General features: G+C 47.7%; 2 protein-coding genes across 3 annotated transcripts; both read right to left on the bottom strand.

Annotated features, from left to right (window-relative positions):
• Positions 1 to 23027: 23027 nt before the first annotated feature.
• On the bottom strand, positions 23028 to 61099 carry LOC144737960 (transmembrane protease serine 11E-like). 2 transcript variants are annotated; one of them, XM_078620868.1, is made up of 11 exons: positions 60968 to 61095; positions 58665 to 58739; positions 56481 to 56507; positions 52185 to 52211; positions 50578 to 50713; positions 48856 to 49031; positions 47226 to 47279; positions 46228 to 46360; positions 41780 to 42012; positions 27128 to 27243; positions 23028 to 25201 (listed from the first exon to the last, which is right to left on the bottom strand). In XM_078620868.1, exons 2-11 carry the CDS (start codon positions 58726 to 58728, stop codon positions 25052 to 25054), a joined length of 1116 nt encoding a protein of 371 aa, XP_078476994.1. In that variant the 5' UTR covers positions 58729 to 58739; positions 60968 to 61095; the 3' UTR covers positions 23028 to 25051. The 2 variants fall into 2 exon arrangements, with proteins under 2 accessions (XP_078476994.1, XP_078476995.1); XM_078620869.1 differs by lacking the exon at positions 27128 to 27243 and having other exon boundaries at positions 60968 to 61099.
• Positions 61100 to 74479: 13380 nt separating this feature from the next.
• On the bottom strand, positions 74480 to 80671 carry LOC144737970 (odorant receptor 131-2-like). The gene is made up of 2 exons (XM_078620885.1): positions 80215 to 80671; positions 74480 to 75446 (listed from the first exon to the last, which is right to left on the bottom strand). The coding sequence occupies exons 1-2, from the start codon at positions 80641 to 80643 to the stop codon at positions 74907 to 74909; spliced, it is 969 nt and encodes a 322-aa protein (XP_078477011.1). The 5' UTR covers positions 80644 to 80671; the 3' UTR covers positions 74480 to 74906.
• Positions 80672 to 105239: the final 24568 nt, after the last annotated feature.

The following is a 105239-nucleotide window of genomic DNA, read 5'->3' as shown; positions in this document are numbered from 1 at the left end:
ATAAGGTCATGGTCGTAGAAGGTTGAGCAATAAAAAAGTTAAATATAGCCTAGAGCAGGGGTCCTCAAACTTTTTAAACAGGGGGCCAGTTCACTGTCCCTCAGACCGTTGGAGGGCCGGACTATAGTTAAAAAAAACTATGAACAAATTCCTATGCACACTGCATATATCTTATTTTGAAGTGAAAAAACAAAACGGGAACAAATACAATATTTAAAATGAAGAACAAGTAAAGTAAAATAAACAAACTTGCCAGTATTTCAATGGGAACTATGGGCCTGCTTTTGGCTAATGAGGTGGTCAATGTCCGGTTCCATATTTGTCACTGCTAGTCGTAACAAGTGATGCAAGTGTGCATCCGTTAGTCTAGATCTGGTTGGAGATTTGAAATGTTTCATTCTGGAAAAAGTATTTTCACAGACGTAAGTGCTGCCAAAGATGGTTGCCTTTTTGAGTGCATGGTTCCTGAGATGAGGATATGTCTCAGAGGGGAGAGATGCATTGAAATTATGAAGGCTGCTTGACTTGAATGCATCTTTCAGAGAGTCACAATTCTGCAGTTCAGCCAGTTCCATTTGGTAAATTGTATCCACATTTTCAATGTCAATAGAAAATGGGTTACAGAAAAGCTGTATGTCCTGTTCATGGAGATGAAGCTCTTTAAATCTAAATTGGAACTCCTTTTGCCATTTTCTCAGTGAATCCACACATGTTTTGTTTGGGAATGCAACCAATGGTTTTTCCGCTAACAGATTTTGAGTTGTGGGGAGATGGCAGCAGTTTGCCTCCTTTACTTGTTTGATGAGGAGGCCTAATTTTACTTCAAATGCTTTGACATGTGATTGCATATCACAGATGAGCTTCCCCTTTCCTTGAAGTCGCACATTGAAACTGTTGAGTAGCTCTGTTACATCTGTCAGAAAGGCAAGGTGCCATTTCCATTCTGCATCATTGAGCTCTGGTACTTCTTTGTTTTTTTTTAAGCAGAAAAGCTGTAATCTGTGGAAGTAAGTCATAGAAACGTTTCAAAACTCTCACTCGACTCAGCCAACGGACTTCTGTGTGGTACAGAACATCTTCATAGTCAACATTTAGCTCAGACAGAAATTCCTGAAATTGTCTGTGGTTTAGTGCATGAGCTCGAATGAAGTTAACACAAGATACCACAATTTTCATAACAGAGTCCCACTTCAGTGATTTACTACACAGCGCTTGTTGGTGGATGAGGCAGTGTATGGCTATTGGATGAGAATGGTTATGTTTGTCCATCTCTTGGTTAATGCGAGCAATTACTCCTTTCTTAGACCCCACCATGCTAGGAGCACCATCAGTTGTCACACTGGCTAGTTTAGCCCAGTTCAGCTCCAAACCATTCACAGTTTGGCAAACCTTTTCATAGATATCCTCTCCTGTAGTTGTTCCTTTGATGCTTTGCAGTGCAGCAAGCTCTTCTGTGACTTCGAAATAGTCATTCGTCCCACGAATAAAAATTAGAAGTTGTGCAGAATCACGAACATCATTGCTTTCGTCGAGTGCCAAGGAAACATAGGAAAGTTTTTTTGTGGAGTTTTGCAAATGCTGATGCAAATTGTCTCCCATTTCTTCGATCCTCCGTGTAATTGTAGGTCCTGAAAGACTCACTGTACTAAATAAATCGGCCTTCTCTGGACATATCTTTTTGGCAACAGAAAGAAGGCATTCTTTAACAAATTCTCCCTCCACGAATGGTCTGCCAGTGCACGCTCTTAGCTTGGCAACTTGAAAACTTGCTCGCAGTGATGAAATATTTAACTGCTTCTGCTTCACAAAAGTATTTTGCTGAGTTGTTAATGCATTTTTCAGTTTGAATATTTTATCTTTTCTCACTTCTCCGACCAAACAATCATATTTATCTTTATGTTGAGTTTCATAGTGTCGACGTAAATTGTATTCTTTGAACACAGACACTATATTCTGGCATATCAGACACACAGCTCTTTCCTTGTACTGCATGAAAAAGTAATCATAAGTCCACTGTTTTTTGAATATCCTACACTCCGAGTCAATTTTTCTCTTTCTTGACATCATTGTTTCCTAGGGAGTCAAAATTGCTATTAGTAAAATACCAATATATATATATACAGCGCTACAAAAACAATATACCAGCAATAACTTTGCCCGCACAGAGACATACAGACTGCACTGCCCATCAATGCAGTCTGATTGGGGGAACTCCACTTTTACCCCAGGCTCACACTGGTGCGGGTGCCATTAAAAAGTTAATTACACCTGCAGTTTTGTTCACAGATCGCAGTGCGATCTGCGAACTCGCATAGGAATCTGATCGTATGGGGGAGAAGACCCATGCGATCCGAATCCACTGTAGGAAAAAAGAAGGCACATGTGCCTTTTTTCTTCCGAATCTAATGCAAGTTCAGCCATACAAGCATATGGCTGAACTCGCACTGCTCAGAGATCGCAACAGTATGAACCGGGGCTTACACAACATACAACATATAACCTCATACAACTGAATAGCAATCAGAATATAAATGCACTTACTGTCATTTAAATTGGGTTTCCTACTCCTCGGCTGTCTGTCACTGACCAGCACGGGAAGACAGCAGGCAGCCCCTCCAGAGATCAGAGATCACTCTGTTATTACCCCTCTATCATTTACTCAGCGGTGCGTGTGCTGGGGATCTACATCCCCAGCACACAGGAATATCACTGGGAGTGGAGCCGAGGGGCAAGTGAGGGAGCTGAGGGAGGGAGAGCCAGTCAAGCACAGCCAGGGGAGGGCTGGCAGCCTTAGGCCTGGGGGGCAAGTCCAGTCAATTGGCCCATTGAACCATTCACCAGCGCAGCCCAATGAGTGCCCACCGCCGCAGCTCAATCAGTGCCCACCGCCGCAGCTCAATCAGTGCTCACCAGCGCAGCCAAATCAGTGCTCGCCACCGCAGCCCAATCAGTGCCCACCACCGCAGCCCAATGAGTACTCACCAGCGCAGCCCAATTAGTGCTCACCAGCGCAGCCCAATTAGTGCTCACAAGCGCAGCCCAATTAGTGACCATGGGCCGGATAAATGTCCTCGGCGGGCCGCATGTGGCCCGCGGGCCGTAGTTTGAGGTCCCCTGGCCTAGAGTTTGGGAGACCATTCCCTGCAAAGGCTAATTTGTTTTTAAATAGTTTGTAGAGGATTTCTCAGAGCAGGCTAATTTGGTTGTTAATAAACCCCAGAACTGGTTGAACTATTTACAGTGCATGCTAATTTGATATGGCCTCCGTCCGACCTTGGAGGAAGGAGGACGCAGGCAGAGTTGTTGCTGCTGCTCCTACTTTCCGAGCTTTTATCTGTCTTTTAGTTCCCCTTTTAAAGTTTGACTTATTAAATTTGTTTATTTATTTAAATACAGATTTTTGTTTTAAAGTTGGTTTCTAGTTTTCGTATTTTGATCTATACAGTAGTTATTTTTAGCTGAATCTCGGGGCTGCGGAGGACTCCCCACCAAAAGCATCTGCAGCTTGCGGCTCACAGTGCAGTTTCGTATACACAGGCCCATGCACGTGTAAAGATGTTAAACATCAGTTTAACACGTAGGCTTTCGTGACCAATATCATCCATAATATAGGTTTGTTGGGTTATATCACGTGAATATAAATGTGTCGCCTGATGAAGCGAGTTGTAATTACTGGCGAAACGTCATACTCAGATTGTAAATGTTGTAGATTTGCTCTCCAACACACTGGTGTGCTATACTAGTGTGGTGGGTTCACTGAGAAACACACTAACTCAGGAGGCAACACATTTATTCTACAATAACCACAACGGGATAACTATATTACAATAACCACAACGGGATAACTATATAACCGGGTCAGGTCAGTCAGCACACTGCCTGACCCACTATGCCGAGCACGAAGATCGAAGACCCAGGAGAAGACGTAGCATTGCGGGTTCCATTCCAAAAGACAGTCCCGATCCCCATCGGGACCCTCCTTTTATCCTCCAGCTCGGCCTAGCTCCGCCCTCGGCCACGCCCCCTTCTAAAATCCTCCAGAAGGTTCCAGGCTATGTCCCATGTGTCCCTTCTGTCACCTCTATGCCTCACATACCTTACTCTGGCACATCACATGTATTTATTAATCCGTGCCCTTGTGGCTTATTATATGACACTACACTAGTAATGAATTTGCATGTACTGTTTAGGTGACAAACCTTACTAATTGGCTGTGTCGAGGGGTGACGAGTTTAATGATACATTTACATGTTCGCTATCTAACCCCAAAAAACCTATATTATGGATGTTAGACAACCTTGGATAGCATATTTGTAGGACATGGGGTGAGATGGATATCATATACACCATAACCTCCCTGACGGGGTGCTACTTCATATGGACAACAATAACGTGGTTTGCTAGATGGTGATTGGTTTTAAAGTCTGAGAAAGAAGGCGGGTAAATTCGAATGAGGCTAAGGGTACGTTGAGTCGGCTATAAGGGGAGCAGAGGGATTGGTTTGACGGAAGGGATGAGCATAGATTGGAGAGGGGGAGAGAGAAGAGGATAACATGAAGTGGCGAGGGGGGAAAGGGGGCACTGGGGAGACAGAAAGCAAGGGACTTGTGTTGATTGGTGGTGGGCACTGGACGTTGTTATTGGGGGCAATCAACTTTATCCAGGAAGTGCTGCATTTGGAGTGTTTCAGTACATTTTATTCAGGTCCTGTTATATGAGGGACTCCAGGAGAGACCTGTGGAAATGGAAGACGGAATGTTACAGGACAGCATGAAAGAAATGAGCGAGCCCGGGATGGCAGGTCCTCACAAAGGCTCTACCTGATCACCAGCTCATCCAATACGTTCCACACGAGCCACAAGTGCTGCAAGGTCGACCCCGTCCAACAGTAAACCAAGCGCAATGCCTGGAGAAGTTGGACAGACTGTTGGATGCTGTTATATTCGTACTGCAACAGCAAATGAGAGGGGCGTGCCCGCAGCCAGTACAACCAGAATCAGAGCAAGAAAACAGGGGGTCAAAGCCACCTACCCCACCACCGATTCTCAGGGAAACCATGCCAGATTAACCTTCCTCCGCAGATCAACTGTTACCCCTCCAGCAACAGCAGCAGCTGCAGCAGCCACGTCAACATAAGTTGCAACAACAACAGCAGAAGCCGCTGCAGCAGCAGGCAACGCGAACAGAGAGCTTATTTCACCTCCAGGATCACGAACAGGGGGCCCCGGGCTCACAGGATTCCATGGCAGTGGAGCGACGTGAAGGTGCAAGGCAGCTGCGTCGGCTGGCAACAATAGAAAAGGTCGTGGCAGATGGAGGAAATTTGGGCGCCTTTGTGAAATGGTTTCAAGCATCAGCAAAGCGCTAACATGGTTGGATGGAGATGCATTACAGGCGATACCATCTGACCTGGGTGATGGAGGGCTCAACATTTTTAGGGGAATCGCACAAGAGGACGACTCTGCAAACAGTGCCCAAGGAGAGGCCATCTACCGCTGTTGGCTCGGGCACGGAGGCTTTCCCAAAGACATTTAAGGATGCCATGAGTTCTATGGTAGCGGACCGCCTGCTTGAGTATGCACACCAGTACAGCATCTTATTGCCACTGGGGAGGATGACTCGCCTCCTTCCCTATGGGTCGCTGGCCCCATCTAATCATTTGAGGGCATGCATCAGCTGTTCTGAATAGTAGGGCAGGTGGCGGAGCAAGCAACAAGTGTTGGACAACTATGAATGAAATATGAGCAACCAGGGAAGGGTGCTTCACAAGGGTTGGAGTGGTTAGGAAACCCTCCCCTGGAAAGTCAATGGGGGAAATGGATGAATTGTTGGAGCAGGGAGGGCGAGTTCCCCTAGTTCGCAGATAGCAATTGCATTATTATGTTGTGGCCAGGTGGATCATTTGGCCCGATGGTGTCGAAACCAGGTCACGAAAATTGAATCATCATCCCGGGATCCATTCTCCAAGAGTACTCTCAAGATGGGGAAGACGAATGCAGACATCTCGGACACCCGCGGGACGTACTGAAAATGCATTGGTACAATTGGATGTAAGAGGGGATTCCTTCACAAACTTCTCCCCACACACACGACACAGAAAAACATAGGATCAGTAGATCCCTCATCGCAGTCATCCCACATCATGGGGTGAGCCTGTTCAGTGACTAAACCTCCAGACACAATGGCGTAAATTAGATAGGAGGGTAGTCGCAGGGGCGTAGATAACTTATTTCCTGGTGGAGATAGTAGGGGCATCAGGGTACATGTGCGAGTAGACACAAGTGCCTTTGTGGCAATTATTTCCCTTTTAATTCTTGGGAAGTATAATATACTACAGCTTCACAAGACCATTCTCAGCTATGGTGATTTTACCATGCTCATCTGATAAAAGCCTCTTGTATTCTGTTTCCCTACTTCCCATTCGAATGCTAATTCGCTTTGGTGCTTCTGGTTTTTTCCATGCTCAAAACGCATTGAATGCACACATTTGTCTACACGGAGCTATGATATTAAAAATAGACAATATCACACTTAATATAATTTTTTGTAATGACGGCTTGACACACTTCTCTAGAGATGGCACTTCATTGAAGACATGTTCACTTGACATCAGGTGGAGATCCCACTGCAAAAGCCCCACGTCTCCCACGCATCTTCCTTATATATCAACACGAGGCTACGTCCCCCTTCTGGATCATTCTCGCTAACTCTGGACGATCCCTCTGCTGGCAGACTCTACTGTCCTCTTCCGTCACCCGACCACGCTCTCTTTTCGAGCATTCCCATAGCCACCAGTCCCTTCACACTCACAACTGATACCCCTGTCATTACATATACAACACACCAATAGTGGCTGCCGCCGATCAGCACTCCCTAGCAGTGGAGTCAATCATGCGTAGTGGTCGCCAGTTATTTATACAAATGCTTAACGCATCAGAAACAGTTATAACCATGCAGCCAGGAATGATCCTCACGCATGTTGACCAACTTACCAATCACTCGGGAGGGGGTGAGAATGGCCTGGTTAGGGTCGTTGGATGACAACTCATGGATTGAGAACATTGCGATGGGAAACTCGGAATTGTTGCCTGCACAGATGCAACAACTGCGCTCCCTATTGGTGGAATTCGGTGATGTATTTAGTAAAATATCAACACCACTAACCATTAGCCCATAGGGCAGCGGTGGTGCTGGTGAATAAATCTGATGTTCCTATAAGATTTTGCGTCGATTTCCCCCGCTTAAATAAGGTCACCATAGCCTATGCATATCCTATCCCACGCATTGATGATTCTCTTGGTGCTCTTGCAAGAGCCAGATATTTTTCCTCGCTGGACCTTTTGTCGGGATGTTGGCAACTGCCATTAGATGATTAATCCTGCCCCAGAAAAACAGTGAAAACACCTCAAGGGTTGTTCCACTTTAATTATTTACCTATTCGTCTACAGACATCACCTGCCATGTTCCAGAGACTGATGGAACTAGTGTTAACGGGCTTCAGTGGGAGGTTTGCTTCAATATCATTGTGTTTTGTGGTACCTTGGAGGAACATTTAGATTGGCTGAGACAGGTGTTCACGAGGATGAGAGAGGCTACTTTAAAATGAAAGCCATCCAAATGTCATCTAGTTCAAACCTCTGTGTGGTACCTAGGTTACGTTATTAGAACAAATGGTGTCACCACAGACACGGAGAAAACAGCTTGCATACGGGAATGGCATAGCCCCCACTACAGTACCTGAGGTGCAACGTTTCTTAGAATGTATATTACCGTAGGTTTGTTCCCAAATTTGCTGCCATCTAAAGGCCCTACACCTACTCACCAAATGTGTCGCAACCCTCCACTACACGACACGGCCAATTAGTAAAAAATGTGTCACGTCGATTGACCGTGTCTGGTGGTGGAGGGTTGCGACCTATTTATAAATAACGCGATCGAACCCAAAAACCTTTATTATGAATAATACTGGTCGCGAAAGCCTACGTGTTAAACTGACCTATTCACCAGTAAACATTTGCATGAGGTACGGAGGAGGACAAGGCCTTCACCACATTGTGCTCGCTTCTGTTAAAAACACCGCCGTTAGCATACCCAAATTTTGTACTTCCTTTTATTCTAGACGCGGATGCCAGTAACGTAGGCATTAGTGCAGTCATATCTCAGACACAGGATGGTGGAAAGTGTGTCATCACATATGAGAGTCGCGTCCTGTCCCCAGTCAAACAACGATATTGCATCACATTCAGGGAACTGTTAGCGATCGTACATTTCACACAGCCATTTTGCCTGTATTTATATGGATGCAAGTTTACTATTAGGATTGATCACGCAGCACTACAATTTGTATTACACATCGATCAACCAGCTGGTCAGCTAACACGTTGGATTGAAAAATTACAAGAATTGAAGTATACCATAGTGTATCGAAAAGGCTCACGCCACGCAAATACTGATGCTCTATCCTGACTAGGACCCAGCTCACCGAGTGCTTCCACACACGACTCAGCACGTTGCAAGAAATTCGACTCGGAGATTTCAGCGGTTGTTGCACCTATCTAGGTGATTGATAGTGGTGAGAGACTCACAAAGGCTGACCATGGTTTGGAGATGACCACTGCCCAATTGGTACAGATGCAGGAGGACACCTCATAGGAACGACTACGGAAACAGCCAGTTGAAAATGCTGATTCTAACCAATCGCTGGGCTGCAGTAAGTGGGTGATATGGATACATTACTAATGCAGTGGGACATAACCACTCACCGTCACTGTTTAGTAGTAGGCCGACTTTTTAACTTGAGGGATTATAATATATGGAGAAAAAGACCCTTGGTACACTGTAGCATAGTTATGTATGGCCAAGCATGTCAGAGTCACGTGCACGCACACATTTCTCAATGTAGTGGCATAGCGGGATGTCACTGTTCAGTGCTGGCCCTAGAGAGGCACGGCGTGCGTTGTAATGCCATCACAGATAAAACAAGGGTGTGGGTGCAGTACCGGCCCTAGAGGGGCCCGGTGAGCGTTGATGGATAGCGCTGGATGGCACCACGCTTGGCATGCAGTGCCAACCCTACAGCACAGGGTGTGGGAGTGCCGGCTGTAGGTATGAGGTTAATAAAGGCCATATCACTCTGGTTGACTCGAGAGGACAGTGACCAGTTAAGTCTACAAAGGGGCCCAAGTGGGGTGCTAGGGGTGGTCACGTGGTTAGCATCCAGATCCTTTGAGCTGTGGTCCCGGTCCGTAGTAGCTAGTTACATTGTAATTAGTGTAGTTAGCCTGTTAAGGAAAAGTTACCCGGTGTGTTGGAGTTAAATAAATGTGTTGCCTCCAAGTTACGTCTGTCGACTCAATTGAACTCATTACACATATCAGAAACATTCTAAAGTTGTTAACATTCATATTCATCTTCTTGGTTCTTTCGGTAAAGTCACGTAGAAGGGAAATAATAAAAATGAAACATTTAAAAATACAATTCTCACGACGTTTCGGCCACAACGCAAGCAGCCGTCCTCAGGTGACGAACAGGTCTGTCGGAAAGACAGCGTCATTCAGAGTGCCGCGCATTTAACGTCCCCCAAGCCGCCATCTTCGCCGTCTCCACAAGATTCGGGAGAGGAAGGCCCATCTGCCCGGCCGACTGCTCTTCGTGAGGAGCCGGGTTCGACAAGACGTTTTAAAATTCACAGCGTCATTCAGACGCTGTCTTTCCGACAGACCTGTTCGTCACCTGAGGACGGCTGCTTGCGTTGTGGCCGAAACGTCGTGAGAATTGTATTTTATTGTTCTATTTTTATTATTTTATTATTTCCCTTCTACGTGACTTTACTGAAAGAACCAAGAAGATGAATCCCTGCAGTCACGAAAGCTTTAAATCGAAACATTCATTTTGTTGATTTGGTCGAGTGTTGAAACCAATCCTATTCCCATTGCTGCCACATCTTCTCCATCACTCACCTTTAACTCAAAAGATTTTAAAACAGAAAGGGTCTCGGCACTACCACTGTCAATATTAGAGGCCGTATACATGTAGCTACATTTGAACATTTACAAATTTAATTCAATAAGCTTTGCCCGAACATCTTCTGTCAGGCTGAAACTCACATATAAATTCTAGCCAAAGATAAATTGAAGGATATAATATATTCCAATTAGACAATCAAGAAGAGGAGGTGTGGAAGGATATGTGAAGAATAACTTTCCTTATTATTCATAATAAAGGTTTTTGGGTTAGATCGCGTTATTTATAAATGTGTCGCCACACTCCACCACCCGATATGGCCAATCAGTAAAAAATGCGTCGCGTTGACAAAAGACAAATATTTCACTACTTTAGCCCACCGGTGTGTTGAAGGGGGATCCACACATTTACAATTTGAGTACGACGTTTCGCTGGAAATTACATCCAGCATCTTCGGGCGATTTGCCAGAACTGATTGGCCATATCGGGTGGTGGAGGGTTGTAAATAACGCGATCTAACCCAAAAACCTTTATTATGAATAATACTGGTCGCTAAAGCCTACGTATTGAACTTCCTTGTATACAACTGTATCTGATTCGGGTACTTTTGAATGTTTAGCGCTGATAATTGCTTCTTCGGGTAAAACATGTTACTCTGATGTGTTGCTATAGACCATAACATATCATATGAATCTCTGGATAAAATTATGCCACCTCATAAAATCATAATAATAGATAATGGCGTCTACTCGTACACCAGTTGAACTGCTAATGAGCTTTATGATGGTTGTGCCTTGGTCAGAACCCGGCTTGCTCCTTGCAGGTTGTGATTGCATCTCTGGTGAACCTAGCAGATAGTTAGATTTTAATATGCAATTTAATTGTTGTCTTTGTGTGGTCTGGGAATGCATTTGCTGTTGTTTTACTGCCTTTCCCAAGCTTTGGAATTGATATACTAATGCAATTTGAACTTACATACTTTATTTTTACTTATTTATTTACGTGGCACTACGGTGGTGTAATGTTATCTTCCTCGTCTGGTATGCAGGAGGCTTGGGTTCGATCCCGAAACTGAGACCTCTTAATGAGAAATTTGCATGTTCTCCTTGTTGTCACGTGGAATGTTGCGGTGGCACGTTGCCTGCTGATGCTAAACTCTTGGCACAGGGTTTGTAACAAGTCAACCTCAAAATCACGACCCTGCATAGTAAAAACATGTTTGGTTATGACGGAACAACACGCAATTTTACGCAAACGCTCAGGCCACTATGTCAACGGTGCTGAGAAGGATAGCTACCAACGCAGAGTAGCGCTTGATATTTTCTCAGTGGGATCTTGGAATTGGACCCTGCAGGTCAATTCCAATAAGTTGGTTGGTCCAATTGGCATTAAACAGTTCTAGGAGTACCTGATATTGTAGCAGATTTTTCCCTCCTTGCTGGCACATTCGGCACCCTTGGGTGCAGAATACCACATCGTGTGACAACTTTAGCCACAATTAGGTATCTTTTTGAGCTTAGGGGTCTATCATTCCCAGTCGTCACCACCATGGGGATAGTCATGTAACAGCTGCAACAGTTGAGAATACACCTGTGCAATGACACTAAAACAAAACTATTTATTTTTTATTTTACCAGGTAAGGCCCACTGAGCTATATAGCTCTTTTTTTAGAAGGGACCAGGCCACAAATGATAGCTCAACAAAGTGTCTTATCATGTTGAAATGTATATCAGCCAAATACTTTAAACGTACGTTTCTACAATTAACATATAAAATGTCCACATATGATTGGGACCATGTAGATAACATGACAGTTTCGTCAGCTACTTCAATGTCAACCAAATGGAAAGTTAACTTGATGGCTAAATTCAACCTCCTGCCAAAAAAGAAGCCAGAGCCACACACTACAAAGTTAGATGCTAACAAGATTGTCCGCAATCAGAGTAACATCCTCATTTCCGACAGCCTAAAATCGGTACTAGCTAAAGAATTGAATTTCGCAGTCACCCCTAAACACATCCTAGTGGTCATTGTGTAATTTGCTGCACTGAAATAACAAAATATAACAAAGTCCAATGTGCTTTATCATAGACTAACAGTACGCAGTTTCAAACGTGTATTGAAAACACGTACTCTAAACTCCAAATGAATCTTGGCTGGAAAAAAGCAAATTTCCAATGAAATTGTTAACACTGAATGGTGTCTGGGATCGGTGGTACGTAGCCAGCCGTACTTATCTGAGGTATGTTGGTACGTATCCAACGTCACTACGCGATGTATGTCTCACCATGGTGAGGTATGGTGCAGGCCAATTCACATGCAAAAACAATGATCGAACTGATAATTGGTTTTTACCCTTCCATCTGGCAACAAAACTGACACCTTTTTTACAAGGAGTCATGTTTGTGTAATGCGGGCGTAAGCGACCTTCCGGATGTGACGTCACGGGGGGTGGAGTCATGTGACGTGGGTGGAAGGTTCGGGTCCTTAAGCGGGTAAACCGGAAGGGGAAGTCAGTCGGGGTGTGAGCGGAAAAGAGTGAGGCCACGGGGGCGAGTGAGAAGAGGGGGGGCGCCGACGGCCATCGGGAGCCAACCCCGAAGACAAGAGGAAGCTGGGGAGTGGTGTGCAGCTGCAGAGGAGACAGCCAGAAGGGCTGCGTGTTAGAGGCAGCGGTGTGGCTGCCAGGAGGAGCTGCGGAGAGAGAGGGAGACAGCACGAGGCTGCCAGGAGGTGGAGAGAGAGGAGTTGCAGCGAGTACAGCCAAGGGGGGCTGTGTGAGAGAAACAGCAGCGGGGCTGCTGTTGTGGATCGGGCCGACATTGGAGTCAGCACCGTGGAGAAGCTACAGAGTAAAGACAGCCGTGTGGGTGTACAGCACGAACCGAATAAAGGACACTGAGCCAGACATCGTGGTCCAGTCGTTTATTACACTGGTGTCGGAAGTGCAACGGCATGTCGAAACAAGTGAGGAAGAAAGTTAATCCGGCGCCTGCATCGGCTTCTTCGTCCGACGACGACGAACTCCCTCCAACCACGGATCCTGTTGGGGTGGTGGGGGAGAGCCCGGCTGAGGCGACCACGGGAACGGGAGTGGAGGATGTTGGCGCGGTGGCGGGTCCGTCGACATCATCAGACGCGGATCAACGATGGCAAGCGATGGCGGTACAACTGGAGGCACTTAAGGACGTCCTGGCGCATCTATGCCATCTCGTCGCGCCAGGGACGATGGATGATGCAATTGGTGCTCCGCGGGCCGCCACGTTGCCTGTCCTGCCGCCGCCATTGCCCACGCGGCAAGAGGCCGCCATTTTGCGCGCTCCGTGGCGCCAAACCGCCATCTTGGCCACGCCGCGGGCCGACGCCATTTTGAATTTGCCATCACAACCACCACCATTGGAAGACGGCGGGAAGAGGAGTCGGAGTCGCCACCTTACAACGGTTAAAGAATTTTCCGTCGGTGGGGACTGGAGCGCGTTCGCCTGCCGCTTCTTGGCGGCGGTACGCACAGCAAGATGGACCGATGCGGAGGCTTTGGAGGTGTTGCCGACTCTCTTGGACGACGAATCTGTCCGATTCTTCCGTTCCATAACGACCGATAAGAAGGCAACTTTATGTGGTGTTTTTCAAGAAATGGCCGATGCTTATGAGCCACCAGATGATGCGCATCGGCGATTCGCTCAACGACAACGAGCACCAGAGGAGTCGCCCGTGGCGTTCAGGGGTGCGGTGCTGGAGCTGGCCATGGCAGCTTATCCTGAGACGCCACAGGACCTGCTCGAGCCTCTCATATTAGGGAAAATGTTGGAGCTGTCTCGGGATCTAGGGATCCCCATGCCTGTGTGTGGGCATGAGAAGCTAACTTCCCGGACGGCTGCTAAGTGTCTCGATGCGCAATTCAACCTCCGTCGCTGGAAACAAGTGACGGCGTGGACGGGGGGGCCCGTCAAAGAAGGGGATGCGCTGGGGTGGAACCCTGCGCAGGCTGTCTATGTTCCGGATGACCGGGGCCCTCAACAACTGACGGCCGCCTCCGCTCCATGGACGGGACGCGGCGGGCCGAGACCGCGCGCGGCGCTACCAGAACGGGGCCGTCAGGAGGCGAGGCCTGCGCTTCGGCGCAACGAGGCCGAATGTTTCCGCTGCGGGCGTAGGGGCCACTACGCCAGAGACTGCTGGGCCCGCTTCCCGGCTCCGCCGCAGCAGGAGGCCTCGGCACCGGTCAAGTCGGCTAAAGATCCTCCGAAACAGGCATGTCGGCACGCACCAGACACTCGGCAAGGCTTTACACCTCACCCATCACCGTCGTTGCGCCATCCTAACGTTGTGGTTAAAGCATGCCCTTCGACGGGGCCTTGTCGCTCGGTCACGCAGTGGCGCAAGTTGGCACGGAGAGTCGTCGCGGCCGCTACGGGCTCGTCCACTGTACCGGGGTCTATACAAGGGGTGGACGTACGCATTTTGGTCGACTCCGGCGCGTCTGCGACTATTATTTCGGATGTCATTTTCCATCTGTTGGGCATCCCGCCGGGGGCTGTGCGTCCGGTTTATGGGTCGTGCGTCGCTGCGAACGGGGGTAGCATGGGTATCGTGGGTCAGGTGGATGCTAAGATATCTATTGGGGATGTGTCGGCCTCGGGTGTTGTGTTGATATCGAGATCTTTGGCGGTTCCTTGTTTGTTAGGCACCGATTTTTTGGCTAAGATGCCCATTTTGATCAAAATCAATGAGAATTGTATTGAACTGCCGGGGGGCCGTCAAATCTCGTTTCTGCCGTCGCCCTGGGGGCGACCTGCTTCGGCCGTACAAGTGCAGGCGCTGTCCGTCGCATCTGTGGACATCCCACCTGGTACACAGATGCTTATACCCTTGCGGTATCGGAAGCCCCTGCCTGATCGGCTAGGAGCAGTAGGGGTCTTGTTGTCACCGTCCGCCACGATAACAACCGGGTTGGCGTTAGTGGGGGCACAGACCATCGTCCGGCCGGATCAATTACCGTTTTTACAGGTGCTTAATGCGGGGGGAGAAAACGTCCGTGTCCCGGCCGGTACGGTTGTGGCACATGCCACTACGGCGTTTGCGACCCATGATTGTCCACATAGCCGGGGAGTTGTTGCTGGGGTTTCCGAGCCAAGGAGTTCGGATGATCGTTGGGTTGCTCATTTATGTGACGGAAATTCTTCCCTGTCCATGGAGCAACGTGGTGCGCTGCGTAAATTGTTGTTGACATATTCCGATGTGTTCAGCTCCGATGATTTGGATTTGGGCCGCACTTCGTTGCTTTACCATCACATTGAGACGGGCGATGCTGCCCCTATTCGATTAAATTCGCATCGGATGAGTCCTGCGGAGCGAGAACACGTACGGGGGGCAGTGGAAGACATGTTGGCTGCGGACATTATATCGCCATCTAACAGCCCATGGGGCGCTCCAGTCGTCTTGGTTAAGAAGAAGGATGGCAAATTGCGATTTTGTGTTGATTTCCGCAAATTGAATAAGATATCGGTGGCAGATGCGTACCCCCTGCCGCGTATGGATGACTCCCTCGACGCATTGTCGGGGGCTAAGTTCTTTTCCACACTGGACCTCTCTTCGGGATTTTGGCAGCTTCCCCTTGACGAGTCCTCACGGGAGAAAACCGCATTCCGTACGCCGCAGGGGTTATTTCAATTCAACTGTCTCCCGATGGGATTGAATGCGGCCCCTGCTACATTTCAAAGATTGATGGAGCTCGTTTTGACGGGGTTGCAGTGGGAGACGTGTCTTATATATTTGGACGATATTATTGTCTTCAGCCGCACATTTGATGAACATTTGACGCGGCTGGAGACAGTGTTCACGAGGATGCGTTCTGCCAAATTGAAATTCAAACCAAAGAAATGTCACCTACTGCAACGGTCCGTCCGCTATTTGGGGCACATTGTGAGTGCTGAGGGAGTGTCCACGGATCCGGAAAAGACGGCGTGCGTCCGGGATTGGCCGACTCCGGCCACCGTGGGGGATGTTCGGCGGTTTTTGGGATTTGCCTCGTATTACCGAAGATTTGTGCCAGGTTTTGCGACGATTGCGAGGCCCTTGCATCTCCTTACGGGTAAAGGACGGAAGTTTGTTTGGGGACAGCCGGAGGAGGCGGCCTTTCGGAGTCTGCGTGATCTATTGGCCACGGCCCCAACATTGGATTATCCCGATTTCGATCACCCATTCATTCTTGATACGGACGCGAGTGACACAGGTATTGGGGCGGTGTTATCACAGTCTAAAGGGGGTGTAGAGCGTGTCGTGGCGTATGGTAGCCGAGTCTTGTCTCCTGCGGAAACCCGCTACTGTGTCACTCGCAGAGAACTATTGGCGGTTGTTTTTTTCCTACGGCAATTTCGACCATACCTCTACGGTCGTTCTTTTATTGTGCGTACGGATCATGCGGCCTTGCAATATGCCCTTAAAATTGACCAGCCATCCGGACAGTTGGCACGTTGGTTGGACACGCTACAGGAATTTTCCTTCCAAATTCAACATCGGAAGGGAGTGCGCCATGCGAACGCTGACGCACTTTCCAGATTACCGCGGCGTGCCCCTTGTAAATGTGAGTCGGGGACGCATAGGTATTCGCCGATTCCAAACCCCCCTCAGCCGCTTACGTTGGCCGTCGAGAAGTCGGACACTCCGATGGAACCGGGACCGGCTGACGGGGTTTTGAATCTGCCGCGGTCTGTCTGGATCCGGGAACAGATGATGGATGAGTCATTGGTGTCCTTGCGGAAGCGGTCTGCTAGGGACAATGGGAGTCCGAGTACGGCTATGGGGCCGCAAACCGCTCTCCGAGATGGTCTGCTTATGTGGCGGGAGGGGTTCCAGGAACGTTGGCGCCTGGTGGTACCAACGTCCTTGCGATTCGAGTTGATTAGAACCCTCCATTGTGACACGCTCTTACATTTAGGGGTGCAGAAGACCTTGTTGACGTTGCAACGTCATTATTTTTGGCACGGCATGGCGTAATAAGATGTCGTAGGGCACGTGCGCGCGTGCCCTGCGTGTGCACGACGTAAGCCGCCGAAACATCCTTACGTGCCGCCTCTCCAGTCGATTCAGGTGTCTCGAGTCAATGAATTGGTGGCACTGGACATATTGGGACCTTTTCCACCATCGGCGAGGGGTAATAAATATTTGCTGGTAGGGGTTGAGTACCTCTCCCGTTGGCCGATGGCCTGGCCGTTGCCCGATCAGTCGGCCGCGGCCATTACCGACGCCTTTTTGTTTGGGTATATTATGGATAAGGGGGCGCCTGAGAGACTCCTCACGGACCAGGGCAGGAATTTCTCTTCTAAATTATTGGCGGAAGTGTGCGCGGGCCTTGGGACTAAGAAAGTACGGACATCCCCATACCATCCGCAGACGGATGGTATGGTTGAACGGCTGAACAGGACATTGTCTGCCATGCTTTGCCATACCGTGAGTGAACAACAATCAGATTGTGATCTGCACATCCCCGGGGTGCTTTCGGCGTACAGGATGACGCCTCATGCGGCTACAGGATATTCGCCGTTTTACCTTATGTATGGTCGGGAAAACGTGCCGCCGGTGGATGTGCAATTGGGAACTGGGGTGAAGGGACCTCGTAAACCACTTCCTGAATACATTCAGGACACGGTTCGCCGAGTCACGGAGGCGCGGGAGAATGCCCGCGTGGCTACGGCCAAAGCCCAGGCCCGGAACGAGCGATATGCGCGACGGTCTGAGGGGGAGTGCCCTTGGAAGGTTGGGGACCTAGCCTGGCTTCATTGTCCACAGGTACGTCCGGGGACCTCGCCGAAATTGCACAAACCCTGGCATGGTCCCGTACGCCTCATTGCGGTTCCCAACCCACAGTCAGCACGCGTCCAGATTGGGTCTCGTCGCTGGGTTGTGCATACGTCGCGCTTGAAACCATATGTTGCTCCCTTACATGATGCGTCATCCCCCAATGTTGCCTTGCCGGGGTCTGTTACTGCTGACTCTCCCCTGCCTGCGTCCATTGATCTTGCTAGAGCGCCTGTCGTACCTGTTCCAGACAGGCCGGCCGTGACATTGCGGGGGACGAGGGGCCCTGCTCGGAGGACGCCTGCCAGGTCTGCGGGACCTTCGAGCCCTGCAGCCCTTCCGACCCAGCTGCGGGCACGGTCACAGGACAAGCCCAAGACTAACTCTTTAAGGACACGGGACGTCGGTGGACTTCCAGCTGCGACAGGGGGATTACCCCCTGTCATTCCTCGACTTTCATCGCGTTCCCGTTCTGCGAGTGGGCCGCCGACCGTCCGGGACGGGCCGGCGACCCGCACACGTTCCAAATCGCTTACGTTTCGTTGATTGTTGCTGTCTTGTTATTTTTTTCTTACAGTTGTATTTATTGCATGCTTTTTGTACGTTCGTTGATGTTAATTGCGTTGTTGTTGTTGTTCTTGCTGTTACATTGTATGCTTAGTGTCCTTTAGGGGGGGAAGCTCGGTTCGCCGCATTACGATTTGCTATTGGTCAGCCGAGGTCGGCTGGGATTTTTCTACGGGGGAGGGTGGTGTAATGCGGGCGTAAGCGACCTTCCGGATGTGACGTCACGGGGGGTGGAGTCATGTGACGTGGGTGGAAGGTTCGGGTCCTTAAGCGGGTAAACCGGAAGGGGAAGTCAGTCGGGGTGTGAGCGGAAAAGAGTGAGGCCACGGGGGCGAGTGAGAAGAGGGGGGGCGCCGACGGCCATCGGGAGCCAACCCCGAAGACAAGAGGAAGCTGGGGAGTGGTGTGCAGCTGCAGAGGAGACAGCCAGAAGGGCTGCGTGTTAGAGGCAGCGGTGTGGCTGCCAGGAGGAGCTGTGGAGAGAGAGGGAGACAGCACGAGGCTGCCAGGAGGTGGAGAGAGAGGAGTTGCAGCGAGTACAGCCAAGGGGGGCTGTGTGAGAGAAACAGCAGCGGGGCTGCTGTTGTGGATCGGGCCGACATTGGAGTCAGCACCGTGGAGAAGCTACAGAGTAAAGACAGCCGTGTGGGTGTACAGCACGAACCGAATAAAGGACACTGAGCCAGACATCGTGGTCCAGTCGTTTATTACATTTGCATAGACCACAATACCTGAAGTCATAATGCGCCTTTTGGCGTCATCTGATCCAACCCATGTGAGACTATTCTCTAAGGAAAGCTGTCTCGGGTGTGGACCAATCAACTTCAAGGACAGTGCACATTATCAGAGTTATGTTTTTTGTTTGCATTATGACTGCAGGTATTGTGGTCTATGCAAACATGACTCCTTGTAAAAAAAAGGTGTCCGTTTTGTTGCCAGATGGAAGGGTAAACAAACAATTATCATATTTTTTACTGGCAAATGAGGTTCCAATGGTGAATGATCGAACTGTACAAGAAACTGTAACTTAATCCAATTATGAAATTATTTCAACACCTGAACCCACTCTACCAATGATAATACTGCAGCACCAAAAGGATCTGGAAAATTCAACCACCCCAGCCATTATAAGGTCGCACTCATTACACAGAAAGTGATTGCCACAAATTAAGCACAATACCTGCTGATCTCGTCAAAGAGCATAACCATCACGTGAAAGCCACTCATTATAATAGCGGCTTTTGGCTAACCATCGGACAAAGACTGTCACCACATCACCCGCTTTCAGATGCACTTCTGCGGGCATCTGGGATGCTATTCCTTCCGATATTAGGAAGGCACTGGAGCTATGCACTTTCAAATTTAAATCTAAATCTCATTTCTTTCAAACTGCTTTTTGTGTTTCGTTTTCTGTCGTTCCCCGCACCTCCAATTAGCACGGTAGGCTATGTCCGGTGCGGAAGTTAAACATATATACGTAAGTGGGAAAACTATATCCACAACAACATAAACAGACACTTCATCTCATCTACACCCACAATGGTAATGCACTGGAAAAATAGCCGACAGGGTGACATAAAAATAATAAGATTTATTTTTTCGTTCGTATGGCTGATGTAGATGCAGATCAACAACTACAATTTCACATTGAGGTGGTCAAGCGACATAACAGCATCAGGAGTAGTGGAATGTATCCGCTGTCTTTCCTTACACTCACGAGATACTCACACTTCGCCTAGGACAATCCCTCAATGTTGAGTTGGAGGATCCTTGTCCCAGGGCCTAACTGACGCCTTGTTGGCCCTGAAGAGGGCCGTAGGTGTGGATCGTGTTGTTGTTGCTCTGGAGACGGGAAGATCGATGGTCGATGTTGGGTTACCGCGTTGATGCCATTTGTTGAGATTTTGTCGGTAAACAAGATAGTGGACCGCTTGAAGACCTGCAGCTGAAATACCAGCCAGTGTGCCAACTGTCCTCGTGAGTGCTGACAGTTATGCAAATATTAGAGAGGCTGGTGGTTCGTTCTTAGTTTGAAAGGGCAGCACATGTAACGTTTTAACTGTGTGTTAACCGACTTTCTGTGTTGCATTGCATTAGACTTCCTAATTTTACTAAATTAGCTTTTTCAAACTTTCGATTTTCTTACTCTAAATATTGCCGTGCTGATTTGTTTATAGTCCATTGTCTCTCCTCCGGCTACTATGGTCCCGAATTCCACACAACTCTCTCATTGTCCTCTACCCCAATCCCCCCCCCGTCACTCTCTGCCCCAACCCCTCCTCCCTCTCTTTTTTTAAGGCCTCGACACAGAGGGTTGTCTTTCTGTTTGTCATTCTTTGGAAGAAAGTAATCAACCAGGTGGGGTGTTGACTGTGGTGTTAGCCGACTCTCTGTGTTATATTGCATTATGTTTCTTACTATGTTGTTTTTTTCCATTAATTCTTACCTGATTATGGTTGCTTGTGTTGCAATCGAAAATCGTATTCTATTATTATTTTATTGTCTACGTGACTTTACCGAAAGAACCAAAAAGTAATTCGTACAGCCACGAAAGCTTCAAATATAGTTTAGATTGGAGTTCTTTTATCGATCCACGTTAAACGCACAGCTGTTTCAAATTGCATTGGATCTGTCGAGTGAATAAGCTAGAAGGGGATTGTTGTGAAAGATTCCAAATGGGAGCAGCAAGCCAGATGGCTCAAATAGCAGGAATGTCTGGAGATAGTATGATTAAAATAAATTGTGTGTTAATTCTAGATTTGAAGCTTTCGTGACTGCAATGATTCATATTCTTAGGTTTTTTCGGTAAAGTCACGTAGGTAAAAACATAAAAAAATAAAATAAAATAAAAAATAAAAATCACGACGTTTCGGAGGCAACACAAGCTTCCGTCTTCAGGTGGTACCGTCACAGCCACGACAGCTGTATCAAGTAAATGAGAGATTTCAGGAGTTACCACTGCGTTTATATAATGGTTGGAGAAGGTGGTGGGGCAAGGGCCGCATACTTATTATTAATATGGTAAGGTGAGGTTTGAGACTAAGAATAGACTGCATAACAAAGGCTGAGCCTTTGTTATGGAGAGGTGCGGTTTGTGACTCAACCTGTAACAAGAAGACCACCACTAAATATGGTTAAACAGTAATGGTTGTCTGTCAAATAAGATTGGCAAATAAGTGTAGTTAAATCTTTTTTGCATGGTTAATCAAATCTTTCCAATGATTACTCAGTTTGTAACCGTCATCACGGTTGAAATTATGTCTGTGTTTGTATATTTGTATGGCTTCGTGTACAAAATTCTAAACAAACATAAAATCCAAGTCCGATTCAGTACAGTGCATAAAATCCGTGATTTGATTCCATCTGTGAAGGATGTCGTTCCTGACTTACAGTATCCTGGAGTCTACAAATTGAGTTGCATTTGTGGTGATTGCTACATTGGAGAAACGAAACGTCATGTTTCTGATCGTGTCCGCGAGCACAAGTCAGATCTGAAACACGGCAGAACTGATTCTTCGGCCGTTGCCGATCATTGCTACAACTCGGTGGGCTCTCATGAAATTGTATTTTCCGAGACCAAGGTTCTCTGCAAACCTCCTGGCTATCATCAAAAGCTACCGACTTAGTGCTTCGTGGAAGTGAATAATCATGTAATATATTGTTTAAATGCACGCTTATACAGGCCACCATACTTCAATCGGGATTACCGTTGGTATGGCTATTTTAATACACACAATGGACAGGAAGAACAAGATCAAAGGACTCACAAAATGCACATGCATAACGTACATTGACTCATTAACCCCCCACCCCCACCACTTTGCGCAAGAGCGCATAAGTGGGGTTACCACATCTACGCCTCTATATAAGGAACAAAACAGGTGGATTGGCAAAACGTCGTACTCAGATTGTAAATGTTGTGGCTTGGCTCGCCAACACCACGGTGTGCTGTACTCGTGACGAATTGGCATGTTCTGTTTACGTGACAACCCTTACTAGTTGGCTGTGTCGGGTGGTGGCGGGTTTTAACGACACATTTGTATATTAACGCGATATAGCCCAAAATACCTCTAATATGGATGATATTGGTCGCGAAAGCCTACGTGTTAAACTATCATATGGACTCATCTTCTTGGTTCTTTCGGTAAAGTCACGTAGAATGGAAATAATAAAAAATAAAATAAAACATAATAAAATAAGTCTCACGACGTTTCGGCCACAACGACTGCTTGCATTGTGGCCGAAACGTCGTGAGAATTATTTTATTATGTTTTATTTTATTATTTTATTATTTCCATTCTACGTGACTTTACCGAAAGAACCAAGAAGATGAATCCCTGCAGTCACGAAAGCTTTAAATCGAAATTTATCATATGGACTGTTAATGGAAGTGGGCTTTTGCGGGATGTCAACATCAGGAAGTGTGACCAGTGGACAAGACTGGCAGAGGAATGGCTCAAAAGGAGTGAATGTCTTCAAGTGCACAACGATCATGAAGATAGTGATTTAAATCAGTTAATTGGTGTGTGTTAAAGAGTTAAACTGCATTGTCACATCGCGAGACTGTTAGAGATTGTAATAAGCAGTGGGAGGCGTCATCTCACAATGCGTGAGATGATTATAATAATGAGCGTCGATGTTAAAAAATAACAATTACAAATCACCGGACATAATAATTGAACGTTGCTCGACACCAATATATCAGAATCAGAATCTTTATTTCGACTGGAGAAATCTGAATACGCGAAAACTGGACCGAATTTACATTGCAGTCATAGAATAGGTAAGTTTAAGAGATTCAGGATGCTTAATCCTCATTATTGGAGATTTAGAATATTAACCCCAGAGGAGCACGTTTTAAAATAATAACAAAACATAAACAATCTAAATGTAAGCCAGATGAGCGTGCTTCCTATTATATGCTCATTCACTGCCTTTTAATATGAATGATCCCCTTTTCACCACATTTTTTACACCACAAGTTCAAATGAAGTCTCGACTATATAAAATTATTATTCATCAGGGCGCTGTAAATCACAATTAACCATGAATGATCTTAACCGTCTAATTAATCAAAAACCATAATTCCCCAGGGAAAAAAATGTTTTTAGTAAACAAACAAACCATGTTAATAGTTTATCAAAGAGAACATCAGTGTTGAATTGCAGATCTGGACAAAATGACTGAATTTGAAGTATAGGTCTGGTGTAAATGTTGTATTCTACATATTTCCGCACTACAAGCACTGGTATTAACTTCTGAATATGGTCAATGGGATATATGTCTAAATAATAGGGATACGGGATGAGGATTTCCATATTGTGGGTGCTTAAATGTCCTAGATTTGCAAAACAGCATACACCAATTATTACGGTAATCACTAAAATTGCATAGTTTTGAATAACGTCACAGAATATGTTACATCCACTGTATTTCGGACTGTATATTTGGATAAGACACCCGCGGAATTTTGCCAGAGCTGCATTATGCCACTCAGCCTTGTCAGGATGGATGTAGAGTTTTAGGCCTGGTAACAGTATATATTTTTTATTCTATAAGTGGAGAAAAGTGTACATATTGGTTCTTGTTTTCGGCTATGTGGCTAATGTTGAATTATAGACCTAGATTACAAATTTCAACAGTTGTATATATGTTGAACGTCTTGCATCGTACAGAGCCACTCGTGCTAATCGGAGGTATGGGGAAAGACAAAAAGCTAAATACAAAAAGCAGTTATAAAGAAAGTCGTTTTTAATCTAGATTTAAAAGTGCATAGCTTCAGTGGCTTCCTAATGTCGAAAGGAAGAGCATTCCACACGCACGACCGCAGAAGCACATCTGAAAGCGCACAATGCAGTCACCATTTTTGCTCGATGGCTAGACAAAATTCCTTGTGAGGATGACAGAGTTCGCGTAATAATTGTTGCTCATTGACGATATCAGCAAGGTATTGTGGTTCATTTGAGGCAAGCACGTTTTATGTAATGAGTGTGACCTGATAATGTATTCGTTGGACGGACATGGTCAAATATTGCAGTTCCCTTCACAACACGTGCGAAAGAGTTTTGTACACGCTGCAGCCTCGCAATGTTTTTTGGCAGACATCCAGTAGCGAGTTATAATAATCAAATCTCGCTGAGCATTGGGTCTGGTCGATTTGGCAGATGTCTCATAGGTATGCGCAATAGGGGGTACGTTGCATTTTAGGTGTGGGCTGGAGAGTGAATATTGAGTTGTTTTTAGGGTTGATTTTTATTGTTTTTTGGGTGTGTGTTGCATTGCATTTTTGGGATATAGCATGCTTTTAGAGTTGTAGGTTTGATCTACATGCTAGATGTTAAATATATGTTAGATATAACATGTAGCATGTTCAATATTTCCGCACCTCTGATGAGCATAGTTGGCTAGGTATGGTGCGAAATAAGTTCACCATCCACACATGGAATCTGCTGATATAGTAGTTGTTAAATTCTAGGTCTTGGCTACAGGATAGATGGTGTTCCACATCTTGTATATTAGATGAGTTTTTCATTCTAAGTCCGTGACATATGCCATATTAACTAGTAGGTCTATACTATAGGGTCTAAGTTGTCTTGTATGTCTGAATATTATGCTAAATGGTGAATTGTATATTTGGGCTATGAGATCGATGATCATGTTTAGGTCTAAATTATAGGGCGAGTGTTTTCTAAGTCTGGGTTCACGTGATGGCACTTCGACAGACTAAATGGCATTTTGTTTTATGAAACGGAGGAACTTCCAAACTCTGGCGAAGACATCTGGCTTGGTGTCACACTCTCCCCAGCTGGACAATCCCGTAAGATACCACCTGCGGTCCACGTCTCTGCACAACAAAGGTGCCCCGTCATGTTCCTGGAATGACACAATGATACATATTATGGACAAACACCCCCTCGCGAAATCCAAACTCCTGGTCGAGCAATTTCTGTTTGTGAGCACCTACTTTATTTTATTTTTTATTTTACCAGGTAAGGCCCACTGAGCTATATAGCTCTTTTTCAGAAGCGACCTGGCTATCACAAATAATAGCTCAACGTAGTGGCTTATCACGTGGAAATATATATTTTAGCCAAATACTCTAAACGCACGTTTATTCTAAACGTGGAAGGAAGAACCCAGAGAAAAATGACATGTGCACAGGGAGAACATACAAACTCCACATATACAGCACGCGTCAGGGTCGGGATTGAACACACAACCTCCTATATACTAGGCGTGCTGTTAACATTTCGCGACCGTGACGAAATATTTGTTTGGAATGGCACACGGGGGTCATATGGTCAGAGCCACACCTGGTCCACTTTGTCTCCCCATAGTTGATATTGACACCCAATCAGTACTCATTTAAGGCTTATTTTACCAAGGAGAGGACCGGAATTGATTCTCATTTAACTTGTCTCTAACATTGACCATGATTAGGAATGTATCTCGGGTGCCAGGTTCACAATTCAGTGTTCTAAACTCTGAAGCAACGCTACCTGCTATCGTTCTTTAATCTCAATAACAATAGTCACCATTTGTGATTAAGTGATGGTTACATCACCACAATCACTCCTTCTCAGTTTAACACGTAGGCTTTCGCGACCAATATTATTCATAATCAACGTTTTTGGGTTTAGATCGCGTTATTTTTAAATGTGTTGTAACCCTCCACCACCCGACTCCTTCTCAGCTCCTAGTGTCATTACCCACTAGGAGTCAAACAATTAGATGAGTCGTAGAAGGTAACTGACATTCGATCCTTGCCTGCATCCCTCCTGAGACGTCCATTATCTGTGGAGGCATAGGCTACCACCCCCATTCTCAGCCTCCTAAAATTAGAAAGGTGAGCCCACAATAGCCTAGACCTCACTGTTTCCCACACCTCATTGCATTTTCTTTTTATTCAGGAGAAGAATCCCTCAGAATCAGAACATTTATTTAGATGAGCTATAATGCTCCTTTTTCACGGATGTCCAGTAGTTTCATAGATGTCCAGTAGACGTTCTGGTATCTCAAGTCGACAATGGTCCACCTCTCGTGGTGACGAAAGTTTGTAACAGTCCACCGGATCGACTGTATTTTACAGATGTCCACGTGATATTCATCCATCCCCCAATAGAAGACTGGCAGCCTCCGTGCAGCAGTTGTTGCTGCAAATTTCTGGCGGATCCCCAAGAGCGATTTCAGTGCCCAGGCTCTGCCACATGCGGTTTGAAATACGCTTACTTTCAAATTTTATATAGGGTGCTTGTGAAACTGAATTTAATGTGCAGTCAGTACCGGTGACATGCATGTATGCGCCATCCCCTTAAGCCATTCTGGTGCATGTGAGCATGTCATGATGTTAACCAATCGACTAGCATCAGCCTTTCTCAGTGTCATAGTCTGATAACACGAGGATGCAGGTGGGTTTATCGTAGCCAGATTTTTAACTCAACAACACTCAAAACTGCAATGACCAACAAACTTAAACGGCTCTATATAAGGAACAGTAAGACTTCTCCAAAAATCTGTCCGTCGCCTGATGAAGCTAGTTGTAATTACTGGTGAAACGTCGTACTCAGTTTGTAAATGTTGTGGCTTGGCTCTCCAACACACCGGTGTGCTGTACTAGTGACGAATTGGCATGTTCTGTTTAAGAGACAACCCTTACTGGTTGGCTGTGTCGGGTGGTGGCGGGTTTTAACGACCCATCTATATATTTACTCGATCTAACCCAAAAACCTATATTATGAATTAAACAAACACACCTACCAAAAGCACGCATTCACATTACACCGAAATTAATTTACTCACCCTGCATATGTCGGTTCTAGTGCACAACATTCGACTGGTCATCGCTTTGCCATAGACATCAGGGGAACTGCATAGTTGTTGATCCCAAAAAAATCTGAGCATTCCCGTCAGACTACCTGACCATGGAAAAAATGTTTGGAGGAAAAATAAAACAGCATGAGAGGTCCGCACGGATTGGGTTTGCTATTAAAGACACAGTCACCTGTATATATGTGTACATTTTTCATTTTTAGAGACATCTGTTTCAATGAAACTTTAAGTATTAATATGATAGCGCTTTGAGTAGCAGATTTGTGCCAAAAAAGGCGCCACATATGTAAAAACATTTTTACTTAACTTGACCTATGCATTCAATTATGTTGCGATCAAATTTTATGATATGATAAAATGACCAAGGCAATGTCCTGACAAACTCAGATCATTATTCGTTTCAGGATGCAATCAGATTCCTTTGACAGTACCAGTTCATTGATTTATGTTACAACTCTCGAGTGAGAAGATTAAAAAACAGCTAAAATGTACATTTGATTTTGTAAATGCAAATGTGGATGCAGCTTATATATATATAGATTGCACGACGAACAACTACAATTATAGCACACACCTCCTATTGCCAAGGTTAAATTAACCCATCATACAACAATGCGAAACAAAATACAGACATCGCGTAATAAACTTGAGCCACTACGAACAATTCAACTACCGATGTACATAACATTATTTCTAAACCCAACGTTACAAGTAATTCATCAGTGGAAAAGGATTCTTTGACAGCTGAACTTTCAGCGAGATTAACCTTCATTGCGTATTATAAAATCTGCATTGCTTCGAATACGTTCGATCTTGACGGGAAACTACAATTACTTCATTAGCAGCTGTAGGCATCCTTTGGCTTAGATTTTCAAACAGAGCTAAACTATTAAACACGAAAACTGGACCTCCTACTGAGTGAAGAAACTTTATATACGTTTAAATTAAACAATTAAATACTTTGACGATCCCTCAAAACTGACAAAAGCCTCCCTCATTCACGTTACCAAAACCTACAGACTCAGGTCACAATTTTTCAAAGTCAATGAATAAATGTATCTTATATTAGCATACATTTATAAAACGTCTTAACCAATGCGCTGTACATTTAACTAATTATGGTAAAAGATTGTTGGCGAGATGAAACGAGATGAGTGGATGGGGAAATATGTATGAAATGAGGTGGTGGTGACGATGCATGGAATAAACGATGATGGAAAAGAGACGAGTGAATTGATGGTGGGGAGTGATCATGTGGAGTTGGGGGACAGGGAAGGCGGCGTTAGTTCTCGTGGGGAGGATAATAACGGAACAAGAGAGGGTGGGCAAGAGAGAACGAGTGGCGTTTAAGAGAAGAGCAGAAGTTAGCGAGAGAGGGTGATTGTTTGACGTGCAAGGGCAGTTGATTCCAGTGAAGAGGGGCTAGAAGAGAGAACGAGCGAAACCGAGACTGTGCACACGGAGGCAGAGGAACAGAAAGAGACAGCAAAGATTTGGAACGCAAAGTTCAAGTTCAAGTTCATTTATTAGGTATAGCCCTGTGAGTCATTCGGCTCTTGAATCGGGTGCAACCGCAACAAATAAAAAACAAAAACATGAACAAGAAAACATCTTTAAGTGAATATGTGATTAAGTGCAAACAGAAAATCCAAGAAAGGACAGCAAAATATTGCGAAAAAAACACCGTACACCAACGCTATGTGCAAAAATCCCAGTGGGATGCAAGTCAAACAACAACAACAACCACAACACAACTTAGATTAAAGCCATCAGTCTTACTCCGTACTACAACAAACAAACATGGCCAAACCAAAAAACTTGTCGAAATCACCAAAATAAAGCCATGAAAGCAATGAAACAGTGATCATAGTCACTGTGACGGAATTTTCACAATAAACGACATAAACAGCATGTACTACCAAAACCCTGCAGCCATAGATGGCTGCATGAGTCACTCCACAACAGCAGGAGCATCAGTCGGAGTATCATAATTTTTCAATGCACCTTTAAGATCAGCACACTAAATCAAAACACAGGTCATACTTTGCAGCGATCATCCGGAGCGAAACATTTAATTTTAGGCCACTGAATAGCACTGGCAGCTAGGTGTGTACAACTCCTCTAGAGCAGTTTTGATTGAAGATCTCATAGGTAGTGACTCAACTTGCATTTTATTGGCAATATCATTCCAGACCCTGGGGGAATCAATAGCAAAGGCCCTTCCTCCAGTATATGTACGGAAATAGGGAATATGAAGCTGGTAAATGAGTATAGACCTTAGGTCAAATTTGTTCTTTGAAACAGAGAGCGGGCAGGAACGTAAAGTGAGATGAGAGAAGAGAGGTAAGGAGGAGCCATGCAGTGGACAGATATATGAGCTAAGGTAAAGAATGTTTTCGTAAATGTTTTTGGTTTTAACAACTACGATATGTTTCGGATAAACCAACACTCTCACATACCGACTCTTTTCTCATCTCCACAATCGTCACCTGTGTAGTAAGGTTCCCGGAGACTTGACAACGTAGTTGGAGGCACACGCTTCTTTATTAACACCAGCAAGTAACAGGCAACTTACAGTACTCGAAGGGGTATCGGCCCCTTCACCCGTCTACGCTACGGAACACAACAGCCTGACTCACAGCTAGCTTACAGCTAGGTTACGGCACCCTGAATACCCAGTCCGGCTCTTAGAAGAGCGTCGGTTCTGGGCTCTTGGGGCCACGCCGCTGGCTTGCCTGGTCGGCCTTTAAAAGGGTAGCGATCCCAGGGAGTTCCAGGGCCTGTCTCGCTAGTCTTCTTTCTTCACTGGTTACAGCTTAACACTAGACCCCGAGCCGTCCGGCTCGCCGCCTTAAATAGCCATTCCCCCCATGAGGGGTGGGGCTGTGGGGGATCCCAGCTCCGCAATAGCCCCCCAGGATAACCACGCGGACGTCGCAGTAAACACCTTCTTCGCGTACCGATGTAGCCACGCCCATTGTGTTTGTTTGCCATCCGCGGCAAGTCTAAATCCGGCCGTCTACAACGACTACAACGGCTCTACATCACCCCCCCCCCCCCCTGTACAGCTCGCAGCAGTCCCGGCTGCAACAAAATCGCAATAAAGATGCATCCCCCCCTTGAACCCGTGTGTGCCTCACAAATTTTTAACAACAACAACAACAAGAAGAACAAACCAACACGAAGCACCCCGACCGAATAAATACCCCATCCCGTAAAAACAACATATATACAAGAACCGAGAGCGGTCGCCCGCAAGGGTCGCGTTGGCGGCCGGCCTCACAAAAGTCTGCGCGTTCTGGCGCGCGTCCTTGCAGCGGGGCCGTCACTAGGGACCCCTTTGGTTCGGCCAGTGGCGGTTGTTAACAGTCCGGGTGTGAGGGTGTCTGGCTCCGCTGCAGAGCGACCCCCGACCCCCCCGGGGGGGGTTGGCGGTCGTGAGCGCATCACTCCTGGTGCGCCTGGAGGTGAAACAGACGTTGTTAAGTCAGGTGACAGCAGAGAAGTCGTACTCCGGGAGTCGGTGGACCCCTCACATGTTTGGCCACGCGTGTGTGAAGTAGGAACATGGGGCGCAACGAACGGTTTTAACCTGGAGAGGTGCACAAACCACCGACGTTTCCCCCATCGGATACGCACACATTGTGGCCGCAAAACCTCCACCACCTCCACGGGCCCCCGCCACGGCCGCACCAGTTTAGACGAGGTTGCTAGCGGGACTTGGGGACAGTGCAACCACGCCTGGTCACCCGGCTTCCACTGAAGCACGTGCACCCGACCCAGCCTGAGCCTCTCATTCGCCTTTCTGGCGGAGTTCAGAGTTCTGCATGGCCGCCTCCCGCGCCTCTGTCAATTTAGCGACGTTGAATTTCACATGTTCGGCCAATTTGGATTTACTATGCGGCGTGGAGATCCGCAGCTGAGTCGGAACAGGTGGGTTAAGCTCGCGGCCATACATTAGGAAAAGGGCGAAAACCCGGTCGCCGCATGGGGAGCCATCCTGTATGCTGCCAAAACCCCCGGGATATGAAGGTCCCAATCGTTCTGGGATTCAGACACCTGCTGGGACAGCATGGACGTGATGGTCCGATGCAGCCGCTCCACCATTCCGTCCGTTTGCGGATGATATGGGGAGGTACGAATCTTTTTCGTTCCCAGGAGCTCGCACACCTCGTGGGGAAGTTTACCCGAAAATGTTTTACCCTGATCGGTCAGCAGCCACTCCGGAGCACCTTTGTCGAGGACATAGCCCTGGACAAAGGCCTCCACGATGGCTGCTGCTGACTGGTTGGCGAGGGGCCAGGCCATAGGCCATCTCGTAAAATATTCTACCCCGGTTAACAGGTATCTATTCCCCCTAGGCGTAGCAGGGAATGGGCCCAGAATATCTAGTGCGACGAGCTCGTTAACTCGGGAAACTTTTACGGACTCTAAGGGTGGGTTAGACCCCTTCGCTGGTGGCTTCCTTTGCGCGCACTGGGTGCATGACCCCAACAGGTCCTCCACATCCCTTGCCATGCCCGGCCATGAAAAATCTAGTTGGAGCGTGGCAAGGGTTTTGTGGGTCTCTAGGTGGAGGAGTCGCTCGTGCACAGCCTACACGACTCTACCCCACAACGCAGAAGGCACCACCAGCCAGTGTCGACGGGATTTGCCGTCCCAGTGCATGAGAAGGCCCTTGACCAACCCCCAGAAGTCGACATTTTCACCCCCCCGCACGATTCCCCCGATGCGACGGCGCAAAGCGAGGAGGGAGGTGTCCTCCATTTGGAGGCACCCCCACTCTGCAACCGACAACCCCAGCAAGGAATCCTTCCCTTCTAGCTTGATAGGACCGGCAACGGAAGGCGCATCGGCGGCGGCTGCTAAAACCGAAATAGAGCTGACATTCGGAGGTCTGCAACGCCCCGAACCCAAAAGGCAAGCGCACTCAGAGGTGGGTGGTAACCGTGACAGAGCGTCCGTGTTGGTGTGGCGAGTGCCCTTATGATAGGTAGTTGCAAAATCGAAATCCTGAAGGATTTCCAACCATCGAGACAATTGTCCCGATGGCTGTTGAACCCGCAAAGCATACTGCAGCGCCGCATGATCTGTGCGGACGGTGAAACGCCGACCGTACAGATATGGGCAGTATTGTTGAATGAAGTACACGATTGCCAATAGTTCCCTACGGGTAACGCAGGATCTTTGTTCCACCGGAGACAACACCCGACTGCCGTACGCAACCACATGTTCCACGCCCACAAAAACCTGGGAGAGAACGCCCCCGATGTCCGTGTTGCTTGCGTCTGTATCGAGCAAGAAGGGTTTTGTAAAATCCGGGTAACTCAATGGCGGAGCCCCGACTAGGGCGTCCCGGAGCGAGCGAAAAGCAGCGTCTTCCTCCTTACCCCAATGAAATTGGACCCCCTTAGATCTCAAGGCATGTAAGGGTTTCGCAATGGTAGTGAAATCAGCGACAAACCGGCGGTAATATGATGCAAATCTGATGAAACTCCTGACCTCACCCACCGAGGTGGGAGTCGGCCAGGAGCTGACACATTTCGTTTTGGCGGGATCAGTGGCAATACCTGAACGGCCCACAATGTGACCCAAATAGCGCAACGATTCACGGAGCAAGAAACACTTCTGGGGTTTGAACTTCAAAAAAACGGCACGCAACCTCTGGAGGTCTTCATCGAATGTTCTACTAAAGACGATGACATCGTCTAGTTAAATCAGACACGAATCCCACTGCAAGCCAGCCAGAACCAATTCCATTAATCGCTGAAAAGTTGCCGGCGCGGAATGTAATCCCATCGGCAAGCGATTAAATTGGAAAAGGCCCTGCGGCGTACGGAAAGCAGTTTTCGGTTTGGATTCCTCATCCAGAGGGAGCTGCCAGAACCCGGACAATAAATCCAATGTGGAGAAGAACCGCGCCCCTGCCAGGGCATCAAGCGATTCATCCATCTGGGGAAGCGGGTATGCGTCGGCTACAGAAATGTTGTTAAGCCGACGGAAATCCACACAAAAGCGCAATGATCCGTCGTGTTTTTTAACCAGAACGATCGGTGCGCCCCAAGGGCTGGTGGAAGGGGATATGATATCCGCAGCTAGCATGTCGTCTACGGCCGATTTAACATGCTCCTTTTCGGCGGGACTTAACCGAAAGGGATTTTGGCAGATTGGCTCGCTGTCACCCGTGTCAATATGGTGTTTCAGCAATTTAGTACAACCAATATCGTATTTATTTAGACTAAAAACGTCTGAAAATTCGCGGAGGACTCGAAGCCTCTCACGCTGTGGAACGGACAGGTCCACCGATCCCGCGCGAAGCGCATCGAGCCACCCCTCATCACGATCCGAATGTGGTAGCGAGGGCGAACCGGCGCTCACCTGAGCAACAACCGGTTCCTCACGAGGCACCGGTGTCGCGTGCGCGAGCACGGTCCCCTTAGGAACCACGGCCGTTCGCGACCCCACATTGAGGACCGCGATGAAGGGGTCCTCGTCTCCTTTGACCATGGTCTGGGCCGCTACCAAGTCGGGTCCGTTGACCCCGGCCCTCGATGGTCCCAACAGAACCCCCCGATCCCCGACGCCCTCCCCAAACGGTCGGCGCTGCCTAAGAGGTACGAGCATTTGAGCTCCCGGCGGTACGCGTACCGTCCTCGCGACCAGCGCCGGTACCGTCGCAAACACCGTACGGACAGTGGTAGCGGAGGATGACAAAAAGGCCATACGTCGGCCCGATGGGAGTTCAATGCATCCTTGGTCGATTAGTATACGAATGGGCATTTTGGCCAAGAAATCCGTCCCCAACAGGCACGGAACCGCCAGCGAGGAGGAGACCAATATCGGGACGGATAATTTAATGTCCCCAATACAAATTTGCGCGCGGATCTGTCTGATAATGCCCAACGAACCCCCGTTAGCAGCATAACATGGAACATCAACAGGGTGCAAGGGACGACTTTGAATGGGGAGAATGTTGTAAATCAAATCGGACACAATAGTCGCCGATGCTCCCGTATCAATCAAGACCCGTACCTCGACCCCATCAATATGTCCCACAACAACCGATGACCCCGACGACGCGGCAACAACACGATGAGCCAACTCGGACCACTGGGTCAGTTGGAACGCACACCCCACGGAGGTACGTTTTGGCGTGACAATGGATAATTTCTGACCCCCGTTCGTTGCGGTGTGTGAGTGAGTGGCAGGTGTGTGTGTGGGCCAACCATGTGGGGTGCCACGACTCGCCGGATTTTACTGGGGAGACTTGGGTCGAGGCGCGACGTCCTGGCGAGGCGTCGCACCATGCTGTCGAGGAGCCCGGCATCCTGAGGCCACATGGCCCCGGAGGCCACAGTTGTAGCAGCGCGTGAGTGCTGCTGATGACTTGGGCTGAGCCCGGCGGCTCGGTCCGTCCCGAGCTGGCCGTACTCCGGACCTCCACTCTGTCGGGCGATCCACAGCGCAGATGTCTTCCGCTGGGAGGGCGGATGCAGCCACGGTATGGCTGGCCGTCGCTTTGCTGGCCTTCCGACGTTGGGCCAGCAGGTTTGCATGGATGTGCCGGGTGGCCCTCAGCGAACACATTTCCGCGTTGTCCTCAGCCAAGACGACGATGTCGAAATCATCGGCCAGCAGCAGTAGCTTCTCCGCGACCATGGCGTCCACCCCAACCTCGTCCATCCGTGGAAAAGCCGTTTTCGCCAGGGCCAGGAGAGCCGTGCGGTACGCCAGGGCCGACTCCTTGGCGCCCCGCTGACGATCGTTAAACAGCTGGCGACAGGGTGGTCCATAGACCGCGGCGAGGAGTTGCAGCGCCATTTGCAGCGTGGCGCGCTTCGCCCTTGGTGCCGAGGTGAGAGTGGCGAAGGCATCGCTGTCAAGCATCGCCGGCAGCGCACGCAACGCCTCGTCGTCGGTCCATTTCGCCATCTCTTGATGGGCGAGGAAGCGCCTCTGGAAGCCACCCCAGTCGCCTTCTCCTCCCACGAATTCCTTGAGAGGTGGCAGTCGCCGTTGCAGCACAGCGTCCGTAGGGGAAAACGCTCTCCGTCACTCCGTGCAGATTTGGCGGGCTGGGCGCGTGGCAACGGCGGTTGCTGTGGTGACGTTTTGTTGTCCGCCGCTACCGACGTGGCTTGTGGTTGGTGAGTATCGGCCACATGACGTAGCCCCACCTCGCCGTCAGCCTGCACTGTACTTATGGCGGGAACTTCAAACTCAGCGTCCTTGGAAATGGCGGGAAACGGCATCGTATGTTGGCCGCCATCGCTCCGTGCAGCTTCTCCCGCCCCCAGTCGGTTAATCTGTTCCAGTGTGGCGGCTGCAGCATAGAGCAATTCTGCCAGTCGAGAGTGGTCCAGCCGCAGTCCTTCAGACGACGGTCCCCACTCGTCTTGACGTTGCGGTGTGGGTGGACTTGGCCCCTGCTGCTCGAGTCCGCCCTCAGCCATTTCTGGCTCAAAGTCAGCCGTGGTTTCCTCCGCCCCCGTCTCTCTGGTTCGAGCTGTCCGTCGTGTCTCCATCCTTGTAGAACCACTTCCGACACCAGATGTAGTAAGGTTCCCAGAGACTTGACAACGTAGTTGGAGGCACACGCTTGTTTATTAACACCAGCGAGTAACAGGCAACTTATAGTACTTGAAGGGGTATCGGCCCCTTCACCCGTCTACGCTACGGAACACAACAGCCTGACTCACAGCTAGCTTACAGCTAGGTTACGGCACCCGGAATACCCAGTCCGGCTCTTAGAAGAGCGTCAGTTCTGGGCTCTTAGGGCCACGCCGCTGGCTTGCCTGGTCGGCCCTGAAAAGGGCAGCGATCCCAGGGAGTTCCAGGGCCTGTCTAGCTAGTCTTCTTTCTTCACTGGTTACAGCTTAACACTCGACCCCGAGCCGTCCGGCTCGCCACCTTAAATAGCCATCCCCAATTGAGGGGTGGGGCTGTGGGGGATCCCAGCTCCGCAATAGCTCCCCAGGATAACAACGCGGACGTCGCAGTAAACACCGTCTTCGCGTACCGATGTAGCCACGCCCATTGTGTTTGTTTGCCATCCGTGGCAAGTCTAAATCCGGCCGTCTACAACGTCTACAACGGCTCTACACATACTCTGAGCGGATAATAGGCTTTCGCGACCAATATGATTCATAATAAAGGTTTCGTGGGTTTACTCTCCAACACGTTTTGTTCACGTGATAAACCTTAATTGGCTGTGCTGGGTAACACACCTTAACAACACATTTCTATTTACGCAATGAAACCCCCAAAAAATATTTGTTATGGACGGGCGGATAGCTAGGATTGTAGTAACTCTAGGAGGATAATCTTGATTTGAAGCTTTCGTGATTGCAGGAATCAATACTCTCTGGTTATTTCGGTAAAATCACGTAGATAGAAAAAAATATAATAGAACACGACGTTTCGGTCGCAACACAAGCGTCCGTCATCAGTTGAGAAAGAATGATCTGCTGTTGTGGCTTTAAATAGGCACTGTAGGGGGCGGAAGGTGGAGGGGATGGGATTTGTAGAGTAAAATTAGCATGTCAATGAGATTTTCATCTTGAGTCTTGACTAAAAAGCTTTTGTGGCTGCAGGAGTTCACGGGGGAGGGAAGAGGGGGGAGGGCTTGTGCAGGATGGGTGGGGGCTAGAGAAATTAGCATTTCAATGAGATTTAAATCTTGAGTCTTGAATTAGTAAACGCGTATCTTATATATAAAAGTATCTGCGCGCTCGCGCTTGCGGGGGATTTGGCTCTCGGACGGTGGGCTTAGCGTAGAAAAAAAATTACAGGCGGCACGCCCCAAGCACCGCGGTAGGAATAGGCTATTCCGTTTTCACATCCGTAAACTTTAAAGTAGTTTAATGAACACATTTGTGCCGTTTCTATTATTAATTATTTACTTATTGCGCGCCATCGACCCTACCAAGTGACGCCAATTGCGTGGGGGGGCAGACCCTGCCAAGTGCTGCGCCTTCGCTCGAGCTCACAGGGACATTTCCTTTTACGCGTTTACAGCCAACACATACACACATAACGCTGCAGATATTCCTTCACAGTGTCATGTCCTCTTCGCCCCCCCCTAACACTATGCGTCCAGTTTATAGTACAGACTCCGTAGATAATAATATTTTAGTGCTTACATACCATTATTCTTGCACGCGCGGGGAATGCTGGGGGGGAGGGTAGCGGCCCAGCCCCTAGCCTGGCAATGTGCCAACTCCGCCGCCTCGCCAATGTAGGCCAGGACGGGGACTACGCATGGCACAAGGCCTCAACATGGCTGTGGTAAGTACAAAGTTCCTTGCTTCTTACGCTAACAACTCAAGTCCATTGTTTACTATTGAAGTATTGGAAATGACGGCAGGAAACTCCTTGACGGGTAACACACTTTTTTATTAAATCTTGACTTGTCACGATACAACGTGTGGTCTCTATTCTTCTGACTACTTGTCACGATACAACGTGTGGTCTCTATTCTTCTGACTCCACACTTCCCTTAGCTCGTGTAGACTCGATGCCTCTGGCTACACGCGCATCACTCGTCTCGTGTAGACCCTATGCCTCTGGCTACACACGCATCACTCGTCTCGTGTAGACCCTATGCCTCTGGCTACACACGCATCACTCGTCTCGTGTAGACCCTATGCCTCTGGTTACACACGCATCACTCGTCTCGTGTAGACCCTATGCCTCTGGCTACACACGGATCACTCGTCTCGAGTAGACCCTATGCCTCTGGCTACACACGCTGCATGCTCACACTGCATGCTCACACTACACTCCGCCTCTGGGTTACACAGAGTCCCGGTCCCCACAGGACAGCGGGACTGGGTACCACAGGGCCCTATCTCTTCCTCTCCGTCTTCAGTCTTCGCTGGTTACACTCTCCTCGTACGCCTGTGTGCATCCCCTTATATAGTCCCTCCTCACGGGAGACGGAGCGGATGCGGACCTCGACGTGAGCATCGCTCCTTAGTTAACCAATCACGACGCGCTATCTCTACGATCCGTTTTCCCCCAGCGCGTGTTTCCACTCGTCAACCAATCACGCCGCGCTGCCACCCGATCACTCCCTCTCAAGCGCGTCACCGGCACACAGCCAATCAGCACCACGTAACCCACGACCCCGCGCTGACCCCTGATCCTTCACCGTCAGCGCGCGTCACCACACACACAGCCAATCACTACGCGCTGGCACCCGATCCCTACCCCAGCGCGTATCACCACTACACTATTGTTAAACACATTAGTTCACAAACATTACAATAATAATGTTTGTGTGCAGATCATTAATCACGTTCATTGCTTATTATTATTAAACAAATACCTTGCCAGATATTGTCTGCAGATAACAACTCAGGTTTCATTGTTTACCATTATGAAACAAGTTGACATGTTACAATAATTATGTTTGAGTGCACAAAACTCCTTTTGGATTTTTTGGTTGCTCATTTTTCCCTTTTTTTGCTGTCTTTTATGACGCTGCCACGGTCTACTGCCAGTCTGTGATTTCTGATTATTTCTTCAATAAATTTCTATTGTTTCCATTGCTCACGTCACGCTATTTCCTCATACGTAGTACTGCCATACTAATAGCTGTGCCATCATCGGGGATTGCTGTGCCCGTCAATGTGTGTGTCTTTGAGTCCATATGTGTGTGCGTGTAGAGCCATGCGTGTCTTTAACTCCATGTGTGTGTCTGTCTTTTTCTAACGGACAACGCCCCATGTGTTTGTGTATGTCAAAGTGTTTATGTGTGTGTGTCAGTCCAAGTGTGCGTGTCAGTCCAAGTGTGCGTGTCAGTCCATTTGTGTGCGTGTAAGTCCATGTGTGTGTGTAAGTACATATGTGTGTTTACATCAATGTGTGTGTGAGTCCACGTATTGCTGTGTGTGAGTCGGTGTGTGTGTGTGTGAGTCGCTGTATGTGTGTACATCCATATATGTGTGTGTAACTCCATGTATGTGTATCTCAAGTGCATGTCTATGTGTGTGTGAGTCCATATGTGTGTGTGTCTGTAGGACGATGTGTTTGTGTGTGTGAGTCGATATGTGTGTGTGTGTCTCAGTCCATGTGCGTGTGTGTTAGTCGCTGTGTGTGCATGCCTCCATGTTAGTCAGTGTAACTCCATTTCTTTGCGTGTCTGTAGGTCCATGCGTGCATCTTAGTCCATGCGTGTGCTTTATTGACCTGCTCAAGGCCTATGATACCATCGGTAGGCCTGGCCTCTGGGTTGCTCTTTGTGCTTTCCGAGTCCCTGACCCACTGATCACCATCCTTAAGGACCTTCATGATTGTGAACGGCCCCGCGTCTAACTACGTGGCCATGAGTCAGAGCCATTTCCTTTACACCTTGGGGTGCAACAGGGATATCCTCTGGCTCCCACATTATTTTACATATATTTGGACCACGTAGTTCGTTAAGCCTTCAATGCCTGTACCAGAAGAATTTCCATCTGCTACAGATACAATGGGAGGCTGATCGATGCCCGGGTGCGGTCAAGGGATGGCACCCTATTGCTTAACCACGTTATGTATGCCGATGATCTGCTAATTGCTACTCACTCGGAGGAAGAGTTAGAGGTGCTGCTGCTGAACCTGGAGCTTGCCACCAAGAGGTGGGGGCCTTACCATCAGCCCCACCAAAACTAAGCACCTGCCTGGCTATTTTGTACCATCGGACACTCCACCCCCACAACTCTCAATTGGTGATGGGGCAGTTGTGGAGACAGTGGAGAGTTTCCCATACCTTGCCAGTGTGCTAATGACTGGCTCCGGTTTAACAGCAAAGGTCTCACTCCGAATCAGTCGAGCTGCATTATATTTTCATTGGCTGCGTAACGCTGTGTGGAAGCTACCTGGTCTATCACTCCGTACAAAGCTTCAGGTCTTCTCGGCCACGGTCATTCCCTCCCTTCTCTACGCTTGCGAAACTTGGACCCCCCTAATGGAACATCTTCGCCAGTTAGAAACATTTAGGATGGCCTGCCTACGATCCATCCTGGGTTTAACCAGACTGCATTGTGCGAGGAGCTCACAAATCCTTGAAAGATGTGGACAAAGTCCCATCGGTGACCTCCGGCAGGCAAGGCTGCGTTTCCTGAGTCATATAGCCCGCATGGCCAGCCACCGCATGCCTAAACAGCTTTTGTTCGGCCGGATCGAGGGGGCTAAACGGGCGGGGCACGGGCTGGAGAAGACATGGAGTGATGTGCTACAGGAGGACTTGGAGCTGAGTCCACTTGCGGATGACTGGTACCAGCCGTGTCAAGATCGGCCTCTGTGGAGGAGGCTCCTGAAGGACGCTACTGGCCAGTTGGAGGCAGTCACCCTCCAACAACAACGGAGGTCGGAGGAGCGACGCTCACATCAACGAGCGGAGTGCTGGGTGGCTAAAACACAGAAAGTTGCTACAGTAGGGGCCACAGGTGGTGCATCAGCCAGTCGTCTCAGTCAGTCGACCTGTGCCATCTTGGTTTGCCCCGTGACCTCCTGCCAGCGGGCGTTCGACACTTCACGTGGCCTCAAGATGCACATAGCCTGGCACAAGCGTTGTCGTGACGTCACCGCCACTTAGTGGCGAATGACGGTTGTTGTTGTTCAGTCTATGTATATATGTGTGAGTCCATTTGTGCGTGTAACTCTATGTGTGTGTATCAATGGATTTGCCTGTGTAACTACATGTGTGTCTGCCTTTTTCGCCCGGGCAACGCCGGGTACTAACCGCTAGTTTTTTATAAAACAGCACGGGTGGGTGAGTGAAAATCACAGCAGTTAAAACTTGACATGGTTTATAACGTCCTTCCAATGATTGCTCAATCTGAATCCATCTTCTAGATTAAAGTTTTGTCTGTGTTTGTATATCTGGGTGGCTTCATGAGCACCTTGGTCTCGGAAAAAGCAATGTCATGTGTGCCCAAAGCGTTGAAACAATGATCCGCCACACCACAGCAGTTACATTGGTGAAACGAAGCGACATGTCTCAGACTGGGTTCGCAAACACAAAGCAGATTTGAAACACGGTAGAACCAACACCTCGGCGCTGGCGGATCATTGTTTCAACGCTGACATTGTAAACTCTCGGGCTACCATCAGAAATTTGTTCATGAAGCCATCCAGATAAGGGATGGGCTGTAGTGATGATATCATCACTTGCTGTCCTTGCCCCCCACCTCCGATACCCATGGTTGGCTATCTATGGTGTTTAAATAAGTTCATCATACATCACGGTGCAATAGCTAAGAGAGAGAGGAGTTGGGAGTATGGGGTGGGTCTTTGGATTTCCTTTGTAGACTTAAAGCAAGTGTGCGACTCTGTGACGGATCTGTGGGAACTGTAATACTGTCATTGAGCATTTTGGGAACTTCTGCACATACACATGCGTCAAAATATACACTGCATCCATTTGTCAAATTCTCTTCCTCTTACCTTCCTTTGCCCCTCCACGACTTCCCGTCCCTCCCATACTCTTTCGTCATCCCCAAAGTACCTTCAATGGCTGTCACTCATTCCTCAACCCTACATTTTTCCTTTCTGTCATCTTTTTTATGCTACGTCAAGTGCCTTGGGTGACGGCGCTCTATTAAAATATAAATTATGTTCGATTATGAAAGACAATACCTCCAATGTTGTAGACGATGCTGCAGGATTTCCCCATTGCGTAGTTCTGCTGGTATGATTCGGGGAGGCAGGCTGGCTGTAAAATGCTTGAGAATGTCAACGTTGCATTGAGCTCCACCAGGGCAACGTCATAGTCAAGAGTGGAATCATTGAACTTGCTGTGCTGAAGAATTCTTGAAACGTTCATGTTTCGGCGATCAGTCAGTTGTACGAGCCAATGGCTTGGGTCTGAGCTGCAAAAAATGTTCACAAAAAAAACGCATGGGTGCAGCGTCCTTTTCAAAGTCTAACATTGTGTCGATTAAACTTTCGAATTCTATCAAATAGCAAAGAAAAATGCATCACTGAAATATAAATATATTTATATATCCCTGTTCATGTATGTGTAAGGAAGTTAGACATCCTTGGATAGCGTCTTTGTAGGACATGGGGGATGACATGGATATCATAGCTGCATAAGGATAGCTATGACGTAGCTTGCTAGATGTTTATTGGTTGGAAAGTCTAAGAAAGAAGGCAGGTATATTCGAATGAGACGAAGGGTTCGTTGAGTCGGTTATAAGGGGAGCAGAGGGATTGATTAGAAGGAAGGGATGGGTGGAAATCGGAGAGGGGGGGAGAGGATAAAAGGAAGGGGTGAGGGGGAAATGGGGGTGCTCAGGAGAAGGAAAGCAAGGGACTTGTTTTGGCTGGTGGTGAGTACTGGACGTTGTTGCTGAGGACAATAAACATTATCCAAGAAATGGCCACATTTGGAGTCCTCCATTACACGTGTAACTGTACACCCCTTTGGGTACTGCTAACGCATGCCTGGAATACAACACTGTGGAGGTTGCTGGATAACACAAATGTTGCTCAACTATCTGCCCGTGGGTTTTGAGGTGCCCTGGCTTGCCAGGACGGGTGGCACATTGCACTCGTCACACAAATGAACCACAATACCTTGCTGATCTCGTCAAGGAGATCACACCATCATCACGCAAACTTGCAGTGGCTTTTGGTTAGCTATCGAACAAAAGGCGATCACCACATCGCGCACTTTCAGATGCGCTTCTGCGGAAGTCTGGAACCATCTTTCTTCTGATATTAGGAAGCCACTGCTGCTATGCACTTTTAAATAGAGATTAAAAACTAAAAAAAATTTGAACTGCTTTTTGTTTTTTGTTGTTTGTCCTTCCGCCACACCTCTAATTAGCATGGTTTGCTATGTACGGTGCAAAAGCAGTTCAACATAAATAACTCATAATGTGGGCTCATCTCCATCTGCACAATCTGTATTTGGATAGAGTGTTTTCCGGGGGGTAGATGGGATATACTTAAGGAACGAAACAGGAGGTATTTCTCCACAAATCTGTGTGCTGCCTGATGAAGCTAATTGTAATCAATGGCGAAACGTCGTACTCAGATTGTAAATGTTGCAGCTATGCTCTCCAACACACCGCTGTTCTGTACTAGTAATGAATGGGCATGTTCTGTTTACGTGACAAACATTACTAATTGGCTGTGTTAGGTGATGGCGGGTTTAATGACACATTTATATATTTATGTTATTTAACCCTTAAAAACTTGTATTATGGAAGATATTGGTCGCAAAAGCCTACGTGTTAAACTGACGTTGATAATAGCATAGCTTGGACAATTGTTGGCGCCGGTTAGCCAAGGTGGCAAGATGTTAACTACCTCGCCTGGTATACAGAAAGTCGTGGGTTCGAACCTGACCCTGACGCCTGGATATGTGGAGTTTGCATGTTATCCCCGTGGCCATTGTTGATTTTTATCTGGGTCCTCTATTTTATCCCTCCACATTTAGAAATAAGCATTTAGAGTATTTGGCTGCTGTAAATATGTACGTGATAAGCTACTCTATTGAGCTATCATTTGTGGCCAGGTCGCTTCTAAATAAGAGCAATATAGCTCAATGAGCCATACCTGCTGAAAATAAAAAAAATACTTCAATAATTAGTACCTGGCTATCCTTCCACTGTTTCGTGGTTCTTTGTATTCTAGAGTGATTAAATGCTGTGAGCATTATACGTATAACTATTTACATCATGGAACCTCTTTTGCCAGTACCAAAATATGCGAATATATTTTTCCCCTTTAATCTGGCAACAAAACAGGTGTTAAGTTGTTAAAACACCAAACTGAAACCTTTTACAAGGAATCATGTCTGCATTAACCACAATACTTGTGGTCAAAATGAAAACAAAAAGCATACTCTGATAATAAAAACATACTCTGATAATATTATACTCTTTGGTTCTTTCGGTAAAGTCACGTAGAAAGACAAAATAATAGATCACGACGTTTCGATCAAAACTCAAGCGACAGTCTTCAGGTGAGAGAGAAAGACGGCTGCGAGACACGGCATTATATAGACCTGGGAGGGGGAGGGGAGCAGGGGGGCCGCCGCATCGGCAAGAGGGCGGGGCCAGAGAACGAGCGGGAGAGGGAGATGTGCCCCGAGAAGGTACTGCACAGACCCGGGAGGGGGGAGAGTGAGGGGAGGGGCCGTCGCACCGGGCAAGAGGGTGGAGGCTATAAACGCACACAAACGCGCGGAATATAGAAAAGTGCACCGACTGCAACACAAGTGATCATGAGAGGCACACACACAGAAACACCACAGCAAGTCACAGTACTTCACAAGACAAGCGTCACTGCCACATCGAGGGAAAGGAGCAGCGGCGGACGTGCCGGTGAGACATCCAGCCTGCCAATGCAAAGACATCCAACCTGGCCATGCAACTCAGAGAGTCGGAAAATCTGCCTTGTGTTCGCGAACACGGTCCGAGACATGTCGTTTCGTTTCCCCAATGTGACTGCTGGCACAGACACAACTTAGTTTGTAGACACCAGGGTATTGCATGTCAGGAATCACATCCTTCACAGATGGGATAAAATCACGGATTTTGTGTACTGTGTTGAACCGAACCCGGATCTTGTGCCTGCTCAAGATTTTGGAAATATTTTTGGTAACCCCTGCTATGTATGGCAAGGTGATGGTTTTGATTGGGTCATCAGATGGTTGTCTCCCCATGGATGGGGATACAGCTTTGCGGATTGTGCGGTCTGAATATCCATTCATCTTGAGGGCTCGGTGTACGTGCTCAAGCTCACTGGCTAGTTGGTGCTGGTCGGAGATGCAACGGGCTCTATGGTGTAATGTTTTGATGAGGGAATTATTCTGGGCTGGACAGATTTTAAACACGGCAGAACTAATACCTCTGCCGTAGCTGATCACTGTTTTAACGCGGTAGGCTCACACGATACTTTTGTTTCCAATACCAAGGTACTCTGCACAGATTTGTCCATGAAGCCATCCAGATATATAAACATACACAATTTCAACCGAGAAGATGGGTACAGACTGAGCAATCATTGGAAGGACGTTATTAACCAAGTAAAGTCTTAATTGGCTGTGATGTTTCCTTCCTACCTGCCGAGTTTCAGCATTTAAGACCGACTCTCTGAGTTGCATTGCCAGGTTGGATGTCTTTGCATTGGCGGGCTAGATGTCTCACCGGCACGGTCGCTACTGCTCTTTTCCCTCGATGTGGCGGTGACGCTCGTGTTGTGATGGACTGTGAATTGCTGTGGTGTTTCTGTATGTGTGTCTTTCATGATCGCTTGTGTTACGGTCGGTGCACTTTTCTCTCTTCCGTGCGTTTGTGCGGGTTTCTGGCCCCAACCCTCTTGCCTGCTGCGGCGGCCCCTCCCCTCTCCCTCCCCCCTCCCGGGTCTGTGCAGTGCCATCTCGGGAAACATTTCCCGTTCGTTCTCTGGCCCCGCCCTCTTGCTGATGCGGTGGCTCCCCCTCCTCCACCTCCTCACCTGAAGACGGCCACTTGCGTTGCGATCGAAACGTCGCAATCTATTATTTTGTCTACCTACGTCATTTTACCTAAATAACTAAAGAGTATGGATTCCTGCAGTCACGAATTCTTCAAATCAAGATCTGATAATATTGCATTGTCTTTGCATTTTGACCACAATTATTGCTTCCTTGTAAAATGTTTCAGTTTGGTGTTTTAACAACTTAACACGTGTTTTGTTGCCAGAAAAATGGGAAAACCTATTCTCAGTATAAATATTATTACTCTGCCCATGCCGTGCCATCGGGGTTATTTAACCATACTTCACCATGCTAGTCAGTGCGGTTTGATGAGGATGAGTAGCATAGACACGGATGGATAGAAATGGAGTACATCAAAACAATTCCCCTGCCCCCTGCTGCCCACCGCATAGCCCTGAGCCTTTAACAACATGATTGTCTCAATCAAATACAAACCAACCTCAAACATGCCCTTCCGAGATAAGGCGAGATGCAGTGTATTCCTAATAATTTTTGACCAGAGCCGGTAATTATAGAATAAGATGTAAGATGCATTTATTTTCTTGCCGGCACTATTTGCAATATTGTACAAGTCGTGTGATGTGGTTCTTACGTGTTGCTGAAGCAGTGTGCCACAGTCACGAGCCACTTGTTGTTGATAATGGTTGCATAGCAGCTCGAAGAGTGGTTGGAAATCAGCTGCACGACCCACGGATTTGAATATCCGAGCCACTCATCCCCACAGGCTGTGATGTTTTTTTGTGAAAGAATTGCAATATCACAACATTTAATTTCATATTATAATAGCTTACGAGTTTTACCTTGAAAATATGTTGCCAAAACGTAGCTTTTAACACTCCTTTCCATTGTGGAATTTTGAATGGCCACACGTTGTAGCTTTATAAGCAAGTGGTTAGAGATAAAGCTGGTCAGTATGCAGTTAGACATGCAACGATGAGTCAAATAATCTGTTAAGATCGATAACCAGATGTTCCAGGTTGTGGGTTCTGAGTTTGCGTGTCTCTCTCCTTGTGGTCGAGTGGATTATTATCTGGGTCCTCTGGTTTTTCCCTCCACATTTAGAATCAACATACGCTTCCATTATTTCCCTGCAATGTAGTCTCACATGTTGATAAGCCACTTTGTTGAGCTATCATTTTTGGTAACAAAAAAAATACTTAAGTACATCCCATATAGCTCAGCGCTAGAACGAGCCAGCTTTAAATAAGAAGGTTATTTATAAAAAGAGAGTTATTGGAAGAGGAAACAAACCAGATATTAGGCCTTACTTAACAGAGCCAGGATTTCGACAGCACAGACGTTCCTGCGAAAATGGTTCCAGATGACCCCCAATGACGCTACAACATAAAACCTGAGTTGCTCGAGTAAAGAGATTGCTGGAGGGGGGGGGGTGTATGGGGATTTAATTGAGATGAAAATGGAGAGATGTTGACAAATTGATAATATCGCTCAAGTTGTCTACCTCTGAACAAAAAAATCAAGAACAATAATCTGATGGAAAGAATTTCGCAATGTTCATGTGTGGTGTTGTCCAAGACATTTTACACAATTTCTCCTCAATTGAAATGAAACTTAAAAGGGAGAACTAACCTTTTGCAGTTCTTGTTGGAGCAATACTTGTGTATGTCACTTTAAACCCGTTCCCTGAACGAAGAGAATTCAAATACACGGGTTATTATAAATACAATGTACAAAGTCTTTATAAAAGGAACGGCGCTATGCCTCTCTAAATAAAATGTATGCTGACTGTTTGCGTATTCCGAGATGCAGCGGTGAACGGGACCAACCCTGACATGTTAATTTTTTCTCTAACCCCTCCCTCTCTCCGCCCCCGCCCCCCTTTGTCTATTTAAGGCCTCGCCACAGAGACGATCTCCCTCTCTGTGCCTGTGTTACTCTCTCTATGTATCTTGGTGATATCTGTCTGCTTATATGTCTGTCTATAGTTTCTGGTTAGATTTTTGTTGCTATTTCATTTATACCTGATGATGATTGCTTGTGTTGCAATCGAAACGTCTTATGCTATTATTTAATTTATTCATTTATCTTTATACGTGACTTTACCGAAAGAACCAACGAGTAGAGGCTATGCGTTAATTATGTGTTGACCGACTCTCTGTGTTGCATTACATTACATTTCGATATTTTGCAAGGTTATTTAATTTTAGTGTGTTTCTCTCCCGTTCTCCTAATTTTCAAGCTTGCGTACCATACCACACGTCGCCCTACTCATTGACATGCTATTTTTTCTTTGCCCCCTCCCTCTCTCCGCCCCCGCCCCCCTCTCTCTATTTAAGGCCTCGTCACAGAGACGATCTCTCTCTTTGTGCCGATGCGTTTTCTCTCTCTGTGTATCTTTGTGATATCTGTCTGCTTATATGTCTGTCTATAGTTTTGTGGTTAGATTTTTGTTGCTATTTATTTCATACCTGATGATGATTGCTTGTGTTGCAATCGAAACGTCGTAGTATGCTATTATTTAATTTATTATTTTATCTTTATACGTGACTTTACCGAAAGAACCAAAGAGTAATCCCTGCAGTCACGAAAGCTCCAAATTAAAATTGAACCACTTCTACGGGGAAGTTTTAAGCTTATCTTTTTTCTCTCTCTCTGGGTTTTTTTGTTTCCTCTCTCTGCCTGTGTCCTCTCTTTGGAATTTTCACACTTAAATTCTAACTTAACAATCTTTGAAATACGTAATCAACCAGGCTATGCGTTAATTGTGTGTTGACCGACTCTCTGTGTTGCATTACATTACATTTCGATATTTTGCTAGGTTATTTAATTTTAGTGTGTTTCTCTCCCGTTCTCCTAATTTTTCAAGCTTGCGTACCGTACTACACGTCGCCCTACTCATTGACATGCTAATTTTTTATTTTCCCCCTCCCTCTCTCCGCCCCCGCCCCCCTCTCTCTATTTAAGGCCTCGTCACAGAGACGATCTCTCTCTTTGTGCCGATGCGTTTTCTCTCTCTGTGTATCTTTGTGATATCTGTCTGCTTATATGTCTGTCTATAGTTTTCTGGTTAGATTTTTGTTGCTATTTATTTTATACCTGATGATGATTGCTTGTGTTGCAATCGAAACGTCGTAGTATGCTATTATTTAATTTATTATTTTATCTTTAATGAGTTTAGTTCGATTAGTACGGTTGTCTACGTACGGTGTGCGAAATAAATTTACATACAGACACATTATGTCACTGGTTTAGAACATACCTTCGAGAGGATTCGAAGAGGAGAGCTTCAAGCTGATTCCCGGTCCCATAGATTTTATGCTGTTTGGGGTTATGGACCCATTTGTTGTGCCACATAGATGGGCTAGTATGTCCACGCCAAAATTCACGTTCATCACCTCCACGCTTTGAGAGCACGGATAATCATTATTCTTTAAACTGCACATACACACATACACATTGCCTTAGCGAATTGAGCTTTAACATTGTCGTATTTGTAGTCAACACTTATGCAGTCAGATAGAGTGTGTCAGATTTGTGGTGACAAATTCACTTCAGAGAGATGTAAGCCTGTATAATCAGACAGGCTTGAAGCAAGATCAACAGTTGCCCAAGAACAAGCAACGCCTTCAGGAAGTCTGCATCCATCTCTCAATGGACTCACAGATACCGAGCCAATGATATTTGTGAGTAGATTATTCATACACTGGGCAAAATAACGGAGGACAGAGGAGTGACGCTCACAACAACGAGTGGAGCGTCAGGTGTTAAAACACAGCAAACTAGAACAGTAGGGAGCACACGTGGTGCATCTGCCAGTCATCTCAGTCAGTCAACCCATGGTACCTAGGTCTGTCCCGTGACCTCCTGCCAGCGAGCCTTCGAAACTGCACGTGACCTTATAAGTACACATAGCCTGGCACTACCGCCGTGGTGATGTAACTGCCAATTTGTGATAAATCGCGGTTGTTGTTATAGCGAGAGCATAGTTCAGTATGACATTGGGCTTTGATGCACTGAACCTTGCTAACCAGCACACAACCCAGCAGTCAATAACAATTTGCTTTGTGCGTGGTGGTTAATCGTCCAATCACTATCCAAGCTTGGATGATGAACCTGGAATGCTCAAGATCCAGTGCATTTCAGGTTATTTGGACGTAGATTCTTGTACACAGCGAGACTAAATATTCACCTGAACTATGATGTACTGTCTCCTATATAGGCTAGTTCACGTCCTTGGTGGTCTGATATATACAGGTCTCCCTCGCTTTATGGGAGTGCAATTTAGCAGGAGGTCGGAGATTCGATCCCGACCCTGACGCCTGCTGAATATTTGGAGTTTCATGTCTCTCTCCCCGTGGTCGCGTGGATTTCTTCTCTGCGTCCTCCGGTTTTGCTTTCACGTTTAGAAACATGGGTCTAGATTATTTACGTAAATTTTCTGCTATATATTTCCACGTGATAAACCACTTCATTGAGCTATTATTGTGATAGCCAGGTCGCTTCTGAGAAGTTTATAGCTCAATGGGCTTTACCTGGTAAGATAAAACATAGTTTAGTTTTATTTGTATTTTGAAGTGATTTGTTTAAGTTTCCTTATATGTTGTACTCCTATCGTGTTTGCATTATTTGTTGTTGTAACGTTCTGACCTGCCCCGACTGCATATCTGTGAAAAAAGCTTTATAGCTCATCGGATTCCTCCAGTATAAATACATATCCTCTATTCTGATATGCTGTTCACCTATTTCTAGACAAAAAAATTGCGATGTGGTTTGAATTCACTTCATGTGTGGCCATACGGTTGGACGTGGGTCAACATTTTTTTGTGTACTGGATGCGCGACTCGGTAGGGAGCTGTCTCTTTGTGCCGTTTCGCTCTGTGCGCCCTTTCGCTCTGTGCGCCCTTTTCTTGGGATGCATCGAACTACCGCATGTTGTGAGGAAAACCCGTTATTGCTGTGCATTGTGTGACGAGCCATTTACCTGAGCCACTGGAACTTGATCTTGATAACGTGCGGATCCACGGTGTGAATGACAAAAAGATAGTCCACGGTCATGTCGTTGGGTGCATAATCGGTCGATGATATGGTGCCACTTTCGTTGTAGAAGTGAATCGTATCTGCAACGTGAAGGAATATGACTTATTCCGATGCATATAGGTGTAACATTATACATTGGTTTGTACATTCCCATTATATATGTGTGTCCACGCAGATACATGTACGTACCAGATAAACATGTTAATACATTAAATGTAGTGTATAGTATTAGGTATGTTATAGGCCTAAATATCTGCTCTTTGTCCTCTCAGAAACCGACTGTGGTGTGTTTTAGTTCAGAATAACCTTCTTTATGGTTTACAAGAGTGGAACATCATCCTACAATGTTCTGCCATTTTTGTCACAAACCGACGAATTTCAGCTCCAATGTCTCAAAAGTATCCGCCTCCACCTGTCGCTGGATACCTCTCAACTTCTGCAAGCGTTCGATTGTGATCTGAGTCCGTTTCAATGGTCGTGTACACCGACCCGAGCTTTAATACAGTTTCCCTTTGCTCTTTTATAGATACAGATGTAGCAATTGCCAAGGTGCTTCAACTGCATTGTCCATCAGGGACACATTATTTGTATTATTTTTCTGCTTTAAATGTCCAAATGATGAGCCGTTTTTTTAGCTATTAATTATTTGTAGCCAGGTCGTTTCTGAAAAATACTTCAGTGGTCTTTACCTGGTAGGATGGGGATGGTTTAGTTGTATTTGTATGTTTTTTGGGTGATTTATTTACCATGCTTGTATATTGCACTACTATCGTTTTTATATATTGTTGTTGTAACGTTCTCACCCACCACTACTGGACATCTGTGAAAAATAACTTTATCGCTCATCGGATTCCTCCAGTATAAATACATATTCTAATTCTGATATAACATTACCGTGTGCTTGCAGCCTACGTGTACAAACGACATGGTATCATAAACTCACAACATCTGTGCCCGTGACCACCAGATATCTCATCTACTATTTTACTCATTTTAACCCGAACAATTCGCAGCAGGCCAAATTTCTCAGTAAGCCATAGTTCTGAGGACCACTCCAAGAGCCTTTGAGGGCCTCATCTGTCCTGCAGACCACTAGTTGGAATAACCCTGGTGCAATAGATCAGTGTTTCAGTCCTACCGTCTGGTGATGTCATTTTCTTCTGTTGGGTGTTACAGAAAACTAGCCAATTGCCACTGCACACCTAAAGCAACGAGTGTCACGTTGTTATTCTCTCGTCATATGCCATACTTGCTTATCAACAAATCTCCACTAATCAACATTCATACTTGTGCCTCATTTTCTTCGATGAAAGCGTCACGCTTGGGGAGGGACCCAACAGAGGGGAGATGCTGCCATGCACCATCTTAGCTGCGTTTACACACTTACCTCGTTGCAATGAATTAACGGTATCCTACTATAATCTGATCATGTACTGTAGACAAACGTTCATCTGATACACTTTACAGTCGTATTTACTAATGGAGCTCCTATACCCCCGATTAATGGTTTGCGTGTCTTGTCCCGCTGTGTGAGTGTTTATGTGCCATTACCTTGCCATGGTCTTGTTGTTGTAGAGACTGTAGGAGGATGGGGACAAGATGAAGGTAAACTTAATCTGTTCTTAGAAATAACACGTCATGTGAAATGATGAACCGGGCTTTTGTCACGTATGTATAAACATATCTGACACCATCGCAATCATTGAAGATTTAGTTCATCAAGGACTGAATACTGAGGTACCTCCCCTGGTGAGACACTGCTTAACCAACACATACTTCATCTGGAATGGAACTTTCTACAAACAAACTGAGGGCACCCCAATGGGCCCCCCCCTATCTCCAGTTGTAGCCAACGTTTTCATGGAGAAATTTGAGACTGACGCCATCCAGACTGCCACTCTATGCCCGACTGTATGGAAGAGGTACGTGGATGACACTTTTGTCATCTGGCCACATGGCCGGCCTGCTCTAGACCAATTCCTCGACCACATCAATTCCATACATCCAGCCATCAGATTCACCATGGAAGTCTAAAAAGATGGCAAGCTACCTTTTTTGGATATCCTAATAAAAAAGAAACCTGATGGTTCAATGAGCCACTCTGTCTACAGGAAAGCTACCCATATAGATGCTTACCTAAAACCGGATTCCCACCACCATCCATCCCAGAAGAATCCCCTCGTCAAAACTCTACACCATAGAGCGCAATGCATCTCCGACAAGGAACACATTGCCAGTGAACTCAAGCACGTACACCAAGCTCTCAGGGCTAATGGTTACTCCGACTACACAATCCGCAAAGCCATCATTCCAACCATGAAGAAAGATCCTTTTGAGGAGCCATTCAAAACCATCACCTTACCGTACATTGTGTGGGTCACAAAAAAAGAAAAAGATCTCCAAAATCCTTAATAAACACAAGATCCAGGTCCGATTCGACACAGTACAAAAAATCCGTGATCTGGTCCTATCTGTAAAAGATGTGATTCCAGAAATACAGTACCCTGGCGTCTTCAAACTAAGTTCCCTATGTAGTAGCAGTTACATTGGAGAAACCAAACGACATGTCTCGGACCGCATCCGTGAAAACAAAGCAGACCTGAAACACGGTAAGACCAACACCTCAGCCGTGACAGACCATTGTTATAATTCAGTGGGCTCACATGACATTGACTTCTCCAAGACAGAGGTTCTCTGCAAGCCATCCGGCTACCATGAGAGATTCGTTCATGAGGCCATCAACATATACAAACACAGAGACAATTTCAACTGAGAAGATGGATTCTGGCTCAGCAATCATTGAAAGGACGTGATAAACTATTTTGGGTCTTAATTGATTGTGTTCACGTTTACAGTGACTTTCAGACCGCATTCGATTCGCTGGCATTGACTATATAGCTTTTGTATCCTCTTCACGGATCGGAGTCTTTGCTCCGCTGCAAGTTTCCTGCTACCACTCTCCCACTGACATATTTCTTTGCTTCCTCTTAGTACCTTTCACGCAACAGTCAATGGTATGGTGTAAAGTAGATTGTATAATAATCAATAGTGTAATGTTTAATAGAATGTATAAGATAATGTATATTATCGTAATTGTATAGTGAATATACAGCAGTGTGGTATAAGATAGGGTTTGTAGAATAATACATAGTGTAATATTACAATGTATAGTCTAAGGTATAGGGTAGTGTATAGGAACGCAGTGTATACTTCAATGTTGGGGTTTGTCTATGGCAGTGTATAGTACGGTGTATAGTCGTGTGATGTAGAAACCAGTTTAGTTGGAGGCATATCAATATAATGCATAATGTTAGAGCTTATATTGGGCTGTGTATACAATATCATACAGTGTAGTTTAGATTCGAAGGTATAATATTGTAATGTATAGTAGTCTAGTTTATAGCATAGTTGTAACGCCGCACAGGACAGAGTAGCGCACCGTGGTTGTTTCTCTCTATCTCCCCCCTTCTCCGTTCCAAGCATAGATGGACTCGTCCGTCTGAACAACGCTCGCCGCTTTCCGTGGTGCTAACGTTAAAGAAAAAAACCGCCACTTTTTTCCACATAGAAGTGTAATGTAAATGACTTATTGTTAGTAGCTCGGCTTATTGGAGAGTATATTGAGTTAATTGATTATTTTGATGCAATTTATATTTTTTTTTATCAGTTTACTATATGGTAGTCATTATATAGTGTAGTGTATACCCAGTTACTTAATGTTAACAGCTCAGCTTATTTGAGAGTATATTGAGTACATTGATTATATTGATGTAGTTGTTTCACATCGGTTAATTGTATGGTAGTAGGGTATGTGTAGTTCTTTAGAAACTCCTCTTTTTGTTTTCCGAATAATGCACTAGCTTGATACGCAGTGGTTTGGGCTGTTGCAGTTCTTTATTATTAAAATGTATCTCCCTTTATTACTGCTCATCCTATATAATATATTAGCATAATATGACTTTGAGACTCCCCACCGCCTACACATTCCACAAGGAGTGACTAATCCCATATCTGCATTTGTCATCAATATGCTTCATTCTTTGTTGATATGTAAACTCCTTTCTCAAGGCGCTCTACTCCTCCCACCCAGCTTAAAATACGCTGCCAAGCTTAGCAGTGTTCATTAGGACGCTGTCTTTCCGACAGCTCTCTTTCTTCATCTGAGGACGGCTGCTTGCGTTGTGGCCGAAACGTCGTGAGAATTAAATTGTATTATGTTTTATTTTTATTATTTTATTATTTACCTTCTACGTGACTTTACCGAAAGAACCAAAAATAGGTATAAACACGTCAGGCAAATTTTCATTATTCCGGAAAAACTGAGGTGTTAGAGATGCTGTCATGTGTAGTGAAAAAGTAGAGTGGGTTTTGTGAGATGAATAGCTGACCTTAACTTGCATGTATTATACTGTGCATTCCTGTATGTGAATGGTGTGAATGTGGCCGCTTGGGAAGCAAATTGTTTACTTTTCTCGAGTCTTTCAGTCTGTCACATCTCACGGACACAGCAGGCAACTCAATTCTACCCAGGTAACACCTGCAAAAACCTCTTTTAAGACATCTGATTGGCAGACTACAATCTGAGTATCCGTTGCTTATAGACATACATTCTCACGTAATCATTCGAATGGATTTAATAAAGAACGATTTGCAGGTGACTTGTTAGCTTATGTAAATTATATATGGGGCTCAAGGCTTGGCCCGGTTGGAGAGTTTATGATAATAGGCCTTGGCATTTCTAAAGTATTTGGTCGTGTCTGGCATCCCACACTACTTGCGAAGCTAGTATTATTTAACAATTACTCTAAACTGCAGGATAAAATGTATAACTTTCTGATAGGTTAACATATGCAGCAGTTCCAATGGTGTAAATGCTTACCCCGAGCTATCGTACTCTGATGGTGCATTGTCTTTGAGTTGTGCGCCTTTTGGCGTCATCTGGTCCAACACCATGTGAGACTAGGCTCTAAGGAAAGCTGTCTCGGGTGTGGACCAATCAATTTCAAGGAAAGTGCATACATTATCAGAGTTGTGTTTTTTGTTTGCATTCCGACCACAGGTATTGTGGTCAATGCAAACATGACTCCTTGTAAAAAAGGTGTCAGTTTTATTGCCAGATAAAAGGGTAAAAAAAACAATTATCATATGCAGCAGTTATTGATAGCAAAACTGATAGCTTCACAATTAACTCTGGTGATCCACATAGCTCTGTTTTGTCTCTAACATAAATGTTCTTTTCATTAACGACTCATTATCTTCCACGGACAATTTAATCCACTCCTTTGCAGATATACAAAAACTGTTCACGTTCAACAACAACAAAAAAATAATACCAGAGTTATGTTTTTCTATACATGTTTCCCTTGACGTCCTCTATATAACTCATCATTGTAACCTGTACATTTATTCAAATTTGCCCCTCCCGGATATCTTCATCCCAAGGTCCTCTTTAACAAATCTGCCAGTTGCCTAAAGGACTACTGAGTTCCTCTAACTCCTTCCCGTATCCTCAGAATTGTCTCTTCATTCCTACAAAAAAAAATGCTGCGTCACAATTCTGGATTAGCCTTGCCACTCGTCTACAACTTGGTTTCCTCCCTTCACTCCCCCTCTTTACATCCCTGTTAAACCAAAGCATAGAACTTCACCTGTACCTGGCCTTTACTGGCGCCTCTTATTATATTTGCACGGTTAATTTTGAGCGTGTTTTTTTACAAGCGTGTGTGCTGGAGGTCCCTCTAGCACAAGCAGTGTCATTAGCCAACACATGCCGGGCAAATACCCTTTAACCTCCCACATAAAGGCATGCTTGGAGCCAATATTAGGTTGACAAATGTAAATGCTTACCTGCTTGGGTCGTTGGAGTTGTGCTCACTGAAAAAGAGTGAACCCACAATTTCAAGGTCGGTTAAAATATTTGATGTGTAGCATACAACTCTTGATTAATTCCGCATAGTGGGTGGAGAGTCTGAGACGTGATATCACAAAACATAATATAACAGTTTCAACGTGTAACGTGCTGCACAGTATTCGTTCACTGGCATAGTGGCAGGACAACTCAGAGGTGCGAAGAGGAACCACAGACACGCGGGAAGGCAGCCACACAATGAGTCGACGCCAATGATTACCCAATCTTTGTGAGCCTCTATATATCAAAGGTGTTATTGGAAAATAATGAGTGCTTACATTGAGGAACAAAATCACATACAGACAGAGTAGGTGACAGGTGGAGTCCACTTTTTTCTGCATCGCCTTTTGCCCGTGAGCCAGGGTGTGTCACCTCCACGATGCCCACGAGAAACGAGTTTCGAAACATTTTTCTGATCCACCAACCATCGCTACCGGCGAATGATCAAACTAACCCCTCTATTTAAGGACCGAAACAGGAAGATTACTCCACAATTCTGGCTATCGCCTGATAGGGCTGGTTGTAATTAAGGACGAAATGTCGTACTCGAATTGTAAATGTAGTTTACAATTACTCTCCAAGACACCGGTGTGCTGAACTAGTAACTAATTTGCATATTTTGTTTGCGTGACAAACCTTGCTTATTGGCTGTTTCGGGTGGTGGTGGGTTTAATTACATATTTATATTTATGCGATCTAACCCAAACAAAAAAACGATTTTATGGATTCAGAGAAGGAGTTAGAATATCTGCTTTCAGGATGGCTTTCCTGCGATTTGTATCAAAGAAACCAGTTTGCTTGCGCGGTGGTGGCATATACCTATAATGCAGCACTGCAGAGGGGAGGGGTTGGTGGATCACAAGAATGTTGTGAAACTCCCTTCCACTGGGCATCGAGGATGAGACATGCCCTGGCTCGCCAGGAGAATGCAGTAGAGTAAATATGTGGACCCAACCTGCTATATGTGAATTGGATAGAGTGTTTCCTCCTCACACGCGTGGGTTTTCCCTTATGCTCAATTTATCATCTAACATGTAAAACATGAATGGGCCGATAGCACGTTAATATGTAGAGGATCGCAGAGCTTGGGGAAATATTGTCTCCGGCTCACCACATGGCTGACTTGTTGATTATACGTGGGTCCTTCTCGCGCCTCTGAGTCGTTCTCTCTCTTCAATAGTGAACGAACACTGTGGTAAGGGCTTGGGATACTGGTGCAGGAAATATATTTAAGCCTTCAGATTGAACGGGGCACATGCCGGCTCTGATACGACTAAGCCCTTCATGGCTTAAGACTGGGACGAGGGGAAGGCACTAACAGATCATTGCTCATCTCAATTTACAATTCCAGCTGTTTCTGTTCCCCCTCCTCATTGTGCCCAATCACGATTGCCCCCATTACACTGGAACAATAACTGCCCATACACCTCTAATAATCAGCTTCACTGTCTCTTTTTCGTTCTTCTCTTAAAGCTCACTTTCCCTCACTTACCCAAACTCATCTTCCCCATCTCGTCCCCATCATTAACACCATCATCCTCTTTCCCAACTTCCATACAAATTCATCACACTTGCTCATCATTGACCACTCATTGTCACATCCATCATTTATTTTGTGCAGCATCATATTCAACACGCACTACCATCCTTCTCATCAACTCATCTCATCACACCGTTCTGCTGTAACAAAAATGCTAATTATTTGTTAAGTGCCATGGTCAAGCCGCTATATAAATTAAAATGAGATAAGAAGATGTTTTTTCTGTGCTTGTGTATATGGAGAGCGGTGGCGCAGTGGTTAGCATGCTATGATATGAACCTGGCGACCCGAAATCGTTTCCTGCTTACGGCCACCAACACCATAGACAATTTATCTGAACTATTCCTGGGCCTCCTCTAGGTCGACTCAGCCTCAAATGATAACCTGGTGCAATATATAAACATCACCACTAGAGGGACAAAGAGGGCCGGGCTTGGTGCTGGCCACAGAAACAGAGCAGTGCTATAAAGAGGTGTTAATTTTAACTATCATGATTATTATTATTGCATGTATCTATATACATGTTTTAAATGGTTGAGTTTTAATTACAACAACGGCGACGTTAATGGAGAAAATACTTCACCGAGTTGATATGCGAGGACAGGTTGAAGCAGAAGCCAAATGAGCCACCGAGAGTGATGCATCATCAGCACCTGTCCTGTAGGAGTTACATTGCGACACTCTAAAATGTTGATACAATAGTACAAAGGCAAACACAAGATAGCCCTTTGTTGGTCCATTCGCGTTTCGATTACAATCATCACATGATTTTATATCATAATAACATGGCATAATTCAGATAGTTGCATCTCTAAATGCTGTATAATATTTGAAAAAAATACTGAATGTGCAGAATAATTCAATATTCCATGGTTATTTCGGTAAAGTCGCGTAGAAAGAAAAAATAATAACAATAAAATAATAACAATAAAAATGAAAGAAAGTAATATAAATAATAAAAATATCACGATGTTTCGATCGCAACACAAGCAGTTGTCATCAGGAACAGGGAGGTTAGCCTCTGAGGGCAAGCTGTTTATAAAGGTTTAGAGATGGAGGGGGCAGCTAATGTTAATGTAGGAGAAGGCTCCGACACCAGCAGGAGGTCTACACCAATCAAAGCATTGCACCTCGCTACAGGTAGTTAACGTCTCGCGACCGTATGGCCCATGTATGGAGTGGGACTGCATTCCAGACTGAAGGAGATGCAAATGTGTTATAAGTAGACTCGTCCATCAACAGTCTTGCATTTTGTGTGTGAGTGTAATAAGTAACTCCTAGGCCAGATGAGGAAGAGGCGTAGGCAGAATGGGGGGCATAAAGGTAAGCATGAGCAAGTAAGCCCATGCCAAATTAAACAAAGAGAGCGATTTATATAATTGATTCGAGATTGAATAGGAAGCCAAATTAAGGAAACGTAAAACAGGGATCATGCGGTCAAGTTCATGGGTAAGAGATTTATGTGGATTATTTGCCCTTAACTTGCCATGCTTTGTCAAAGCAGGTTGTTGGAGGAGGCAGGACCATAACCGGTTCAAATATGATTCTAGCTGCAGACCGAAATCAGATTCAGGTGAATTACAGCACAGACACATATCGTGCGTTGTTATTTAAGTTTTTTTTTATGCACCTATGGGTTTACGTGTACTTGGAAAACCACGTGAAACATTAATTCGAGAGCGTTAAATAATCAGTAAAAATGTGTATGTGTGTTTAATGACATATCGGCAACATTGCTTTAACGAAAATAAAACTCTACACCGGTTTCGACATGCTGCCTCTCATCAGCTCGAGGTCGGTCTTAGTGAATCACTAGATGTCCATTAGGCAATCCCCAATTACATTCGATCGTCGCAAAAATTATTACCATACGGAGCACAAAATAATCATGAGCTTCGTTGTGGATGTGAATAACGCAAATTAAATAGAAACAGCAATACACGTCTGTCACTCTACATGGACAATGCAAAATATTTTACGCATCCCATCGGCACATGGCCCTATTGGAGTCTATATTTACAGCAGCATTACTTCAACACAAGTAAAACTCTCGTCCATATCGATACTATGTGTTAATAATTTATTTTTTTGTATGCAGAGGGATTAATATCTGGAAGAGGCATATTTTCTGTTAATACATTTTACGAACTGACGACCTGGATTGAAATGTAGGTAATGTGAGCTAACCAAATTCGTCAAGGAGAATAAACCATCATCTCGCGGTTGGCTGTGGATGGTGCAAAAAAAGTTCATCATTCATACACCACGGCACAGTCGCAGTCACGCAGGCACTAAAATATTATTGGAGATACTTCAGGCACAGAACGATGAAGAAGCACAGCCACAAGGACAAAGGACACGAACGATACGCTTCGACAGCAGACGGATTATCTTAGTAGCAAAAGTAGCATATGCTACTGGCCCCGAACTTTCAAGGGCACCTTCATAACATATGCTGCAGGACCCACACTAGCTTCATCCGGCACTGCTCGACAGGCGTATTCGAGGAAACTGGGTACAATCTTTAAGCGGTATATTGTCCATGTTTAAGTGTTGGCTCTGACGCCTGCGCACATATCTGCTCACATACAAACGTAATGCGAATTAAGTGCAACCCTCTGTCAATCCACCTCAGGATGGGGGTTGTTGCTCTGACGTTGCCAGGCTGCGCAGTGCGATTTGGATGGAGGAGGGCCTCGGGACAGATTCAAATATAAATTGAACTGTGGCGAAGAGTAAAACTCAGGTCACCTTGTTATTAACGTAGCAAGCTTGCCACTGCAAACATGACACTCGCCTATGGATTGGTAACAACAACAACAACACTACATCAGTAACCGAATAAATGAATGTATCAACATCTTCAGTATTTAGCGTGGTCCTTACCTGAAAGGTTCTCTGCAAAATTCCCTGCGAGGAAGCACACGACCACAATCTATCTGAAACGCTATGTAGTTTCGCGCATAACCTTCTGTCATGTGAGCCGCCTATCAAATACGTGAAGCAGCAATTCAGCTGCGAGTGTCTGTAAGCAGGGTTGGGCTGGAGACGCCCTTGTGAATGCATTCCGTTTCGCCGGTTCGCGTTGCGTCACGGCAATGGTTGGGCATTCGGCAACCGAACGGGGAAGTTATTTTTGTTTATTTGCAGTAGTTGCTTCATGCAATGGAACTAACAGCACCCAATTGTTATAGTGTAGAGCAGTGGTTATTCTCAACCTTGTTTGGCTACTACTGTCTACCCCCTCACCCTTGATGAGTTTAGTTTCAACGACATACCCCCTTGCTTGACCCAACATGGTTATGAGAAATACATGTTTTAATAATGAACATGAATAAAGCTTAACCAACTGCCCCTGTTGTGAGGTATATTCTAATTAGTTAAGTAACTGCAAGTAAATAACACATTCTACGGACAATCTGAGTTTGTGACGTTATTTGTTCACACTTGCCGGTTACTCTTGGAAACCCGAATTGTTTCCGACCAATGAGTTTAAAAAGTTATTCATATCATTCTAGGTTACCATACGGATTAAATTTTTATCGTAGTTATTTTATGTTGGCAGATTCATACAACATGATTATTCACCAAGGCCACTCACGTTATGATATAATTTCACACATTCATAAATCACCTCACGTACCCCCTGGAACATTGCCACGTGTACCCCCAGAGGTCGGCATACCCCCAGTTGAGAACCACTGCACTACATTCGTACAAGCGTAACTGTCTAAAGCACTAACATTATATACACCATACACTATTACAATAATAGGATACCAGTGGTGGATAATGGATAACACAGTGCACTTCTATGGGACTCTTTTTGTCAGCGTAGCCACCGATGGGGGCTACAGTCGTGAACCCAAGCGACAGTGTTAGATGGGAGGGGAGTGGGGGAGAGTTAGATAGAAGTATTACCAGTTTCTAAACAATGGCAACAAGAAGTGTGTGGGGAGGGGGGTAGGAGGACTGTGAGGCTGGGTGGATGGGGATGATGAAGACAAAGGGAAGGGAGAGGAGAAGCACGAGCGGGGGGACAAGAAGGAGCGGCCACGGCTGGGATGGAGAGAAGGAGACGGAGCAAGTGAGCATCCAATATCCCTGGCGTGCACTGGGTACTGTACAGGCCAGTGTGGAGTCACTTAATAGTTGCTCTCTGAAGATACGTGCCCTTGAAAAGTACTGTACAAGTCTGTGCTGTGTGATTCGTTGCATCTCTGAAGATATTTTAACAGCCTTCCCACCCAGTCTCACTCCTGGCTGCCCACCATCCGTTGGTAATTTTCTTTCAAATCTTTCCATGATACCGCCTCCGTTTTACCTCCATAATCCGCTGCTCCCAGGCAGGGCTCTGTCCATGTTAAACCGGTTAGCCCCATTATCCTCATTGGGGGCCGTCCATAAATGCAGTCACGCGATTTTGGACGATTTTTGACCCCCCCCCCTCGTCACACGGCGTCACAAAAAGTCGGACCACCCCTCAATTATGACGTCACAAAGCTCTGCCACGCCTTCCCCCAAAACCATATTTCCATTTTGAAAATAAAACATGCTTCAAATCGCTTTAAACTATTGTCATTGTAGTGCGTATTTAATGTGGGGCTGCACTCTGATGTTGTAGGAGAAAACATTTATTAAAACGTATATTTAATCAAGCCGCTGTGGCCTTCAACCCCTCTCTTATGCAATGTTTAGTCGGCTCTAACATCACCCATCTCACTCCACCCCCAACTGGGTCCTAACCCGGGACCTACTCTGGACGACAACAGGCCTAGGGGGCCGTCTATAAATGACGTCACGCGATTTTGGCCGATTTTTTATCCCCCCCCTCCCCCCCTTATCACACGGCGTCACAAAAAGTCAGACTCCCCTCAAATATGCCCCACCCTTTAAAACCATAATTCCATTTTGAAAATAAACATGCTTCAAATCACTTTAAACTATTGTCATTGTAGTGCGTATTTAATGTGGTGCTACGCTATGATGTTGTTGGAGAAAACCTGTATTAAAAAGGCGTTTGAAAGCTTCAATTTAGCATAATATTCACTGGAAAATATCCATCGTCTTAACTAAAACTGCAGATGTTCAGAATATAATATTGAAATGCTGTTATAATTATCAAATATTAAAAGTAATTACAACTATAAAAAATACTTGAAACTTTATAGTAGAACGAAGCAAAATGGAGAGTTCAATTATAACAATCACATATTCATTCCACACAATGAAAAGCCCTGGTAGAATCATCAGAATTAAAATGTTTAATAACAATAATAAAAATAATAACAAAAAATTATGCTTCTCTATTCTCCCATGGAGAAGCAAACTGCTCCTTAAATTGATTTATTTTTAATTTTTTGCACGTAAAATACTTAATCGTGCCCACGATATACTGAATCATGAGCGGTTTTAAAAAAAATTCCATAAGGGAACTCCGTAGTTTAATTAAAGATCCTAAATGGTTAAATGCAGCCACTCATGGTTCATAGTAGGATAATTGCGAAAAGAAGCATGACGTTATTTTCTGGGTACAAGGAACTAAAATTTCATTGAGGAATAATGAATCATGGAGGACGCGTTGGCTATTGTACGCTTGCCGAATGACGGATATTTAGTAGGTACTCCATGATTCATTATCCCTCCCTGCTCAAAAATGGCTGTTCGATATCTTTGTACCCAAAAAACTTTTCTCTCTATATTATCATAAATGTTATCGTAACATAATAACAGTGTTGTGTTGTAAATGACGACGCTGAGGCAGGTCTTCAAGTAAGGGCTTTCGCCAGTTTATTAACAAAGTAGTTAGCCACCAGGGGTAGGTGTCCTACACTCGTTCCTTCCCTTGGACCCTTAGCTCTCTCTACTGCTAGCCTACTGACTGTCTCTTCGCCGTCCTTAACTACAGCCGGCTTCTAAAAACGTATTGAGCTCTACCTCTGGCTGTCTCTTCCGCTCCCTTCAACTGCTCTCCATCCCGGGTTTCCACAATGACCCCGCTTTTGTCACGGGGCCCCCCTTAAGTACCCCAGGTTATATGACGTCATCGCACTTCAAAGCGCGTATGACGTCACGTTCCCATACTACACCTTTACAATCGTATACAAATTTAATACTCTTCTTGGTTCTTTCGGTAAAGTTACGTAGAAAGGAAATAATAAAATAATAAAAAAATATAACATAATAAAATACAAATCTCACGACGTTTCGGCCACAACACAAGCAGCCGTCCTCAGGTGAAGAACAGGTCTGTCGGAAAGACAGCATCTGAATGAACACCACCAAGCTTGGCAGCGTATATTTAAGCTGGATTAGGGGGGGAAGAGCGCCTTGACAAAGGAATTTGCAAATCAACACAAATCTGGCTGTCGCTTGATGAAGCTAGTTGTAATTGTAGTGGTGGTATTGACGTGCGCCGACTGTGACAGTGATGGATCACGGGGCGGCGCGGGGTGCGGGGTTGGGCACGCGTTGTGGGCGTGGTGTGGACGCGCGCGCCGGGAGTGACAGATGACGGGGCGGCGCGGCGTGAGTGGTGAGGCACGATGAGATGTGGGAAAAGAGGATCGTAGCCAGCGCCCGGCGATTGGTCGAATAAGTGGGTGCTCGCAGCGACGTCCGCAGGTGGGGTATAAAGGGGGACGCGCGAGAGCACTCGGGGAGAGTTACCCAGTTGAAGACCCGAAGACGGAGCTGAAGACCTAGTGCCACGAGACCCCTAGTCCCGCCGTCCTTGTGGGGACCGGGGCCCTGTGTGGCTCGGAGGCGAGGCTGTGGGACCCGGGGTCCGACGCCCCCGTGGGTCGGGCTGGGGACCCACAGTCGAGACGGATACCCCGGGCAGGGAGTGTCCCGAGTAGCTCAGGGGCGTTAGTCGCCGAGTAGCTAAGTGGATGTTGGTCATCCGAGTAGCTCAGTGGCGTTAGTCGCCGAGTAGCTAAGTGGGTGTTTGTCACCCGAGATACTAAGTGGATGTTGGTCATCCGAGTAGCTCAGTGGCGTTAGTCGCCGAGTAGCTAAGTGGGTGTTTGTCACCCGAGATACTAAGTGGATGTTGGTCATCCGAGTAGCTCAGTGGGCGTTAGTCGCCAAGTAGCTAAGTGGGTGTTTGTCACCCGAGATACTAAGTGGGTGTTTGTCACCCGAGATACTAAGTGGGTGTTTGTCACCCGAGATACAAAGTAGGTGTTAGTCACCTGTGAACGAGTTTGATAAAATAAAGAGTGTGTTCCCCGTGAAGTCGTCTCCCGCCGAGTTACTACATTACAACTGGCGTCAGAAGTAAACCTGTCTTCAAGAAGTATGGACACAAGGAAGACTACCCGTACCCACGAGCGAGGTCGGGATGACGACGGCGTACCGGGGACACCGACCTCGGGAGTAGAGGACGAGGAGTTGCCGCCGATGCAGCACTTCGCGGTGATGGCCGACGCTCCGCTTGCCTCCGACACCAGCCTCCAGGACGCGCACTCCCGGTTGGCGGAGTTGCTACTCGCCGCCGCCGCTGTCTTGGCCGACATCTCCGTTCCGGCGAGCGGAAAAACGGCTGCGGGGTTCGTGGAGGAAGCGACGTTGGAGGATTCCCGCCAAAAGGCGCTTCGCGCCAAAAGTCTGGAAGTTGCCGCCGTTTTTGGGGGGCCGCCACCTATTGGCGGGAAAGACGGACGCCACGTGGCCGGACACCTCCGCGCAGCGCAGCCCACGTCATCAGCGCGCGCCGGAGCCCTCCATTTTGCGCCTGACAACCGAGCCGACATTTTACACAACTCCAGCGGAGCGCGGGAAAATCTCTCCGACGTCGACGACGATCGGGTCCTCCAGCAAAGATTGCCCGCGCTGTCGGCGTTCAAGGCGGATGGGGGCGACTGGGGAGCCTTCCAACGAAGGTTCCTCGCTCATCAGGAGATGTCGGGGTGGTCCGACACCACTGCCCTGCGTGCGTTGCCAGCGATGCTTGACGACGACGCGCTTGCAGCCTTCACATCTGCTGCAAGGTCGTCCCGCTCTACGCTCCAGGCCGCACTACACCTGATGGCGAAGGTGTTCGGGCCGCCCTCCACGTGTCGCCACCAGTTCTACGATCGGCGGAAGGTGGCTGGGGAAACGACGCTAGCCTACCGCACGGCACTACTCGCCTTGGCGGACGCAGCTTTTCCCCGCATGGATAAGGAGGGGAAGGACGCCATGGTGACGGAGCAGCTGCTGGTGTTGGCCCACGAGTTGGGGGTCCCCATCAACGTGGCAGACGAGATGGATATCTGCTCCCTGGCGATCGCCACGAGCATTCACGCGTACGAGGTCCTCAAACGCAAGCCGGGGGTCGTCTGCAAATGGGCGGGGAACGCGGCACTGGCCGCCACGATCGCCGAACCTCAGCCAGCTGCGGTGCAGGAGCAGGCCTTCGCTGCATCGCGTCCGGGGGAGTGGAGAACGGGAGGTCGTTCGCCCACACGTTCGCCCCGCAAGCTGGAGCAACCGAAACCTACGACGTCCGTCGTCTGCTACAACTGCGGCCTTCGGGGTCACGTCGCAGCCGGGTGCCGGGCCCCGCGTCAGCGCGCCACAGGACCACGTCGGGACGACGACCAGGGCCACAAGTCATCCCAACAAAACCCGGCAAGTCGCGGCACCTCACACGTTCGGTCCACAAACACGGCACATTCGGGTCGCCGCTTCGCGGTGGGGGGTTCGCGGCTGGGTGCCGGGGGTTCAATTCGGCGAGGGGGGTCCGTACGCGGCCCGCAAGCAGTCGAGTGGTCCGAATTGGCCCACAGGATCGTGGCTGCGTCGGCCGGGTCGTCCGTGGTAACGGGGTTCATTGACGGGGTTGAGGTCCGGGTGCTTGTTGACACGGGTGCGTCGGCCACCATCATCTCGGACCTTATTTATAACATTCTTCCCGTCCAAAGTAGACCCCTTCTGCCAGTAGACGTGCCATTTTATGCGGCAAATGGGGGATCCCTGGGGATCATCGGCCAGATTCGGGCGACTATTTGCATTGGTGACATTAAATTAGCGGGCCCTATTTTTGTATCATCATCGCTGGCCGTTCCCTGTTTGCTAGGTACGGACTTTTTGTCCAAAATGCCCATCAAAATTCTTATAGATCAGGCCTGCATAGAGCTTCCGTCAGGTCGGCGGGTTGCGTTCTTGTCGAGCCCTACCAAAGTGCGCACGGTTTGTGCGACGGTGCAGGCGCTGGCGACTCACACTGTACGGGTGCCCCCGGGATCGCAAATGTTAGTACCCCTTCGGTTCAGGAAGCCACTCGAGGTGGGTGCGGAGGCACAGGGGGTGCTGTTGGGGCCGTCAAACAGAGCCAGTAAGGGCCTCGACTTAGCGGTTGCTCAAACCATGGTGAGAGGGGACAGTGAGCCGTTCGTAATGGTCCTGAATACGGGGTCGCGGCCGGCCGTAATTGCGCAGGGAACGGTGCTGGCTCACGCCGCGCCGCTACCCGTTGAGGAACGGCTCGTGGCTCAAGCAGATTTCACTGTCAAGTCGCATCCTCAAAGTGATGAGGGGACTGAGTGGTTGGACTCGCTGTGTGCGGGTTCTGCTAACTTGTCCGGGGTGCAATTGGGAGCATTGAGGGGTTTGCTCATCGAGTTTGCTGACGTGTTCAGCAAACATAAGTACGATATCGGCTGCACTGACCTGTTGCGCCACCACATAGCTACAGGGGACGCGGCCCCTATTCGTCAGAATCCCTTCCGGCTCAGCCCAGCCGAGAAGGAACATGTGCAATCGGCGGTTAATGATATGTTGGCGGCCGATATCATTTCGCCCTCTTCTAGTCCGTGGGGTGCTCCTATTGTCCTAGTAAAGAAACAGGACGGGTCCTTGCGGTTTTGTGTCGATTTCCGCCGCTTAAACAAAATCTCGATGGCGGATGCGTATCCGCTCCCCAGGATGGATGAGTCGCTGGATGCCTTGGCGGGAGCGCAGTTTTTTTCCACACTCGATCTGCTTTCTGGATTTTGGCAATTGCCACTCGATAACGAGTCTAAACCTAAAACTGCTTTCCGGACACCTGGGGGCCTATTTGAATTCAACCGGTTGCCCATGGGCTTACATTCCGCTCCCGCCACGTTCCAGAGACTCATGGAATTGGTTTTGTCGGGCCTCCAATGGGATACCTGTTTGATTTATCTTGACGATATCATCGTCTTTAGTCGGACTTTCGAGGAGCACCTCCAGCGACTGAGAGCGGTGTTCCTCAGGATGCGTTCCGCTAAGCTTAAATTTAAACCGGCTAAATGTTTTCTGCTTCGGGAATTGGTCAGGTATTTGGGCCATATCGTGAGTCGTTCAGGGATCTCGACGGACCCTGCTAAGACGCATTGCGTCAGCTCATGGCCAACGCCAACCTCGGTCACGGAGGTTCGTAGTTTCATTGGTTTTGCCTCCTATTACCGTCGTTTTGTCAAGCAATTTGCCACCATAGCCAAGCCCCTGCACGCTTTGATGGCTAAGGGTGTGAGGTTTCACTGGGGGGCGGAAGAGGAGGCTGCGTTCTGCTCCCTCCGTGACGCCTTGGTGCAGGCTCCCCCCTTGTGTTACCCCGATTTCACACAACCGTTTTTGCTTGACACGGACGCCAGCAATACGGGTATCGGGGGGGTGCTCTCACAGGTGGTCGGGGGGGTTGAACGGGTGGTCGCCTACGGTAGTAGGGTTCTTTCCCCCGCAGAACAACGCTATTGCGTAACTCGTCGTGAATTGTTAGCCATTGTGGTTTTTACACAGCAATTCAGGCCGTATCTTTACGGCCGTCATTTTACGGTCCGGACGGACCATGCGGCTCTACAATATGCTATGCGCGTGGCACAGCCATCGGGCCAATTGTCCCGATGGTTGGAGGTCCTTCAAGACTACCAATTCACGACGATTTACCGCAAGGGGTTGCGACACTCAAACGCGGACGCCTTGTCGCGGTTGCCGCCGTGCACGGACTGCACATGTTTGTTGGGATCGGCGCGGTGCAAACCCCCGGTCGCCGGCACCCCGGGAGTTGCGCTCGCCGCCACTGACAACCCGGGAGAGGACGCCCCCACGGGGAGGGATTCGCTGTTGTCGTTGCCCCTCATTGAGTGGGGCCGCCTCCAGATGTCCGACAGCTCCCTACTTACGCTACGTCGGAAAGTTGGCGCTCCCGAAGAAGGGGAGGCGCGGGTCGGTTCCTGGGTGTGCAGACAGGGCCTTTTGATGAGGTGGGACAACATGTCCCGGCGTCACGTGCTCGTTGTGCCTGTTGCTATGCGGGGTAGGGTTGTTCTGGCAGCTCATGAACGGCTCATGCATCTGGGTTTTCACAAAACGCTCGCCCTAATCCAGCGAGACTATTATTGGCCGGGGATGGGTATCGACGTGGCGAATATTCTTAAGGGATGCGTAGGGTGCGCCAAAAGGAAACCGCCACCATTGGCAGCTAATCCACCGCTGCAATCCATTCAGGTTTCGCGTATAAACGAATTGGTAGCGTTGGACATCTTGGGGCCCTTTCCGGCTACACCAAGGAGAAATAGGTTCCTGCTGGTTGGCGTGGAATACTTCACCCGATGGCCTATGGCATGGCCGCTCGCCAACCAGTCGGCTGCGGCGGTGGCGGACGCCTTTGTCCAGGGTTATGTGTTGGACAAGGGCGCCCCCGAACGCTTGCTGACGGATCAAGGGAAGAATTTTTCGAGCGTTTTGTTGCGCGAGGTGTGCGACCTGTTGGGTACAAAGAAAGTGCGTACTTCCCCCTACCACCCGCAGACTGACGGGATGGTTGAGCGTCTGAACAGGACGATTACGTCTATGTTGTGCCAACAGGTCTGCGACGATCAGGTTGATTGGGACTTACAGGTGCCGGGGGTACTCGCGGCCTATCGAATGGCCCCTCATGCGGCGACGGGGTTTTCCCCATTTTTTCTTATGTATGGGCGGGAGGCCGATCCGGCCATGGACGTCCAACTGGGGATTTCCCAGCCACGTGCAAAATCTAAATTGGCAGACCACATCAAATTTAATATCGCCAAATTGACTGAAGCGCGGGAGGCGGCAAGGTTGAATTCGCGGTCGCGGCAAATTGCAAACGAGAAATTGCATGAGCGGAGGGTGCATACGCATGATTGGAAACCAGGCGATAGGGCCTGGCTGCATTGTCCACATGCACCGTTGGCTACGTCCCCCAAGTTGTTGAGACCTTGGAGGGGACCGGTGGAAATTGTGCGGGTTGCACGACCCCAGAGTATACAGATTAAATGGGGGAAACGCCGTTGGTACGTGCACCCCTCCCGACTGAAGCCCTATGCGGCACCGTGTGACCCCGTTCTGTGCCGTGACGACCGGGCGTGTGATGTGACCGTCGACTCGGGGAGGGAGGTGTCGCAGGCTGATCCTCACGTGTCTCCACCTGACCCACCCCCAGGTGCCTCGGGCTTGACGGCTGCTGACCGTCGAGAGCCTGAACCCCGGGGCACGCACGAGTCCTCGATGCCTGGCCGATGTCTTCCTGAACCGCCGGCACCACCGGACGTTCAACCGCGTCTGGTGCCGTACGACGGACCGGCAAGGCGGACTCGGGCTAGGTCTCAACAATTTTCATGAAGACGTTTTTTCTCTACACCGAGCTCGCCCGGTGTTCCCCTCTGCCGGGGTAATGTCCCGTTGTAGGGACGCTCGGAAGAAAAAGGGGACACTGCACGAGTCGAAGGAAAAAAAAAAAAATTTCCATTTATTTTCCTTTTTGCATACACATTGCTATTGTCACTCGCCGGTTTGTATATATTGTTCTATTGTCGCGGTGGCATTGCTTGAGGGTTGCGGATGGTAGTGTTCGCGTCGTGTTGTGTTGTTAGGTTAGTTGTTGTTCTTGTTGTTGTGTTGTGTTACGGGGCACACAGGGGGGTTTGTATATTTTTATAGCAGCCGGGGCGGCTGCGAGCTATGTGGTAGGGGGTGATGTAGTGGTGGTATTGACGTGCGCCGACTGTGACAGTGATGGATCACGGGGCGGCGCGGGGTGCGGGGTTGGGCACGCGTTGTGGGCGTGGTGTGGACGCGCGCGCCGGGAGTGACAGATGACGGGGCGGCGCGGCGTGAGTGGTGAGGCACGATGAGATGTGGGAAAAGAGGATCGTAGCCAGCGCCCGGCGATTGGTCGAATAAGTGGGTGCTCGCAGCGACGTCCGCAGGTGGGGTATAAAGGGGGACGCGCGAGAGCACTCGGGGAGAGTTACCCAGTTGAAGACCCGAAGACGGAGCTGAAGACCTAGTGCCACGAGACCCCTAGTCCCGCCGTCCTTGTGGGGACCGGGGCCCTGTGTGGCTCGGAGGCGAGGCTGTGGGACCCGGGGTCCGACGCCCCCGTGGGTCGGGCTGGGGACCCACAGTCGAGACGGATACCCCGGGCAGGGAGTGTCCCGAGTAGCTCAGGGGCGTTAGTCGCCGAGTAGCTAAGTGGATGTTGGTCATCCGAGTAGCTCAGTGGCGTTAGTCGCCGAGTAGCTAAGTGGGTGTTTGTCACCCGAGATACTAAGTGGATGTTGGTCATCCGAGTAGCTCAGTGGCGTTAGTCGCCGAGTAGCTAAGTGGGTGTTTGTCACCCGAGATACTAAGTGGATGTTGGTCATCCGAGTAGCTCAGTGGGCGTTAGTCGCCAAGTAGCTAAGTGGGTGTTTGTCACCCGAGATACTAAGTGGGTGTTTGTCACCCGAGATACTAAGTGGGTGTTTGTCACCCGAGATACAAAGTAGGTGTTAGTCACCTGTGAACGAGTTTGATAAAATAAAGAGTGTGTTCCCCGTGAAGTCGTCTCCCGCCGAGTTACTACATTACATAATTACTGGCAAAACGTTGTACTCAGATTTTTTATGCTGTGGCTTGGCTCTCCAACACACCGGCGTGCTGTACGAGTGACAAATTGGCATGTTCTGTTTACATGACAACCCTTACTAGTTGGCTGTGTCGGGTGGTGGCGGGTTTGAACGACACATTTATATATTTACGCGATCTAACCCAAAAAACCTCTCTTAAGAACTCAAACCATACTGCCCGCTATATTATTGAACCTTGTGGTGAATGCCCTCCAACACACACAACGCGCATATCGGTACAAATAAAATTGTTCCAAGAAGTTTTTTTTTTGCTTCGCAAAGGGTTGCCATTCCAATGTCGTGTATTAACTATTAGCTGGTCATGAAAAGCATTGTTCTGTCCATTGAGTTTCATGAATATGGTCGTTTAGAAATATTTTAGTCATTCGTTTTCTTTTATCACGTAATATTACCAATGAATTCATTGATATCACACTAAACATGTATAAGCATCTATGTTACGAATCTACACACTTACATGAATATTATTGTTTTGAGAAAAATTTTTTAATCACATAATTTTGCCCGCGATGTCATTGATGTCCCATTAACCAATTGATAAGCATCTATTAGCCAAACCTACACATTCGCATGCACAATATTGTATCGGGACATTTATTTAATTGCATAATCTTACCAATTATTTCATTGATGTCCACTTTTGCCATTGGGCACATGTTCCCAATGGCATCATCGTATATTGTCGCACTCCTATGAGGAGTTAGCATATCGCTATTGCTCAGTTTAACAACGTAAATTGGATGGATCGATAAGTAGGATATCTCCAGGAGTACTGTTGAAGAAATTCCGATCATAAGTGTGTTCGCATATTAGAGTGTTTTTAAATATTACAGTTGCTTAACACAGAAAAGTGTCAGTGGTTCCTTCCGAAGTTCATGCATAATATCTTAATCATAAGAACTGTATCCTGAATCCTGAGACCGGACATAATTACACGAAAATTATAATACGTAAAAGTTAAAGCGAGAACCATTGTATTATCACGATTGGTAATACACCCCAAGACAACGAAGCCGAGCGTCACATCACACACACATTGATCACAAATAACCACATACACAGAATACACCCCAAGACAACGAAGCTGAGCCAATATTAATAATACGCATAACTACACGCACACCTATTGATCATAATACAAACTAACACACACACATAGAGAATATATATACATTTTGACGTAATACTTTATACACATTTAATCACACATACGATTGATCATATTATACTTACACTCAATTGACATTAAACACACACCTTTTAATTATTTTATAAATTTTGCATAACTTGCATAACTACATACATTTGCATAATTTCGTAAATGTGCATCATTTAATACATTTCCACGTTTTACATTAAAAATATATTTGTATTATTATTTTTCACAACACAATATATACAACACTACTATACACTGCTTTACTAAACACGACACTACTAAAAATAGTTTTATTTAGAGCTGCTTTTTGTGCACAGTTTGTTGTCCTTCCCCCGCACCTCCGATTTGCACGGTTGGCTACATATGGTACAAAAAGGATCAAGATCCATACATACATATGTAGTGACTGTGATTGTCACTGTGTGGTGCTGGGCTTACGAAGCCACGGCGGATAATGTGTTGATATTATGTGTAGCCCTCTTACGGGGCATAGTACCAGCCCTAGCGGGGCTTGGGTGAGCACTGGTCAGCGCGGTGGCACCGCGAGCAGTGTGCGGTGCGGGCTCCCGGTGAGGGAGCGTGAGGGACCGTCAGCCAGCCAGGGTTACGTTGGGGCATGATACGCTGGTTGATCTTCTGACACGTGACCGGATGATATTGGAGGGGGGGAACCGGTGGACGGGGGTCGCTGGGCGGTCACGTGGTCTAAAACAGCTCTCGGGAGCCTTCGAGAAAGAACTCGAGAGATCTGGAAGGTGAGCAGGGCGAAGGGCGGAGCCAGCCCCAGCCCAGGGGGATATAACGGGGGCCCCGTGAGGAGCTCGGGGTTCTTCGTGTACTGGTGTGAAGAAGATCCACGTCGGGGAGAAGAAGCCTCTTGCCACGCGGTCCGGGACCCAGCTTGTGGTCCGGGCCGGGATAGCGAACCGTGTCTAGTTCTGCCGTAGCGTGGTTAGATGGGCATTCGATACCCGAGTGTGATGTTATGTTGAAGTTGCTAAATAAAGTGTTGCTCCCAAAAAAACGTCTGCGACTCAGTTGGACTCACTACACATACATAGTTGTACACCAGCAGGTCTTAAAGTTTGATGTGGACTCGATGGCAATGCGGTTGGTTCTTATAAAATTGCTCAATGCTACTGCTGTTTAAATTGTGGTGGGTGGGGGTGATTTGATACCAAAATAAATTCGTTGTAATGGCCCAACTGTAAAATTCCAACAATTAGTTATGTAAAAAAGGCCACGTCCCGAACTTATAATGCTGGGTGGTATGTTTATTGTTGTGCCATGAAATAAAATAAATAATACATAATAAGAACAAAACAAAAAAGCTTTTGTATATAAAACAAACCCATTGTAACATATTTAAACTATAGTCAGGTATTCTTACATTGCTCAACATATCACTACAGTTAAACAAAGATATACATCTTGTGCTGCGTAGAGATGGCTGCCACTGGGAGTTGTCTAGCTCGAGTGCCACAGAGCAATGCGATGACTTATGGTAAAACGAATAAATCCACACATTTTGTCACATGCACAGTTTTCGTTAGATTGAGAAGTACAGGAAACCACAGGAAAGAGATAATGAAACTTGAACTGTGGGGTAGTAATGTCCCCAAGCTCCGTGGAGCATTGAAATTCTAAGGCATTTAAGAAGTTCGGAGGTGTGTGCTAATTGTTCCTCCGATTCGAACGGTTGGCTACGTACGGTGGCAAAGAAATTAAATATACAAAATAGCCTCATGAATGCTGATCTTTTTTCTTGAGGAAGCATGACCACCTATGGCATCACTCGCTTTGAATGAACGCGCGACGATAACAACTTTCGAACTTGTTTCACAATCTCCTCGTCCCTGCTGCCGTACAAAAAGGGGCTCATGAAGCGGGGAAACACGTGCAGTGCCAGGAAGACCGCAATCCTGATCACGTGCGTGGCCCAAGCGTTTAGGCGCAACAACTCCACCGACTTGTAGAACATGGGTATAGCCACCGGCAGTAAGCACAGACCCAGCTGAATTGCGTGCAGCACTATGGTCTTTCTGGCCTTAGAGAAGCCGCTGCGTCCCTCTGAGGCCCTCTTAGCGGCCCGAGCCGTCATGACATAGGATGTTGCTACAGACAGCACGGCAAATACAAATTCCGTGTACAAAAACGTGTCACGGATCATGGTTGCTACCTTTCCATAAGGCATGTCTGCATCCAACTGGTTCATTTCACATACAAGTTGGTGCTCGCTCATGAAGAGCGGGCCGCTGGCTACGCAAAATAAGAGACGGATGGTTGGCACTGACAGAGACAGGAGGCAGACGCCAGTTACTACCTGTAAAACACAAATATTCACATGAGTTGGAATCAGAGAGTTGATTTTAAAAATAATAAAACTCGAATCTTTTTTTTACTGAAAGCTTAACCGGAATCCAAATAAAAATGTGTTGCTCTGGAAATAATGCATAGCAGTGTAAACCAATTAAACGTAGAATTGTACATGGTATTGACTAAGAAAACTTCTGAATAAAAGTATTTCTGAGATTTAACGTTGCTTTCATTGATAAATTGCATCCATTGATAAATTGCAGATATATTAAGGTCGACACCTCATCATCAGCATAGCCAAATCCGTTTATGTCACCACACATTGCCAACGCTCCATATCCTTCATCACGTCCCACAATCGCTGCACAGTAGAAACACAATAAACTAAACATGTAACTATTTTTATTTTGCCAGGCAAGGCCGACTGAGCTATGCAGATTTTTTTCAGAAGTGACCTGGCTACAGATTATAGCTCAACGAAGAAGCTTTCGTGACTGCAGGAATCTATACTCTTTGGTCTTTTAGGTAAAGTCACGTAGGTTATACCTACCTACGTATGTTATACCTACGTAAATTAGTCACGTAGGTATAGTCACGTAATTAAAACCTACGTAGGTTATACCTACGTATAACCTACAGTGAGGGAAAAAAGTATTTGATCCCCTGCTGATTTTGTACGTTTGCCCACTGACAAAGAAATGATTATTCTATAATTTAAATGGTAGGTTTATTTGAACAGCGAGAGACAGAATAACAACAACAAAAATCCAGAAAAACGCATGTCAAAAATGTTATAAATTGATTTACATTTTAATTAGGGAAATAAGTATTTGACCCCCTCTCAATCAGAAAGATGTCTGGCTCCCAGGTGTCTTTTATACAGGTAACGAGCTGAGATTAGGAGCACACTATTAAAGGGAGTGCTCCGAATCTCAGCTTGTTACCTATATAAAAGATACCTGTTCACAGAAGCAATCAATCAATCAGATTCCAAACTCTCCACCATGGCCAAGACCAAAGAGCTCTCCAAGGATGTCAGGGACAAGATTGTAGATCTACACAAGGCTGGAATAGGCTACAAGACCATCGCAAAGCAGCTTGGTGAGAAGGTGACAACAGTTGGTGCGATTATTCGCAAATGGAGTAAACACAAAACAATTGTCAATCTCCCTCGGCCTGGGGCTCCATGCAAGATCTCACCTCGTGGAGTTGCAATGATCATGAGAACGGTGAGGAATCAGCCCAGAACTACACGGGAGGATCTTGTCAATGATCTCAAGGCAGCTGGGACCATAGTCACCAAGAAAACAGTTGGTAACACACTACGCCGTGAAGGACTGAAATCCTGCAGCGACCGCAAGGTCCCCCTGCTCAAGAAAGCACATATACATGCCCGTCTGAAGTTTGCCAATGAACATCTGAATGATTCAGAGGACAACTGGGTGAAAGTGTTGTGGTCAGATGAGACCAAAATGGAGCTCTTTGGCATCAACTCGACTCGCCGTGTTTGGAGGAGGTGGAATGCTGCCTATGACCCTGTAATAAAAGGACTCTTGCACTGGGTCTGTCTCCGTTGTCCTTTATTGGTTCGTACAACTTGCCCACACGGCGTCTCGCTCAGTGTCTCCTCCATCTCCCGCTCGGCAGCCCCACTGCTGCCGTCGCTCCTGCAGCCCCGTTGCTGCCCCACTATGCAGCTCCGCTGCTGGCTCGTTACGCAGCCTCTCTGCTTCCCGATCGGCAGCCCCACTGCTGCTCACTATGCAGCCCCGCTGCTGGCTCTCTGTCGCCTCTGTGCCCGGACACCGATGGCCGACAGTGTCGAGTCCCAACCCTGTGGCGATCACGCCACTTTCCTTCTCCTGCCCCGCGTGGCCCCCTTCTCTCTCTACTCTCACACTCTCCCTGAGCCATTCCGGTTCCTGTCCTTAAAAGCTCTCTCTCTCCCCACTTGACCCTAACTCCTCCCACCTGTTACGTCACATCCAGCGAGCCCGTTTACGCTCGCATTACAACCCCAAGAACACCATCCCCACCGACAAACATGGAGGTGGAAACATTATGCTTTGGGGGTGTTTTTCTGCTAAGGGGACAGGAAACTTCACCGCATAAAGGGGATAATGGACGGGGCCATGTACCGTCAAATCTTGGGTGAGAACCTCCTTTACTCAGCCAGGGCGTTGAAAATGGTCGTGGATGGGTATTACAGCATGACAATGACCCGAAACAAAGGGCCAATGCAACAAAGGAGTGGCTCAAGAAGAAGCACATTAAGGCCCTGGAGTGGCCTAGCCAGTCTCCAGACCTTAATTCCATAGAAAATCTGTGGAGGGAGCTGAAGGTTCGAGTTGCCAAACGTCAGCCTCGAAACCTTAATGACTTGGAGAAGATCTGCAACGAGGAGTGGGACAAAATCCCTCCTGAGATGTGTGCAAACCTGGTGGCCAACTACAAGAAACATCTGACCTCTGTGATTGCCAACAAGGGTTTTGCCACCAAGTACTAAGTCATGTTTTGCCGAGGGGTCAAATACTTATTTCCTTTATTAAAATGCAAATCAATTTATAACATTTTTGACATACGTTTTTCTGGATTTTGTTGTTGTTATTCTGTCTCTCACTGTTCAAATAAACCTACCATTAAAATTATAGACTGATCATTTCTTTGTCAGTGGGCAAACGTACAAAATCAGCAGGGGATCAAATACTTTTTTCCCTCACTGTACGTGACTTTACCGAAATAACCAAAGTGTAATCAATATTCAATAACTTATTTTCGAGCTTCTTGTATGTATTTTGAACTTAGCCAACCATGCTTATCGGAGGTGCTTAGTTCGTGTCCAACTCTCTGATCCAAATAGTAATTCAGATGTCACTCGCAACAAAACCAATTAGTAAGGTTTGTCATGTAAACAAAATGTGTGATGAGTTACTACTTCAGCACACCAGTGTGTTGGAGAGCAAACCCACAATTCATAATGAAGGTTTTTCGTTAGATCACGACACAGCCACTTAGTAAGGTTTGTCACGTCAACAAAACGTACCAATTAGTTACTAGTTCAGGACACCGGTTTTGTGTTGGACAACAAACCCACAACGTTTAGAATTTGAGTACGACATTTCGCTGATCATTACAACCATCACGAATCAGGCCACAGCCCTAATTGTGAAGAAGTCTTCTCGTTTTCGGTCTTAATTGAGTAAAGGTAAAGTCATCACTGTGAGTCTGTTACGTGCAAACACCAGAGGGGGGTTAATGTAGTCATGTAAGTTACAATTTATTATGTTACTTTAACACAACACACAAACACTCCCAACGCGAGGCCGACTCTGGATTCAAAAGTGAATTTTGAAGATTACATTGATTATATTGGGAAAAAGACAAAAATTTACATTGGTTTTCTGTATCGACACAAGCACTGCTTCCCCCCCAAGTTCCGTTTTATAATTGATAAAAGCTACCATACTCCCTCTACTTGATTACTGTGACATCGTGTATAAATCAGCCCCAAGTACTGTACTGAAGAAGCTTGACTCAATGTATCACTCAGCCTTAAGATTTGCATTGAACTGCACATATAGGACTCACCACTGTGATATCTACATTGGGTCAAACTTAACATCTCTTAATGTTCGACGGCTTGTGCACCAGATCTTATTTATTCATGATGTACTTACAAAAAAATCCGCAGATTACCTGCTGGATCTCCTCTCTGTTTAAAAGAACAAATTTGACCTAAGGTCTTCGCTCATTTGCCAGCTTCACATTCCCTATTGCCGTACATATATTGGAGGAAGGGCCTTTGCTATTGATGCCCCAAAGGTCTGGAATGCTATTGCCAATAAATTGCAACTTGAGTCACTACCTATGAGATCTTCACTCAAAACTGCTCTAGAGGAGTTGTACACCCTAGCTGCCAGTGCTATTCAGTGGCCTAAAATAAAATATTTCGCACCGGATGATCGCTGCAAAGTATGGCCTGTGTTTTGATTTAGTGTGCTGATCTTAAAGGTGCATTGAAAAATTATGATACTCCGACTGATGCTCCTGCTGTTGTGGAGTGACTCATGCAGCCAGCTATGGCTGCAGGGTTTTGGTAGTACATGTTGTTTATGTCGTTTATTGTGACATTTCCGTCACAGTTCCTATGATCACTGTTTCATTACTTTCATGGCTTTATTTTGGTGATTTCGACAAGTTTTTTGGGTTGGCCATATTTGTTTGTTGTAGTAAAGAGTAAGACTGATGGCCTTAACCTAAGTTGCCTAGTGGTTGTTGTTGTTGTTGTTTGACTTGCATCCCACTGGGATTTTTGCACACAGCGTTGGTGTACGGTGTTTTTTCTGCAATATTTTGCTGTCTTTTCTTGGATTTTCTGTTTGCACTTAGTCACATATTCACTTTAAGATGTTTTCTTGTTCATGTTTTTGTTTTTTGTTTGTTGCGGTTGCACCCGATTCAAGAGCCGAATGGCTCACAGGGCTATACCTAATAAATGAACTTGAACTTGACTCACTACATCTCGCAGAAGATCGCTCCGCTGAACAAAATAATTCCACTTTAAGTCGAAGTTAAACATCTTTTTAATGCAAGCTGGTTCATAAGCGCGGATGTTTGTAAGACGAGGGCTGCATGTAGTGGTACACGGCAATGTGTGTTTCTTAAGAAAACAAAAAAAACCGGGGATACCATGCACCCACATTAGCCAGGTATGTCAGAGATACTGCGTGCTATCATGGTTAACATCATCATCATCATCACCTCCAACCACATACCTGCAGGCCGGACTGCCGGTGGGCCAGTTGGTGGTATCGAAGTGGCTGACAAATGGCCAAGTAGCGCTCCAGAGCCATGGCCGTGATGGTAAGGGTGCTGTTGATTTGAAGCGCCATACTTAGGTTGATTAAAAAACAGCAGAGGATGCGAATCAACGAGATGCGCTCAAATCTTATCATCATTATCAGGTCCGAAAGGAGCACGTAGAGCATGTCGCTGGTCATCAGGTTCATGAAGAGGATATACTTGGTGCTCTCGGTGAACGTCGTCACCCGGTCGAAGAGACACACCATGAGCACAAACATCACAAAGGACGGCAACCACGTGATCAGCAAGATAGCGTACACCACGTGGTTAGTGGTGCTCCAAATCTCTTGGAGGAGAGCTGTTTCGTTTTCAAAAGAGCCATTCACTGGTAGACTTGCCATGGCTTTTGCGTGTTTTTAGTTTTTGTCAATTCTGTAACAGAAACACACGTGGATTCAGGTGTTAGATTGGTGGGGGGCGCAAGTTATAAAAAAATAAAAATCCAACACTTTCAAATATGAGTTTGTCCTTGGTGCAGTTAACTAGGAGTACAGAAGCCGACTGTAGCTTTCAGGGGAAAACGCATTTTAAATGTTGCAAATAGTTTATTTCGCTCTGGTTTTACGTCTGAAAGTTTTGGGAAACCCATTGATCAATTTGTCGGGCTGCCAAAAGCGGAAGTCACTAAGAGCGGTCGCATCGTTATACTAAAGTCGTTTACGACTTACTAATTTTTACATGAGGTTGTGTATTACTGGAGAAGACTTAGGGTAGAGGTAACTTTAGAGCAAGGTGTCTGGGTGACAGGGTAAACATTACTTACCCACATATAAACATTGTGCTCAACAATTTTTTTCCAAAAGCTGTGAATTTCCACGTGATAAGCCACTTCGTTTCTGAAATAGAAACTAATAGCTCATTGGGCTTTACATGGTAAGTAAAATAAAGTTTTTTTAACCTTTATTTTATAAGCAATGTGTTTACCTTTCCTATATTTTGCACTCCTATTGTGTGTTTTGATTGTTTGAGGTTCTAACGTTCTGATCCGACCCTACTGAACATCTGTGAAAAGAGCTTTATAGCTCATCTGCTTCCTCCTGCAGTCTAAATAAAGATTCTGATTCTGAAAATAAATAAGCAGACATAACGCCTCTTTCCCAAATGTGTCTCTCCACGTAAAACAAGAAGTCAACATGTTGGTTACATACCCAAGCATCTTCATAACATTTTGGGAGTACACATGCTTGAGCCACACTTTGAACCTTACCTATGTATCCGCAGTTCACTTTGAATGTGCAGTGTAATCGAGGGACTGTGTGTTGTTGTTTTGGTGTGGTCTGGGGCTGTTGTTGTTGTTGTCTTGGTCTGCTCTGAGAATATTGTTATCTTGTTGTGGTCTGGGACTGTTGTTGTTGTTGTTTTGCTGCCTTGCCCCAAACTTGCATTCGGTGTAAACCAATCCGCAGGAATTGATGTACATGTCCAAATTGTACTTCTATAATTTATTTAGATTTATTTATTTAAGTCTATGGACTTGCTTACCCCCTTCTCTATGTTGCTCTCACATGCTTGTTTGCATTTTGTCTGTTGTGTTGTGTCTGTTGTATTGTGCTTGTAGTGTGTCTGTTGTATTATGTTTGTTGCATTGTGTTTGTTGATGTCACTCGCTGACACTCGTGCCTCGACCGGACATCTGTGGAAAAAGATCGTCATAGCTCATCGGATTCCTCCTCCTGCAGCCTAAATAAAAATCCCGTGAATGACAGTATATACAAAGCAATACAACACGAAATACAAAATAAGCACTGAGCATCGTTGTGGAGAAATGATCATTGGCATTAAGCTGCCGGCAGCTGACGAGCATTATTGGTTCAAGCGAGCCTGCCTCTGCTGATGAGACGCGGAATGTCGAAACAGGACAGAGATTTCTCGTACTCAACCCATGCTGCGGGAAGTACGCATGTCCATAAGGTCGTATGGCTGATGAGATGGCTGAATATGATGTCAGTGCTCATGTGGATCGACGAATATTTGACAGAGGCATTCCGTCTCATTTCGTATTTTTGTTCAGTAGATTTTCATGGTAATTTCTCCCTCGCATATGTCCCAAAGTAAACGTGCTAAATTACTATCGACTGAGTGAATTGCATCCTCCTCTTCAGTTATCCAACATTCTCACGTAATTACTTTTTGGTTCTTTCGGTAAAGTCACGTAGAAAGAAAATAAACGAAATAATAAAATACGACGTTTCGATTGCAACACAAGCAATCATCATCAGGTACGAATGAATGAGAAAAACAATCCTAGTAAACTCAGAAATGTAATGCAATGCAACACAGAGAGTCGGTCAACACACAATTAACGCATAGCCTGGTTGATTTATTCTCACGTAAATTATGGATTGTGGAAACAATGGCACAGTTTTATTCAATTAGAAAGAAAAATAGTCAGTGCCAATATTTCATAATATAAATGAAACTAAAGTATGTTTATATTTTCCAGGTAAGGCCCACTGAGCTACATAGCTCTTTTTCAGAAGCGACCTGGCCATCACAAATGATAGCTGAACGAAGTGGCTTATCACGTGGACATTTACAGCATCCAATTTCCCTTAATGCTTCGTGATTCTCAATGTGGAGGGTAAAGCCCGGAGGACCCGGAGAGAAATCCACGCGACCACGGGGAGAACATGCAAACTCCATATATACAGGCGTAGGGATCAGAATTAAACCCACGACCTTCGGTATACCAGAAGGAGTTAACATGTTGCCACCACCACACCCCAAATATAAAGTCAGACTACGTTTTTTTGTATAACAAATTAATTTTATACCAGTTATATGCAGGAGTTCATTCGTGTCAACCCCTTATCAGTGCCTACCTGAGTACAGACGAATTCAGACCGTATTGTTCACCCCGTGTCCTTATAAATCTCAACGTTCATCCTACAGAGTCCCATCACAAGGGAGAAATACAAACAGACAAAAAAAAATCCCCGTATTGAAACGGCTGTATGCCGTATGAACCTGAAAACCCAATTTTCCTGTACACGGAAAAAATGAAAACTGAAAAACAAAAACGGAGAAAGTCTCAATGAGTCATTTCATCTTATCTTCTTCTTCGTCGTATCTCCTGTCCCATGCTACACAGGTCTTTTCCCAAATATTCTGCACCAAGGCCGTAATTATAATATATATTGGGGGGGGGGGACACATCTCCCCCCCCAAATATATTGCTATCAAAAATATTTAAAAATAATCATTGCTATGCTATGTAAATAAAAACAACAATTTGCTAAACCTTGGCCATTATATCTGGATTTGTTGTATACCAATGCATACATTTCTGTTTATATGATTGTGGTTATGGTTGTACTTTATTAATCCCTATTCTCTGCCATTACATACAATGACACAAGAAAATGTAAAAAAAGTAAAAACATAGCAATGTAATACAATACACTATTAGACATTATTGTACAAATAAAATAAAAGTCCATCCCATGTGTTAGTGAATTTTTTAATATTTTAGGCAGGAAATTAGTTTTCACTTCGTTGAGCTATCAATTGTCATATTGGCCAGGTCGCTTCTGAAAAAAAGAGTTGAATAGCTCAATGGGGCCTTGCCTGATAATAATTTTTAAAATAGTTTATAGTTTAGTTTAGCTATCGCCTATTAAAGCCGGCGTGGCATACACTCCACACACTCACAACAACAACAGCAACATTGCGTCTGCTCAAAGTGTGCACGCAAGGACAATAGTCCAGACCCATGCTTGTTAATACCTGCAGAATGCACCGCTCGCGGGGCGATGGAGTGAAGGTTCCCGTTTTGTCGCGTTGCCTTTATACCCCTCGCCCACCTTTAAGGTGTGCCCCTTCGGGAAGTTAAAAATACTCTTGTTGTGTGATTGTTTCTAATGTCGTGACCCACCACCGCAGTGGTGGCGTGGTGCGTGTGAGTGCTCGCCTCTAGAGATACGTGTCGAGGTGTCGCGGACGATGGCAGCTTGTGAAGTGGATGTGGGATGTGTGTATTTGTGGAGGCTGCAATTATGAACGTGTTAAATGGGTAACTTTGGGGATTTCTTTTTTTCATTGTCGTGTTTTGCATACCATTACATACACCGTGGCATACCTGTAAACCTGTACGGTTGGCCCAAATTCGTATACAGGGAAATGGGGTAGAAAATAAAGTGTCTATTTGTTTGTGTTTCTCCCTCGTGAAGGGACTTTGTAGGATTGTTGAGCATTATAAGGCCACGATGTGACCAATAAGGTCCGAGTTAGTTTGTAATAAGGGAGGACACTGATAAGGGGTTGACTGGTATGCCGTGGTCACTGTGTGTGTGATGGTATTATTTTTGTATATCCGAGGAAGAAAATCAATGCAGTACCATGAAACATTTGTACTCGGAAATGAATGTGTTTTGTTTTCTCAGTGCCTATTACTTACTGTGAGAAATTGTTTAGAAACACGGACATACATTGACCAAATATACTGGAATTGCTTAAAAATGTAAGGTGTGCAGACATGAAATGTATTCATAAATAAAACAAAGAGAGGTGCATACCTGGAAGTCTAAAATGGCTTTGACTCAAAAACTCAGATTGCATTAATAAAATGTGTGTCGTGCACCCTACTTCACCCTAAACAACTAATGAATGAAGTTATCAAGTAAAAAAACTTTCCCATGTATTATTGGTACAACACATCGGTATTCTGGAGACAAATCTATAATATTGATAATCATAATAAAAACAAATTCCCGAGTAGAGCCAATAATCTCTTCTCTAAGGGCGACTCAGCCAGCAGACGGCATTCCACAATTACACACCCACTCTTTCACTCACTCACCCACTCACTCACACACTCATTTACTCACCCATTCACTCACCTGCTCAGTCATTCACTCGTCCACCCACACTCACGCACTCACTCACCCACTCACCCACGCCCTCACTAACTCACTCACCCACTCTCTCACTCAATTTCCCACCCATTCACCGAATCTATCACTCAACACCCACTCTCTCACTCACTCACCCAGTGTCTCACTCACTCACCCACGCTCTCACTCACCCAATCCCTCACCAACCCACTCTCTCACTCACTAACCCACTCTTTCACTAACTCATCCACTAACTCACCTGCTCACGTATTGACTCATCCACCCACACTCATGCACTCACTCACCCACTCACTCACTCATTCCCACTCAAGCACTCACTCACCCACTCTCTCACTCACCCACTCACTCAATCACTCACTCACCCATTCACTCACTCACCCACTCACTCACTAACGCACCCTCACACTCACTCACCCTCTCTCCGACTCACTCACACAGTCTTTATCTCATTCAACCACTCTCTAACTCACTCACTCATCCACTCTCTCACTCACTTACAAACCCACTCTTTCACTCACTCTCTCACCAATGCTTTCACTCTCTCACCCACTCACTCACCTGCTCAATCACCCACTCTTTCACTCACTGATTCACTCATCCACTCACTCACCAACTCTCTCACTCGCCACTCACTGACTCACCCACACTCTCACTCACTCACCCATTCTCTCACTCATCACCCACTCTCTCACTCACTAACTAACTGTGTCATTCCCGCACTCACCTACTCACTCACCCACCCACCCAGACTCATGCACTACACTCACACACTCATTCACCCACTCACTCACCTGCTCACTTCCCTACTCTCTCACAAACGCACCAATTCACTCACCTGCTCACTCATTCACTCATCCACCCACAATCAGGTTCTCACACACCCATTCACTCACATACTTACTCACCCACTCACTCACCTGCTCACTCACCCACTCACCCACACTCACTCCCCTGTACACTCACCAACTCACTTACCTGCTTACTCACCCACCCACCCTCCCGCATCTCACTCACATGCTCACTCACCGACTCATGCACCTGCTCACTCACCAACGCACTCATCCAACCACACTCACGCACCACTCATCCATTCACTCACCCGCTCAATCAACAACCCACACTCACTCACCCACTTACTCACCTGCTCACTCACCTGCTCACTCACCCACTCACCCACACTCACTCACCTACTCATTCACCCACTTGCTTACCTGCACATTCACCCACTCACTCATCCACACTCACGCACTTACTCACTCACCTGTACACTTACCCACCCACTAATGCACCTCACTCACATGCTCACCCACTCACCTGCTCGTTCACTCACTCGCCTGCTCACTCACCAATTCAATTATCCACACTGACGCACTCACTCACCTGCTCACTCAACCATCCACATTCACGCATCTCACTCACCTGCTCACTCAATCACTCACTCATCCACCCACACTCAAGGCATAACTAACCCCCTGACCCACCTGCTCACTCACCCACCCACCCACACTCACTCACCCACTTACTCACCCACTTGCTTACCTGCTCATTCACCCACTCACTCATCCACACTCATGCACTCACTCACCCACTCACTCACCTGTACACGCATCCACTCACACATCCACACTCACACATTCACTCACCCACTCACTCACCTGCTTACTCATTCACCTGCTCACTCACCCATGCACTCATTCAACCACTCTCACACACTCACTCACCCACTCACACACGTTCTCACTCACCCACTCACTCATCGACACTCACGCGCTCACTCAACCACTCATCCACTCACTCACCTGCTTACTCACCCACCCATCCACACTAACTCACCCACTCACTCACCCACTTACTCACCTGCTCATTCACCCACTCACTCATCCACACTGACGTACTCATACACCGACTCACGCACCTGTACACTCAACCATCCACACTCACGCACCTCACTCCCATCCTCAACCACTCACCTGCTCGCTCACCCACTCACCTGCTCACTCACCAACCCAATGATCCACTCACACTCACCAACCCAATCATGCACTCACACTCACGCACGCACCCACTCTCATACTCACTCAACCACCCACACTCACGCACTCAACCTCTCACTCACCTACTCACTCAACCACCCAGACTCATGCACTCACCCACTCACTCACCTGCTCACTCACCCACTCACCCACACTCACTCACCTACTCACTCACCCACTTACTCATCTGCACATTCACCCACTCACTCATCCACACTTACTCACTCACCTGTACACTTACCTACCCACTCACGCATTTCACTCACGCATCTCACTTACATGCTCACCCACTCACCTGCTCACTCACCAACTCACTTATCCACACTGACGCACTCACTCACCTGCTCTCAACCACCTACATTCACGCACCTCATTCACCTGCTCACTCAATCACACACTCATTCACCCACACTCAAGTAATCACTCACCCCCTGACTCACCTGCTCACCCACCCACCCACCCACCCACACTCGCTCACCCACTCACTCACCCACTTACTCACCCGCTCATTCACCCACTCACTCATCCACACTCACTCACGCACTCACTCACCTGTACACTCATCTACTCACTCATCCACACTCACACATTCACTCACCCACTCACTCACCTGCTTACTCACACACTCACTCATCCACTCACTCGCCTGCTCATTCACCCACTTACTCACCTGCTCATTCACCAACTCACTCATCCATACTCACACACCGACTCACTCACCTGTACACTCAACCACCAACACTCACGCACCTCACTCACATGCTCACCCACTCACCTGCTCGCTCACTCACTCACCTGCTCACTCATCAACTCAATCATCCACCCACACTCACGCACTCACCAACTCAATCATCCACCCACACTCACGCACTCACCCACTATCCTACTCACTCACCAACCAACACTCTCTCACTCAACCGCTCACTCACCTGCTCATTCAATCATCCACCCACATTCACGCCCTCACTTACTCACTCACGAGCTAACTCATCCACTCACTCATCCACACTCACCAACTTACTCACCTGCTCACTCATTCACTCACTCATATGCTCACTCACCCGCTCACTCATCCACACTCACGCACTCACTCACACACTCACACATCCACTCACTCCCCTGCACAATCACCCACTTACTCACCTGCTCACTCACCCGCTCACTCATCCACACTCACTCACATGCTCACCCACTCACCTGCTCGCTCACTCACTCACCTGCTCACTCACCAACTCAATCATCCCCACGCACTCACGCACTCACCAACTCAATCATCCACCCACACTCACGCACTCACCCACTATCCTACTCACTCAACCACCCACACTCACGCACTCACCCGCTCACTCACCTGCTCAATCATTCACTTTACCACCCCATTCACGCCCTCACTCACTCACCTGCTCACTTATCCACTCATTCATCAACACTCACACATTCACTCACACACTCACTCATATTCTTATTCACCCACCCACACTCCTGCACCTCACTCACATGCTTACTCACCCTCCCATTCACCCACTCATCCACCTGCTCACTCACTCACCTGCTTACTCACACACTCACTCATCCACTCACTCCTCTGCTCATTCACCCACTTACTCACCTGCTCATTCACCCACTCACTCATCCATACTCACACACCGACTCACTCACCTGTACACTCAACCACCAACACTCACGCACCTCACTCACATGCTCACCCACTCACCTGCTCGCTCACTCACTCACCTGCTCACTCACCAACTCAATCATCCACCCACACTCACGCACTCACCAACTCAATCATCCACCCACACTCACGCACTCACCCACTATCCTACTCACTCACCAACCAACATTCACTCACTCAACCGCTCACTCACCTGCTCATTCAATCATCCACCCACATTCACGCCCTCACTTACTCACTCACGAGCTAACTCATCCACTCACTCATTCATACTCACCAACTTACTCACCTGCTCACTCATTCACTCACTCACGTGCTCACTCACCCGCTCACTCATCCACACTCACGCACTCACTCACACACTCACACATCCACTCACTCCCCTGCACAATCACCCACTTACTCACCTGCTCACTCACCCGCTCACTCATCCACACTCACTCACATGCTCACCCACTCACCTGCTCGCTCACTCACTCATCTGCTCACTCACCAACTCAATCATCCCCACGCACTCACCCACTCTCCTACTCACTCAACCACCCACACTCACGCACTCACCCGCTCACTCACCTGCTCAATCATTCACTTTACCACCCCATTCACGCCCTCACTCACTCACCTGCTCACTTATCCACTCATTCATCCACACTCACACATTCACTCACACACTCACTCATTCTAGATTTGAAGCTTTCGTGACTGCAAGGAATCATATTCTTAGGTTTTTTCGGTAAAGTCACGTAGGTAAAACATCAAAATTAATGAAAATAAAATAAAACAAAGAATCACGACGTTTCAGAGGCAACACAAGTCTCCGTCATCAGGTGGGACCGTCACAGCCGAATTAGCTGCATCAAGTGAGGCAATGATTCAAGATGTAATCCCTTATAAGCAAGTTGAAGGGGGGAGGAGAGGGGGGGGAGCCCATCAGAATGTTAGTACAACAAAAAAAAAAGACTTAATTACACTTTTTTGGACCATCTTATCTGACAGGCACTATTTTACTTTACTTTACCGAGTGTTAACATCCCCAGTTGTTTTTTAACAGTACCCTCTTCATTGTTCAGCCAGCATTAGTATAAACATGGGCATTTTCGTTCTTTTGTCTATCATGTGTATCAGACCTCCCCTCCCCCTCTCTGTCCATTGTGTTGGCGTGTGCAGCAGCAACCGCGTCCAAGCCGCCGTTCAATTTTTTTGGCCCCGCCCCCCCCTCCCGATGCGTTGTACTAACATTCTGATGAGCTCCCCCCCCCTCTCCTCCCCCCTTCAACTTGCTTATAAGGGATTACATCTTGAATCATTGCCTCACTTGATGCAGCTAATTCGGCTGTGACGGTCCCACCTGATGACGGAGACTTGTGTTGCCTCCGAAACGTCGTGATTCTTTGTTTTATTTTATTTTATTTTCATTAATTTTGATGTTTTACCTACGTGACTTTACCGAAAAAACCTAAGAATAACACTCACTCATATTCTTATTCACCCACCCACACTCCTGCACCTCACTCACATGCTTACTCACCCTCCCATTCACCCACTCATCCACCTGCTCACTTACTCACCTGCTCACTCACCCACGCACTTATCCAACCACAACCACACTTACTCATCCATTAACTCACCCGCTCAATCAACAACCGACACTCACTCACCCACTTACTCACCTGCTCACTCATGTGTTCACTCACCTACTCACTCATCCAAACTCACGCACTTACTCACCCACTCCCTCATCCACTCACCTGCTTACTCACACACTCACTCCTCCTCTCACTCCCCTGCTCACTCACGCACTTACTCATCCACTCATTCACCTGCTCTCTCACCCACTCACTCATCCATCAACACTCACCCACTCATTCACCTGCTCACTCATCCACCCACACCCACGCACTCACCCACTCACTCACCCACTCACCTTCTCGCTAGCCCACTCACTCATCCGCACTCACGCACTCACTCACATGCTCACTCACCCACCCACACTCACGTGGAAGAAGCTGGCTTGGCGGGTCGTGGTGGGTTCCATAGAATGAGCATAGGTCCACATATTTATTGATACAGGGGCGTCGGCTACTTTTCTTTTCAACTAGATATTTGAATTGCATCCGTCCAGCGGCCGTCGTTAAGTGTCGGTCACCGGTACGTTCGTCGCCAGAAATGACGTGAGCATGGGGATTGTCAGGCAAATCGTTATGCGCGGGTGAAAATTTGGGGAGCTCGCCTTGTGGGTACCCATGTTGGTTTCCAGCACGTTGGCCATTTCTTGCCTGCTGGAAACCGATTTCTGCAATGTAATGCTTCTCCAGATACTCACTGACCAGGGTTGCATATAAATGCTGTCAGGAGCTTGCATTTTTCCCCTGCAACCAGTGGGCCACTGTATGCAACCAGGCTTGTTTGTGGAGGCACTGGTCAGTGAGTGCATGACTGTACCTCCAGGCATGCAGATGCCAGTACCCTTAGGATACCCGAAACCGCACGTGACGACGCGGGTTGAGTCACCGATTGTGGACTCCCCGTCGAAGGCAACGAGCCATAGGTTAATGTTGGTAGGCGCAGAGACAGTTTTGAATGCGGACCAAAGACCCTTCCTGCAAGTGCCCAATTTTGGGGAGGGTCCGCCCACTGTTCAGACAGGGATGGTGCTAGTTTTTATGCTACCTTTATCTTTAGAGTCGGATAACTCACCAAAATCGGTGGTCATTGGAGTCGATAAACAACCACCATCAGCTAATGATACATGGCGTGAAAATGTTGGCGGCGAGAATCAGGAGCTGTCAGAACCGCAGCGGCACCAGTTGAAATCGATGCTCCTGCAGTTTTTGGATGTGTTCAGCAGAGGGCAGTACGACATAGGCCGGACATCCTTAATGTATCATCATATCGATATGGGAGATTCTCCCCCTATTCGGCTAAATTAATATCACGTAAGCCTGCAAGAAAAACCACACATACAACAGGCTGTGGACAACATGCTTTCCGCGGAGATAATTTCTCCATTCACTAGCCCTTGGGGGGCTCCTGTTGTGGTAGTTAAAATTCCAGATGGCAGATTATGCCATTGCGTAGGTTGACACCGCCTTAATAAGGTGACATTGGCTGATGCATACCCATTCTCACACAATGACAATTCCTTATACGCCTTATCTGGAGAAATGTGTTTCCATACATTGGATTTGCAGTCGTGATTTTGGCAACTGCCCTTAGATGAGTCCTCAAGGACTGTACCATTTTAACTGTCTCCCGATGGGACTTCAAACAGCACCTGCTATGTTTAAAAGGCTGATGGAGTTGGTTTTAGCAGGACACATGCCTTATATATCTGAACAACATCATCATCTTCGCTTGCACGTTTGACGAACAATTGCAGCGGTTCAGCGTGGCATTATCTCGGGTGCACACAACCAACCTAAATTTGAAAGCATTAAAAATATCACCTCATGCAAATGTCCATGCGAAATTTTGGTCACATTGTGAACGTGTTAGGTTTTGCCATGGATCCCGACAAAACGGCTTACCTTAGAATTGGCCGACCACAAAATCAGCGTTATCCATAGTTTTGTCGAATTCATGTCATATTATTGCCGGTTTGTCCCAAATTTTGCCACAATTGTGAAGATTTTGCATGTGTTGGAAGCAAAGAATCAAAAGTTTTACTGGGGGGTGGAGGAGGAAATGGCCTTTGTCATGCTCACAGATTCTCTGTTACTGGCATACCCAGATTTCTCCCTGCCCATATCCTAGATATGGATGCCAGTGATCTTCGGATAGGAGCTGTTTCCTCTCAGGTGAAGGGCAGGGTCGAAATTATTATTAGCTATGGTAGCCACGTTCTGTCGCCGGCAGAGAAATGTGCTGTGTAACTCACTGAGAAATCCTGGTAATTGTGTACTTCGCACAGCAATATAGACTCTACCTATAGGGCAGGAAATTCAGAGTCCGCACCAATCATGCCACCCTATAGTACTCATTGCACATAAACTAGCCATCGGGTCAGCTGGCACGCTGGATTGAGAAATTGCAAGAGTACTTCTACCAAATTGTATATCTGAAGGGCCTAAAACACAGGAATGCTGACGCATTGTCAAGGTCACCTCACGAGTACTAATGTGCATGTGCATCGGGCACTGGCTAATGCAGGCCTACCATTCCGAAGGTGCCAGCGACGATAACAGCGGTTCAGGCCACGGAGCCACTGGCAGATGAACCGTGCAAGGAAAACTCTTTGGGTCTAAGGTACACAGCTGTAGGTCGACGACGCTAGCCTGCTACCCTTGCACCACCGGGTAAATGCAGACCTATCTGCATCAACCTCCTCTGTAAGGTCTCCGTTTGTACTATACGAGGGACTGTTGATGTGGTGGGAAGGTAATCGCTCAAGGATGATGTCTGGTGGTGCCCACATCCGTACGAGGCATATTGACGTTGGAGGTCAATGCAAACACACTACTGCATCTAGGGTGCTGTTGACTTTGCAATATGATTACTACTGGCCGCGTATGTCTGCCGATATGTATGATTTGGTTGCGGGTTGCACGGAATGTACGCGTTGAAAACTGCCAGCACACAGGTTACAGCTTCCCGCGCAGTCCATTTCAGTTTCCAGGGTAAACGAATTAGCCGCTCTCGATATTCTTGGTCCTTTCCCATGCTCACTAAAAGGAGATACATTTCTGCTGGTGGGGGTTGAATATTTTACAAGGTGGCCGATGGCCTGGCCACTGCCTGATCAGATGGCCGCATCAATTGAGGATGTGTTCGTTCACGGATATGTAATGGACAAAGGCCCTCCAGACCAGCTCCTTACCAGCTAGGGATAACACTTTTCGTCAAAACTCTTGCCGGAGGTGTTATAGGTGCTTGGCTCTGCCAGGCTGTAGATGCGGCGTAAACCGACCAGCATCTCCTTTTTCTGGGGGTCTTGGCAGCATATGGGCTGACCCCACATACCTCCACGGGATTTTATTCCTTCTACCTCATTTAAGGGAGTGTGCCTGAACCTCCCATAGAAACCCAGCTGGATAAACCTCCTTCGGCTGCGTCCGATCGACCTGCGTCTCTGTAGGTCATGCTCACTCGAATCCAAGAGGCGTGTACAGCTAAAGCACAGGCCGCTAATGAGATAAATACACTGCAACGGGTTTGCACTCTTCCCTGGACTATAGGCAACAAAGCATGGTTACATTGCCATCTGGTCCTATTACGTACCTCTCCTAAATGGCATTGACATTGGCAGGGCCCGGTCGAAATGATCTATAGGGTGCTGTTGACTTTGCACAATTCTTGCGTGTACAGTCAGGATGTCACTGTTGGTATGTTCACCCATCACACCTAAAACCTTACCCTCACCATCACCCATCCACCTTATATCGATGCCCTGTTCCACTGGAGTCTGGGATGTCCGACAATCCGCAGCAGCCGCCCAGATCACCTACATCACCGGTGTATGTTCCTGTGTTACCCACAGTACCGAGCCTAGTATGGGACGCGACACTACGGGACCCTGCAGAGTATGCCGGTCCAACAATGAGGGCCCACGCAAGATGTGTGCAGTAGCACTAAACACTGTTCCTGGATGGAGCAGGGGATTGTTGCACTGTGTTGTTCCCACAATCTTGTGGTTGTTATTAACTAATTGTGGGACGTGCAAAATCCGCGTGCCGAAAATACTCACACCGCACGATCACACCTACAAAGACAAAAGATCAAGTTGTTCATGGACATGTTGCCATAATTGGACACATAACCACATGATTGTTGGACCATGCCACATGGGCTCACGTGGGCCATAGAAACATGAGGCCCTTTTGATGTAATCTATTTTTGTGGATGAAATTATCCTTGGCTTCCCGTGGTCTATTGCACATTGTCATTCCCTTCTCTGGTGTTAGCCGGGATGGCTTTTTTGTTAAGGGGGGAGGGGGTGATGTACAGACCGAAATAATAGACCACTTTCCTGACGGGATATGTAAGCAGACAGGCAGTCAGGAAGTGCGTTAGAGGTTTCTGATTGGTGCAAGGAGGCCTCAAAGAGGATTGGTTATAGCCAGAAAATTAACTGATTGGTTGAGAAATTCAAATTTTAAAGGCAGGAAATCGAAGGTGGACTGTCGGGGTAACGGTTGAAAACAATTAGAGAAGCAGGACGAGGATTGACTGAGGGAAATGGGATGAGCGAGCCTTCGTCAAAGGGGGCTCGAGGATTATAAAAGGGGAGAGCGCAAAGGGAAGAGACTATTGGAGAGAAGACGAAGTTCAAGCCTCAATAACCGAAGTCCGGGCCTAGGAATAGCGTGTCAAATATAAAAAAAGCTCTTAGTAAAGGAAGAACATGTGTTGGCGTCACTACACGTTTCTAAATGTGGAGTAAAAAACCGGAAGATCCAGAGAAAAAATCCACGCGACCACGGGGAGAATATGAAAAAAACATATATAGAGGCATCAAGGTTAGGATCGAACCCTCGACCTCCTGCACAGCAGGCGAGGAAGATGACATCGCACAATCGTGGCGCCCCTTAAATAAATAAAATATTTAAGTTCAAATTGTATTATCAATTCTAAAGTATTGAAAAGTCAGTAAAACTACAGAAAAAACAGTCCATGACTACACCAACACAACACACATCCCCTTGTACAGTAAAAGTAAACTCTAAATACATTGTTAAGGATTGAATTTACAAATTACAAATTGCCCTGTGCTATGAAACCACAGCGTGCTTCCTCTTTTGGTGATTTCATTGCTCATGCCGTGCTCTGTAAACATAACGGCACCGACTGTGCATTGTAAAATCAAATCTTACATCACGCAGCTCCACTCAAGTTCATCTCCAGCTCCTCTCCAGCTCCACTCCAGCTTCAGTGGCCTCAGCTGCAGCTCCACTCTAGCTTCACTCCAGCTCATCTCCAGCTCCAGCTGCACTCCAGCTCTACTTCAACTCCTCTCCAACTCCACTCTAACTCAACTCCATCTCCACTCCAGCTCGAATCCAGCTCCACTCCAGCTCCTCTTCAACTCAACTCCAGGTCCTCTCCAGCTCGACTGCAGCTCGACTCCAGCTCCACTCGAGCTCGACTCTAGCTACACTCTAGCTTCACTTACCTCAGTTCCCGCTCCACTCCAACTCCACTCCAGCTTGACTCCAGCTCCACTCCAGTTCAACTCCAGCTCCACTCCAACTCCACTCCAGCTCAACTCCAGCTCCTCCCCAGCTCCACTCCAACTCCAGAGCACGATGCAGAATTTGGTAAAATCTGGGGCCAGCTCTAGGACCTCGGAGCCATCTCCAGATCCAGTACCTTACCATAGTAAGGGGTGGCACTTTCCTTACCCACTCGGCTTCAGACAGCAACATTTATTGCATGGTCATCTAACCCATCACCTTGATTCTGAGGTTCGGAGGTTACAAAATAATCAATTGCAGAACAGAATTGATTCTGCACTAAAGGGGCGCCACGGTAGCAATATGTTAATTACATTGCCTGGTATGCAGGAGGTAGTGGATTTGTTCCCGACCCTGCTGCCTATATATTTGGATTTTGCATCTTCTCCCCGTGTTCGTATAGATTTTTCTCCAGGTCATCCGGTTTTTCCTACATATTTATAAACATATTTTTTAGAGTATTTGGCTGCTAAAAATGTCCAAGTGAAAAGCCACTCCATTGAGCTATTATTTGTGATAGCCAGATCACTCGTGAAGACGAGCTATATAGCTCAGTGGGTCTTACCTTTAAAAATAAAAAAAAATAGTTTAGTTTTATAGATTTTAGATTGTGATCGATTTTTTGTTTGTTTACGTAAGAGATCTGCGAGCCATGCTCACGCACTCGCACCAGACAGAAATGAAATATCCGCACTCAGCATAGCACGCACCAATCACACGCACGGGGATACACTAGACGGGGGTCAAGGGTTAAATGGCACTGACGTCACAAGGACCCAGCGTGCGAGACAAGAATGTGTATTGGGAACGAGGGCGGAGATGGAGGGTTTAAAAGGGGCTGCGAGACGCGTGTTCGGGGTCGGTTTGAGGAACGAGTGTGGCTGGGTGGGGAAGAATAAACCAGTTGCGTACACAAGTCTCCGACTCCTCTTCATCTAGATGCCCAGCCATTGCTGATTTCACCTGTTGCAGCTTAGCGATCTGATATTGCCTCTCCGGGGTGATTATAAGATGGACTCGCCTAACCGCGCCCATCAGCTAGCGCCGTGGATCGTTCGGAACGATGTAGGGCAGACGGAGGCACGGATGGCCTCTGAGTGGCGCCGGATGCTGATGTTGATGGTGCTGGTATTCATGGTGATGATGATGATTATGTTCATTGTGCTGATGGTGTTGCTGATGATGGTGGTGACGGTGGTGGTGACGATAGTGGTGGTGTTGATGATGATGACGGTGGTGCTGATGGTAGTGTTGATCGTGGTGGTGCTGGTGATGGTGCTGCTGATGGTGATGCTGACGATGGTGCTGTTGATGATGGTGCTGATGACGATGGTAATGATGATGGTACAGTTGCTGATGGTGGTGCTGGTAGTGGTGCTGATGGTGCTTGTGTAATAAAGGACTCTTAGGCGATGTTGGTCTCCGTCTGTCCTTTATTGGGTTCTTGTCTCGCACCCAGCGTGTCCCCGATCGGACCCGCACCTCTTCCGTCGCGTGCCCCCCGCACGCCGTTCGAGTCCTCTGCTCTCTCTGCAGCCACACCGCTGCCCGTGTGCCCCGCACACTCTGCAGCCACCCTGCTGCTCCGTGTGACTCCGCACACTCTGCAGCCACTCCGCTGCTCCGTGTGCCCCGCACACTCTGCAGCCACTCCGCTGCTCCGTGTGCTCCCGCACACTCTGCAGCCACTCCGCTGCTCCACGTACACCGCTGGCCGACGGTGCCGTGACTCCGACCACGTGGCAATTCGTGCCACTCCTCTGCCAGCACCCCGCGTGGCTTCTCCTATCTTCACTCTCTCTCCTCTCTCGATCCCCTTCCGGTTCTCGTCCTATATCCTCCTCCTCACGTGACCCTGACTCCTCCTCCTCCTCACGTGACCCTGACTCCGCCCCCACTCACCCCGACGACCAGGCTCCACCTCCCCTAATACTCCGGCCCGCGTGAGTGGTGCGGAGGCAGCGCCCACCCTTTCCTTGCTCGCATTACATGACCCCCCCCCCTGATGAAAAACCCAGCCATCCCCGGCTGTAACAGAACAAAATAATGCGAGCAACAATACAACAATCAGGCATCACAAGACAAACGGAGATTATAACAAAAACAACAACAACAAGAACAACAATTAACGAAAGGAAAGGGACTTGGAACGCGTGCGGGCCCCCGCACAAACCGCGACCGCGACAGGGTTTTAGGAGCGGCGGGATCGGAACCGCCCGCCGCTGTTGGAGGACTGTCAATTCCAGAGTCCCGCTCCCCAGAGAGACCCGTCGCCGGGGTCTCCTGCAAATGCGTCCGTGGCGGGGTTGGAGGGGCAACGGGGTCTAGTGTCCCCGTCACCGTGGTAGGCCCACCCGGAGCAGGAATCACTGTATCCGTCTGTGTCACGGCCGGTCCGTCTGTAGAAGGCACGACAGGCGCGCTTGCAGGTTGAACAGGCAAAGTCAGTGGCGCGTCGGATGCAACAGACACCGGCAAGGCAACATTAGAAGATGACGCATCCGTCTGCGGGGCCACGTAGGGTTTCAATCGAGACGTATGGACGTACCAGCGCCGCGATCCGAACCGAACACGTGCGGACTGCGGACTAGGAACCTCAATAAGCACAACCGACCCCTGCCATGGTTTGTGCAACTTAGGGGAGGTCCCCACCCGCACCTGCGGGCAGTGCAGCCAGGCCATGTCCCCCACTCGCCAGGGGGATTCCCCATCCGAGCGCCGAGCGCCACGTTCGTTCTGGGCCTGGGTCTTGGCCATAGCCAATCGGGCCCCCTCCCGTGCCTCTGCCACGTGACGAACAGCGTCCTGAATGTACTCCGGGAGAGGCTTAACAGGACCCTTCGCCCCCATACCCAGCTGCACGTCCACCGGCGGCACATTCTCGCGGCCGTACATTAAAAAAAAAGGTGAGTACCCCGTCGACGCATGAGGCGTCATCCGGTATGTGGAGAGCACCCCAGGGATATGCAAATCCCAATCAGCCTGCTTTTCGCTAACCGTGTGACAGAGCATGGCCGACAGTGTCCGATTAAGCCATTCCACCATCCCATCCATTTGCGGGTGGTAGGGAGACGTCCGAACCTTCTTGGTCCCCAGTGCAGCACACACGTCAGCCAATAATTTAGAAGAAAAATTTCGCCCTGGGTCCGTAAGCAACCTTTCCGGCGCCCCTTTGTCCATTACATATCCGAACAGGAACGCATCCGTGATAGATGCCGCCGATTGGTCGGGTAAGGGCCAAGCCATCGCCCAGCGGGAAAGATATTCCACCCCGACCAGCAAAAGTTTATTTCCCCGAGCGGACGGCGGGAAGGGCCCCAAAATATCCAACACCACCAACTCGTTAATCCGAGACACCTGTATGGACTGCACTGGCGGCACATATGGGTGTTTAGGCGGCTTCCACCGACGTCATCAGTCTTCATGCCGTGCCAGAAGTAGTCCCGCTGCAACGTCAACAAGGTTTTCTGCACCCCGAGATGTAACAACGTCTCGGAGTGCAGAGTCCAAACCAACTCGTACCGTAACGACGACGGCACCACCAGACGCCAGCGATCGTGCAACCCTTTCCTCCACATCAGCAACCCATCCCGGAGAGCGGCTCCCGGCGTCCCACCGGACAGCGGTCCCCCCGTCCCCTTCACAGCCCGACCCGCAAGGCCCCCAGCAACTCATCGAGCAATTGCTCGCGAATCCATACCGAACGCGGCAGGTTCAAAACCCCATCAGCCGGTCCCGGGCATACGGGAGCCTCGGACAGCGGACACAACAGGCCGAGGGGGTTGCGGAACCCGCGTACACCTATTTGTGCCCGAAGCGCAAGCGCAAGGGGACCCCTGCGGCAATCTGGACAGTGCGCCCGCGTTCGCGTGACGCGACCCCTTCCGATACTGAATTTCGAACGAAAATTCCTGCAGGGTTTCCAACCATCGTACCAACTGGCCAGATGGTTGGTCAATGCTCAGGGCATATTGAAAAGCCGCATGGTCCGTGCGCACAATCTACGTACGGCCGTACAAATACGGCCGATATTGGCGAAGAAAATGTACAATAGCAAAAAGTTTGCGGCGAGTAACGCAGTAACGGGTCTCCGCCAGAGACAACACGTGGCTACCGTAAGCTACCACACGTTCGACGCCGTCCCTAGACTGGGACAGAACAGCCCCAATCCCGGTGTCACTAGCGTCAGTATCCAGAATAAAAGGTCGAGTGAAATCTGGATAGTCCAACGTCGGTGCCGACGCCAAACGATCGCGCAGGCCTTGAAACGCCGCCTCTTCCGTCAGTCCCCAGCTGAATCTCCGGCCTTTAGCCGTAAGGAGGTGCAACGGCCTAGCGATCATGGCAAAGTTTGGAACGAACCTGCGGTAATATGAAGCGAACCCAACGAACCGACGCATGTCCCCTACTGAGGCCGGAGTCGGCCAGTTACGGATGCACGCCGTCTTCTCCGGGTCCACGGCGACCCCTTCCGAACTGACAATGTGGCCCAAATAGCGCACGGATCGTTGCAACAGGTGACACTTTTTGGGCTTAAATTTCAAATTAGCGGAATGCATTCTAGCAAACACCGCGTCCAACCTCCGCAGATGTTCCTCAAACGTGCGGCTGAAGATGATAACATCGTCTAAGTATATCAAGCACGTCTCCCACTGCAGACCCATTAACACGAGCTCCATCAACCGCTGGAATGTCGCGGGGGCGGCGTTCAAGCCCATGGGAAGACAATTAAACTGAAACAATCCCTGCGGCGTCCGGAAAGCCGTCTTTTCCCTCGAGGACTCGTCCAGGGGAAGTTGCCAGAATCCCGATGAGAGATCAAGAGTAGAAAAAAAATTCGCCCCAGACAAGGCATCGAGGGAATCATCCATACGCGGCAGGGGGTATGCGTCCGCAACCGACACCTTATTTAATTTGCGAAAATCAACACAAAACCGCAACTTCCCATCCTTTTTTTTCACAAGGACCACTGGCGCGCCCCACGGATTGTTGGACGGGGAAATTATGTCAGCGGCCAGCATCTCCTCGACTGCGCCGCGAATGTGATCCCGCTCCGGTGGACTCAACCGATGCGGGTTCATCCGAATCGGAGCGGCATCACCCGTATCAATGTGGTGGGAAAGCAAGGAGGTGCCACCCAAATCGAAATCGTCCACACTAAAGACGTCGGAATACCTCCCCAACAGCGCGCAAAGCACGGACCGCTGGTCCCCAGTCAAAGACGCATTTTCCCGGCACAGCTCGGCAATCCATCGATCGTCCTGTGACGTGGAGGCCGATACCCCCCCTACAAGGCCCCGGCGGCCCTGATCGTCATGGCTCGTGAAAGCAGTCGTAGCGTGAGCCAAAACCGTTCCGGCCGGTACAACAACATTATCCGCGCTCCCATTCAACACTTGTAAAAATGGAGGTTGACCCGGCCGGACAATCGTCTGTGCCCCGACCAGCGTCAAGCCACCCGTTATAGCAGTGGATGGTGATAACAAAACACCCGCCGCACCCTCGATGCCAGGCACCGGTTTCCGATACCGCATCGGAATAAGCATCTGCGAGCCAGGCGGAATATCCACCGATACCTCGGACAGCGCCTGTACCTGACGGTCAGGAGCTGACTGGCCCCAGGGTGACAGCAAGAATGAAATTTGCCAACCCCCCGGCAATTCGATACAATTGTGATCCACCCTTATTTGAATGGGCATCTTGGCCAGGAAATCGGTCCCCATCAAACAGGGCACCTCGAGGGACCTGGAAATAAACACGGTCCCTGAAGCCGAAACACCCCCAACTGATATACTGGCATCCACCTGACCCAAAATGCCCATACTACCCCCGTTCGCCGCTATGCAAGAGTCATAAACCGGCTGCACCCGCCCCGGCGGAATGGACAAGAGATGGAATATTACATCGGAGATAATAGTCGCGGACGCACCCGAGTCCACCAAAATGCGTACGTCGAGCCCTTGGATCGAACCCGGCATGGTCGACGACCCAGTTGCGGCCGCAACCACCCGTCGTGCCAATTTCCACCACTGCGTCAGAGAGCGACGCAGATTACTGAGCGCCCCCCCGTTAGTACTGGCACCCGGCCTGCATGGCGATGGTGATGCATGAGATGACAGGCCTTGCCGGGTGTCTGATGCATACCGACTTGCCTGTCGTGGGTGGTCCTGCCGCGTCACGTCCGTGACCGAGGCCTCCTGCTGGGGCGGCTGCCGAATGCGAGCCCAACATTCTCTGGCGAAGTGGCCCTTACGGCCGCAGTGGAAACACGCCAAGTCGGCTCGCCGTGCAGCACCCCTTCTGTCTTGGCGCTCCCGCACCGGCGGCTCGGAGCGCAACCCCGTTCCCCCTCGAGCAGGCCACTGGGTCGATGCCGCCGTCAGCTCCTCAGGACCCTTCTCGTCACGAACATAGATGGCCTTCTTCGGGTCCCACCCTATTACTCTGCCGTCGACGGTGGGGCTCCCCGTCCAAGCCGTCACCTGTTTCCACCGGCGAAGGTTGAATTGGGCATCCAGGCACTTAGCCGCCATCCGGGACGTTAACTTATCGTGGCCGCACACCGGCATGGGGATGCCCAAATCCCTGGTTAACTCCAACATTTTACCCAGTATCAGGGGTTCCAACAAGTCGGGCTCTGTCTCCGGATACGCGGCCATAGCTAGTTCCAACACAGCGCCCCGGAATGCCACCGGCGATTCTTCAGGTGCCCGTTGCCGCTGCACGAACCTGCGATGTGCATCATCCGGGGGCTCGTACGCCTCCGCCATTTCTTCAAACACCCCCTGTAGCGTCGTCTTCTTTGCGGCCTTGATGGAGCGGAAGAACCTGACGGACTCGTCGTCAAGAAGCATTGGCAAGACCTCCAAGGCTTCCGCATCCGTCCATTTTGTGGATCGTTCCGCCGCTTGAAAACGGCAGTCGAATGCGCTCCAATCTCCGCCAATGGAGAACTCCTTCACAGTCGTTAGACAATGGCTGCGGGTCCCCACGCCGCCGTCATCCACCGATGGTGATCCATGCGGCAGCGACAAGATGGCGTCACTCTGCAACGTGTTCAAAATGGCGGCTCCCCGTCGTTTGTCCCCGACCACGCCCAAGATGGTGGCTTCCCGCGGTGGAGGCAGCAAGATGGCGGCTTCCCGCCGTTCCTCCCTGGCCACGCCCAAGATGGCGGCTTCGTGCCGCGTGTTGGAGAGGGCTGGAAGCGTCGGCAAGGCCCCATTCGAATGCTCCCCGCTTGGCCTCCCTGGACTCGTCGTGGGCGTCACCAGGGTGCATAACTGCGTTAAAACAGCCTTCAGCGACTCAAGTTGGGCCGCCACGTGTCGCCATCCTTCCTCGGCGCCCACCAATGCAGACGGTCCTGCTGAGCCGGTAACATATTGCACTCCCGGCGCGTCGCCCCCGCCTTCCATCATCGGTAGCGCCACCGCCGGAGAAAGATCGTCGTCGTCTTCAGAAGATAGTGCAGAAGATGGTGCAGGTATGTTCTTTTTTTTTAGCTGTTTCGACATGCTGTCTCACTTCTGACTCCAATGTAATAAAGGACTCTTAGGCGATGTTGGTCTCCGTCTGTCCTTTATTGGGTTCTTGTCTCGCACCCCGCGTGTCCCCGATCAGACCCGCACCTCTTCCGTCGCGTGCCCCCCGCACGCCGTTCGAGTCCTCCGCTCTCTCTGCAGCCACACTGCTGCCCGTGTGCCCCGCACACTCTGCAGCCACCCTGCTGCTCCGTGTGACTCTGCACACTCTGCAGCCACTCCGCTGCTCCGTGTGCCCCGCACACTCTGCAGCCACTCCGCTGCTCCGTGTGCTCCCGCACACTCTGCAGCCACTCCGCTGCTCCACTTACACCGCTGGCCGACGGTGCCGTGACTCCGACCACGTGGCAATTCGTGCCACTCCTCCGCCAGCACCCCGCGTGGCTTCTCCTATCTTCACTCTCTCTCCTCTCTCGATCCCCTTCCGGTTCTCGTCCTATATCCTCCTCCTCACGAGACCCTGACTCCTCCTCCTCCTCACGTGACCCTGACTCCGCCCCCACTCACCCCGACGACCAGGCTCCACCTCCCCTAATACTCCGGCCCGCGTGAGTAGTGCGGAGGCAGCGCCCACCCTTTACTTGCTCGCATTACATTTGTAATGATGCTGCTGCTGATGACAATGGTGCAGATGACGATGATAGTGCGGATGATGATGTGGAAGATGATGATGCGTATGATGATGATGGTGCGGATGATGATAATGATGATGTTGCGGCTGATGATGTTGTGGCTGATGATGGTGCGGAATATGATGATGGTGCGGATAACAGTGACACGCAAATACACATTAACACACATATATCATAACCATGCTTGGCAGGAGCAGCGGCATCAACGACAGCATCATAATTTCGAAAAGCGCCTTGTGATGGGTTAGGGAAGTGTGCAGAATGAAGGATGGCAGATTACCTAGATTGTAAAGTCCCTTTTATAACATTAATAATAGGCAGCCTATGTTCATTGCTCAAAAAGAAAGTTATTTTTGTTTTGCGTTTAATTTTAGAACGCTCAAACATATTTCGATTGAGGCCACCTATGGGAAACCCCAGGAATGGTTCAGTTAGTACACCAATAACAACCGCCGTTCACCAACAAGTGGAGGTCACGTCACCGCGGCGCTTGTGCCTTGGTCGGTGCACTTTGAGGTGCCATGGGTTGAACTGACCGAGGTGGCTGATAGATGCATCATCTGTGCTCCCCACTGTGCCAGCTCGCGGCGTTTTTAGCCATCCCATTACTCTTCTCATTGTATTGTGAATGTCGCTCCTCCGCCCTCCGTTGTTGAGGCGTATTGGCTTCCAACTGCCGAGTGGCGTCCACGAATCGTATCACCTCCACATCCTTCTGGATAACATCAGTCTATCTCTTCCTCTAGTCTGTACCGCGCCGGTTTAGCCCCCTCTATCTGGCCACAATAGAAGCTGTTTGTGCATGCCGTGATTGGGCATGCGGGCTTCATGACCCGGCCATCGCAACCTCGCCTGCCAGAGGGACTCACTGATGAGGTTATATCCACATGTTTCAATGATCTGCGATTTCCTCACACAATCCCATCTCGTTAAATACAGGATGGATCGTCGGCAGGGCCGGCGTGAATGGCATAACTGTGGCCAAAATGACCCGATGCTTCGAAAACAGCGTTGGATCAGGTAGCGCCCAC

The sequence above is a fragment of the Lampetra planeri genome, chromosome 76 (genome assembly GCF_965212315.1).
Source record: "Lampetra planeri chromosome 76, kcLamPlan1.2.h2, whole genome shotgun sequence".
Lineage (NCBI taxonomy): Eukaryota > Metazoa > Chordata > Hyperoartia > Petromyzontiformes > Petromyzontidae > Lampetra > Lampetra planeri.
Note: the sequence above shows the minus strand (reverse complement) of the source record. Positions and strands in the feature narration are given on the sequence as shown.

Bases quoted from the DNA above. Each gene is read 5' to 3' on its own strand.
- LOC144737960 (XM_078620868.1), bottom strand. From the start codon at position 58,728: ATGATGCATCACTCTCGGTGGCTCATTTGGCTTCTGCTTCAACCTGTC. The intron at 52,212-56,480 runs GTAAGCATTTAC...ATCCTCCTACAG, and splicing joins AACTCCAACGACCCAAGCAG to TCTCTACAACAACAAGACCA. The intron at 50,714-52,184 runs GTAATGGCACAT...TTCACGTTGCAG, and splicing joins AACAACAAGACCATGGCAAG to ATACGATTCACTTCTACAAC.
- LOC144737970 (XM_078620885.1), bottom strand. From the start codon at position 80,643: ATGGCAAGTCTACCAGTGAATGGCTCTTTTGAAAACGAAACAGCTCTC. The intron at 75,447-80,214 runs GTATGTGGTTGG...TGTGTTTTACAG, and splicing joins ACCGGCAGTCCGGCCTGCAG to GTAGTAACTGGCGTCTGCCT.